This window comes from Pezoporus occidentalis, unplaced genomic scaffold (genome assembly GCF_034315485.1).
Source record: "Pezoporus occidentalis ecotype Australia unplaced genomic scaffold, CSIRO_AGI_Poc_V1 ctg6, whole genome shotgun sequence".
Lineage (NCBI taxonomy): Eukaryota > Metazoa > Chordata > Aves > Psittaciformes > Psittacidae > Pezoporus > Pezoporus occidentalis.
The window spans coordinates 8,865,010-8,996,096 of record NW_026915943.1 but is presented as its reverse complement, the minus strand read 5'-3'; the positions used below and the strand labels follow the sequence as shown (position 1 = coordinate 8,996,096).

At 40.2% G+C, this 131,087-nt stretch overlaps 1 protein-coding gene across 3 annotated transcripts; it reads left to right on the top strand.

Moving 5' to 3' along the window:
• The first annotated feature begins 32,453 nt into the window (after positions 1 to 32,453).
• On the top strand, positions 32,454 to 110,438 carry SLC36A4 (solute carrier family 36 member 4). Of its 3 annotated transcripts, none has more exons than XM_062639291.1 (11): positions 32,454 to 32,567; positions 40,564 to 40,687; positions 41,439 to 41,529; positions 42,627 to 42,715; positions 43,946 to 44,041; positions 44,792 to 44,876; positions 50,561 to 50,788; positions 51,921 to 52,019; positions 61,614 to 61,783; positions 65,682 to 65,851; positions 109,638 to 110,438. In XM_062639291.1, exons 1-11 carry the CDS (start codon positions 32,540 to 32,542, stop codon positions 109,847 to 109,849), a joined length of 1,392 nt encoding a protein of 463 aa, XP_062495275.1. In that variant the 5' UTR covers positions 32,454 to 32,539; the 3' UTR covers positions 109,850 to 110,438. The 3 variants fall into 3 exon arrangements, with proteins under 3 accessions (XP_062495275.1, XP_062495274.1, XP_062495276.1); XM_062639290.1 differs by lacking the exon at positions 109,638 to 110,438 and adding an exon at positions 94,060 to 98,216; XM_062639292.1 differs by lacking the exons at positions 40,564 to 40,687; positions 109,638 to 110,438 and adding an exon at positions 94,060 to 98,216 and having other exon boundaries at positions 32,505 to 32,567.
• Positions 110,439 to 131,087: the final 20,649 nt, after the last annotated feature.

Here is a 131,087-nt window from a genome sequence, read left to right as displayed (position 1 = left end):
ATAAACCACTGACCAAGTATGGGACTAAGTCTGGATCCAGCTGCACCTAGACTCCTCTCTCAGAAGCAGTCCAGAAAGCAAGAGGGCCCTTGCTGAACCTCATGACCCAACAGAAGGGTCTCCTTGACAGTCTCTGACCCTGTCCTCTATGCAGTAATATCCAAGTGCACCTCTCCATTGAATCTTGTTAAACCACTGTCACATTCACCGACGAACTTTGTTAAATCGCTGGTTTACATCAGTAAACCTAGTGCTACTTCTCTCTTAAGAGGGAAGTGCACCACTCCATCTGCAACACCCCTTCTCTTGCACCTTCCCTCTAAACAGTGGCCACCTTTCTTCTTTCTTTACATCTACCTGCTTCTTACTATTCCTCTAATAGGAAGAATGATCGCACCATCCCTGGAGATATTTAGGGAGAGGCTGGATGTGGTTCTGTGCAATCTGGTCTAGTTGAAGGTGTCCCTGCTTATCGCAGGGGGTTTGGACTCGGTGACCTTTGAAGGCCCCTTCCAACCAAAACTATTCTATGATTCTATGGTTCTATAACAGTAGTGTCTTTCTGTGGCATAAATGTTTATGGCTTCATGTCGATCCCTGTTGTTTTTCTCCAGCCTGATTTTTCTTCCCTATTTTCCCTCCCTTTATACAGCATCATGCACTGAGTTGAAGAACTATGCCCAAGTACCTCAGCAGTGTGTTTTGTGTCTCACTGGGCACATTTCTGAGTAAGTGTTTTGTAGCTGTAATCAGGGCCACAAATTTAGCTGAGCTCAGTAGTTCTCATTGTGACACTTCAGGCCTTGATTAGTATTTAATTAAGCTGGTCCTTAAGCAGTGAGTCATTACATAATGTCTCTTTTGCAAACTTACCCTGCTTTTTGGTGTGATTGCTATAATCTATTGTGAACTCTGTCACACCCTTTACCACCAAGGACAATAAACTCCCAATTATAGCACTGCACCATTTCAGTAGCAAAATCAGCAGCTGTTGGCAGAGGAAACAGTATTTTGACAATATTGAACATTTGCAGTTTTTAATGCAGCTGGGAATCAGAAGGTACCAACTGTATTTTTGTTTCCTCTGCAAACTTCTAACAAATAATGTATGAACCAAGGCTTGAAAACCTCTTTCAATTTTACAATTACAGCATTATTGTCCTTTTTTTGGGGAAGACACTTAATGTGATTCTGAAAGTGGCAAAAAGCCAAAGGTATTCTGGGCTGCATCAAAGAAATGTGACCAGCAGGTCAAAGGAGGTGATACTACTCCTCTACTCTGCTTTCGTGAGACCCCACTTTGAATACTGTGTGCAGTTCTGGTGTCCTCAACATAAAAAGGACACGGAACTGTTGGAACAAGTCCAGTGGAGGCCACGAGGATGATCAGGGGCTGGAGCACCTCCTGTATGAAGACAGGCTGAGAAAGTTGGGGCTGTTCAGCCTGGAGAAGAGAAGGCTGCATGGAGACCTCATAGCAGCCTTCCAGTATCTGAAGGGGGCCTGTGGGATGCTGGGGAGGGACTCTTCATTAGAGACTGTAGTGACAGTACAAGGGCTAATGAGTTAAAACTGAAACAAGGGAAGTTCAGGCTAGCAATAAGGAAGAAGTTCTTTACTGTAAGGGCGGTGAGGCACTGGAATGGGTTGCCCAGGGAAGCTGTGAATGCTCCACCCCTGGCGGTGTTCAAGGCCAGGTTGGACAGAGCCTTGGGTGACATGGTGTAGTGTGAGGTGTCCCCGCCCCTGGCAGGGGGTTGGAACTGGATGATCTTAAGGTCCTTTCCAACCCTAACTATTCTGTGATTCTCAAAATTATTGTTATTATGGGTAACAATTAATAAAAAAGCTGTTACAAGTGTTACAAAACCAGACATTTCCCCTCCTTAGCTTGATTCTTCTTGCAGTGCTCCATGCGGTGGCTGTTCGACTCCACTGACAGCGAGTTCCACATGGTGCTTATGTATCACAGAACAGATTTTCAAGTAGTTTTTCAAGGGTACATGTTCAAGTGAGACCAGCAGCTGCCACATTACCATGATGCTTAAGAACCCAACTAAAAGACTGAGGCTTCAAAAAGAAAGTTTAATCAGTTTAATTTTCTCCCTGTTCATTTTAGAAGAGAAAGCAGAATAATGCTGCCAGCCCTTTCTGTAAAGGATGCAATGAAATCAGCATTGAGAGGGGAGAGCTGGGTTTGAGGAATAGCTTCACCCCCCCATGCTGTGCTAAATGTTTATGCAGAATGAAGGGAAATATAAAGCATTGCTTTTTGATGAGCTCGAAGCTATGGAGTTAACATCTAAGTGAAGTTATATTGGTTTTTCCCCTTTCCACTTCTTTTCTTTTGCTTTAAGATCTTAGCAGGTTGCCTTCTGCTTATTTATTGACCCTGCTGTTTTCAACAAATCTGAATCCCTATGTAAGACAAGAAGAAATAAAGTAGACTGGTATGGCACAGTAAACAGTTTGATAGAACAAGATATCATCATCTTACCAATAGGGAAATAAAACAGATAATGTCTGTGTTGTTTAAGCGTCTCAGAAGGGCAGCTGCTCAATTTCCAAAAGGAGCTCAGAAGAGCATTGAAGACATCAAATGTGACATTTTTAATAGGGTTTGTACCACTGAAACACAGCTGTGCTCAACAGGCAGAGTGGCCAAGCTTGGGTCTCATTAATTCAGTTTCTTTGCATTATTTGCACTGACGCGCTTCAGAACAGACGAGTGGGTCAGACCAAGGGTCTCTCTCGCTCAGTATCCTTCCAGCACTATATCTGCGGGGAGCAGAGAAAGCAGACAAGAATCGCTCACCAGAATATTCTTCTGACCTTCCACAGTGTGCAGCTCGGGGACTTCCTGAGCCAGAGATGATGTCTGTGTTTTCAGTCATCCTCTAACATTTCTTTTCCATAAATTCATCCCTCCAGCCCATGTAAGTTTTAGTTTCCATCATGTTCTGTACTAAGGAATTCTAGTTAAACTATCCTTTTCCCTTTCTTCAAACTTCTATCTGCCACCTACATTTGATACTTCTTAGCTCTTGTACTGGGAGAAGCAGGTAACAACCTAGTCCTGGTCACATCTCCATTTACTGCTCATTTTGCTGATACTACTATCAACCAACTTTTTTCCCAGGATGCAGGACAAGAGGAGACACATCCAGTAGGTAGATGGGGACCATTTTGTTTTCTCAGGGTTAGTAACTTTGTCCAAACTGGACACTTCAGTTAAGCAAACTGTGAGGTCATGCTGGATATGACAAATAGCTGAGACTGCAAAAGAGGAGGATAAATTGTAAACATGTTAAAACATTTAATTCTGACATTTTCAGGATGAGGTATTCTGTATTGCTGAAATGTTTGTTTTGACTGAAACCTACCAAGTTCTGAATTCTTAAATGCCTCCTAAACAAGACCTCTTTCCTAAACAAGAAAGTGGAGGGCAAGGCCTCCAAAAAGACCAAATATTCAACAAGACAACCAAATTCAATACTTCATTTAAAACTGAGTAAAAGTTTTCCACTTGAACCAAAATTATCCATCCTGAATTACTTCGTAGAAACATTTGAATAGAAATGTTGTTCTGTTTTGATTCAGACCAAATTACTGCTGTGATTTTTCAGTGCGGCTGTGGAACAAAGCCATCTGTCATGTTCCCAGCCCTACTTACAGGGCTCCGAGTGGCTTCCTTTTCCCCGGTATTTTTGGTCTTTATTTTCAATTGCCATTCTTTTACTTAGTTGCACACATTTGTGCAATGGAAGGCAAGTACATGCTGATTCTATGCTATTAATGCAGAAAGATGTGGCAAGACTTTAGCTTGTTTAACCTTCCAAGCCAAAGATTAGCAAGAAATATAGCTACTTCCTATAAATACATCGGGACAGACATGCCAAGGGAAGGAGAAAATATTCACTGAGTGAAGATGATCTAAACTGAAAGACAAAATTGAGAAAATATCCCAAACCACCTCACGTGAAACCATTCAGTTATGAAATCAGGAAACTTCTAACTATCTATGAAGCAAATTCATAGAGACTAAAGGAAATAGAAAAGAGTATGTTTAGGGTGGAACCTGATCTGGTTAGGAAAGACTTGTATGATGTAGTGGCCTGAGATAAAAAAGCAGAACTTCCTGGCTATTTTGTGCCTTACACACACACCTTATGGAAGTATAAGGGTCCAGTTCTCTCACTGCTACAAATCCACATTAAATGTGTCAAAGGATCACTGCCACGCATCATTTCAATACCACCATGGATGAATATTTGGCTGAAATGTATCTGTGTGCTGCACTGAATCCTTGATGGATGAATCCGGGGTGAACATGAACCGTAAAGGCTGTACTTACATTCCTAAAATGTTGAGCTTTGCAATATGAATTGCCAACACTAAGCTGAAAACAAACTACCTCTTAGTGGGCAACATGAATCCTGAACTTCTGGAATTGTACTTTGGGGTTTCCTAAGCTGGTTTAAGAAAAAGCCCTAGAAGCTGCCTTTGCCTCTCAGAAGAAGCCTGCTGTCAGAGAGACAGGCTGCTCCCTAGAGCTGTTGTTGTAAGAGACGATACCTGAACACTGATTTAACATCTATGGGTGCTTGGGTGGTCACTGTTGTTAGTGGTGTGATTTGTGCTGGAGTGTTGGCCACCCTTGTGCCTGGTGTCAAATGGGAGACAGGGCTGCTCCTGTGTGAGAAGCAGCTAATGCCTGTTTGCTGCTTTCCTTGCGTTCATCGGATGATGTGTAGAAAAGACTTTTGCACCATTTTCAGTCTTTGAAAACATCCCATCCTTAGAAATGGCTACATGCAATACATACTAGTGCCGTCTACAAGGAAGAAATTATTATACTCATTTGTTTTTTTTAGCATATTTTCTTACATTTGTGGGGTGAATCTAACTCTAAATGTAGAACACAGAAGCCAGCCAGGTAAGTTTCTATGTACTGTGAATGGAAGAAACAGAGAAGACGCTCTATGCCCCCAAAAGATGGAGTACCAGAAATGTGTGTGAGGTACCAGAAGGAGAGGAAGCAGAAGGGGAGCACTGGTAGTCGGCGTGCACACTTTGCTGCAAAGCAGCTCAGCTCCAACAGCAGTGATGGGAAGGCATCACTTGGATCAGCCTATACTCGTACTGTTTACCCAGGCTGGTGCCACATGTGAGCTCAGTTCCCACCAGAGTGAGACCTACCCATTGCCGTGGGTTGGTCTGGCTATACCTGTGCTGTGGCTGACCCCAGTTCCTGTCCCTTCCCCTGCTGTGCTCCTCTGGCAGGGCAGTGTGGGACACCACCATGTTGGGAAGGGAGCTGCCATTGCCCTCACCATCACTCTTGACCCCCATGTCTCCTGCCCTTGCCCCACCACTGCCTGACACTCTATATATCTAGAAGATATATAGATAGCTATATGATAGATATATGTATATGTATAAGAAAGAAATTACTTTGCTGACTCAAAAACTGCAATGAGGATGCTCATTTCCCCAAAATAATGGCCTTGCTTGACTATTCACCACTTGCCCTGCGGCACAGACCGCAGTGCAACACTTCGGAAGAGCTGGCTTTGCCATCAGCGATTAAGGGCAAGCTGCAGGCTATGCTCTGCTGTGAGTTGTCCATCCCCATGGCCTCCGGGCAATAACTGAGGCATTAATACACCAGCACCCCCGTGTTTAAGAGATGGGGTCTAGTGTTTGTGCTGGTTTCCACTTGATGGCAGCAGAGCCCACAGCAACGAGGCTCAGGCAGGTCTGTGAGCAGTTTTCTGTTCATTGTTGATGGGCAGCGACAGGCAATGAGCGCTCACAGCAAAAAACTGGCTCTTAAGAATAATATTGAGTATACTTTGGATTGTGAATGTAATGATGATGGAGTCCTCCTTCCTGTTTCCCAATCTGAGAGGCACAAAGACAGTGTCTTTTATGGGAGATGAAATCCACCAATGAAACTATGTTTGAGACCAGATCCACTACAGCTGAAGTCCGTGCTCCTAAAAAAAACCTCAGTAGCTTGGAAAAGTATTTCAGATTTCAGGTTTTGTCTGCTTTCAGTACAAATGGTTTGTTCTGAATTCCTGTGTGCCCTGCAAATAGGGAGCAGCCAGAAATCCATAGCTTCTGAGGCTGAGCAAGTTTTTGCCATCGACCATACAATTGTTTTCAGGGAAGTGTATGCAGAAGAAACTAGATTAGAAGAATTTCAGAGAACAAAGAGAGAGCACAGAAAGGACATACAGGTACTGAAAGAATATTTTCTGCAAGACAACCAGCTGCTCTGCAGGCAAGTCAGCGTTTTAATTAGGTCTGTATTTGCAGATGTTTAGGTGATTCCTAACACCTAATGCGCAGATGATCTGCACCTAATCTACACCTAATGCTCAGATGATGAGGTGTTTCCTAAGAGCTTAATCGCCTTTTGGGGAAAGCATTCTTTACTGTAAAGCAGAGGTGCTGTAATTTAGCTCAGCTCTATCTCCAGCTCAGGACCTACACGTCACCTGACAGCTGCTTCATTCACCTTGGTGCTGGTCGAAGTGTATCAGTACATTGCACGGTGAGGAACACAGGCTGCTCTTCTCATTCTTGTCTTTGTTCAAAGCTTACATTAACAGGAATAGTATATGTATTTTTCAAATCACATCAGAAACCAGTATAAAAACGAGACTCAAACTCATTCTCATCTTCTTGGACATGTTTGCCATTGCTATTATTATTATTCCTGCCAGGATAAATAGTTTTTAAAAGACTGACTTATTCCTTGTTGTAAAGTTATGTACTCTGTAAAATGAAGGAAGAAGCCAAAATGTCAGCTGCATTGGACATCTCTTTCATAGGTTCTGGTGGCATGTTCAGCCTGGTGCTTGGCAAGCAGGGCAGAAAAGTTGTAATGGAGAAAACCAGAAGTTCTCAGAAAGTCCATCTACCATGTTCCCTGACAAGTCAGTTTGCTATTTGTGAAGTTAGATACGTGTCACTCCACCATCTTGTGTCCCTTTGAAAGCACATAACAACCAAATCCATGATAAAAAATTGAAGAAGTAAACAGATGGGCATCTAATCACTTGTCCAACCTTAGCTCTTTATTGCAGGAAATCTGGCGTTTCACATACTGCAGGGGCCACAGGGGTTAGCAGGAATAGCAGTGATATTCAAGACTGTGAATTACTGATTTTCAGGTTCTTCATGTTTTTCAGGAGAAAGGCTCTGGGAAATTAAGACCCTGTAAGTGAACGTCTCACTCCACCTTCTCCTTTTGTTTGGGTTTCTTCTTGCTTCAAGCCCTCCATTGGACTAAGTCTATGGAGACTTTGAGAGCTTAAGGGACATGAAGTGGGAAAGCAAAGAAGCTGCCAGAGGCACTGGCCTGAGGCCCAGAGAAGGATGCTCACTTTCTTTCATAGAATCATAGAATAGTTAGGGTTGGAAAGGACCTTAAGATCATCTAGTTCAGGATACGGTTGGCTTTCTGGGCTGCAAGCGCACACTGCCTGCTCATGTTCATTTTCTCATCAACCAACATCTCCAAGTCCTTCTCCGCAGGGCTGCTCTGAATCTCTTCTCTGCCCACCCTGTAGCTGTGCCTGGGATTGCTCTGACCCAGCTGCAGGACCTTGCACTCGGCATGGTTAAACCTCATGAGGCTGGCATCAGCCCACCTCACAAGCGTGTCAAGGTCCCTCTGGATGGCATTCCTTCCCTCCAGCGTATCAACCGAACCACACAGCTTGGTGTCATCGGCAAACTTGCTGAGGGCACACTCAATCCCACTGTCCATGTCAGCGATGAAGATGTTGAACAAGACCGGTCCCAACACCGATCCCTGAGGGACACCACTCGTTACTGGTCTCCAGCTGGACATTGAGCCATTGACCACAACTCTTTGTGTGCTGCCATCCAGCCAGTTCTTTATCCACCGAGTGGTCCATCCATCAAATTGATGTCTCTCCACTTTAGAGACAAGGATGTCATGTGGGACAGCGTCGAATGCTTTGCACAAGTCCAGGTAGATGACATCAGCTGCTCTACCCCTGTCCAGCAGTTCTGTAGCCCCATCATAGAAGGCCACCAAATTGGTTAGGCAGGATTTCCCCTTAGTGAAGCCATGCTGGCTGTCACCAAGCACCTTCTTGTTTTTCATGGGCCTCAGCATGCCTTCCAGGAGAACCTGCTGCAAGATTTTGCCAGGCACAGAGGTGAAACTGAACCCTTTTAAAGTTCCTGCTTCCAATGATGTTTTTCTACTTCTTTAATTTACTGGAGCATTTATTTGTGGTTTGGTGACTTTTGCCCTCTACAGGTATCTCTTGCACTAGTCAGCGTTAACTCTGATTGCTTACTCACTTCTTTGAGACAGGGTTATGAATAGCGGTGTCTGTGTGAGAAAATCTGTCCATCACCTACATTGACACACACTGGTTTTTGGCCTAAAAAGATTCTATGACTGCCGTGCATAACAAAATTTCCTAATTCCACAAATCCCAATTTGGTTTCACCTTTGGTCAATGTGGGAAATGTGTAACAAGGCCCTGATGCAATGGTCACAGCCAGGAATGTCAACGTTTTAAACCTGCCTAGGTCTTTAGATTCTGCTCATGGAGAGTTTATTAAAGGGTTAATACATTATTAATCATTACAAATCCATTACAGTTGTAAATCAAGCACAGGCACATCAAAAGTGTTTATAACCTGTGGCCATGGACAAGCTGCTCCCCTACCGGAGCCACACACAAAAATCTATATTGGCCAAAAGAACCATTTATTAGGACATTTATTACACATGCAGTAACGTTTACAGCCCTCCTTTGCAGGCAACTTTGATTAAGATTTAGTTTTTAAAGTCTGAACTTTCTTGGTAATGATTTCTGTGAAGCTTCTCATGAGGTTCACACAGTTGGTGTGAGCACTAGATCCCAGAATGGGGTGTTCATCAGGCACCTGTTGTTGGTTGTACAGCAACTGAGTTTCCCAGCAAACACACAACACCACTGCAGTGAGATGAGCAGATCTAAAGGAAACTTGGTGGCACGTTCCAAAGAGTAACAACTGGAAAAAGCATTATTTTGTTCCTTTGCTCTATTGCCAAATAGTTTGTTCTGTATAAATAATTTAATGCAGCTGGCAATAGTAAACTGTTGGTCTCACCTAAATATTTATTGCTTCTTAGTGAATATCAATCTATTGTTGTACGTTTAATTACACATTAAGGCATTTAGTGTTTTCCTCTGTGTCATTCGATTGTTAGTCAAGTCAAAATAATTACATAATAAAACTTCCCTTTGTCACATACTATAGTCTGCTTTAAACGTGTATTTCCTTATATAACATTATCATCTTTAATTTAATTAGAGCCTTTCATATCTTCATTTGGGCATCTATTTTATCTTTGATATTAATTATATGGTAACAGCCAGTGGCATGGAGAGATTTCAATTACTCTTACTCACAAAGGTCTGAAATTGTGGCATGGACTGGAAAGTGATCTGCAAAGGCATTTAGGTTAGATGCTACTTCTCTAATAGATAAAGAAAGCTAATATTAAAACCAAAACAACCATACAGCTTTTTTTCCACATTAAATCCTCAGGTCTTTTGACACCCCCACCCCCTTCCCAGTGGTTCTTCATGTGCTTGACATTGGTGAAAATATATAAAGAGATTTGGAGATTTATTTTTTTGTTGTAATTCATCAGGGAAATAAAGAAGCTCAGGAACTGTGAAAGGATTTCCTGGATCAGTGGGTCCAGGTTCTCATGGCACAGAAAGCCACCATACATCATTCTTTTTGTTACTGGCAAAACTTAAAACTAGTTTTCCTTCCCTTATAAATCCTTCTTGAAGATTTGCCCAACCTCAGTCAGAGTTGAAAAACATTCTTCCAATCTGAAGACTAAAACTTATTTCTAACCAGTTATAACTACATGTTCTTTCTTTACCTTAAATATTTCTTCTCCTTGCTGTTTACCTTCTAGGGCAGCTATGTCTCAGCTCTTGTTTTGCTAGGCTAAGCTCCAGCTCTGAGCTTTTCTCCCAGAAGAGGTTTTCTCTTCCTCTGACAGAAATAACCATCTTTCAAAGTACTTTTTTCAGCTCAATTTATCCTTCTAGGCCTGGGGTATATGGAGCTCTACATAGCCCAGGCCTAGGGTATGTGGAGCTGAGGGTTTCAGATCAGAGCTCACTGTGGTTTCTGCAGTGTCTTTACCACCTTTCTTTTCTCTCTGCCTTTTCCATCTAACACTAAAGCAGAAAGACACTGGGAGAGCAAAACCTGCCAAGTGGAGTTTGCCTGTGACAAGGCAAAGGCAAGGACTCTCGACGCAGCCTTCATCATGAATCCACGTGAGATGGATGGGGGCTCCTCCACTGAGAGAAGAGTAAGTGTGCTCACAGAGACCCCTTCTAATGACAAGTCATCTTTCGGAGATAGATTTTCCCACCTTGTTTTCTGAAGAATGTAATGCAGAGTGCCACAATTGGTGTATTTTACCTGGAAAATGAGTTTCAGATATTGTCAGCTTCTTCTGAGACCTGCAGTAGGGGCTGTGCCACTTGCATTTTGCTTTCTCTCTGACTCTGTTTTGGCAGGAAGTGTCCCAGGTATTCCTCAGGGAATGACACAGCCTTGCTCACAGGGAAGCGTAAAGCCTAATGAGAATGGAGAATGACAATGCTTTGCACAACTCAGCATTTTCTCTCATGTCTGTGCCACAGGCAGAAGTAAAGACGCTCCAGGTATTAGCTGGTAAGATAAGATGCTCTTACAATCACTGCAACCACTCCCAGAAATCACGATACACCCTGCTGCTTACCTAACATCTGTATAATATAGTGTAACAACTCTTACTCTACCTCTAGTGTTTTGTACAGCTTAGTGACTTCATGAGAAAGGGTTTTAAGGAACTGCTCTTGCGGGATTAAAAGAACTAAGTAGTGTGTGAAAAGAACCCGTCTTAAACCATCAGTCAGTTGCAGGCCTTGCTGCTTGAACAGCTCTAGGATAAAACGCCGATAGACTTTCTGCCTCTTCAGTTGGCCAGTGTGACCTGTAAATGGGTGGTAAAGTCAGCAACAGAAACACCACTGCCTGATGCATAGGAAAACCCAGACTTTGTATCTCCAATATCTCAGGGAGCGACCACTGCAACAGAAGAAGGCAAACTGAGGGTTACTCTGAATAATGGCAACTGATAGTTCTTCTCCCTGAGAAAGTTAGGCTTTTTGTCTCAGAGACGAGCAGGATGGGGGCCCTGCTGTCTTACTAAATTACATAGTTCAAACCTTTCAAAACATTACACATGACAATCAGTCAGACCCACCCAGCAAGGCAAGCCCTGTATTTTTAAGTTTTCTTTGCCAAGTATGTAATTTTCTTGTCAGACTGAGTGTTCTTCATGCACACACACAGAAATCTCCTACTGTAGCCTTTTTTTTCTGGAAAGGATTACTTTTATTTTCTTTTTAGGAATAGTCTACGTAGCCCAAACACTTGTTTTATCACTTATTGCTATGTGGGAGGATCTACGTCCTGCAGGTGTTCTCTAAGTTTTGGTACTAACTACAGAACACACCTCAAATGTGTCCTCAGGCTGTGAAGAGGGCTGAAGTCCTGAGACCTACATCTCATTACCATCCAGACTGGTGAGGTCACATTTACACAATTAAATGAGCAGGATCCTTCACTCCCAGATCAAATTCCAAAAGCTGAAGTTGTCCATCTGCATCCACACTGCTTGCACTTGGGCATTGGTCTTCCTTGGATGCCATTTGCTGCCCCTATAGCCCTTCAATGAAGTTACTCTTCTCTATATTCACATTTTGGGGTGTCTGTAATGTTGTAAGAGCTGATTCTGTCTTAGCATTAAATGGCAGGTACATGTTGCCAGGCCTAACACATGGCACAAGGGCACTTGGGGTGTGTTTGGTCTTTCTGCAATAGCTCTGGAGAAACCAGGCAAAAAGTGGTGTAGTCTCACTCACACTGTGTTTTGGGAGCTGTGCTGGGAGTGAGCTCAACCCTGGATCACACTTGGGTATTGCCTTGCAGATTGCTAGCTGGGATATTTCCAGATGTTTATTTGGATTTAGCTCCATAATCAGAACCACATTGTTGAAATCTTCAAGCTCCAGGAAAATAATGAAAATGAGGTTGAAAAAAACCACCTCAGCACTTGAAATGCACTCAAAAATATCTGACCACGTATTTATAGAAGGTATTTTGAGAGTCTGGTCTTGTGTAAGAAGACATGCAAGTACAAAGCTTTTTAAACACACATTAGGTATAGGTACCCAGCGTGACCACCCTTACATCCAAATATATATTTTAGGAGAATTCCAAACCTCCAGTCCTCAAATCACATCAGCATCTATTTACTTCTTGTTATTCCAGACACTGGTTACTGACAACTAGAAAATGGCTATTGATCCTGTCAGAGTCAGGTCCCACCATATTCTAATGGAAACTGATTTTCAAACCACCATTAATTTTGCTAATTAACTGGGTGACTTCAGCTGAGATTGAAGTTGATATTTCTAATTGTATTAGTTCCAGCCTTAAAATGAAGTTTCTTCAACAGTTTTATTAGGACAACGAATGAGGGAAAGAGAACTGTGATAATTAAAGAGACACAGTCACTGTGCATCAGATGAGTCTTCTTAGTACTAATTCGACAACACATATTCATCTGGAAATATTGCAGCTATCTTTGTTGCATTTATATTCTACTAATTGTCCTGCAAGAATTTGCACAGAAAAATATAACTTTATCTATTTCCTTTCACATTGCAAATTCCTGAAACCACTTCTCAGCCTTCACTGAACTTCTGAAAAACTCCTGAGATGAAGATTTGGCCACCAGGATTCTTTGTTTCCTCAGAAAGGAGCATTACAACCTACCACACACTTTTCTACCTTGCCCCCAAGAAAAGGGTTATCGGTTCACACATCTCTGGCTGGCAATCCAGCCATTGGCTTGGGTGGGTTACTTGGACTGTAGTCAGGGGTTGGATAACAGAGCAGTAGGAAGGACGAGGATGGATGTTCTCATGTGCATTTGCATGTATGATGTACAATGAAGCAGGATGAAGCCTTTCTCTTGCTCTCTGTTGAAGACAGAAGACTGACTCTCAAATATTCCTTGCCTGGTTCTTTTCACTTTGATCCTAACAAGATGCTTTACTCCACAAGGCTGCGGGATGTGGTATGTTCTGGCATGGAGCATGTGCTAACCCTGCAGATTAGATTAACTCCAGGAGGTCTCCAGCAGCCCTTCTCTGACATATGTAGAATTCATCAGTAGCACTTGGGCTCTTGTCTCGGCTTTGGCTCTACCAGCTCCCACCATATGAAAGGAGCTGAGCCTTCTGGGCATGAGACTTCTCAGCTGTGTTAATTAAACCCTACCAGCTAACCTATGTCAATATAATTTCTTTATGTCCCATTCGAAATACAGTCAATAAATAGTTGGCAGGAAAAAGATTTTTCTTTTTTTCCTGAAGGGGGTCAACTAGAGATATAATTTGAGCATTGCCCCCAAGAAAAGCTGGGAAGAAAATGACATTGCCACTGTTGGCAGATTTCCACCCTTCAGCTGTATTCACCATGTGTGGGCTTCTGTCAATAAGGCTTTATTTTTGTCCAGTTTTTCCTTATAGATATTGGAATTCTTTACAGTCTGTTAGGCTACTATTGAGATATATTTAGAAATGCAGTTAATGATCCTACTGCTCCATTCCTCTGTCCCCAGGGGAACCGCATTGAAATTCTTTCAGGTTTAGGCCTGTGCAGCAAAATAATATGGCTTAGCACATGAGGGAAAACAGGGCAAATAAACAGAAAGGAAAATATAGTCAGTAAGAACTGCGCTTTTCCTGGGCACAGACAGACAGAAGATTACATTGTAATAAATGCATCACTATCCAAAAATGCAGCAAGAACCAAACAGGACTAAAATGCAAAAGCACTGCATGACAACTTGCTTTCCATTCCATGTGAATCTGGAAGATTGTGTTTTTGAAATAATTTCTGTCCAGTTATCTTCTCAGCTAACTTTTAAGGAATATTTGGACTATTTCTGACTTACAGGGAATTTTCAAACATAATACTGAGGACTGAACAGCACAGCACAGCACAGCTTGACTCTTCCGCCATCAGCACTCTGACTTGTCCCCTGTGCCTCCTTCAAGTCCAGGCTGCATCCCAGTACAGAGGTGAGAGCCTAAGTTATCAAGACCTATATACTGCAGACCTTCCATTGGTGGAAGACCAGTTCACTGAGCACTAAATAACACAATCAGTCATACACCCAGGATTTATTTGGCTCATTTAATTTTGAATGATGGCTCCCACTGTTGAGAGTAGAACTGGACATTTTCTATCTCCAGGAAGTGTGTGATAGACCTGCCAGAGAAGTATTGTGAATGAAAACTAGATTCTTTAACATTCTTTTGCTGTTTAACCTCCCCCTCATTTTCCTTAATGAAAAAAGAGGCATTTTTTTTCAGCACACATAAGTATGAAATTGAAGAGGTGCTATATTACTGTGGATAATGTTGCTATATCTATTTCTGTTGATTTCATAGATTTAAGGGATCAGTTCCTTTCATTGATTTATTTGATGTGATTGATCCTCAGAAAGGCTGAGGATCTTGTTAGATTCCTTTAACTGAAGATCCTTAAATTGTTGTACAATGCTTCCCTGCCCTCCCATATGGAGGAATATTTTCTTCATAACTGAAGTTTTCTAAAGCTTTATTTTGGTAAGAAGAGAATGTATTACCCTTAAAAGTGGTGTCTGATAGTCACAATTCACTTCTTTTCTTTCTCTTTTCCCAACAGTTTAATGAAAACTCTAGGAGCTGGAGCAAGCCACATGACTTGCCAAGATCTGACATTCTTTATCTATAAAAAAAACCCTATCAAACGACCTCTGGAGGGTGATGTGGGACTCAGCCCTTCAAGCAGGTGTGAGATGCCTGAGGCTGTTGCCAAGCATCACGTACCCACCTGCTGTTCCATGAGTTCTGTGTTCTGATTTACCCGTACCCTGCATTCAGTACAATGATCATCAAAGAAATACAGTCTCAGATGTAGATTTTCCACTTCTTTGACTCTCCCCACTTAGCAGAGTGGGGCATTCCTCCAGGAGGAATCAGCAGAAGAAATCTTACCAGTTTACAACTGATTTCAATGAGCTTGCAGACGGCACTGAATCAGTCTGTCCCATGTTTGCAGGCAGCCCAAATGTCCCGCTGAGTCTCCTTGTCCTCTAGTCTGTAAAAAAAGAGAATTGTGGAAAAAACAGGAACATCTTTTATTGACTAGGGAATGGTTTTCCTGGAGTTCACCACCTGCATCACATTAGCACTTTGGGATAAACTTCCCTTGACACCTGTGCTAGCATGGTGATTGGTGACAGAACAGAGCCATTGGCATTCCTGTCATTGCTGTCACCAAGCAGCACCACAGAGCAATCCTGTTAGCAGCTGTTTTCCTCCATGTGACATTTGCCATTTTGCTCTACTTAGTATGGTTTAATTCCTATAATGGTAGCCATTACAGTATTTGATTAGGACTGCTCCTTAACCACAAACTCCTCAAGGAGCAGAACATTACCAAGCAGCCACAGCAGCTAAGTCAAACCAAACAGTCCTTTTTATTGTTTGGTTATGTCTTCACCCTGTAGGGATTAGACCCATTAGTGTGTTGTTGTTCAGTCATAGCCATGACTGAATATTAATACAAGCAATTAGTAACCACAAAAAAAAACCCTTATCTTTAAATAGATGCAAACATGTTTATTTAAGCAAACATCACTCATGCAAATGCCATTGGAACCTCCAACTGATTTTCTTCCAGAAAAGTATCCAAACACACATGCTTTAGAAGCACTGTTGGCTTATATCAAAACCTGTGTTGTTACTATCCTGTCCTGCTGTATCTAAATAGTATTTAGTCATGTGCTGTATGTCTAAGAATACTTATGCTTTTATCTGCTTAGAAATGCCCCCATATTTTGTGGCCAGCAACGTACTGGAGGAGGTAAAGACACTTTTATTGATTGTTAAATGGTAAACTAAGTAAGTCTTACAAGCCCAAGAATGGCCATAACTATTGGCATATTTACCTACCCATAGTTACCTACCCATATCTACTGCCCTGACTGTCCTAACTTTGAGATGGAGCAGCTCAAGACGTAGAAATGTACAGTTGCTATACACAGGCATTCTTTGCAGAATGTGTGTATGTCTGACAGGCTTTTTAAAGCAGAAGAAAGGCACTGAGAAGGGCATGCACATAGTTCTTCACACACTGCATATCAACTCTATGTTTGCAACAACATCATTGCAAGGAGCACAGTTGAGAGCTGTGTTTTGATACAAAGCCCTACCTTTATGGATAAAGTCTGAATTTCTGTAATACACCAAAGGCTACTGATTCATCTCTACAGAGGATTCAATAATCATTCTGCAGCATAAATTAGAATGGTGTTATATGTCTTTTCCTTCTCAAGGGCTTGCTTACACAGGCTTGTGCTTTAACACATCTGGTGTCTATGTAGAAATCTTGAGTTCACTTAAACTTGCTTTCCAGAGCTTGACTGGAGGCTTTGAAGATGTTGGGCCAGCGCTCAGGAACAGAGTTCTGATTCCCTGCATAATGCTACATGAATATGAAAAATAGCTGATGCTCCTTTCTGAGCAGAAATATCAGTTCATGATGCTGAGTTCACATAAAAAACACTTATGGAAACCATGCTTTTATAAAGAATATATTTCACTTTATCACCCAAACTCTGGATCACTTGAAATGCCACTAAGTCTCAGCTTCTTGAGTGCTCCAAGATTTCTGCTTTCTTCTCAGTCTGCTGATCTCTAGCTGTAACAACTAATGGTCACTTGGTTTTTTCTTTTCCTGTATTTATTCAGAGTGGAACTTAAAAACATGAAAGGGTATCTGCTTCCCAAACTCCCCACAGTGGTCCTATAAGTATCTCACTATTCATGCCCAAGAAATAGTCTCCTGTGTCAAAACCCCCAGTGATTCCCAAGAGTGTAATGTGAATTAATTGAATATGCAACCAAGACAAAGATAATGGACAGAAAACCTTTACTGAATTAAAAGGAGTTGAAATGTCTTTGTAGCTAATTGCTTAGAGGTAGTTAGAGAGGTTAATAGGGTGTAACATACCGATATATTTCCTCTTTCTCAGTGGAAATACCATTGCTTATCTGTATTTACACTACAGTTCACATCAGCACAAAACCATTATCATCACTGGAGAATCACATACAATTTAGACAGGATTCAACATGTAACAAGTTGTATGGTTTGGATATAGAATCACAGAATCACAGATGGGTTTGGGTTGGTAAGGACCTTAAGATCATCTAGTCCCAACCCCCCTGCCATGGGCAGGGACACCTCACACTAAACCATGTCATCCAAGGCTCTGTCCAACCTGGCCTTGAACACCGCCAGGGATGGAGCATTCACAGTTTCCCTGGGCAACCCATTCCAGTGCCTCACCACCCTCACAGTAAAGAACTTCTTCCTTATATCCAATCTAAACTTCCCTTGTTTAAGTATAAACTCATTGCCCCTTGTCCTATTGCTACAGTCCCTAATGAAGAGTCCATCCCCAGAATCCCTATAGCCCATATAAATGCAGTGGGCTTGACATGTGCTGAATAGCTGTATGCTATCTTTGTGTAGATATCACACTAAAGACCATCATTTGCTGAAATCTGCAAGGACCTTTTTCATTTTCCAGTCCATCCCAAAACAAAACTACTACCAGAGATAGCGACAGCTGGGGCTTTGCTGCCAGTAATGCTTCAAACTATCTCAATCACAGCACCAGTCACACCATGCCCACCACTATAGCACAGTGTCTAGAGGAACTCAGTTTCTAGTAGAACAGCTGATTTCAGTGGAAAAGGAAAGTATACCATGGTGATCTTTAACATGCTTTGAATTTTTTTCCCCAACAACCTAGATCTGGCTTTGGATTACTACAGAGGTTAGGGGTTTGCGCACACATCGTTCATTAGTAGAAGCTGGCTTCAAGGATCTGTGGGCTCTATGGATGTTTTGTTTGAGGACTCTGCCTGAAGTATCATTTATTAAACAAATCTGGTTGGCATTTATGATGATAGGATGTTATTTTTCCAAACTTGCTCAACTGCACTTCTGCCTTGGATCAGCTATGATAATATTTATTCCAATGGGATCTCATTAGTTGCAAAGCAGGAAATTACTGCTAAATTAACTGGCTCAAAGTATTAGTTCTTCACATATGTACCCACAGAACTATTAATAAAAATTGTTGGGGTTAAGTAAGTATAAGATCCTTCATTAATGAAGTGTTACATTCATATTAGTACTTTAGTCTTTTGCAAATGTCACCATTTAAGGCCTGACACTAAACTTACTGAAGCTGTAGGAAAGTTCCCATTATCTTTGGCAGACTTTGGATCAGACTGCTTATTGTGAAGCTCCTTTAGATTACATTAGATGTAAAAGAGAGTAGGGCTGCTAAAGACAGTAAGGTTCCGTTTTATCCATTGGTAAAGCTGCCTTTTAACTTTCAAAGACAGATCAATAAGATTTGCAAAGTGAAAAAAAAAAAAGGCTGATTTTGGAATAAAATTGAATTTGGTAACTTCTTAGGGAGTTTTAGACATTTCAGCATTATCATTTCAGTGCTTTCTTTCAGTATGTCTACTTCTTTTCAGGCCAATTGTACTTCACGTCGTACTTGTAAGATCAGAATACCTGGTGAATTTAAGGGCAAGCAGTTAGAGGACTGTACAGTTTTCCAACTTTCTGTGCATTCACTTATTATCACTCAATATTAATTCTTTACACATCTGTGCTACACTGGTCACGCCTGTAATTCTCTAGGTAAAACCCATGCTTTTTTTTATACATGGTCTTTATTAGGTATTCAACTGAACCAGGACTGGTTAAAAATGATGGTCACTTTCTCAAAGTTATCACTTAGATCTCTTTGGAACTAATTGAAGTTAATGAAACTGTTGGCTTCATAAAGGTAATGCTTCCCTATATCACTATTCCATAAAGATCCAGAACCAGAATACTATTCCTTACTGAAGAATACACACTGCCGGGGGATTTCTTGTCTTTTATTTAAAGAATAGCAAGACAAATAAATTCAATCTTCATTTAAATTGTACTATTTCCTTGTATTTTCAGGAGGGGGGGCGGATTACACACAGCTGCTACAAACACTGGGAGCACTTTTGGGTTCTGCAAGCTGTGTATTTCAGCAGAAAAGTATATTCTGATCTCTGCAAACCATGGTGAAGGGAAGCTGCCTACAGAAGCCCACCAAGCTCCAGAGCTTATGGATGTAGGGGGACCTTATCTAAACTTTCAGTCGACCTCTTTCATTTCCCAGTCAATATGTAGCCGAAGTCAGTGTCTGTAGAACCATGCTAAATGCCTTCTCTGGCATGGGGACTGACTTTCAAACTCTTTTTCCCTCCAAAACAGAGCAACCATTTAACATGTGCATGGCCTGTGCCAAGTCCTAAATTATACCTGGGAGCTGTTCAGGAACCTTTGAACACTAAAATGCCTCAGGCTCTATCCTAACAATTAAGCAGTATAAACAATTGCTTATGTCTAAGACTGTGCCCTGCCATTGTTTAATTTACTGTTACTGCTAATAGGAGTTATCTGCTGGTAATACAAAGTATCTCAGAGTCTATCAGTTCTGAGCCATTCTTAGATGCTGAATATAATTCAGAAATAGATAGGCCCTATATTGGAACAAACCCCAAAGGAAGTATTTCCTATTTAAGAACTAATTGTATTTAAATTTTAGCTGTACATGTCAGCATGTTCTGACACGGGATAACTCCCTGCTTTGTATTCTGATTGCTATACTCCTCAACAGGGTGAATGATTAATATTTATAGATGTCTAATAAAAGGTATATTCATTTGGGCAGTTACCCAGCTGAACCGAGGCAGCCAGAACAATGCTCGTAGCTACCCAGACCCACTCCAGACTCTGTTATTCCCTAACAGCATCTCTGCTTTGCCCTCCCTTTCCCACCTACAGCACTTTCTCCTAAAGGCTGGATGCTGTTTCTAGCTGCAGGCCTCCCTGTGAACATGCAGTTGCTTTTGGGAGCAGTGAGGAGCTGGGCTTGGCCCTTTGGCATCCTTCCTGCTACCTCCCTCCCCCAGCTCTGGCTGTGTGATCCACACTCATGACCGACTTCACCTCGTTCAGTTCTCAGATCAGATGCTGCAGCTACACTCTGCCTGCCTGGGAGATGACTTGTGCGAAACAGAGGGAGGTCAGCTTGTAGTTGAAGAGAAGGAATTCCTTGTTCACTGGAGGTTTTCAAGATGCAACTGGACACAGCACTAGATAATCTCATGTAGGCTCCCCTTCCCATGGAAGGTTGATGATCCTTTGTCTCTTCCAGCCTGGACAGTTCTATGGTTCTGTGGTTGTTGTATGAGGTGAAGTCAAGAGCCTATGTATGTCTTTGGGATTTTATTGTTGTTCTTTCAGTCTCTTAGTTTTTTCCTTAGAGGCTGCTGTTCTGGAGGGAGTTTTCCCCACCAGATTTTAACCTTTCACTTTGAGATGAAAAGTAAGCTTTCTGTTTTAACAGTGAGAGATTTGTGAGCATGGATTCCTTACAGGACTCAAAAAGATGGAATAGAAGAGCTCTACATTCAGATTTCTGTTTTTAATCTCCTAACACTAAAGCTCCTGTAGAGACTTTGAAGGAACCAACAGTATTTGAATGACTGGAGTTACTGATACATGGCAAAGTTATTTAGAAAACTCTGAGGCTGTGGGCTATTGACTTCCATTATTCTAACGCAGACAAGGTTCTTGTTCTGCCCATTCATGTCAAAAAAACCTGAATAAAATACTTGGTGTATGGAGGTAGCCACTAGATGGGAGGCAAGAGCTGGTTAAGAACTGGGAGCATCGGAGTGCACTTAGGGAGCTTCCATCAGCTGCACTGCCAGCTGTGACATGTCACATTGGAGGTGCACACTGGTGCATCTGGGACCACTCTTATAAGTGTACATAAGCAGGTTATTCACTGAACTGGAAACTTTTTATATGAATTGGTTGTGGTGGTGCTGCATTGTTAAAGGAATGGGATGTTTTAAGAATAACTGTTAATTCTCTGCCCTTAAACAGCTTTGCCATAGGAAAATCTCCACTATCATCTCCGGCGCTGATGGAAAGGAACATCTTACATTATCTCATCTACATGAGGTCTATTAAAAATACAGCTGCCAAAGGCTTTTATGGGGCAGGAATGGTATTAGCCCATGTGTTAAGAGGGTGGACTTCTTATCATACCACAGACTTTCTGTATAGCTTTAGCCCAGATGCTCTTTTTTCTCCATGTTCTTCCTTGTCTTCTCCTTTTCTTGTTTTTTAAGTGGCATATAATGGAACTTCCTTTCTTCCCCAGTAGAGATTAATCCTACAGACTGTTATCATAACAGTACAGTATAGAAATGTCTCTGAATAATTTGTGAATACGTGTTTTTTTTTAAAAAGAAAAGTCTGAATATTGTCACAGTTTTGTATGGCTCTTTATATTTAACTTCAGCCAGGATAAGAGAAACCTGGTCCAGCCTGTTGCCTAAAGCTATTTGCAAAGACTGACCAAAGTAAAAAGATTAAGAAATATAATAATTTGAAACAAAAAGAATATTAATCTCAGCCAAAAGGGGTGTGAGTTGAGTAACCAGTGGACTAAGCTGCTCATGTAAGACATTCAAAGTAACAGATTAATAAAGTAAGAAAAAGGGTGGGTTAGCATTCCTGGCCTGACCACTGTGATCCCAGTGCTCATTGCTCTTTGTTATCTGCTGCTGCCTGAATTCAGACAGGTGTGTCTGCATCTCCAAAAGGAATACTTGTCTCATCTGACCCTCAAGCTCCAACCTCTAATAATGCCATAGAGGTTAGAACTTGATTAATGGTATACAGAGATGCCCAAGGAAGCTGCTATCTCTGCAGTACCTGTGATGCCCAGGAAGGGTGAAGCAGCCACTGTGCTGCTAACACAGGAGCATTAATCTACATTGAAAAGCCTTCAGTGTCCTCAGTACAGAGTCTTAAAATCCTCATGGAGGACTAAATAGCATTTAAAGCCCATGTACTCTTTGTCTACACATGAAGCTAGCCTTTCTGCTCTCCCTCTAGGTTCCTAAGCCAGCTTCACTATACAGTGAAGAGAGGATCTGGCCAGGATCATTTCTTATCCTTGCAATATTTGGTCTCCTCCTCTGATTCTGCCTCTCCTTTTCTACATTAATAGCCTTTCATCAGCACAATCTTACTTCTGGCTAAATGTGACAAACTCCTGCATAACTAGAAAACACATATATAAATGGACCTGCCTCATTTGCTTCTCTCCCCTCCATTCCCTAAGAAACTACAGCCTTTTTTCATGGATCCTCAGGAGGCTTCCCAGGCCTGGATTATCTCTTAAGAACAAAAGTGTTGTGCAGAGCAGGGGAACAGTTTACTCACTGTCATTTGTGAAATGCTGTTGAACTGCTACTAATTACACTTCTGTAGTGTACATAGGGGCAGTTGACCCACACTGGATGAACTGAGCAGAAATCACATCCATACTACCTATAAAAGCTCCCACTGATGGGCTACCAGAACCAGCAGTTGGTGTATGTCAACCAATATTTTTATTTTCATTCCATCTCAGTTTGTCTGAACAGGACAAAGTAAAAGTAACTATGTCCTATTTTCACTAGTGGTTATCACTGTGCAGCAGTGACTGAAAAAAGCTATGACTGAAAAAAGACATTACAAACACTTTGACTAGGAGTGTCAGGGAGAACAGATCTCAGGAGATTCTGACCTCCACTGTGTCCACTGGCTACAGAAGAGATGGTTAATCTGTAACTCCTGGTATGATTCCCAACATTTCTTTACCAGGGATGAATGAAGCATGCTGCACAGCAAGCACCTTCTTCCTCTCTCCACCTTGCCCATACTTTGCTCTTGTTCCAGCTACAGACAGAGGAGATTCTGCAACTTCTTGGCTCCTTCAGGAATCATCTGCTTACTGACCTGCTCTTCAATGAATCTGTACCAGTGAACAAAATCTAGGCTAGTAATCAAAACAGGGCAATGTCTTTCCTGAGCATGAGGTACGTAAAACTAATGGACCTAATAGAACACAGCCCATACAGCTAAAGCCCATCACCCCCCAGAATGGGTTAGCTACATCCAATTTCCTTGTTGGGAATGATCTGCGTGCAAGCTCTGTCTGGAAAAGTGAAAGATCAGCTCACAACCAAGCTGGGTTTTTCATTAGAATTTAATATAGATAATCATGGAACAGTGGTTGTACCCACCACCTAGTAAGCTTACTGATACAGGCAGTCCAAACGGCTCCATAATGGGGCATGCAGCCCACCCACAAACCAGGACTCGCACACATGCACCAGGCTGTCACCTCTAAAATAATGAAGTCGTGATTGCCGCTTTGTAATGAATAGCAGTCCTCACCAAAACATTCCCATTTAGAACACAAAATGGTGATGTAAATCGGTGGTTTTCCAAAAATACATATTTTTTTTTTCTAGATTGTATGCAATCCTTTAATGCAAATCAACAAATACAGAGACCTCACTGGAAGCACCAATGGCTTCCACCAAGAAGCAGACCTTTTGACTCACTCCCTCTTTGTAGTGTCACCTTCGCATAACTGTTACATGCTTTGTTGCTGCTGACATCAAGCTTATCTCAGAACCTAAGTTGAGAAAGTAAGAGGAAGAAATAAGGAAAGGGTTACTAAAAATGGGATTAAGATAACAGTGTAGTTTATTTTAATGTTAAATACAGCACTGTAGCTGTAAATGGGTACCAGTACTGCACCAATCAGCTTTCCATTCTATTGTCAGAAGTCCAGAGCTGAAGTATAATATTCAGCATTAAATGCACACAAATTATTATTATTTACTTCTGTCTAAATATACAGCACTTGCAAAAGATGGATATAGTCATTATTTTGAAAATTCCTTTGTGAAGTAAAGAAGAGAATGAACTTCTCCATAGAAAAGGAGGTGTTCACAGTATTGATAAACATGATCCCAGGAAAGTACTTCAGGAAAAGACAACGGTTGTCAGTGCATCCTTTTGTTCCACTAAACTCTCTGTTTCTGGGGTTTGGGATACAGAGTTTTATGCAACTGACAATTCAAAAGCAAACACTGCAGTCCACAAAGAATGAGATTTTTAAGGAGAAAAATGTTTTTTTTTTTGTCAGATGTAGTATGATTTGTTTGTAATTACAGTGCAGCAGTACTGCTCTGTGAATGGAAGACACCACTTCATTGTGCTTACACAGAAAACGAAATGATGATTGCTCATTTGTGGCACTGACATTTCACAAATCAAATGGGCTGGCTATGAAATTACATGGGGGAAGCTTCTGGCCTCTTCTTATAGAAACCACCCCTGCAGTCTCTCCCGCTACCAAAAACTTGCCATATAAAGCCAACACATCCACTTCCATTCATCCTATTCTGATACCATTTCTTACATACCTGGGATGCCGTACTGGTTGTGGCTGGGATAGAGTTGATTTCTCACCCATGCTGGGGCAGTCCGCCCTGCAGGCTGCACCCTGTGCGAAGGGCCCATACTGGAGCAGTTAATAGAGGAGGTAGAAGGTGTCAGGAGTGAAGTTGAGCCCAGGAAGAAGGGAGGGGTGGGAGGAAGGTGTTTTTAAGATTTGTTCTTATTTCTCATTAGCCTGCTTTGTTTAATTGTCAATAAATTAAATTTGTTTCCCCAAGCTGAGTCTGTTTTGCCTGTGATGGTAACTGGTGAGTGATCTCCCTCTGCCCATGAGCTTTTCAACAGCTTCTAAATGCTTCCTGAGTATCAGTGGCTGACCAGAGATTCTAAGATGAACGTGCCACACTCCTTAGTTTTCACAAAGCATTAAATAAATCTAAGAGCACATGAAAGAGAGCTGCATTCCCATGTTCACTGAGGAAATCAGTACCAGTGCAGGTACTTGTAATACAGAGCAATAGGAAATTTCAGAGTAATAAACGGATCCTGAGGAAAACCTCCAGGTGTACTTACTCCGATGTTCAGCTGTCTGATGATCACAGATTTCCTAATATCCAGTACCTTCTGGCTCTTTCCAGGAGGTGCTATTTTTCTGTTGTTTGATTTGATCTGTTTTTTCCTCAGAATCAATGATCTATGCAACTATTGCTTAATTCCCATAATTAACATTTCCTGCAGCTTAAAAAGAAATATTCTCAGTATCATCTTTTAATCCCTAACTAGCCATGGTTTTACAGTGCCCTACAACTGCTTTTCCTTCAGGAAGCTCAATAAGGCAGATAATCCTCCCTCCCTTTGCACTCCTCTTTGAACGCTACTTCACAGGAATACCAGGGCTCTGAAAGCCTTGCAGCTGGTGGAGGGAGAATCCCCCAGGACGCATGAAAGGAGTCCCTGCAGCACATGCTGCGATATGGATCAGCACTTGCTCTGAGCTGTAGTTCTCTGGAGGTTTTTCACAAATTAGAGCAGACTCTGGCACTAATGCTTTGTGCCGTAAGCTGTGCTAGTTCCCAAGCTGATGTGAATCACAGGGGTGGGAGGGTGGCTCACAGCATCAGGGCTCTGCTGGTGGCCATGTCTTTTTGTGATGTTACGGCCATGAGCATCAAAAGAGACCTGGACTGATGTATTATATTTAGCTGTGGAAACGATGAATGGTGGAATTCCCTTTTAAAATGGGAGAGATTTTTCTCACACTCCTGCCAATTCTTTTCCCTTCTTCTGTCACCTATTTTCAGTCTTTGTGTGTACACTAAATGCCCTGGAAGCATTGTACAAGGACATGCAGGCTGTTTGAAGGTGCAGAGCCCGCTGGAATAGTACTGGGGGACTGCAGAACCAGGGTTTGTGCGTTCTTGTCCACAGTGCTTTTTGGGAGCTGACTTGAAGAGGACTGTCCCCTGACAGTGCCAGGACATAGTCTTGGAGAAAGCCAGTCAGAGGTCTAGAACACGGCCACAAAGTAAGAACTCCCTGATCTTAAGGTCCTTTCCAACCCTAACCATTCTACGATTCTATTACTGAATACCCTAGTACAAGACAAAACTGACCATAGGCTGGAGACAGTTATCAAGACCTGTAATGTATCTGGTCATATGCAGACCTTTAGACACCTAGCTAATTTCACAAGCATAAAGGTAGGTCATGCAGATGCTTAGAGTAAATGGAGTGTTGTATTTCTAGGACAGCCTCAGAATTCCAGCACTGTTTTTCAGACTGTAGTACTGTGAAGTTAGCAGGATTATATGGAAAAGCGTTGCAAATCTGAAACCCTGCCCAAAATTATCATAATGATCTTTAGTACAACTTGTTAAGTCTGTCATGCACTGCATCTGTTTCTATTTAAATATTTCAGATAAATGGTATAAGACCTTTGTGATATATTCCCAAGTTATTTACTGAAGTGATGCTGTACTTCAACTTTGAACTGTACTGAAAGGAAGTTGACACTGGCAGCCCACCAAATTAAACAACAAAACTGAACCTTGCTATTGGCAACACTTGACTGGTTTGTCCCAGTATATATGGATCAATATGCAAATGTAGATCCTTTATTTTCATTAAGTGACAGAAAAAATATTGTACTTTAGCCACGGGATAATGATTCATGCTGGCAAAAATCCTGGCAGCTTTCTCCATGTTTCTGATATTTGAATATTTCTATTTGAAGTATGAAACACCAGCAGCACTTTTGACAGCTGCAGCATCTTCTGCAATCATATTTATTCTTCATCAAAGTCAGCACACACCAGGCTTTTAACATTTTGTTACTCAACAGCTGTGTTTTACAGATTCCAGTGGGGACCAGCTAATATTTCTGGGTTCATTACCTCTGTAGCAATCAAAGTTATGAACAGCAGGTTTGGAGTTTGAAACATAGCTGTTGAACTCAGTGGTTGTTTTATGATCTGTGTTCTTAATCGCTGACAGTGACAACACGACTGTCAACTCCACACACCTCACAAACACCCCCAGGCACAAGCATATGCTGGAAAGCAGCTTGACAAAAAGGGACATGGGGGTCATGGTGGGCACCAAGTAGAACATGAGCCAGCAGTGGGCCCTTGCCACCAAGGAGTCCAATGGAATCCTGGGCTGCATTAAGCAAAGTATTGGCACCACGTCAAAGGAGGTGATCAGCACTTGTGTGGCCATGCCTGGAGTACTGTGTTAAGTTCCAGGCTCCCCAGTACAAAAGAGGCATGGACATACTGAAGAGAGTCCAATGAAGAGCCACAAAGATGATGAAGGGGCTAGAGCATCTTCCCTTTCAGAAAAGGCTGAAAGAACTGTGACTGTTCAGCCTGGGGAAGAGAAGGCTCAGGGGGATCTCATCAATGTCTATAAATACCAGAAAGGAGGATGCATAGAAGACAGAATATTTGTACCAAGAAAAAGCAAGAATGGGAATCCTTGGAAACGGCCCATTATAGACCAGAACACTGAACATAAGGACTTTGCGTGAAACAACTTGGAAAGAGGTAAGGAGAGACATATGTGTTTTCATGTCAGTGATGAAATGACAGGAGCTATTGCTTTTCGATACTCAGATGAGCAAAATGCTGTCCAGGATCTAATGAAATGTGGATGCCATATTCATACTCAAGGTGATTTCTAAATGTGCTCTTAAATATAAACCAGTGATATAAACCTTGGAGGAATGCCAATCATCTGCCAATCAGACAGGATTACAGTCTACAGACAGACAGATGGCAACATAATTGAGTTCTACCAATGGCTTATTAAAACATCACACAAAGTAATCAATCACCTGGCAAGTGAGTACCTGAGTAAAAGTTAAATACAAACTGTTATAAAAAGCAGAAGTAAAAAGCAGTCAGATGTAGGGAGAAGGGTTTTTAGTGTCCTGTATTTCTGCAGTTCTGGTGTCCTCATATGAACATAGGAGATCTAGAAAACACAGAGGAAGGGACGGGAATAATAAAAAGTATGGAATGGCTTCTCTGTGAGGGGAGATTAAATAGACTAGGACTCTTCAAGCTGGAAAAGAGATAGAAGAGAATGAGTGATCTGTAAAACCAGGAATGACTTGGAGAACTTAAGTGCAACAATTATTGTTAGATTACAAAACTAGGGGTTAAATATCAAGTAGTAGGCTCAAAGGCACACTTTTTTGCACAATGCATAACTGAAGTTCAGGACTCACTGCCATGGGATGGTCTGAAAGCCAAACAGAAAGGATTGCAAAGAAAAAGATTCCATAGAGAAATGAAAGAAAAGTCCCTCAAGACTTGAGCTAAAGAACTAAAGATAGCTAAAGATGTCAGAACGAAAGCTAGCTGACATCTGTGTAGCAAAACACTATTTCTGCATATTTTCCTGTATTTTTTTTCCCTAAACAAGTGTGGAAAATTAGCCATGGATTAAACTGAAGTTTAGCCAGACCAAGCAGAGCAGCTGTTCTATTAAGAAGCTAATAATCAATCCTCTACTTGATTTAAGTAGAGAAAAAGAAAAAAATCCTGAAAACGGCCCCTACAGATTTCAGGCTTAGCTGTTAATAAAAAAAACAACAATAAAAATGGATGAAGTGGGTATTGTGTTGCATCTGGCCTTGTTCTGAACCAACACAAGTTGAATCCATGATTTCTAAGAGGGAATTTGTATATGTTGTTCAGAAGATGAAGCCTTGGGTAAACAAGCATTTGGTGACTACAAAATTCACATCATGAAGTAGTTTTGCATTGACGGATGGATGACTAGGATTTAACCAGATGTTTCCATTAAAGTAAATTCTTCTGTTCTTACCAAAGAGGAACAAAATGCATATTACAAAATCACAAATATCCATCACAGCTCCTATGTTTTTTGGATATTCATTGGTCACCACTGGTTATTAGATACTTGATATAATATTTTGGAGCCTATCAGAAAAACCTCTCTAAACACATAATAAACGTCCTCCTCAATGAAGAAGCTTTGATGCCAACAACAGCACATGGTAGAAACAAATCATTTTCCAGTGGGCAGGATGTGAAATACAGACGTATTATATCCTTAATGTCTTTTCAGCACCTTTACGGGATTTACTGTGAGCCAAGTCCTGAGATGCAATGACAAGGGAGAAGAAATGAATACTCTTAACTGAGTAAACATTCTGAACATACATTAATGATCTGATACTTCTTTCTCAGCAAACTTTGGCATTGTTAGAAACAATGGAGAATAAAGTATATCCAATATTATCAAGAAAAGACATATACACCTGTGTAAAGGCTTGATACAAGCATTGTAACTAGTGACTCAGTTCCTTAAATCAGTAACCTGCAGTCACAGATTGATGACTGAGAACGCTTTTCCAAGACAAATTTGAGGAAGCGAAGCAGTAGCTCAATCACGTGGCTCATTCTTTTTAATTAAAGTTTGGAGGACTGTGGTATCTGGAAATATATATTGCCAATTGAAAATGAGTATTTTCCCCATTGGAACTTATTAATTGTAGATAAATGAAGGAATGATGCATGTCTGAAGTTGACTGAAGCTTCTGAGAGGCTCAGAAGATTTCCACATTTCTCCTGTGTAGAGAAAAGACAAGTAATTTTATCATACATTTCCATTGCAAAAAACCAAAAGATGTTCTGTTTAAGGAAACCAACAGCTGGAAACTTTATAGCCATAGATGTAGGCAGAACCTTGACAAGTTTTGATAAAAATCCCTAATATATGATTCTCATGAAAGGTAAGTTAAAGGGTGGGTATCAGGTTAGTGGAAGATGAGTCTCCAAGTGTTCAAAATTCACAAGAGACTATGCTTGCTGGAAGAAGGTTCTACCAGAGAGTGATCCATTCGGGTTAGACAGTGTAACTTCAGTTGAAAATCCTTCGGCATTATGTCTTTCTTCAATATAGGACAACTAGGACAACACTCCATCCCTTCTCCTCATGCCCCTGCAACCAGCTCTATATTATGGTCTTCAAATAATTAAAATTAAAGTTCATGGAGTTATAAAAGCTTTTACTGCACAAGTCTAAATCTTAATTTCAGAGGAAAGGTTTAGAGAGTAAGGATTCTGAATATCACTTCAGAGTAACCTTGAGCTCTGATTACAGCTTTGATTACAGAGTATGGCTGAAATCTGTTTTAGCACCTTGTACAATTGACTTCTAAAGATATAAAACAAAAAAAAAATCAAAGGAATTACAGGAAATACTGCTTTATTTTAATATGAATAGAAGCATTTACTTATAAAGAGAGGATTTCTAAACTGCCGTTTTGCACTGTTTCACACTGTCTGCATTTCCCCAACATTTATTTTGCTTACTGGTGAAGCTGTTAATAAATATCCTTATCTGCAAGAGTGCACAGAGAAGATGCAGTGGTCCTGTAGAATCTACAAGAAGTGGAACATCAGTTTCAGGAAGTGAGTAATTTGCTATCAAATGATTAGTTACAGGTAACATTTGATAACTCTTAAGAACTCTTCTTGTTCTGAAGGTTGATCCATCATTAACTATGATTCTCACAAATGTCCTTTTGAATCAGCTCTTGTTTCACACAGGTATAATAATTTGAGCTTGTCTTGCAGGAGGCCAAACTGCAAATCTCTTGAGAAGCTGAGCTGTCAAGCACTGCTGAACTCTTAACTCCCACCTTGTTTTCAGCCTTCAGTTATTAATCATGGCTGTATGCTTGCAGTGCCCTCTCCAAAGCCAGGCTCCCCAGCCTTAGAGAGGGCAACAGATGTTGGCAAAGCTTTATGGGGCCATCCGACCTGGAACCACAGCAGACACAAGCAGCAACACTAATTCCCATAATGCAGCCTGTGCTGATCCAAAAGCAGCTGCTCCTGAATGGCTCTGAAGGTTAAAAAAATACAGATACAAGTTAATTTTCTAGTGCTGGAAGGCAAACACAAATTACCCATAATTTGTGCTTCATAACCAAATGAGCTGTTGCACATGGCAAGGCACCAGCTGCATGTGTTACCTCAGGCCTGCTTCTCTCTCCCAGGGGTGATCATGACCCACGGATGGGAAGCTATCCACAGGGACTTGGACAGGCTCAAGAGGTGGGCCCATGTGAACCCGATGAGGTTCAATGGGGCCAAGTGCAGGGTCCTGCAGCTAGGTCGGGGCAAAACCTGTTATCAGTACAGGCTGTGGGATGAGGGGATTGAGAGTAGCCCTGAGGAGAAGGGTTTGAGGGTACTGGTGGATGAAAGATTGGACATGAGCCGGCTGCAGTGCGTGCTCACAGCCCAGAAAGCCAACTGCATCCTGGGCTGCATCAAAAAGAGCGTGACCAGCAGGTCGAAGGAGGTGATCCTGCCCCTCTACTCTGCTCTCCTGAGACCTCACTTGGAGTATTGTGTGCAGTTCTGGTATCCTCAACATAAAAAGGACATGGAACTGTTGGAACGAGTCCAGAGGAGGGCCACGAGGATGATCAGAGGGATGGAGCATCTCTCCCGTGAGGAAAGGTGAGAACGTTGGGGTTGTTCAGCCTAGAGAAGACTGCAGGGAGACCTTCTTGTGGCCTTTCAGTTCTTAAAAGGGGCCTATAAGAAAGATAGGGAGAGACTTTTTAGCAAAGCCTGCTGTGATAGGACAAGAGGTGATGGTTTTAAACTAAAAGAGGGGAGATGCATGCTGGATATGAGGGAAAAAAGTAAAATGAGAGTGGTAAAACAGTGACTTGATTGTGGTTTGGAGTGGTTGCCCCCAGAGGTGGTGGATGCCCCATCCCTGGAGACATTCAAGGCCAGGCTGGCTGTGGTTCTGGGAAAACTGACTTAGCTGAAGATGTCCTTCCTCATTGCACTAGATGAGCTTGGAAGGTCCCTTCCAACCCAAACTGTTCTTTGATTCTCTGAGGGTGGCTGGAGCTCTGCAGGAACCATGGACTGCCATAGCAGCACAGCCGGGCCAGGAGGCACAGGGAGGCTCTGTGAGAGTGAGGCCTGGAGGTGTGAGGGGGACAACCTCCAGCAGTGGAAGCCATTGGAAGGTGGATGCGGAGCCCCGCACCAGCAGGGATAGCCTGTGCCGTGCACAGGATCAACCCTGGGACTGCCGAGGGCGAGACACACACAGACACACAGACAGACACACAGACACAGACACAGACACACACAGACACACAGACACACACACAGACACACACACACACACACAGACACACACACAGACACACACACACACACACACACACACACACACACACACACACACACACACACACACACACACACACACACACACACACACACACACACACACACACAGAGAGAGTCCGGGAGGACCAACACCAGCCACACTGGGCTTGTCTTTCCCGCTGCTATCTATGGTTCGCTACCGCGGGTCCCAGCCCATCGCGCAGGACGCATGCGCAGCGCCGCGCCGGCCGGCTCCACCTTGGCGGAAGGGCGAACGGAGAGGCGGCGGGGCGATGGACCGCGCCGGCCGGGAGGAGCTGGGTGAGGCGTGCGGGGCGGCGGGAGCGGCCGAGGGGCTGCGGGATGGCGGTGCGCCGCGGGGCGGAGAGCAGGGCGTGTGAGCGTGAGGAGCGGCCGGCTAACTTTATCCCCCTCCCCTCGAGGCGGAATGGTTCTGCCTACGGGGGATGCGCTGCAGTGGTTCAGCGCATCGAGGCGGGCGGGATGAACCATCCCACCTAGGGGAGGGGTGGGCGCTGTCCGGCCGCTTGCCCGCGTCAGGCATCGGCGGCTGCCGGGGCTTCCCCAGCGCGAAGCAGCGCCGCGGGAGCGGGGAGGCGGGAGGCGAGGACTGGGCGCCTGGAGCCGGGCCAGCGGCATCTGCGGCCGGCGGGGCTGAAGGGAGCGGAGCACGGCACACAGCCGGCGGGGCCTCGTCTCTCTCCGCGGGCCCTTCAGAAGGGGATCCCAGCTAGGGCTCGCCACAGCAGGGCTCAGGGCGGGCCGCGGTCCCGCTTAGCCGGAGCCCGTCACTCGGGGCGGCTGCTGAAGGCGTTAGTGGCGCCTGGCTGGACCCTCATTTCGTTGGAAAGTCCTGCATAGAAATTAGCGGAAACGCTTTCTGTGTGCATTGTGAGGTGATGCGGTTACCGTCGGTGAAGGGTTGTGGTTTATTTGGGCTCTTTTGGGGCTATGTGTGTTGATATTTTAGCTCTATTTATTGCAGGTTAGTCTTCGGAGCTTTAAATCTTGAGTGCAGAAGGCACATATTATGTTCGCCCCCTAATTTGTGTAGCCGTAGATGACAAGAGAGAATTGGTAACGTACTCGTAAAGCATAGGTAATGGTAGGCTGGACAGACTAAAACTCTCAGATGTTCCACTGTAATCCAAAGAATTCATGCTGTCCAGTGGTAACGCTGGGAAGCAGATGTGCTTCAGACTGTATTGTCCCAGGGGCTGATTCATCTTACAGTGAGATGTTGCCACCTTCTGACATAGGTGGCAGATAGAAATCTTAGACTTTGTAGGCTAAGTTTCACGTATCTGTCAGTTTCTCTGTCAGAAGCCTTAGAATCAGTATTTCATGACATCAGTGGTTTCTGAGTGAAGGTCAACACCTGGTAAAAAGCTTCTGAAATCTTACATGTTTTGGTCCTGTTGAATACTCAATAAAACTTGAGTCTTACCAGTGTGTCATTTGGAAGTGTATTAATCATGTAGAAATGTGTAGCTTTTTCCAGACAGGACAGTGGGTTATTTAAGACTGACATCTTCCCAAATAAATGATCCACTGTGGGTTGGTGTAAAAGAGCTCCACTGAGAGTGTGTAATAAACTATGGAGAGCTGTGTATGCTTTGGTTAATAACTCAAGTGTCTTGTTTCATTAGGCTTCTGGATTTGACAGGTAGGATGTAAAAGCAAACAGTTCTTCCTGCTTATGGAGTGACATTATTGACTTTCAATATTTGTTTGGAAACAGCTGTTCTCAGGATTAATAAATTTTACCATAAAGCATGATGAATCTACTCTATTAGGTTACAGCTTGTAATGGAGAGAAATAAATGACACACAATATATGTTTTCCAAAGAAAAAATGAAGAGTGATTCAGATAACTGCATGAAGCATAAGTAAAGTTCTTGGAAAAATAAACAATAAAAGCTAATGCTAGCTTCTGCTAGCCTGAAAATGTAATTATTATATTTTATAGGAATTTTTAAACCAGAGGAGGTTTTCTTCTTAATTCTGGACAGTACATTTTAGTTTGAGAGGGTTTCTCTGTTTATTCTCGTCTCTCTTGTATTCTGTAGGAATTGTGGAAAATAAAAAGGGAGCTGGATTGTGTGTGGTTGAGTGGGATTCTCTGTTAGCTCCCTCTTGAACTAGAGAAGTTGACAGAAGTGTATTGATCTGGACCAGCATGGCCCTAGCGTGGCCCTAGCACTGCCATTCCCAGTCACTTCTTGTGGATCTCTTAAGTTCTTCCATGGTTGTGGAAGCACGTGAGTAACGTGGCAGATGCTGCCAGATCCACGTGTGCTTCATGTCCAACACTGTACTTTGCAGTTTGATGCCTTCTGGAGAAATGTTGGAGGCTATTTATAGGGTGAAGAGTGCAGGAACAGAGATTTCTTTGTGGTTGAGGGAGTAACTGAGCATTACGGGGCAAGCTGTTTACTAACCAGTTGCAGATTCAGAAAATAATTAGTGACAAGGTTTTCTTTGTAACTGTGTTTTTCTTGAGAGCCCTGGTTCAGAATGCTGGATTGAAAAGCCTCTCCACAGTGTTAAGATGATAAATTGAATGCGGTTGATGGGGACACAAGGCTTCTCCTGTTACTACAGTTGTGGTTGCCATCTCGTATCAGTGTGTTTTCTGTGTTACACTGTAGTGGTATGTCCTTGACTGTGTCTCCTATTCAGAGTCTTGGTCATTAAACTTGTCCTGTAAGAGCAGTTACAGGCTTGGTTAGGTGGCGGATTCACTGGATATGCCCTCTGGATCGTGGGTGTGGATTGCAGTTTGTAGCCTGTGAGAAAATACCAGCATAAGCCCACATTTTAGGCTACTGTAAAGATTCTGTGGTTCTGATTTTTAACCAGCAGTCAAAACAGCTGCTTATTGAATTGAATCTTCATCCCTATTACAGAGGCACTGGGTCACCCTCTAGTTAATAAACACATTTCACAGGACTGTGAGTTGTGCGCTGTGTTTCTGGCCCTGTTAGCATGGTTTTGTGTAGAAGCTGACTAACCAGTTTGCATAATGCTTTTTGCCACGCATTTAATGTATATGTGAAGTGGTACTTCAAGACCTGTGTGATTCTTCTATCCATAAATGAGGAAAACAGTTGATGTAAACAACGATAAGCTACATCCTGTACCCCAAATCTTCTTATGCTTATATGTCAAATCCAGTTCTTTCTGTTTGACAACACTGACTTCAAAACCCTCAAGGAAAAAAAAAAGAAGCCCAACAGATCATATTGCCAAGGTGGATTAGAAAAGGGGTTTTAGATAGAATTTGTCTGGGAGGGTGACCTTCTCCAAAGGAGCAATGGAAGATTGCATTTTGGCTTTGTTTTTAATATTTCCTTAGCCTTTAATTTGCTATGTGGCCCTGGCAAACTGTGTCATCCTCTTGTCACTGTTTCTGCCATAAAATGAAAATGATGGAGATAAGTTTTGTTTCATGTAGACCTAAAAGGTTCAGTTAATTTTGAAAGTGTTAATTGCTTGAACAGTATAGAAAACTTAAGTTCTGAGTTAAACTTAGTTTCTTGCAGAGCTTTTGAACCAAAGGATTGCTTGAGTGTGTTATAAAAGGTTTAGGACTAAGTACATTTAGTAACGGTTCGAAGGCTTCTTTGGCAGTGTGTGCATGAATGTTGGCAAGATGCTGGCAAATTCTAGGAGATAGAGAAATACACTTGAAGATACTAAACTGGAAATACTGGTCATAAGAATTTAAGCACTACAGTAATCATCATCTCAGTATGTAAGTAGTAGTTGAGTAGTGATTGAAATTCGTCAGAGGTCTTGGGGGATATGGTGTTGACATTTATGCCTGGTTACAGTGTGGTGTGTAGCTGTAGTGAAGCAGTGATTTGCCTCTCCAGTGGGTTAAGGGATCAGGTTAATGTTGCAGAGGTAATTTTGGAAGAAGTTGAAATGCACTTTGTGTTGCCTTCCTTGTAGTACTTGCAGAGCTCTTTGGCCTCCTTCTTACATGGGCATTCACAGAAGAAAGCAGAAACAATGAGGGCTATTTAAATAACTGTTAAAATAGCTGGAAGCCAGCATTTGATCTGAAAAGATTTTTGTGGTGGCACAAGGAGAAAGAAATTCATATTAGTGGAAGGAAAGGCAGGGCTGAAGATTGGCTGGTACTTTGGTTATGTGCAAACAAAAGGGTGTGCAGAAGTGAATTCCTCCATTCTTCGTTGTGCTGAATAAAGTTGATGCAAAATTTTTAGTGAGTCATGTGACTGAGGACTGGATCGGGTCATAAAATAGTCTGTGGTGTCTGGATGCAGTGTGGACCGCTTGGTGGACATGGGCCTAAGGTAGGCTGAGGTGTACTCTGCGCCATGTGTTCCGTGAAGCAGCAGGCAGCCTTTGACTCAGGCATCGTATGTGTATCCTGTTTTTGTAGCTGCACATTTGAACTGCACATACCGGACCTCTCTAGGAAGGAATCAAAGTGAATGTATGTATCCTGTGCCCATTTTCAGGCAGTGACCATGGACTTCCCAGAAAAGTTAATTTCAGGTTAGGTCCCAGCATGCAGGCCACTTGCTCATCTGCATGAGTATGCATCTGCCTTATGGGGCAGAAAAAGCTCAAGCCGCCTTACTTAATGCACTCTAGGTTCCGACCTTGGATCTGTGAAATGTGGATGTTTCACAAATCTGGATGTCACTGTGAATATGGACTGTGCCATAAGGACGTATGTAGCCTTGGTATTCCAACAGTGATCTATTCTCAAATGCTTAGAAAGTTGCATGATCCAAACCTTATATTATGTCCCAATACCGTTACTGTTAAGGGATTCACATGTTTTAGGCCAAAGCTATGCACCACTCATGCGATAAAAGGATAATAATGGGGAAAAGAGGCAACTCAAAAGCATTTTTGTGGCTAGAATAGAGACCAAATAGCAGTATTTGAGGGGAACCTGTAGTAAGTGCTTTGAATCCTGTTTTTAAGAAAAGAGTTTCTTTGTTTCCAGACATATGCTCAGACAAATGTTTCCATAATAACTGTGTGGAAATAAATGCCTCTTGTCTGATAAAAAGGCCACTTGTAGAAGATCATTAAGTAAGCCTTTGACTGTGCTCCAGTTGTTGGTGCTGTTGCGACCAGCTACCACCTCAGAGAAAAGCTGGTGTCAGTGGTCTTGGAGCTTTGGAAGGTCTGGCTGTATTTCTGAGAAGTGTCAGATGAACTTAACTCCTTTTTTTCTTTTAAGGATACCAATTTGATAAGCATTTTAGAAGTTTTAGAAGTACAGCAGTATGGTAAACTAATAGCAATAAAATCAGTTACATACTGCAAATACTGTGCAATGAAGGTTGGCAGAGATTGTATCTATAAAAAGAAATGTATGCAAATGTTTGTTTCAATTGAATGCATCTTTAAAACGTTCTGTAGTGGAACATGTGAGGTAAATTACCTTCTTTCTGTGTGGTCAAACAGACCCATTTTCATTGTTTAAGTAAGGTGAATTTTCCCCTTCTCTCAGGAACAGCTGGTGCTATGTTCTTCACATAAGGAAATTCCCTGTAAAATCAGTGTTTTGACACTTAGCAGCTTGACACTTCAGTGTTGTCTGGCTGCTTTTGCTTAGCTGCATTTGAAAGAAGCACTTTTAAAGAAATGCCCAAGGTCCTGCCACTCTGTTAACTCTTATTGACATTCAGGTCTTTATTCAAATCTACCAGTAGACCAATGATACTAGAAAGGTTACTGTGATATGTACTGAAAGCAGAATGTAGGTAACTGATAAACAGCAGAAAGTGGTTCAGTTCTTGCATGTAGTGACTACAGAATAGCAGGTACTCCTTTCAAATAGGAGGATCCATGCTACCAGGAGTCAAGTTTTGTATAAAATGTGTTGCCTTGTACTTTGAGCCACTTTGTAAATAAACTTTAACATGATTTTCAAAATAAATCTTTTTTATGATGCATTGCTTTTCTGCCATAATCAGAGATAGCTTTCATCCGGGTGTATGAAATTTGGCTGTTGCATAAGTGACACTAGTAAAATAGCAGAATGGTGTGGGAAAACAGATACTAAAAGATACGTAACTTACACCTCCCCAGGACCAGAAATAAACATTCAAGCCGCCATAGTATAGGTATTTAGACACCATTTTTTCCCTTGAAAGGATTGTCAGGTGCTTTATCCCAGTGACTCAAGTTAAAAAGCAGGGGTGGTTAAATTCACTGTCTTCTTTCTTTTGGGTTGAGGTGGTTCCATAGTAAGGAACACTTTGCAGTGAAAAAGGACAACTGTGCTTGAAGCATTGTAAAAGTGGAATAAGAAAATATACCAAGAGCACCTGCTTGCAGTTGTTCTCAGTTGTGAGGCTGTGTGCTGTAGTTCAGAGAACTCCATTCCAATTTTTGGCAGTTTTATGGGTCTTCTTGAATCTTGTCAACAAATCTTGAGGTGGCAGGCTGCCTGGAGAAAGGTTCAAGTACAGCACAGCATATACCAAAAGGCATAAGGAGAAGTTACAAAGAAGATTTTATAGGCGCATTAAAAAATGAGTAGTTATGGGGTGGAGAGGAAATGTCATGTCATGGAGGCAAACGCACAAAAGTGAAACAATCAAGCCCAAAGTATTTATGTGTTCTTTGATATGGAGATAATTTAGTGGATCCAGCAGAGGAGGAAAAGATGAAAAAGCAGAACACGTAAAAGTCTTGCATGCTTGGTGGTCAGTTGCATGGGAAGTCATTTAATTGAAAGCTCAAGAAACGGCACGAGGACAAAATGTGCCATTGCAAAATTGCAAGGCGAGTGAAGGTTAGTGTATGCGACTTATGCATAGCAATAGCTTTTGCTCATGGAGGGGAGCTTTTCCTTCCTGTGTTCTGGCAGTGTGTGATTGGAAATGCAGTCTCCTTGTGGAAATTTTAAAAAAGGACTATTATGATACTGCTGTTAGCATAGGAAATGGTGTAGCATTGCACCATAGTGATCTTCCTCTGCTCAGCTTTCATGAGAACTCACCTGGAGTACTGCATCCAGCTCTGAAAGCACAAGAAAGATGTGGACCCATTGGAGCAAGTCCAGAGGAGGCCACAGAAATGCTCTGAGGGCTGGAGCAGCTCTGCTATGGAGACAGGCTGAGAGACTTGGGCTTGTTCAGCCTGGAGAAGAGAAGGCTCCAGGGAGATATTATTGCAGCCTTCCACTGCCTAAAAGAGGGCTTGTAAGAAAGCTGGAGAGAGACTTTTTACCAGGGCCTGTGGTGCCTGTGGAAGGGGAAGGGGTTTTAAACTGAAATAGAGTAGATTTAGACTGGACATGAGGAAATCTTTCAATCTGAGGGTGCTGAGGCACTGCCACAGGTTGCCCAGAGAAGCTGTGGCTGCCCCATCCCTGGCAGTGTTGTGCAAGGCCAGGTTGGACACAGGGGCTTGGAGCAACCTGGTACAGAGGAAGGTATCCCTGCCTGTGGCAGGGGGTTGGAACTTTGTGAGCTTTAAGCTCCCTTCCACCCCAAACCAGTCTGTGATTCTATGTTTGATGAATGATACTGTGGTAGGCAAGTGTAAGAAGTAATCTTTTTGCTCTTGGCAGGATTCATTTTGCTTAACTGTAGTAATTTAAAAATAAGTGATTATAATTTAATCAACATTAAACTGGTGTAAGCTGTTAGTTTTGCCTCAAAGGCAGTTTTGTTCACTGCTGGCTGCTTGCTGTTGCTTGGCGCTGTTTTTGGCTGGATGGTGGAATTGCATTTGTTGACTGTGGTGGCAGTTTTTGCTACTTGAAAAGGTTAATGTAATTTCAGGTTTCAAAGCATGCATCATAATTGCTTCATCTTGGTTCTCTTGCCAGTAACTGGAGAGCTCCTCCACGGTACCTGTTTTACCTACCCATTTTAGGATGGGGTGACTGTTGAGAGTACCCTTGCTCACCACTGATAAGAGTAAACTAAATGCTTAGTTTTGCAGGAGCTAATGGAGGGTAAGATCTCATCCTTTGGTAGCAATGGATGACTTTTCTGGTTTGGTTTTCTTATACTAGCTTGCAAAGTGATCAAAAGCATTGATATTATGATAAAGTTGTTTTTCATAATAAAAAAACAGTGTTTGGCCATAATAATAATGTGATGGTGTGCTGCTTTAAAGAGACAGGATTCCCTGTGCGAACTTGGGCTGTGCATATGTATCTGCCTAAATCAGCTTTACAGTTAGGAGCACATGCAAACCTCATGGCATGGGAACTTTGAGTCCTCTTTTGCTTCTAAACTGTAAGCTTGTTTCTAGTGCTAATGTACCGTTAACTCTGTTGTACAGACATGGAAGTAATGAAGCCTTTAATTGATGAACAAAACTCAGATGGCCTCTCGGATGAAGAGCATGAAAGTGCTATCCTGCCAGTTGAGAAGCATTACCAGCTTGGTGATGGAGGAGGCATTACGTATGTATCAGCTTGTTAAAATCTGTTCCTTCAATTTGTTTCTCATGAGTAGTTTACTAAACTCTTAAGGGGCTTTCTTGCACCTGTGGTACAATTTTGTAGTAATACATTGGGACTTTGCACAGTTCTGCCAAAAAGCAGCCTCTTTTGAGTAGGTTCTGTGCTTTTCGTAAGCTAACAATGGACTGGCCATAAAATATTCCAGGGTGCTGATTTGTGAAGTGATTGTGTCACTCAGAACCCAAGCACTGTTTAAAAAGGGTTTTGACTGATTTTATGTTTTTGTAAAGAAACTTAAGATGACTTTGGAAATAATCAGTTTCTTAAAGCTTCATTAGAAGAATGTGTGAAGCTTTTATTTTCTTTTGGTAGAGCTTTGGCTGTCAGACTTGTGATTTGCAGGTCAGAATGTTGCTGATACTAAACCAGTAGTGATGAAACGTGTTAATTTTTACTCTGAGGCTAAAGGACAGTAAAGTTGCACAGAAAAATAACATTTCACAAGCTGGAGGGAAGAACTGAAGATCAGACTTGTATGTTCTATTTGGGGGAGCTCACATGTTAAGAGGAATAAGAACATTTAGTATTCCGTGCATCATTTAAAGTAGTTGGACTACCTTAAAGCAGTTGAAGCTCAGAATTTATCCATTTATTAATAAGTGACAGAGGGTGTGGTTTTGTTTTTTCTGTTTCCCCCTCTCTCTCCCAGTCTCAGTGTACTTCTAACATGGCTTCATATTTTTACCCTCAGGTTTACACAAACACTGACACACCTCCTCAAGGGAAATATTGGAACTGGGCTTCTTGGTCTTCCACTTGCTATAAAAAATGCTGGCATTGTGGTAAGGATTCAATTATTAGAAAAGTTATCTGGGAAGATATGAAGATGTGTGTCTAAGCCTGAAAAACTGAAATCTCAATACTTTTTGTATTGAGATTTTATCACTGTCAGCTTCAAGAGGATTGTGTTCTATTTTTATCTCTTTAGACTGAATTTTGTACTGAAGATTGAGGATTTGATTCTTAAACTTACAACTTCACCCTGAAGACTGTGTTGTATTTTTGCTTAGCTGAAGTGTTTTTCTGGTGAAAGCAAAACTTTGTTAGGAGGAAGACTCTGATGCACTCAAACTCACAGGGATTTTTATTCTGGCATTGTCTTATCTTTGTACAGGCTTCTCTACATCTGATCTCTTTGTACAGATTGCATTTAACAAGATTGTTAACTCAATCTTGTGTTTCTGCAGAAGCAGGGTATACCACAGCTTGTTTATACTGGGTAGCAAACTGGGGCATGTCCTAAGCCAGGCTAAATTTAATCAAGTGACATTTTCACCTTACGACTGCATAATCCTGTAATTCTTTTTTACTGGGTGTTCAGTTTAAGAATGAAAGTTACATGTGAGAAGCAAGTATCTTCTGTGAAAGCCTTTGGTCAAACTGCTACTCAAACAAATTGTTCAATTTTCAAATTATCTCTAACTTAGATCTGTAATAATAGAAATTATCAAGGGTTTGTTTGGTTTTTATGCTATACATCAAGTCTACTAATGCAAGGGGAAGTGTTATGCCACTTTGAAGTAGTTCAAACCACTGTTTTGGATTGTGCAGTATATGCAGTCTTTTCTCTTAACAGATTTTTTTGGCGCATATCTCAGTAAAGCTTTTAGAGGATGAAGCTATTCACACCCATTCTGTGTTTGTGCTTTATTGCCCCTTAGCAGCCTTCTCTCAAGTAACGAGCTAGAAGTAAGGAATGCCGTAAAAGATCAGCAGTGAATCCTCATCTGAGGGGGGGGGAATCTAGTTGCATAAAATTTTTAATTCTTAATTTATTTGCTACCATGTAAATGTTTTTGCATGTAAAGATTTTCTCCCAGCATATTTTAATGAAAAATCCTCTTTATTTCCTGTGTTCTCCCTTTTTTTTCCATACCAGATTGGACCAATCAGCCTTGTGTTCATAGGAGTTATATCTGTTCATTGTATGCACATCTTGGTACGTTGCAGCCACTGTCTATGTCAGAGGTAAATGTGGAACTGCTCATTCTGTTGCTGAATTTGGGTATTATGTTTTTTCTTTCTTCTTTTCTGTTTCCGATTGTTGGCCTACAGAATGTCCTGATGCTGTAGCAGTTTCTTCCCTTCAGTTCAGAATCTTGAACTTGCAAGAAGTAACACTCAGTTTTGGATTGTGCAGCTATAAATGATAGCTATAGTTTAATATATTGAAAAAATATTTGTTCTCTGCTCATACACAAAATGAAGTTGTTTTCCCGTCTTTGCTGGCACATAATCGGGTCTTTCTCATTACAGTTTTAATTGCTTGGTTTCAGTCTATTAGTCCTTCTTTATCCACATAGCTTTCTTCATAGCTTCTGGATCTTCATAGCTTTGAAAAGTGTCCAGTTTATAAATAGCCAGTTTATAAGTACTTCATAGGGATAAAAGATAGACTAAGAACTATTGTTAACAGTTAATCTTTCAAGAGTATTTGTGAGCTCTGTGTCTTTGGATTGTGATAACTTGATTGTTTGAAATTCTAGTGCTGAAGGAATGTGTTAAAATGATGCAGATAAACACTAGATGCGCTTCCAAGTGACATTTACAATACTGGGGGGGGGGGAGAAAGCAGCTTATAAAGTTTGACTGATTCTTTTGATTAATAGTAACTTATTAAATGTTTTTATCTGTCGGATGTTAGACAGAAGCAGAGTCTTGTTTTTAAAAAGTGCAGTGAAGGTTTTGAACTGAGCAGAATCACAAAACTGTCCCTGTCCCTGTAGTGAAAAAACTCCCATATCAGTTTAAGATGATATTGTGCTGTGGATCCTGTCATTCCTGAGTTCTTTACTTTTTCCTCTGTAGTTTTAAATGGCCTTTGAAGATGTATGTAAAACAGATCGCTGAAACAACTGCAATGCCTCCTTGTCCAGGAAAATCTGTTGAATCCTTCTGAAGCTCTTTGTGACTTTTAGATTTGAGATGAATTTCTTAAACTGATATAAGAATCTGATTTTGGATTAATGTATCAAGAAACTGTTGCATTAGGGGGAAGCAACGTTGTGGTTCACATGCTTGTGGAGTGCTGATTAGTCCTTCCTGGAGGAAATAAGCCCAAACCATATCTCTAAAGTTCAGCAGCCACAGAATGGTGCCACAGGTGATTCTGTGAGGCCACCAGCATTTTCAAGGTAGGGATCGAAGTCCTTGTAGTTTCTCGTAACTCAGTTTTTTCTTCAATCTCTTTGATTTCAGGATGAAAAAGTCCTCACTGGGATATAGTGACACAGTTAGTTACGCCATGGAAGTGGGGCCTTTGACTCCTCTTCAGAAACGAGCTTCCTGGGGGCGGTAAGTTTGCATTAGAATTTAATTTAATAAATTCTTTATTAAACATTTAGTGGCTATACTTGGAATAGTCAGGAGATCTCCTTTTTACTAAGATGTTGCCTGCTTTGACAGTGTGTTCTGTATGCTTGAAATACTTTGACACAGAGTTGTTACTTCCTGCAGCCAGCTAGTAGAGGAAAGGTGAGAGTATTGGGGAGTGTCTCTCTCTGTTAAGCATTTCAATTCTCAGGTCCTTGAGAGCTTCGAAGAAAAGAATTTGGTAATATAGGAAGAGATGTGGTATAACCAGAAGTGCATTCTGTATTGTGTAATGTAATAAGGTAATTTAAGTTGTCATTCTCTTTTATCGTAAACACCTTTCTCTGCATCAGAGTTCACTCTGCTTCAAGCAGGTTGACACTGCAAATGTTAATTACTTCAGTATATTTATTCTGGAAGGAAGCAAAGCAATTATTTGATTTATGTTGTTTAAATGTAACATACAAATAATGGAGAAATATGCACTATATTTTGCAGTAATGACATGCAGCTACTTTAAAGTGGCAATGACAATAAAAGTTTCTTTCCCTTGCATTAGTAGTCTTGATGTGCAATGTAAAAGGAACCTGCATTGCAGTGCTCATGAGATTAATGTGGCATTTGAATCTAGTGTATTGACTAGTGTAAAAGGAGCAGTAATTGCCTATTAGGTAGAAATGGGCTTATTGTTTGGATCCTAAGTATAATGCATGTTTGTTTTTTCTTCCTCAGGTATATTGTCGACTTTTTCCTAGTGATAACACAGCTGGGATTTTGTAGCGTTTATGTTGTGTTCTTGGCAGAAAATGTGAAACAAGTGAGTAACGTTAACCTGCCTCTGATTTTTTTCTTTTTTTTTTTGTTTTTTTTTTGTTTGTTTGTTTGTTTCGGCCAGGCCTTCTGCTGACTTAGTTTTTTTTCCCCGTGACCTTATGTCACTGGAATCTTTCTTTGGTTCTTGTTTAGACCATTCCATTTTCTAGAATGGTCTCATCTGGCACAGAGTCCATTGGATGTAAACCAGTCCTGATTTTTGTTCTTAAAAATGCCTGACACTGAAATTTCTGCATCCTCCTCAGCAGTCAGTCCCAGTGCTTTCCTATCTGTTAGACATCTGATTCTTTGTAGAAGCTTAAAATTTCTTACTGGCATTGTAAATCCTTTATTTTATATTCTAGCTATAAGTAATTTATTCTTCTCTGTTTGTGGGGCAGTTACTACATAGGGGATAGTATGTTTTTTCCCTCTCCTTGTAGGTGAGTATTTATATTGTGTATAAAAAGTATTCCAGTTTCTACAGATGAAGATGAGGTTAATTTGTGTATTTGGATACTCTGTAATTTGTATCTTGGTAGAGGGGAAAAATCAACCAGAACTGTAAAACCTGAAGTCCTACTGTCACAGTCTGTCTCAATACCTAAAAATCCTGTTTTATGTCTGACGTCCTTTTGTTGGCCTCCTGAAGTGGAGATTTATGTTTCATCCTTTCTAATGTAAGTTTGAGCCTTTCCTATCAAATAAGTATCTGATCAGCCAGTTTTTATGTATGTGTTTTGACCTTAAGCAACAGATGAGACTGAATGCTTACTGACTCTGGCTTTTGTAGATTTTGGGAAAAAAACAACCCATGAAACCTTTTCAGGAACTTGTTGCTGCTTTCTTGAAGAAGAATTAAAAGATCTTACAGGGAAGCAACCGCTACAAGAGCAGTTGCTGCAGAGACCCATGGCATATAACTTGTGAATGAGCTAAAGCCATCAGCAATTCAGAAGTTCCCCTTCCAATATTCCAAGTGTATTTGATTTAGGTTGCCCTGTGCTCTCTCCTCTGGGAGGGACAAGTCTGTGGAGTCTTCCTGGCATCTCTCTGTTGCAGAAGTCTGTCCCGTAGAGGGCACCAGAGAAAACAAGTTGGTATTGCTTAAAATCTCTGTTTGGGGTAGTGGAGGAGGAGAACGAAGGTGGACAGAGGGAACTGGGAGGGAAGGGTGGCACGTGTAGAGAGCTGAGATAAAGGAACAACATAATAGAAAGTTACTGATACAGCATCTGGACCAATAGCTCTGTGTTGTGGTTTAAGCCCAACTGGCAACCCAGAGCCATGCAGTTGCTTGCTCACTCCCCCCCTCCTTCCTCCCCCAGCTCCTGGAGGGATAGGGTGGAGAACCAAAAGAATGCAACTCCCACGGTTTGAGATAAGAACAGTCCGGTAGCTAAGGTGTAACACAAATCACTGCTGCTACCATCAGTAATAATAATGATAAGGGAAATAACAAGGGAAGAGAATACAGCCGCTCACCACCTGCCGACCGATACCCAGTCCAACCGAGCAGTGATCTAGCCCTTCCGAGTAACTGCCCCCAGTTTATATACCAGGCATGACGTGCTGTGGTATGGAATGCCTCTTTGGCTAGTTTGGGTCAGGTGTCCTGTTTCTGCTTCCTCCCGGCTTCCCCTCCTCTCTGGCAGAGCATGAGGCTCAGAAAGTCCTTGGTCAGACTAAACATTACTTAGCACTTAGCAACAACTAAAAACATTGGTGTTACCAGTGCGTTCCCAGGCTGAAAGTCAAAACCACAGCGCTGCACCAGCTGCTAAGGAGACAAATGACTGCTACTGCTGAACCCAGGACACTCTGCATTATGCTCTGTACTTTTCCGATCATGCTTGCATGTTAGTGTGTGCAAATTAAGTCCACTGGAACTCATGGGAATTTCCACCGAGATCTTTTCTTTGATAGTCTTAGTTAAACCTAGTGCCAGCCCAAATTTGGTAATCTCTGCCTTCACTTCATTTGCTGTTTCGGAGAATGAAAACGTGACAAAGCATTTTAAAATGGTTCTGGCACATGAATGGGAATATTCATCAGCCCAGATTACTTTGAGGTGAATATTTAGTTAGACACAGTGGGGTACGTGAGTCTAAATACTTATTTCATCATTTGAATTCTATGAAATGTTTGATGTATCCTTCTCACTTAAGGATATACAGTATAGCTTCTGGTGCTGAATCTTTTCTCATTAGTGTCTTGGGGATTATAACAACGTTGACTGCATTACACCAGTGTTTTCCAGATGCTTTGTGCTACAAGACCCTATTTCCAGTTATATCAAGTTTCAAATGAAGCTTTTCCTAAGGAATATTTTCCAAAGAAACTTAGGTTGGTAGAGTTCTGGTTAACTCTGCAATAAGAGGCTTATAGGTGAAGGTGTCTGCAACTGGAGAGGAAGGGTGAAACTGGAAAAAAGAGCTTGGCTGCATCAGGACTGAAGCAGGAACACACTGGGGTAGGAGGGATAGGAAAAAGAATCTGTGCTCCAAAGAGCATGGTCCCCTTTCATGTCACAGTTTGCTTTTCTTACTTGAGCAACAGACGACTTTAAGTTGACTCTTGGTATTTCTCGACTTGCTCGTGAATATTTGCTGAGTTCTTTGGAAAAGTGTCCTTTTTTTCCTTGTTTGCTGTTGGAGCTAAAAAATGAAAACATGTTCCTGCTGTGTGGGAACACTTTATTAGATGTTTAGCACTTCAAAGATGACCCATCGGTGTGATGCTAAAGAATGGAATATTGATTTTTTCCTAGGTTTTGTAAAAAGGAAAAAAACCCTCCTCAAACTTAGGAAATAAAACTATGTGTGTTAAAAGTGTTGTAACGTTCAGCACTATGCAATAATGAAATAACACAGTCTTTATCTGTCTAATAACATACTTTTGTGCCAGCTCTGGCACTGAGTATACTGGGTGTTGCTCTGAGTTGAATAAATAAAGGCATTAGGAGGAACCAATGAGTTCAATGATTACTGTTTTGATCCCACTAGATATTAAAAAGTCCATGGACTGTATGACAGAAAGAGAAGGTTTAGGGATACAGGCAAGGAAACAGTGGTCTTAGTTGAAGAGACTAAGGAAAGGAATTATTTGTGGCTTCTGAGGTAGTTCAGTTGAACTGAATTTTCTGCAGTCACTAGTTGTGCATTAGACATGTTTTGAGTACCTGACATAAGGAGTCTGATAACCAGATTTGCACGAGTGTTTGATCTTCCTGGATACAGCTGAAGTTGATGAATGCGTGAATGAGACATTTGATGAAGCACTCCTGTTTCAGACATGACACTATCATGTAAGTTAATGCCTTTGCAGTCACTATGCGTAGTGACTTCAGCAGCTGTGTGCTGCCTTTCTAAAATCATGATGATACTTCCTCATGTGGGTTAGGGAAATGTTTGTGGAGCTCACAGATAGCATCCATGATAAGCACAGAAAAAAATGCAGATAATGTGTGTTCAGGTTGGAAGCTGAGCAATGTTCACTGTGCTCTGTGACATATACAGAATATTATGTATGTCTTTTTAAGAGCAGATCCAATGGATGGGTAAGTAAAAGATTTGACTAAGTTGGCTGATACTCTGGTGATACTTCAGGTTATGTTGCTTTGTTTAGGAAAAAGACAGGTACAATGTCTTCTGATCTTGGCCCAGCATGACTGCCATATGCAGTGATGCATGAGTGGAGGACAGCAGGAGAGTGAAAGTGATTGTTGTCCAGAATAGGAATCTGAGATAATATTAATTCTAATGTTTTGGAGAAGAAGTTGGACAGACAGTGAGTCATAGTCCATTGTAACGCAATCAGCAGTAAACATGCACTGAGCTAAACAGCATATGAGAAAGAGTGCAAAAAAGTCCTCCTACTGCTTTGTATTTTGTTACTTGTTAGAACAGTTTTAAGTGATACCTGATTAATTAAAAAATCTAATAAAATACTTTCAAAGTGATGGTAATGTTGGCTTGCACCTTGACAGACCAATATAGAGTTTACTGTCAAGATCCTTTTTATAATGTTAGCATTTTACTTTGGCTTTCTTCCACCTGTCAATCACTCTTGTCTGTTTGCTCTTCTACAATGTTAACCTTTCATGGATTCATAGACTGGTTTGGGTTGGAAGGGACCTTAAAGCTCATCCAGTTCCAACCCCCTGCCACACGCAGGGACACCTTCCACTAAGAGCAGGTTGCTTCAAGCCCCTGTGTGCAGCCTGGCCTTGAACACTGCCAGGGATGGGGCAGGTTCAGGATTTCATCTTTTTTCTTTCTTTCTTTGCACTTCGAGCAGCAGGATCTGATGGAGGCTCCTCAAAGTCATGACATTTCTGAGAATCCAGTTGGTATTTTAAAAATGTATTTTAGAACCTGAACTGTATCCTGCTGCTGTTATTCCTTTTCCTTAAAGGAAGAATGTAATTTGTTTTCTAATAGCTCGTCATCCAGCTACAGTTATTTGTATAAATTGAATGCATGGTAGGTTGAATATTTATTGTAGCTGAGGTTTTCAATGGGACTTACGTGCTGAAATCACATTGTGTTTCTTAGAATCCCCCTTACATGTCTGTGTGTGCAGAGTGGCTCTGACTGCCTGTCAGTGCCGGCAAGCAAGTAAACACATGAGACTGTTGTTAAGGTGAAAGGCTGTTAAAGTTGTATTTCTGTGTATTTTGTTGTTTCTGTATTTCCATTTTAAGTATGGTGGGAAAGCAGGAAACTTCTAGAGAGAGTTTTACTTCATGTGGCATTAGGGAAGTAATTTGGTTGAGTGTTTGACATGTTGCTTGGGAAAGTAGAGTTATTGTAGCTGTGTGAATTCACTGGAATTCAGATCAAAATGTATTTAGCTCTTTGTAGCTTTCTTATTGAAAACTAACAGAAGGTAAGTGTCTTGTAAGTGACACTTAAGGTTCTTGCAAGGTGGAAACAGTCAGTGTTTCCATGATGACTGGTGTCCTCTGTTTTCATTTTAGAGTGAGATTTCTGGAAAATGTGGTTGCAGAATCACATCTTTTACCTTTCCCTTTTTCATAATGAAAAAAATATCTATCTAGTGCTTTTTGTTCCAGATGACAGAATTTTAAGTTAATTCTGTCTTCCTGAGTTTGTGGATTGTTTGAAACAATGAAAGTAAAATCAGTAGTGTATTTTTATGTATTTTTATGTATTTTTTTTCTCCTAGACTTGTAAAATCTGAGTTTTGGCAAATGTGCCAACTTGAATGACTTGATTTACATACAGTTGGTTTTCCATTATCAACTAAGGCCCTTTGCGTCATGCAAGTCTCAAGTGCCAATGATACCTTGATTACCAACTGTATCTCCAGCCTGTCCTTCTTTCTCTACTTTGGCTGCTGTTCTTGGCCCAGTGTGACTGCCATGTTCAGTGATGCGTTAGCAGAGTGACCGTATACTCACTGATAGCACTGTTTGATAACATAGAATCATGGAAATCAGGTTGGAAGGTTCCTCAAGGATCATATGGTCTGCTTGCTTTCTTGGCAAAGCATGACCTAGACGAGATGTCTCGGCACCCTGTCTAGCCAGATCTTGAAAGTGTTCAACACCAGGGAGTCTACCGCTTCCCTGGGGAGATAATTCCAATGGATAATTGTTCTCTTTGGGAAAAATTTTCCTCTTGTTTCCATTTGGAATCATCATCTTTTGTTTAATTTGTACAGGTCCATGAAGGATTCTTGGAAAACAAGACAGCTCCCATAAATGTCAGTGCCACCAGCAGTCCTTCTGAGAAAAGGAGTACTGATTTACGAATATACATGCTGTGTTTCCTGCCATTCTTGATCCTCCTGGTCTTTATTCGTGACCTGAAGAGCCTGTCCATGCTTTCACTGCTTGCCAATCTATCCATGGCTGTCAGCCTGGTGATCATTTACCAGTATATTGTTAGAGTGAGTATAAAAACATTTATTGTCTTTTGTTTTCAGTGTGGCAGATTGTATTTGTTGCATGTGGCAGTTGGTCTCTGATAGATACGATACTGACTAACAATTTCTGAAAGGTGGAATTATCTTGTATTTAATTTGAACAGGTGCCCTATTACTTGACATGCTTTAAGCACAGAGTTCTACAGTACTTTTGAAAGACAGGATAATATTGATGCACTTCAGAAAAAATATGTATCGTAACAAATTGGAGTCCTTGGGGAAAAGAATATGTGGGTTTTTATGGGCTGCATACAGAACTGTCAAGGTTTTAATCTGTGGTCAATCTTTCTGTTGCAACAGAAGAACAATTTCAGCAGCAGTGTTTATTTCTAGTATTTCTCCAGTACAGTTAGAAAAAAATTAAGACTTACCCTTTAGGAATGCATTTTGCAGACTTCCATCTCCTGGGAAGTTGAATAGTTCCTGCATAGTCTGGATTGCTGCTGGTTTTTCGTATTTGGAGGCATTTCATAATGGAACAAATTAAACCAATGGTTGGAAAAAAAATCACATGTAAAAACCTTTACCTTTTTATTTCTTAGGATTTTTGAAAAGTGATAAGATGCTGTTGCATGCACAGTGTAGATAAGTGCTGAGTGACAGTATTGCTTGAGAAAGCTATCATGTGAGTGTTATGAGATGAGTGGGAAGCAGAGAATTAATTACTCTGGAATTAATTGGTCTGCAGAAGCTCAGCTTGTATTTAAAAGATTTTCTTTTGCTGTTGCTTACGGTTGTGAGAATAACTGCAGTATGAAAGCAATACTATGAGAAGTTTTCAGAAGATTAAGCTTGAGGTGTGAGCTTTCCTTTTTGTTTTAATTGATATTCACTCATACATGCTAGTGTGATACTTTAAATGCGTGATTTCTAGTGTCACTAGTATGAATGTAGATTAAATATATGTGCAAGTGTCTGTGTGGGTGGGGAGGCAGCTATAAATGTGTATAAAGGACTGAGTTTGGGATTGTAAAATGCCATGTATGCACCACTCAGCATGTGCTGAGTTTTCTTTGCTATAGGGTAATGTTTCAATCAAAATTGTAGGATCAGATAATGCACTTTACATAGCACTGTTTTGCATTGTTTTCTTCAGGATATAATAGATCCACAAAAACTGCCTCCTGTGGTTGGCTGGAAGAAATACCCACTGTTTTTTGGGACTGCAATATTTGCTTTTGAAGGAATCGGTGTGGTAAGTGCTTTTTACTGACTCTTCAGAATATCTCAATCTATGTTAGATGATGGGATACAGACAGTTTACTCCTGCTGTTTTTTTTGTTGTTTTTGTTGAAGCACTGATATGAAAAGGGTTAATTTATCTTATCAAATCAGGCAAAAGTTGAGGACATAACATCCCCGTCACAGGGAGTTTGGTGAATACTGATTGCTACTTGGACTTTTGGCGCCTTCCCAAATTACAAGAATGCCTTTAGTTCCAAGCAGATTGAGACAATAGTGTAATCATAACTAGTATCATCATATGCTAGATAATAATACAATACCCAGCTAATAATATGATGATACTATAATTACAGTGATTCAGCAGCTCAGTTTTAGGTGATGAGAGTGTAAAAACAGAAACTTATTTAGCATCCTTCTTTTCCTGTGGGATCACAGAAGACAAAGTGATTTATTAGAAATGCATTATTCTTCCTGCTTCAGACTTGTCTGTAAATATGACTTGACAGAGATGGAGATGATGAGAAAAAGAATAGAATTTTTTTCCAATTCATGTCCTTCTGACAATGAACCTCAGTTCCTCATCGTTTCCTGAAAGATGTGGATTAAATAGATTCATCACTTTGAAAGCTTGTTTTTTGAAAGTAGATAATTTTCAGCCTCTGCTGTTTCTAAGGGCTTCGTGCTTACATCTCACACTAGCAAAGTTTGCAAGTTAGTTGGCATTTGTTTCACGTCATGTTTTAAAAAATAGCTGAAGAGGCTACTGGGAATGGTAGGTCATAATGTCTTTGAACTGTTAGGAAATTACTCTATACACTTTATTTGTTACTAATACAATTACACGCTTCAGCAAGTGTTACTGTATGATTAAAGCCCAAATAAACAGCCCTTTCCTGCCCCTCCAAAACAAAACAAAAAACCAAACCCAGACCAACCCCAAGCCAGCATGTGGTTAATCTGAAATGATGGTCTATCACTGACATAACACAGAAGAGTTTTCAAATCTCTTTTCTTTTTGGAATTATCAGCTCTGACTTAAACCAGAATATTTTATCTTGGTGTTGCAATATCACTGCCAGAAGAGCTAAATAGGAAAACCCTTTAACTCTTACTATGTTGCAACAGTGTGTTTTCACACACAGGATATTTGGATCTAATGACTGTTGAGTCTGTTTCTCAAACTGTTCTTGACTTGTTTTCAAACTGTGAACTGACTGATGCAGCAGTTTAGCTACCATATATCTGAGTGTATCCAGACATCTTTCCTTTTGTCATCTGGAAGTTCCATCATAGGAAATCATTAATTTTCCTCATTTTGATTGATGCCTACTGGGCAAAAATCCCATGCGCAGTGAATCAGGCAGATTGGACTATACTAAGGTTATTTCTCTAAAATTGTACAGTCCATCTGGGACAGACTACACTTACTATATGTGGTCAAATGCAAGTCATGTACCATAGGTCTTGATACGTATTCCAGTTGTATCAGATACGCTTATAGCACAGAGGTGTGGGTTGTAGCCAGGAAATCCTAAATGAGGCTCCTGTGGGTCTCAGGAAAGCATGGAAGGCTTACCACTTGGTAGTGGTAGTTTATTACATTATAGGTGGAGAATTGATTTATAGTAATTATTTTCTGGCACATTAGAACCCACCCTGGGGGGGGAACTAATCCTAGTACAGCAGTAGTAACATTGACTTCCAATGTAAACCTTTGAAGAACTACTTAATATTTCTTCCTTATATGCAGGATGATATTCATATTTCTCTGCATGTCCAAAATATCCCTGAGAAGCAGAGTGTTTGCTGTGCATTCTTATGCTGTAGTTGTGTGCACCAGAGGGAAGATTTGACAAAAAAAAGATTTTATGGATCTGAATAATCAGAACTGAGCAAAGTTGTTGAAGCATGAAGTAAAAAAAGATGAGTGAAGCAAAGAGAGGCGGACGCTGCTGCCACTTCACATAGTTAATATTTCATACAGTTCTCTGTGATTGATATAATAACCAGTTATTACAGCTCAGTAAGTTGCCATCATAGACTGAGCTGTGATCTCTCTGTATACATGTTTGTGACCTCTTGCAAATGTGAAGTGAAACAAGATTAGTTTAAAATTCTTCCAGAGATGTAAGCAAATGTGTTTTAACCCACATTACAATGGATTGAGAATACTCGTGTAGTCAGTTGCTGTTGTGTATCGGATGTGTTACAGTTTGTTACCCTGTGTCTTGTTTATTGTCATTCTTATGTCCGTGTGGTTGAATTATCTGGTAATGAAAAAACCCTTACCGTTTAGTTATATTGGCTTCTTAGTCTGCTCTCTGCCTGCAAGGACTCAAGATGGATTTACCTGATCTTAGTATTTTTGTTAGAGACTTGATTCTAGATTTTATTCTGGAATGTCTTGGAAACAGCACTATTAATGTGAAGCTACCTGGACATCACATTATAAACAGAAGCCTTGTGGTTTCAATTTGATCAGAAAAGTTGATTGTGGTTGTTACATTTTATGCAGTAAGTTGGCCTTAAACAGTTATGAAGCCTCATTTTTCCTTGTCCTTGATTCCAAACATACATTATGCTAATTCTCATCTGAGAGCTGCCAGATTACTGAATGTATGAATGGGGACAGCAAATGAAATTCTGAGGTTTTTGGGCTGGTTAAATCATCTTAAACAGAATCTGACAAGAGAAGAAAAATGCCCTCGATGTGGTTTTTCTTCCACCATTGTTCTGTGTAAAATGGTCTTTCCTGCTAGGAGTGTTTAATGGTCTGTTCAAGAAGAGCACTAAATTATCTACAAGGCACAGTATAAAACAGTGCACCTTAACCACAGCAGTTGGGAGGATTTATTTTCAAAGACACGTAGTTGCTTTTGTTTTTTATTAACAGGGGAGTGGCTAATCTAGACAGAAAATAATTGTCAGTTCATAATCCCATGGTGAGTATGGAAATGTGTTTGTCTGGTTTCTTTGAACCAAATAAGAGACTGCAGGGGAAATACTCTAGCACTGGTTCTTTTTCATCCCATTGTTCCCAAAAGCTTTTTATATATTGTTTTTTTTTTTGTTTCTTTTAGTTTAGCACTTGTCCTTATTTAAAGTATGACTGTAGTTCTTCAGTAACTATTAAAATGAGTGAGACTAATTAAATGGAGGAGTCAAAAGTCCTGTTCACTATGGGGAAAGTGATTCAGGAAGGTGCAGTGATTCAGCAGGTTCCTAGTAGGATTTTCTTCTTGATCTTGATTGTATTTCTCTTTTAGACAGTGAGTGTACAAACATGGGTTTTGGTTAAAATCTGTCATTAGTTTAGAACTGATTAGCTGTCCCTGTGTAATAAGAAAATCAGCAGTATGGGAGTAATTTGAAGTATCGTTGCTTTGGCATAATTACAGTGATGAATTGATGATATTAATATGATGAATTAAGATGTTCTTACCTGCCTGGGAGATCAACCTAAACTCTTATTTGATGGCAGATTTGGACAATTTGTTATTTTGCTAAAGCCCAGACAGGTTGCTCATTTGTTGCTACAACTGCTACAGCAGAAATAAGGTTAATGCATGCTCAACTGTGTACTTGTAACAGGATTAAAAAGTGCTGCAGTCTGTTGCTTGTGCTGTTCATCTCTTTGCTCCCTATTTGAGTTGTCTGTAAAAATGGGGTCACTGCTTATTGAGGTAAGGTACCTGCTGCAAATTTTGAATGCCTCGGCAAGCAGGTGGTGATCATCATTATGTGCTAACAGGAGGAGTTGGCAGCACGGGTACCCCATGATCCCTTAATATTGAGTGAGCAAATCTGAGAGCTCTGTACTGTCAATCTGGTGGTTATCAGTGTTGAGAGCTGGTTTGGGATTTCAACACTTGTAAGTTAAGATTTCAACACTTGTAAGTTAAGATTTTAAGACCATCATGGTTTCCTTGTGAAACTAGTGGCATCAATAAAGTCTGTGGAACAGTAGTAGCAACAGAAAATGCAGGTAATAGCTTCGCATAATGTTAAACTTGTATAATAACAGTTACACCTAATGAATGTTTGGTGAAAGCCTGGTTGGCTTTCTCGTTAGAGGTATGAAAACCAAATCCAAATGTGGAAGTGATATTCTAATGTGAGCATCAGAAGGATGGAGGATGAAACAGGTTCATAACATTTTAAAACAGAAAGATACTTTTTCTTCTCTGTTACATACAAATGTAAGTGAAGTGCGGTTTGTACAGTTGAGTATGTTTGTGGGCTTTTTTCCTGTTGAGTGCTGCAGACTGATTAGGGAAGAGAAATTGTTTCTTTTTAATATTAATTTCAGGTTTGGAAAATAAGGCTTCTGGTATTTTAGCCTATGACTAAAAGATGTCTATTCAAATTGCTTTTGAACTTGGATATCACAGCTTTGCAGTAGAAGGTGGGGTGGTATTTGTATATGGAAAGACAGGCTCTGGAATCACATTAGGCAGCAGCTAACCAATTCCAGGAGATTTAGAGAAGAGAACGTTAAGTGGATTATAATTTTAAAACATCATTATTTGGATTTTGAAAGTGATGCAGATGAGGCTGTGAGGCCTGTGCCTCTGAGATAAAAGCCTCTCATTATCAAAAGTTCTTCTGCCCAGATTAGTATTATCCTTTAAAAAAAATAATGAAACCCAGTGGTGTTCTTCTGTTGCTTTAAGACCAGACTAGATTTGTCAGGAACAGACATTTAATGGGTAAGATGACATCATCTAAATGTACTTGGGCCATCTCTAAACTGGGATGTATCGGTTTCATTGATGCTCCTTTGAGATGGTGCAAAGGCTTGTACCCTCAAAATATGAATGATAGGAGTTCTCAGAGGATGTTTTTGCATTTGGACAGGCAAGGGTAGGTGACTGGATTTAATGACCGTGGAAACGACCTACTCTTAAATATACATGGTAAATGTGAACCTTAAATGTTGTGTCAGTAAGAGGCAGGTAGGAAGAATCTGAGAAGATTGCTTTTTGGAGTGATTGGAATTGCTCAGCAGATTTCAGAAGGTGGTGTTCTGTAAGGAGAACTTGGCTTCTGGATTTATTTTTTTGGTAGAAACCTTTTGTTGCAAAAATAGATCTACAGTTACCATTCGGCTTGCATCTTTCTGTGAGTAATAGTAGCCACCCATTTATTTGCAGTCATGGGGGATCTGTTAAGGAAAATTAGATTTTTTTTATTGCACTTGTGCAAAATAGTGATGTTCTATATCTTCCTCAAGCGAGTGAGCTTTAAAAATGCATCTAAAAGTGATGGAATGAAAGCTTGTTGCTCAAAACAATGTGTGAGACTTTCTTCTGTACAGTGACAGAGTAGCTGTCAAGGACAGGCAAGCAAAATATAGCAATGTAATAATAATATATGTTATGATCATTTTACTTGGAGAAACCACACTTTGTCTTTAGGCAGCTCTCTAGTACACTGTAGGGCTGTAGATCCACCTTTCAGTGAACAGATGAATTCATTAGTGACTTCTGCAGCAAGAAGGAATGGGCCAGGCTGGGGCTACATTGTTTCGCTGAGGGTTCAGTCTTCTGCCTTTGGGCGTTATGTAGTAGAATTTATGTTTACATACCTTGAATTCCATCCTTTGATACCAGTTTCCTCAGTTTTTTTTGCTTTGAATGAACAAACTTTGTTTTGTTGCAGTAGGACATGATTCTAGTTGGATACATTTTTTTTTTCTGAGTAAATATTGATAAATATATTGGTTTTAATTTTCCAAAGTTCTTGTGTTGTCTGTACCATGCACTAAACAAACATCTGTATAGCTCTCTCCTACATGAAGTACTTACTTTAAAAGTGTAAGAGATGGAGGATTGCTTCTTTTTTGCCATTTTAGTGATATTTCCTAAAAAAGGGAAAGATGACCATCTATGTGTAAACATTAAGCATGTCTGCTTTTAAATTATCCATTACAAGATTAGGTTTTAGTGGCCATGACAATTAAATCAGTTTATCTGATTATCTGTAGGCTTAATTCTCCTGTGGGGTTTTTTTGATCCAGTAGTATAAAATGTACAGTAGAGATTTCTGATGAGAAGCAGACAGCCACCTTTAGCCTAGTTGTAGGAAGGGAGTGTAGCAGGATATTCAAGGGAAGGAATGAGGAGACAGTGGTATTACTGGGGCATGTTTATACCTACTGCATGCAGCTTGGAATTAAAGGGAGGATACTTTGCCTAATGGGTGATGGTAGATTAGCCAGGCTATTTCAAAGATGCAGTTATACTTCTTTGTCAGTAAATGATGGGTATGTTTGAGTTTATCTGATGAATGAAAAAAAAGATGTATTATGCCTGTTTTGGAAATTAAGAACTCAAATGTACATAATTACTGAAGGGATCAAGTATGAAGTTTCAAGGAAGGTGATAGTAGTGACATGTGCCAGTGTCTCAGAAACAACAGGAAGATCTCTCTGAAGCAGGTGACAGAGAAAAAAAAAGATGTAGAATTTATTCAGTTGAGGAGAGAGAAAAATGAGGGGAAAAAAGGAATTATGAAAAGGATTGGTATTGTCTAAAATATCTGATTTTATAGGTGGTTAGGGCTGTGATGTGACTAGTGTGAACTGTGGGAGAAAGAGCATGAAGGAAGTGAAAGCATGGAAGTTGGAAGCAGGGAAAAGACCCATTAAAAAAAATCTTTGAAACTGAAACTTATGTCATGGTTCTCTCCTCTCCAGCATTCTGCCCTTGGTGACCTTGCTGGGGAGAGAAGACTATTCCCCAAAGTTTTCCCTGACCATAGTATTTCTCATCATTAGGTTCTGCAGTGGTTGCATACGTGGTAACAGGTTATAGGTCTGAAGAGTGTGGGAGTTACTGGACTAGCTTAATGTTACTGCCTGTTACAGCAGAAATTGTCATTTGAACAAGTGTAGAACAACGTTGAAGCCTTAGTGTGCGATACTCAATTGATGCAACATCCTTTTGGAGAGAAGATGTTATAATGTACTGGACAGAGAGAATCAGATGTGTGGGGTTATTTTCTTTCAAAGCTATGCAGTCATCTAGGTAGGGTGTTAACTTTTTCAGAAAACCTTTTAAAAGAATTGAAGAGTGAAATTAATTTCTGGCTTCAGAAGAAAAAACAAGAAAGCCTGTTCAACTTCAGGGTTCCAAAAAAGAAGCAATAAGACCCAAACTCAAAAGCATTCATGAAAAGAACCTCATGTTTTTGGCATTCAGTTAAAATGTTAGGTTTTCTGAAGTTGTTGCAAAAGGGACAAGAGAGAAATGTAGAGTGAAAAATCTAACCAGCAGCTGCCCAACAGTGGCAGTGTCAGAAAAAGCACTGGCTCATGTTGCGCCTCCTGTCAGCCTCTGTCTCCTTACGAACACTTCAAGGATCTTTTGCATCCTGATGGTAATTAACAGCTTAAGGGACAGGGAGTTTGTGCAATATATGTGTAATTAGTTGTTATTTGGCTTCATGTTAATCCTGTGAGGTACACAACTTTTCAGCTTGTCTGAAATACATTATACTGGATACCGTATAAAACCCGACTCAAGGTCTTTGCATAATTTCTTTGGGGATTAGTGCTGCCAAGGGAAGCATCTCCTGCCGTGACAGCAACTGACTCAAAAGCCTACTGCTACTCAGAGAGAGTCCTTGAACCTGGGAAGGCTTGCTGCTGGGTCTGGGAAGGGATGCTGTTGCCTTGTCTATGTGGGAAAGGCTGCATGAACATCCTCATCTGTTCTGGAGGCTACTGACAGTACTATTTCTTTTTGCATATCTTTTTCTTAAATTTACTATAAATGAAGGTTGTAATGTTCAGGTGAGGGTGTTGGTGCAGGAACATGTGTTTAGATGTGGTAAGTTTTGTTTTGACCTACTCATTAGTGTGCATGAAGTGACATAGAATCATAGAGTAGTTTGAGTTGAAAGGGACCTTCAAAGGTCATCTAGTCCAACTTCCCCTGCAATGAGCAGGGACATCTTCAACTAGATCAGGTTGCTTAGAATGACATCCAGCATCACTGATTTTAATGACTGAGCTTGATTTAATGGATAGTTAAAAAGCGAGGGTTAGTGTGCATAGGAGGATTGTCCTGAAAAGTTTTTTAATGGCTTTTTAATTTTTTTTAATTAAGTCTTTGTTTTCATGGTGAAACATGGGCCTCCAGACTGACTGGTTTTAAATGCAAAAGATAAAAAATAGTAGTACTGGCAAAAATAATAATAATTAAAAAATATATTCAAATGCTTCCTCTGGACACAAACGCATTGAACATAATATGCATCACTTGGCCTCTGTTTTCCTTTATGAACTAAGTTTCGGATAGATAATTGTATGATAATGTTGTCTGCTTGCAAGAAAGTTTGTTAGAATGTAAAAGGATTAAGAATGAAAAAATAAAATATAAACAGCTGTTACGGACAGAATAGAACAGTAGTTGTATGCTGCCTATGAGGAGCTATTGAGTATCTGAGCTGAGTGATTTCTCCTGGATGAGATCACAGAATCCCAGACTGGTTTGGGTTGGAAGGGACCTTAAAGCTCATCCAGTTCCAACCCCCTGCCATGGGCAGGGACACCTTCCACTAGACCAGGTTGCTCCAAGCCCATCCAACCTGGCCTTGAAACAATTCCAGGGATGGGGCATCCACAGCTTCTCTGGGCAGCCTGATAGAGAGGTATTAGTAGTATTTTCCCTAGATAAAGTATTCTTGTCTAGGAGCATTCTTGTCTAGGAGCATCCACGTACTTTCAGTTTGTGTTTTAATGAAGATGTAAGAGGATCTGTTATCCTGATAAAATTCAAGCTGGGAAGAGCAGTTTATTTCTTGGTTTTCCTGTGTTGCCTGGAAATTTTTTATTGGGAGCTAAAAACTTTAAGTTTTTAAGTGTTTTCAAGAACTTAGTAGGGGTATTTTTGTGTATGCCATATAGTGCATGTAAAAGCCAGTCCCTCTAGCAAACTGCATGGAGAAATGGTTATAATGCTTGTGTATTCATATTGAAACGATGGCAAGCCCAGCAAGGTCACTTGGCTATAATTCAGGAGCAGAGCACCCAACACTACATTTATTAAAAAGCAGTGCTTAGTGTGCCTTGCCCTGTTTCTGTCAGAAGAATGGAAGAGTGTGTGGGTCTGTATTCTGGTAGTCACAGAGTCAAGCTTTGCTGCTGGGAGAGCTGAGGCTGACTGCTCAGCATGAGGTTGTGTGTCAGCCATGTGCATGGTAGGTTTGTTTGTGATGGAGACTGGCAGTGCAGACATACCTAATGAAAATAGAATTACCCTTGGATTCTGTTCTGTTACTAAATACTGATGTTATTCATTGCCTGTATATTTTAATCTGGACACCCTAAGTTTCTCGTGTTAGTTTTTTCTAACCTATAAATACTGCTTTATGTTCTCACACCATTGCTATTTTCCAGCCAAGATGGGTGTTTTTCAATAACTGAACATTTCTATAGGCTACATAAACCATTGTGATCTTCCAGGCTGTAAAACATTATTGTAGAGTAATCTTACTTGTTAATAAAATCATCTACATTTTGGAAATCTGCTTTGAAAGGGGGGAGAAAAGTAGTTTTACTGTAGGTAATTGATGTAATTGATTCTCCTTTTATTTCCAGGTACTTCCATTAGAAAATAGAATGAAGGACACCACACGTTTCCCACAGGCATTAAACATTGGCATGGGAATAGTCATGACCTTGTATATCTCACTGGCCACTCTGGGGTATCTGCGCTTTGGGGATGAAATCAAAGGCAGCATAACTTTAAACCTGCCACAAGACATATGGTAAGTGCATACATTACTTAAAACCAGTAATCCACAAGGCAAAAACCTTGTAAAGGTTGTTGCATGCTTCAGTGCTGTCGTGTTTATAACTGATATGTGCTCCAACTCTTAAAATTGTACTATATATACTGTCTTTGTGCCTTCCACAGTTGAGCTATGATCCTAGCCAGCAATTGCTTGCATATTAAAAGGAATTGCATACAGAAACAGGTGAATGATCTTTATAGTAATGTATTCCATCTCTAGAAGGAGCTAGTTCCAGGTGTGTTGAAAGAGGGAATATATATATGTAATCAGCCATATTGCAGTTCTGAAACCAGCTATTTTTATCTTAGATATCCTTGTAATATAGTGGCCTTCTTTAGTGGAATCACTGAGTTTAGCAGGTAAACTACTGGAATAGAAGACATCAAAAACTGAATAGATTCATAGTTCACATGCAAGTACATGAAGAGTGTATAATAATGACTTCCTATCAGGAAAATGAAGCTTATGCTTTTCCCAGGGAAGTGGTGGAATCACTGTCCCTGGAACTCTTAAAAAAACAGTCTACCCTTAGTGTCATGGTTTAGTGATGGACTTGGCAGTCCTGGGGTAAAGGTTGGACTTGATGATCTTAAAGGTCTTTTCCAACTTAGTTGATTCTATGGTTCTATGCCATGTTTCAGAGATATTATAATTTTTATTTAGCTTTTTTTAATGATATGAGAATCCCACATGCTGAAGAATCACTGAAGACTATTTCAACTGGTTCATTGTTAGTTCTGTATCTATCTATGGATGGGTATATACTGTAACTATTAACTTAAATATAACTTAATGTTTTTAGTCCTTTTATGTCTGGCCTAAAATTAGGTATATCAGCAGTGCACAAGTGTGAAAGCTGAAAAGTATTTCAATGTTTTCATCCTGATCAAGTAATGTCTTCCAGGTTACATGCTTGCATCTTGCTGTTTGATGCTTCTTGTAGCATTGTGAAGTATTCACTCAAATAATGTGAATCAAAACCTGCTTTGCTGAACTGAATGCTGACTAGTGCTCGTGGTTGATATGAGTAGTGAAAAGTTTGTTTTAAGTGGTAGCTCTATGTTTATTTGTGCCTTAAGAGAAGTGCTTTTAGAAAAGGATTTAGAGGAATGTGGAGTAAGGTGAGGTTAGTACTCACTGTTGCTTTTTATTGTGCTCATGCAAGCAACAGAATGAACTTTATTCTGCTATAATAATCTGCTTTATTCTGCAGTCTAACTGGGCTGTTCAGATATAAGTTTCCAAATAGCTCTTGGCTACAGGGCAGATGTGATGATGAGATATTTATCCTCATGGCTTTACAGGCCTAATGCAAAGAAAGAGATTATAGAGATGGAAACTGATGCTCTGTAGGTGGGGAATTGGCATTTTAAGTTTAATAACCTCAGAGCCACTCAGGGCACATATGTAGAGATAACAAAATCATCTGTTTTTTGTCTTACCCTGGATAGTTGCCCAGAGCACCAAACAAAATTAGGAGGAAAAGCACCTAAGTGGTATGCCAATGGGTTGTGATGTATGATGCTATTGCTGTGCAGTACTGTGGGTCTCCCTGGTAGAGTACTGATGAGCAAATGTGTGCAATTAGCTGTGCTAGCAAAACAGGTTTCCAGTGAACCATATGACAATATTTTGTTACCTCATCCTCACATAAAAAGCCAGGAGTGTCTGAATTTAACCAGAGAAATGCAAGTAATAGGCAAGTTTTAAGAAGAAAGTGGTCATGGCAAAAAGCCTGCAATGTAGCTAAGCAGTGAGATTGGCTTATGTGTTTAATTCCAGCTGGACAGTCCCTGTCTTAAAAATAAGCCTTTCCCACTGAAGAAAATTTAAATCCTGTGACTTTCAGTTGTATTTGATGTTCTTGCATATGAATTGACCAGAAGGCATGCACAGACCCTAGACCAGTGAAGTCCTTGAGTTTAATTTAAATAGAGGACTTCTCATATTCTTAAAAACATTCTGCTAGCTTAGAGCTTTCTGAGAAGATACTTGTTGCAGTTCTAGTTTAGATTGTCTTTTGGAATGCAAATTGTCACTCAACAGAATATATTAATTAGAATATGTTGAAAAGGGACTTCATGAAAAGATTAGTTTTCAGCTTGTTTTTGCTGATCACAAGGGCATGTAGTGATAGGACAAGGGGGAATAGCTTTAAACTGTAGGAAGGCAGACTTAGATTAGATGTTCAGAAGTTCTTCACTGCGGGGATGATGAGGGGCACAGGTTGCCCAGAAAAGCTGGGCACCATCCCTGGAAATTTTCAAAGCTGGGTTGGATGGGGCTTGGAGCAACCTGCTCTACTGGAAGGTGTCCCTGCCCATGGCAGGGGGTTGGAACTGAATGATCTTTAAGGTCCCTTCCAACCTAAACCATTCTGTGATTCTATATATGGGTTATTTTCCAACATACATAGAGAGGCAAGATGCACAATTTAGGCTGCCAACTGTTGCAGGCGTTTTTTTAAAATGCTTTCCTTATTCTGTGTCTGAGCCTCACAGATGCTTTTATTGTATGTCTTACTGGGGTACATTTTACATCAGGGTAGATGTGAACCTTTTTCCTTGATTTCTTTTGTCTTCATCTTTGATATGACACGTTTTTTCTGATAAATAATCATAATCTTTTCCTTTACTCCAAGGATGGGGTTTTCTGATTCTGCACAGATCTGAAAAAACCCTGTAAAGATTAAAGCCTGATGATCTGAAGTCACTTAATATTTTTGGAACCATCAAAAGTATTTTAAACCAATTTAGGCAGAAAGAAGTTAAATGTAATGGAGCTTTATACTGTTATAAAGAAACTGTCCACTATGTTTTCTGAGCAGTATGCTTCTTCTGAACATTTTTATGTATAATCGGATGATATACAGGGTGCAGTACCCCTAGAATGGAAAGAGATGAATGAGAATAGAAACACTTACGTCTTCTTAAACTGCAGCTTGTGCCTTTTACCAGTGTCTGTAGAGATGATTTTGCTTTTTATGTAACTGAGTTCTTAAAGTGGTGCAAGAGAGCAGCTTGTCTGTATGGCACAGAATTTAAAGCCATCCTAAGGCAGCTTTGCAAGAAAATAGGCAGTATCTTAAAAAATAAATCTCCATCCCCAAAACATTTGTCTTGTTACAGCAGCTCTAGTTCTGTATGGTAGGAAAGACATTGCTGCATCAGAAGGAGCTCCCTTCTATATTCTTTTTCCAATTTCTTTATATCCTGCCAGTCCACCAATTTGGCACAATTTGCACCTTGGTACTCCTTTCTATTGCTATAAACCCTATGAAATATTATGACATGACACAGTAATTTAATGGTGTCCTGTACCTAGTGGTTTTGAAGAGGAGAGTGTAGACAGCAAAAGCAAATATGGCTGTGGGTGATTTCTAGCTGTACCAGGTACTCCTTCCAATTTTAACAAATAGAGTTTCCTGAGGTGCACTCTTCCCAGTGTGAAAAATCTTTTTAGGAACACTTTGTGGACATGTGGAATTCTGCAGGCTATCAATATCAGTCTTTAAAATGTCCAGTAGTTACCACCACTACGAAATGTGTACAGATTTTATTTGATACGAATTTGGAAATTTCCCAAATAACTGCTGGCTGTTTAACATGTTCTTCTTTAAGTTTATTCATTTATGATTGCATTAATATTTGTTCTGGTCCATGTTTTGTTGGTCAGCCTATCTTCTGCAATTTCATATATTCAAGTGAATATATTCATATTAGAACTTGCAAGCAGGTAATGTTATCTTCGTGTTTGCTGCAAGGAAAAATATGTATTTATATATATATTTATAGCCTAAGTACCATTAGGAAGCTCATTTTTTAGTGAAGTGTTCAAAGCTTACATGAACATATGTAAATGTTTTCAACAGGTTGTATCAGTCTGTAAAAATTCTGTACTCCTTTGGGATTTTTGTGACCTATTCGATTCAGTACTACGTCCCTGCGGAGATTCTCATTCCAGCTGTCACCTCCAAAGTGGAGCAGAAGTGGCAGTTACTCACTGAACTTGCGGTGAGAGCGCTATTGGTCTGCTCAACCTGTAAGTATGTGCAGAACATACATAAAATGTTTGCTGCTACACGTTGTTGGGGCCTGCTTATTTAAATAAGTACATGTTTGGTTATTTATTTTTCTGGAGGCTAGTAAACCCAAAGCTTTGCTTCAATGATTTGGTGTTTTGACTTTCACAAATGAATGAATCTAACCTTGTATTTATATTTTGATCTCACTTTCTTTAGTAGGTGAGACCAATTATTTGACAACCATCTCTTTTGCCAATAATACTCTAAAGCTGACACTTGAACATAATTTTCTTAAAATGAAAGGTTTTAAGTAGTAGTCACAATTGCTGTTTCATGTCAGCATTTCTCTACCCAGTACATGCTGCTCATGGAGAAATAACTTTTTCTGCTTTTTTTGTCTCAGGATTAAGCCTAAGGTGTCCTGCTCTGTACCCATAAAGTAGTACTCACAAACATGGATGCCTAGTTGCAGTGCTCAAGGAAGGCCGCTTATTTTAGGTGCTAATGCTCCAAAGTAGCTTTGTATTTCTGCTGTCACTGCCTGTTACTCATATTGTTTTTCTTGTTCACTACTCTTCCCATCCCTCCTACCGTGTCCCAGCCTTTTTCACAGCTAGTCTAGATGTCATGAATACTAGTAGGAATCTGTAGTGCGCATTGAACAGTGAGCATGGTTTCAACTAGTAATCGGTATTCCTGAACTGAGGAGGAAGTTTAGGTTTGCCTTACAGCTTTCATCTAAAGTGCTGAACAATATAGGAATCCTAGTTGTCAATTCAGTCTTTTTTTATGTTTTTTTTTGGTGGTTTCTACCAACTGCACGCATGCACTATCTGTAATACTTTTTCACCAACAATTGTGTAAGCTCCCATGCTTACGCTCATTTTCTGTTTGTCATTTTTCAGCGAAGCACTTGTTTTGAACCGAATTGATTTAAATAGTGCTTCGCTTTAACTGAGTGTAGAACATGGTTCCTAACAGGATTCAGAAAGTGTTTCTCTAATAGAAAGAAAAAAACCCAAATCTTTTAAGTTTTAAAAATGAAATGGTTTTGGTATCAGTGACAAAATCTGCTGTAATGTCTGGACCATTCAGGGGTCATACACTGATTAAAGGGACTCAGCTTGCTTGAAACTAATTGTCTGAAAAGGGAAACTTCAGCTGTGTTGCTAATGATGCGTTAGCTTTCTGAGGGAAGAGCTGAAAAGTCAGATATTACTATTTTGGGGGGCTTTTGTCTTACTCAAAAACTAGGTCATTGTTGTATCATTGTAGTGTATTGGAAACTTTGCTGAGGAAAAGCATATCTGGAATGTTTTGTTGTTTGTTTTTCTGGGGGCATGTTTGGTCTGTTAGGCTTATTTTACGTAAGGACTTGACAAGTGAGGACTTGCAGGAGGATGATCACAAGGTCAGTCTTGGCTCACTGAGCCATTCCCAAGGAAGCAATTTCCAGGAGAATCCAGTTCAGTTTCAGGAGGATCCAAAATTAGAATCAGTTTATTCCAGGATAAATCCAGTTCTCTTGTATCACGGTTTGATGCCATGATCACGAAACTGCCACGAGTCATCATGAGACTGCAAGCTCTTGCTTCCTCTTCCCTAGCTCCCAGTGCTGCTGCTCTTCCTCTAGGTTAGCAGAATTCACAGTATCACAGTATGCTAGAGATTGGAAGGGACCTCAAAAGATCATCTAGTCCAATCCCCCTGCCGGAGCAGGAACACCTAGATAATGTTACACAGGAATGTGTCCAGGCGGGTTTTGAATGTCTCCAGGGAGGGAGACTCCTGGGCAGCCTGTTCCAGTGTTCTGTCACCCTCACTGAGAAGAAGTTTCTTCTCAAGTTTAAGTGGAACCTCTTGTGTTCCAGTTTGTACCCATTACCCCTTGTCCTATCATTGTTTGCCACTGAGTAGAGCCTGGCTCCATCCTCGTGACACTCCCCCTTTATATATTTATATACACTTATAAGGTCACCCCTCAGTCTCCTCCAAACTATAGAGACCCAGCTCCCTCAGTCTTTCCTCATAAGGGAGATACTCCACTCCCTTAATCATCTTAGCCCATGCCCTGCGCTGGACTCTCTCCAGCAGGTCCCTGTCCTTCTTGAACTGAGGGGCCCAGAACTGGACACAATATTCCAGATGCGGTCTCACCAGGGCAGAGTAGAGGGGAAGGAGGACCTCTCTCGACCTACTAACCACCGCCCTTCTAATACACCCCAGGATGCCATTGGCCTTCTTGGCCACAAGGGCACAGTGTTGGCTCATGGTCATCCTGTCGTCCACTAGGACCCCCAGGTCCCTCTCCCCTACACTGCTCTCTACCAGGTCGTTTCCCAACTTATACTGGAACCTGGGGTTGTTCCTGCCCAGATGCAGGACTCTACACTTTCCCTTGTTATATTCCATCCAGTTATTCCCTGCCCAACTCTCCAGCCTGTCCAGGTCTCGCTGGATGGCAGCACAGCCTTCTGCCGTGTCAGCCACTCCTCCCAGCTTAGTGTCATCAGCAAACTTGCTGATAGTACACTCAATTCCCTCGTCTAAATCGTTGATGAATATATTAAATAATAGTGGTCCCAGTACTGACCCTTGAGGCACTCCACTAGATACAGGCCTCCAACTAGACTCTGCCCCATTGACTACAGCTCTCTGGCTTCTCTCCTTTAGCCGGGTCACAGTCCACCTCACTACCTGATCATCCAGACCACACTTCCTCAATTTAGCTGTGAGGATGCTGTGGGAGACTGTGTCAAATGCTTTGCTGAAGTCAAGGTAGACCACATCCACCGCTCTGCCATCATCCATCCACCGTGTTATTTCCTCATAAAAGGCTATGAGATTGGTCAAGCATGACTTCCCCTTGGTGAAGCCGTGCTGACTGCCCCTCATAACCCTCTTATCCTTGATATGCCTTAAGATGGCACCAAGGATAAGGTGATCCATCACTTTCCCAGGGATGGAGGTGAGGCTGACTGATCTGTAGTTACCCGGGTCCTCCTTGCCTTTTGAAGACTGGAGTGACATTTGCTTTCCTCCAGTCCTCGGGCACCTCTCCCGTTTCCCAAGACTCGGTAAAGATGATGGAGAGCATCAGCTGGGGCAGGGGCTGTCTCGGGCCATCCCCCTCTGCCTGAGAGGGCAGGGTGTCCATCCCCTTTTGGGGGGTATCTCCCTGGAACCGTTCCGACTGGCACGCCAGGGAGTTACTCCACCAGTCGATCTCCCTTTCACACTCCCTGATGGTCCTCAGCGTCTCAACCTCCTCCTTAAGTCTTGCCACCAGGCTAAGCAGATCTTCTACCTGCTCACACCTCACACAGGTGGAATGCTGTCCTCCCTCCCCCGGCAGCAGCAGGCTCTGGCACTCCCTGCATCCAGAGACCTGAAGAGGCACGGTTTGGGACGGGGTGTCTGTCTGAGTTGCTTCAGTCTTCTTACTGCAAGCTCTCTTTCTGGAGGCGACCATATTGGTCAGCAGTGTGGGACAGCAGCAACAGGGTCAGCAACACGACCTGCTTGTTCCTCCCTGCGCCCGGTGGGCAGCGTGCCTGCCCTCTCCGAGGCTCTTTCAAGGCAAGGGGCAGGGGGGTGGTCACCGTCACCGTGGGAACGCACCCTGCCACGTGGGCTGCTGGGGCTTCGGGGGTGGGGAGATGTCGGGAATCGCGATATGTCGGGAATCGCGATGCCTCTGCGCTATCCCCTCTGATTTTCCGAAGCTCTGTTGACCCTCGCGGTCGCTGAAGCGTGCCGGCTGCGGCTCTGGCTGGGCTAGCTCCGATCAGCTGACTTCTTGTCACATTCATTCGTTCTTCATTCTGCCGCCTTGTCACATTTCTTCCTTTGTAACCTTTGCTAGACCTTTATCTTTGCTGGATTCTGATCAGATGGCACATTTTTGTTCTGCACAGTTAAGCTCTATTTCTGTTCACCTCTGTTTCTGTGAAGTACCATTTTTCGCTCTACCGGTTCCTGCCCATGATCTTGCTAATTGCATCCTCTTTGCCCTTTCAGCTCTCTACCTCCAGTTGGGCTGCTTGTTGGAAAAGCCATTCAAATCTTGTTCTGTGTTTATTCACTCTTTATCCAGTATCCAGAAACCTTTTGGGTTTTATAATTTCTACATTTAGTTTATTTTTTAATCTTTATTTGTATGCCTTCCCCTTTATTTTGTGCTTTATTTTTATTGTTGACATAATCATTGTACTATCAGAGAAGGTGCCAGAAGATTTTTAGTATAAATGCATGGAGTGATCCTTTATTATTATGTGACAAATTATGAATTTGACACAACATATTCCAGATCTGAAATCTAAGTGGTATGGCTAAGAGAGCTGTGATTATGTGGTTTATGTTTCTTTTAATTACCCCTATTTGCTAGCTATGGACTGTATTTCTTATCGGAATGTGGAGGCAAAATGATTCCAAATACTTGGTGCAAAGTGCAACTCTGAGAATATGGTAAGAGCTTAATTTTAAGACCTGGTGCTTAGACATATAGACTAGGCTAAAATAATTTACTATTCAGTGTAAAAGGATACATTCTAAAAGTGTGTAGAGCTCGATTGATCTTGTTTTGAAGTTGACATCAGGAAATTATGTGTTTTGTGGAAATACCCAGTAGCGTTAATATGCAGCTCAGAGACCTGCATGACTTTTGATTGCAAAAGCACATATTCTAGATTGGTCACTGTTGGGAAAAGAGGGTAATAATTTTGGATATCATTGTTTAATTGAAAGCCCTGTCTGTACAGTGAAGTAATTTTTAATATATGTTTTCTTTTTAATACATTCAATCCAAAATAACATTTAATAAGCTAGAAGGGAATTGTGAGGCAGCTAGCTGAGGCTAAGGAAAGGTTAAAGTATCATAAATGAAAACTAATATAAATCATGTTTATGGCTCTATTGAGCTTGATATCTTAGATCTTAATTCTCACACAACTTTGTAGCAAATAAACTGTGGAGTAGTGATAAATTAACCTGCCTCCTGAGGGTACTTATGTGGTATTATAAAGAACTGTGAATTGCTTGGCAATGTTAACATTTGTTCAGTGAAAGAAAAGGGACCAGAACACTTTGTGTTTTGGGTCGTGCTGGGCATCTTTCCATGAGTCAGTGTTTTAGAAATGGCTTCCTCCTTGCAGCTCTTTTCTAATTGCTAGAAGGAGTTGCCATCCCTTGTAGCTCCAGTTTTGTCACTTCAAAGTGGAGAAAAGGCTTGAAGTGTCAGGCACATCCATGTTGATTATGAAGATGAGTCTAGTGTCATATTACCCTTGCTGTTTTGTTTGTGTATTTCAAAATCTTCCTTTTTCTGTGTTGCATTTACAAAGTTTCAACTTTTAGCTACTATGATTGCTTTAGCTTTTGTCTGCTAGGCTTAAGGATTCTTTCTTACCACATTTTTTGTTCCACATGTTAATGCAAGCAGGCTGTAATTAATTTACAGTTGGTGTTCTTTCTGTTAAACTATAGACTGAGTGTAGGAGGCATTTTCTGATACTTGTTTAAGATAATCTTTTTTTATGCAGAGTATAAAAGAATACTAACACACATACAGTCCTTTCCACATCTTCCAAAACTGAAACAGTTTTCAGTACAAAACAATACCTTCCCTTTCTTTACTTGCATTCTTTCATATTTATGACCATGTTACTGCTTTTGGTTGTACTATCAGCCTCTTGTTCACCTGGTAGCTGCCATGGTTCTCAAGATGGTAAATCAAAGTCTTTTGCTCTAGATGAGGAGGAGCACTGAGTTAATGCACGTCTCCCGTAAACGTGGGTGAGAACTGTGCATCCCACCAGGTTCTCAGCAGGGAATGAGCCACTGCCTTATGCATGTAATTTTCCAGTTATAGTCTCACATAACACCAGTTGTAAACACTTCTTAATTACTCATTGGTGCAAACAGCTTTTGTTGAACATCTGTTGGTGACAGTTGCTGAAAAGTATCATGTACGATTACTTATTTGTACGACGAAAACTAATTACTCCCAAGTTCAAATGTGTTATTACTTGCTGAAAATATTATCCTATCAGTCAGACTTACTGGTAACTTTTAATTTGGCCTGATTGTAGCTCTGCTGTATTGTTGTTTAACATCTACATCAAGTCTGTTTTGTCCTGTCAGATGTTCCAGACTTGTTTGATGCTGCCCTGGAACCGTGTAGATTAAATATGGCATCTCTGCTTTAATACATTCCAAAAAGAAAATTCTTTGGTGAAGGCCTATCATACAGCTCAATTATATGAGATATTAGAGAAGAATAATAATGCTCTGTTTTAAAAAATAGTATTTGTTCTGATTTTGTTCCTTTTGTTTATGAGTCAGTTAATAGTCTGTACTGTGGAATATGAAGAAGATTATACACAGCTTGTTTGCGTGTCTTCAACTCTAGCTGTCTCCCTTAGCTTTTAAGAAGTGAGTTAATAAAGGCCGTGCACTGTGACAGACTCCCAGGGTCTTCCTGGCAAGTGGATCTGTGTTAAGTTTTTATTTCTTTTGCATATGTAGTCTCACTCATCTCTGATTCTTTATAGACACTCTATTTACCATAACTACTTCTCATGTCCTTTAAGACTCAACCATATTTATTATGCTTGGGATTTTGAGACTGTATAGATTTTCTACAGAATATGTCCTTCATTTAGGGCATAATACAGATAGGGCTTATTTAACAAACTGCAAATCACCCTTCAAATCTTGTCTGGAAATGGAATAATTTCCAAGGTTATTTTTCTTTACACTAGCTTTTAAATGCACTGTAAACACAAATGTGTTTTCAGAATTTCTACAAGTAAACTAACAGGTAAGAGTTAAGATGGAAAAACTGAAGTTGGCTGTGTTCTTTCATTATAAAGTGCTCAATTTTAAACATTTAGTATACGATTTTTCAGAGTAATTGGCATTATGTAGTGTAAACCAGGTCTTCATGTGGGTTCAAGGCAAATTCTGTTGCCATTAGGTGCATCTGCAAGTATGCTTCTGCAATCCTCTCACTTCTGCAGTCTCCTCACTTTTCTTTTAAAGTTCTTTTGTTGTGTTTGGTATGTAAGGATCCCATAGAGTTTCTCATCTGTTGCATACATGCAAGACTTGTTCTTGTATGAATTAAGAATGAGCTTAAACTCACAGGGGGAGGATGGTGTGTAATCGTCTAGTTAGGTCCTCATGAGCCTCATTACATTTACAGGTACTCTCATGCTGTCAGTTACAGAGATCCTAGAGTGTTTTAAGTATCAGTATCTTTAATTCAGTCATAAAGCGTAAAGTTGTCATAAATAAATTCAGCCACAAAACACAAAAGTCTCTCAACCAGTTTTAACTATTGGAAGATTATGTATCTTGGAATGCAATTTGTCTTGCATCTCTCTATATATGTTTGCATCTAAATTAGTTGTGCCAGCTCCCACTACCATGAGATGAATTTTAATCAATATGGTTAGTGGAGTGTAAGGGCTGCCTTGCTTTCTGAGTAAGAATTTTGTATTTGCTTAGGTGAATTGTACCCAAAATTTAATTTACAATGTTGAATAGATCTTTACCTAATATAATGGAATCTACACAATGAGCTTGTCTCTAGGCACCCAGATTAAGGTGAGAAGAGTTCAATTCTCTTTTTTTGATATTTGTGTAGATTTCCTCCATGGCAAGAGCTGAAGTAGCTTATTTCTGTATTCCTGCTTTTCTTTATTAACTTTATTCACCTGAGAGTCCTGAAGGAAGTTGGCACTCAAATGCAAAGCTGTGTGTGAACTGTTATTACAAACAGCCCCTGTGCCATGGGACGGGCATGCTGTTGATATAATTTTGGTGTATTTAAAAAAGCAAGAAAAGGTCTAGTGGGAATGGAGCTGGGAATCAGACCTTGTGGATAGCAGAGCGCCATGGCAATGGTGAGGAGCTGTTGGAGGAGTTTGCAAAGAGGAGAAGCTTGCAAATAGCGGATGAAATTCATTTTAGATAAATTGTTAGGTTAAGAAAAAAAGAGGAAAAAAGTAATTTCATTTGTTCTTACAATAGTGCTGGGCTTGGAAGTACCCAGTAAAACTTGGGAAGGGATCTTAGAGTCAAGAGGCTTCTGAAATCATCAGCTCAGTATCCACTGGCAGCCAAAAGGCCAATGCAGTTGTCAGAGAACAAGACGCCGAGCATCATTTTGCTGCCATAGAAAACTGCTTCCCACAGCTTTAAGTATTGGTGCAATTCTGATCTCTGTATTTTGACAAGAATGTACTGAGGTGAGAGAGAGTACAGGTGAAAAAGCAAGTGTTCTCTGACTTTAGCTCAGGTTCAGCTCTGTGGGATTCAGTTTCTTATTCGTACATGTTGGTAAATAGATCTCTCTTTAAAAGGCATTTCTTGGCAACAAAAAAATATCTGATGGTACAATGCAAAAAAACCTCAGTACAGTACCTATTTTTTCATGTTACTATTACAATGTTTATTGGCAATTATTGGAGGGATAAGAAGATATCTTTTGTTTACTTTGCATTCTTTGCATCAGTGGGGTTTTTGTTTTATCTTTAGTAGGTGGTTGAACCCCAAGAAAAAGATCAGCATAGATAATAAATGGTCTGTTATGCATAACTTTGAGCGCTCTGTTTTTGCAATGAGAGAGCTGGAATGACAGTAATGACAATAAAAATAAACACAGATTATTGTGAGCAATTGTTTTAGCTCAGACACTGTCATTCTGTATAACAAAATTACAGGGAGTAAGCACAATAGAAATAATTGCTATGATTAAATAGGAACAAAGGGCTTGATAGAAAAGCAAGAATTCATTATTACTGATTTGGTTACCAAAGTGCAGGGTAGCATTTTAAATTCACTAAAGATGATCAGTCTTCAAGTTCTTTGTAACAAAGGACTGTATATAATAAAAAAACAGTGTGATAGGTTTTCTCAAAAGGATCTTGGGTCCTGTGGTTCTCAGTGCTGCAACTTGAATATAAAAGCCATGAACCTGACAGTATTCATGGAGCAAGTTCAGATCAGTTCACAATGGTGAGTATTGTCCATCTTACTTGCCAGGATATAGAATCACAAAATGGTTTGGGTTGGAAGGGACCTTACAGATCACATAGTACCAGCCCCCTTCCACTGGCAGGGACACCTGCTGTTGTTTTGGTCATTTGTAGTTTACAGTGTAAAGACTAAGATTATAAATCACAAAAATAACAGGTGGTATCGAAAGCATGCATAATAACTAAAATTATAGTTAAACTTTTTCCCTAACTGCTGTATGTTTGCAGAGCAGCATTTCATGCACTAAGTTATCAAGGCAATTTCAGTAAATGTCTTCTACCTTCAGACCACTTTTCTTGGAGCTGCTTAAAACATCTATAGTATTTACAATAAATTTAAACAAAGCTGCATGCTGAGATGCCAATGGCAATATTTTTATCTGATGCTGGAGAATTTAGAGGGCACATGTATTCATATATATACATGTATAAAAGAAAAAAAATAAAGTTAGGCTATAGGGAGAAAGAACGTGACCTATTTTGAGTCATGAAAAAAACCTTATTATTTCCCTCATAATTTGGAACTGAGTTTCTCACACAACAGCTTTTTAAAATTACTCAGCTGGGTTACTGGGTATGTAATTCTAGTTCCTTAATTTTATGACAGCCTTTTTCATCAATATAGAACTGTAAGGGAGCAAAGTATCATACAAAGGAGCAGTGTTCTGAAAAGATGCTAGTAATTTTACTTGCTTTCCAGTTGTGGGTGCTGGTATTGACTTGCAGCGCCACTGCAGATTGCAGCAGGGTAGGTGATGTATTTGCCTGACCTTGAACTCTGAAGAGGAGATACGATGGCAAAGCTGAAAACAGTCTGTTGGGGATTTGGGAATTTCTGGAATTCAGGCAGGGAAGGAATGATTTACAAGGAAAAGTTATACAGAGAAATGGGGCCAAACAGTTGAATGGTATTTCCTGGAGAGCTGTTGCCTCCGGGCGTGGGGGAGTGTTGATGGTGCTGGGAATATTTCTTTCTGATCCCAGTGAACTCTGTCTTCCCTTGAAATCAACTGACATTTACACAGATAAGAGACTTAAAGCAGTTTAATATAAATGTTAGTATGTTATGTGCTAGGCTGGTCAATGCGTAACTGGTTACCTCAGGTGGATTTAGCTTCTTTTTTTACAAGTTCAAATCTTTCGTTATTCTGAACAAAAATGAAAATGATTTTTTTTTCCTTTTGTGCTTCTACATTCCAGAATATAATTACATTATCTGCTGTGTTCATTTGGAGACTAAGAGACAAATTGCACAATCTGTTTTAATGTTGTGCTTTTGGTTTTGGGGACAAACAAATTTGGACCTTACGTTTTGCTATTAGGTATCTCATTTAAAAGTGTAGGCTTCAGGGTCTGAGCTTTCTATAAGTGGGAAGCAAACATTCTACAATAATGTAAAATGATAGCTAAATGTCTGTGTTCACTTGCTGTTTTCAAATAGCTTGTTTTACAGAAACAGGCAATAGCTTCTTATCCCTCTAAGAGGCAGCAGAGGAATCAAACTTAAGCAATGCTTCCTTTTAATAGGCTTTAGAATTGATTTTTCAGCTTCTTGTGTTGGGAATGTGATTAGATTTCACGTACTAGAATTCCTTTCCAAAATGTGAAGTGCAGAGATTAGTCTGAGGAACCTTTTTTCTCTTTATCTTTTTTCTTCCAACTGGTTTTGCACATTTCTTTCAGGCCTTATGTTATCAGAACTAGTAAGTCCCATCCATCCATTCCAGGTTGTTCATATGGTATTCATGCTGGTTTTCCACTTTCATTCTGAAACGTCAAGTGCTGTAGTAGTGTTGAATTAAAAACATTCCATATATTTCTAGTGAGTAACTCCCAACTTGTTAAAAAATACATGAGGAGCACCTGGACCAGGGCACGTCTTGTTTGACTCCCAGCTTCATTGTCCTCAACATACTGTCTGCATCTCCTGTCTCTTTAGTGCAGGGCTTTGCTCCTTCCTGAAGTTTGTCTGCAGGTGGTTGGGTACTCCTACAGTCCAGGACACATGAGAATATCTTTCAAAAACGATGAGAAGATCAGTTATTTGGGAACAGTGTATTTCAGTATTAAATACAGAGTTCTTTTAAAGATGGTGCCTTTACAGTACGGAAGTGAAGGCAGAAAACCCAGTCATAACGGGGTTACACAGCACAGTGCTGGCAGTGGCAGAGGTGCTGCAATATCTGAAATAAGTCTTGTTTAATTACCCTGTATTTATACTGAAATGCTGTATAATCAGATAGTAATTGTCTTACAGATTGAATCCCGTTTATCTTTCCATCTCATTCCAGTGTTCTTTGTGCATGAGAAAGCTGAAAACTAATGTAATTGTAAGGTTATTCTGTTCCATAAATGCTGATGCTTATCAATAGATAGTAAAAAAACCTTAAAATAGATAAATGAAAATTTAAATTACTTGTTTAGTAAAAACAGTTTTCCTAGCTATTGGCCTCATTCCAAGCCAAGGAACTGAATTAAGGGTTTCAGACTGAGCGTTCGCTTGAGTTTTTCATAGATCCTGAGGCATGAGTGAATAAATCTGGGAGCTGTAGCAGTTTCCTAGGGAGAAATGGGAAAAGATGAATCCTTATTTTAGAGAAGAGGAAGATTTTCATTGTTATGAAGTGCATGTAAGGTGGTATATCAGAAAAATATTTAACAGCTACTGTAAGTGCAGGTGTGGAAGTGGATGAGTGCAAAAGGCAAAATGCTGTTGATCTGAATTAATTTATCTGAAGCTTCTCCTGAAACTATCAGTGGTTTAGCTTTGTAAACCAACATGCTCTGTTAGGACTGAAGTTCTGTGATGAGTAATATTTATTGTGATACAATAGCAGAGCACACAATGATACATACAGTTGGCTCAAGTCTCAATTAGGATTTTTTTTTACACTCAAAATTTTGCTGTGGGCTAAGACAGAAAACATACACAGGTGCAAGGATTTATTAATCGCATCTAGTTAATATTTTATGAGTATAATTAAAAGACAGTGCAATTGTTATTAGTCTTGTTCAAATGATGCTAATACCATAGTCCAAATGAATCATTACAGAAAAGCTGTACACAACATAAAATTGCTCTAAACAGTGTAGGGTTACTTAGTAGGTAACTTGAGTGTTTGATAGATTATTAACATATATCGTAGTCACAGAAATAAGCTAGAACAAGTTAGGCAGAAGTCAACTTGATGGCTAGAGAATTGCTGTCACAGTCAAAACAAGGTAAAAGTAAGTTAGGCTGACATAAGTCAAGAGACTCTGCACTGTTGTGTATGTGCAAAACCTGTGGACTTTATCTGGTCATAGTAAAATCATATTTAATGGCTTACATGTTTAATTATATTTAAAAATATTTAATTGCATGCAAAACTGTTGAAAATATTTAAATGTGTCAGAGATTTTAAAGACTAAATACTTCTGTTTATTCACGACACAATTCTTTACCATCTTTTTGTAGCAACACAATCTTCTCTTTGCTTGGATGAGAAACCTCCCCTTTGTCATTTCCTGAGTTGTAATATGAGAATGTGGGAGAACATTTTACGATATTCAGTTAGGATATTATATATTCATAGAAGAACTGAGCATTACATTCCACTGTTGGAAACCAGTTAGTTTTGATGCTTCATTGGTGTTAAATCTCTGTTTTGTTTTAGTTTTTGGTTTGTTTCTTTTTATCATGTGGACAAGCACTTATTTCTGGTTTTCCTACTGTAAATCCATAGCTTCTTTCTTCTTTGAAGTAGCAATGCTAGTGTGTATGTTTTTATCTAGTGGAGATGTAAAACATGGTACTTATACTGTCTTCATTGTACCTTATCTGCTCTGTAGGGGATAGCCACTGAGCTGGTGATGCATATACATACTGGGAAAATTAGATGTTCCTTTGTTGCCAATGTGCCAATGTTCTTGCCACCTACTTACTTGTCCAAATGCTGTCAAGAGTTATACTAATTGTTAGGTACTTTGGAGTTCTAGAGAACTGGTGCCATTTAGCACACACGTGACTCATTACAAATACTCTAGTTTTGCCTGGTGTTCTTACAGTGCAGTTAATCCACCCTCCCCCTTTTGCTAGATGGCTTAGAGACAAAGGGAGACTCTTAGGTCATTTACAGAGGATCTCTATATTGAAATATTTAGACATGGGATAAAGGCTATGGTTCCAACATGTTCAATTCACTCAGTTTATTTTATAAGTATACAAAAATCAGGTTAGAGTAAACATACTGTCCATTAAACCTTCATTAATTAATGTCACACTGAAAAAGGCAGATGCTTATAGTACTGAGTTAAGGCCAAGTACTTCTTGTGCTCTTCAGTTTAGACTTCATGAAGTAGATCTTTATTCTGTCTTTCTGTTCAGTATTGCCATTAAATTACTCCTGCTTTTCTACCTTGTCCATGCAGTGCCCCTTTCCAGACATTCTTTCCAATATGGGAAAAAAAAAACCCTGAGGTGGATAGCATCTGTATGTGAGCACTTCCATTATACAGGTAAATGACAAGATAATCTTCCAGAACATGAAAGCAATTCTAGAATCACAGAACAACAGTGGTAGGAAGGCACTGTCAGCCCTGGTCCTCTGCTGAGAGCAGGTCCAGTGAAAGTAGGCTGCTCTGGGTCGTGTCCAGGTAGCTTGTATAAATACCGTCAAGAAGGGAGATGGCACAGCCCCATGGGTGACCTGTGCTGGTGTTTGACCTCCCTAACAGGGGAGATGTTTTTTATCTTGTTCAAAAGAAGTTTTTGTATTTCAGCTTCTGCCTGGTGTCTTTTGTCCAGGCATTAGGCGTAACTGTGAAGGCTCTGATTCAGTATTCTTTACTTTTACATTTATAAGAGCAAGTAGTGACAGGACAAGGGAGAATGGCTTTAAACTCGAATACAGTGGATTTAGATTAGATATAAGGAAGAAATTCTTCACATGAAGTTGGTGAAGTTATTTAAAGCTAGTGTGAGTAGAAAATATCTGAGTGTGATGACGGGATCTATTGGTATAGATACTTACTGCAGTTGAAAATGGGAGTATGTGATTTTAGTTTTGTGCTGAAACAAAGAGGAGGGAAAATGAAAAATGTGGTAAAATGTATGTGGGGTTATATTTTAAACAAGTCCAGCTACAAGAAAATGAACATTTACCAAAATACTCTCAAATAAAAGGAATAATGTTTTTTTTTTCTTGCTAGCAGCGTTGTCCAGCCTTTTCTTCTGTTGCTTAAATACATTTATATGGATGATACCAAACATTCATAGCCAATAAGTTTTTTTTGTATGATGCTGGTAGTGTGCTGAAAAATTGAAACAATTTCTATCTGGAAAAGTTGTCATTATTTAAAAAAAGCAAGCATATTCAGTATGCAGCATGCAGGTTTGTGTTCAAGGCTGGTCTCGAGTTGGGTTACCCTGTACAATTCCTTAGTTTTTCTGTGAAGCTTTGAAATCAAGAAATCGTGAAATCAAGGTCGCCTGTACCGTCTTAATTCTTCATTTTGTCTAAAGAGCATATTACATTCCATATATATAGAAATGTATACGTTTGTATAATGTCATGCCCATTCTTTATGCCGACATACTCATCTGGTTGCCAGAAATTTGTGAAAAGCATTTATATTAAACATTAAATAAAGGTCTCCCACTCTCACAAAGAGACCATTTGGGCAGTGGAATCAACAGTGCTAATTCTTCCATATTACGCTTTTCAAGACTGGGGCCTTAAAAAGTGCATCTGTACAATAAGGATGCAGAACACAGTTGTTCCTTTGTGTTGAACTCCCGCAATTTTGATGGCTTGGCTTCGCGAGCAAAGTCTCTTCATCTGTCCCTGGTGCAGCTAACACAAGTAGCTGTGTCTTCTACTACAGTATTTCACGTTTATCAAAATACCTTTTGCTGAATGGGATAGATACCTTAACCCAAATCAAAATCACAAAAGTCTATTCGAGTAAGATGCAATCTTCCATTTTAAGCAAAGGCTTATGAACCAAAATAAATAGGTTTGTCAAGCTTTGTTTTTCCATGTTGTCCAGTTTTGTCTGGCTTTTAGTCATTGAATTTTTGAAACCCTGTCCTCCACAAAATCTAGCTGCATTTCTACATTTCTTTTCTTGTAGTAATCACATCAGTTTTCAAATTGTTCCTATCACCTGTTTTTCCTTCTGATCTGCATGTTAATAAACTCTGTTGTTCCAGCTTTCACCATCTCTGCTTTAGCATTCAAGTTTCAACTTCATTAACGCTGAATGAGATGTTAAAGTTGCTTTATGTACCTGTTCACTTCTTGGCAGCGAAAGAGTCAACTCTGTAGAATTGGGAAAATATAAAATAAAATTTGATCTCCATAAGCAGTCCAGATCTAAAAATTTCAAATATTAAAAGCACTTACATTCGTGGAAGTTTAAGTGCTTTTGTGTTTTTCCTAATGTTTTTCTATTGCTGTCTTAGAGTATTCCAAAACCCTGAGGATTTATTTTTGTTCTTCAAGTCTCAGTCTGTGTCTGACACTTAGGTTTAATGCTGTCATTCAGACACTTGTCTTGAATTATGCTTGTGTTAATACATTTAAGTCACTTTAAATTTCAGTTCATCTATAGGAAGCAATTTATGATTTGATGAGGTGCTTAAGTGATATTTAGCTTTGACTGTATGAAAACACTCGGATGTTCAGATTTGCACAGCTGATACATTTATGCCAATAAGTTTTATTTCATTAGCTTGTCTTATGCAGCTGTAGGTGATCAGGCTGTGAGGAAAGCAGTCTGCTTATTTAGATGCTAATGTAGAGATACAATACTGGGGAGATTTCATATTGACTACTTTTGAGGTCCTGAGTTTGAAAATCTGGCCACAGCAAATCTGTAGGATGAAATCACGTTGCACTGATATCGGTCTCTGCAGTTCAGTACATGTCTGGGCCAACTGTGAAGCAGTGATTTTAGTCCAGTTTCTTCAAAAGTCCTGTGCTTTGCTTTTTTTGTTAGCAGAACTGAGTGAAATCAGCCATAAGTAGTCCAGACTGAACAAGAATGTGGTGAGGTAACATGAAACTAGTTAAAATTTAGAGTATTTAATATCCAGTACCATAAAGTATTTAGTTAATTCTAGAACATCCATAGAATGTAACATGCATATGTGGTTATGAAGGGCTGTGGCCCTTAAATTTATTTGCGTTACTTTTATTGCCAGGGATGGAGCATTCACAGCTCCCTTGTGCACCCTGTTCCAGTGTCTCACCACCCTCACAGTAAAGAACTTCTTCCTTATATCTAACCTGAACTTCCCCTATTTAGGTTTGAACCCATTCCCCCTTGTCCTACCACTGCAGTCCCTAATGAAGAGTCCCTCCCCAGCATCCCTATAGGCCCCCTTCAGATACTGGAAGGCTGCTATGAGGTCTCCACGCAGCCTTCTCTTCTCCAGGCTGAACAGCCCCAACTTTCTCAGCCTGTCTTCATATGGGAGGTGCTCCAGTCCCCTGATCATCCTCATGGCCGTCTCTGGACTTGCTACAACACTTCTGTGTTCTGCTTATGTTGAGGACACCAGGGCTGCACTCAGTGTTCCAAGAGGGGTCTCAGCAGAGTAGAGGAACAGAGGAGCTAGAGGATCTTAAGGTCTTCTCTAACTAACCACTCTATAGTTAAAGAACCATATGTATTCTGTGACATAGGTGAGCATGAGTATTTAATAAAAAGTCATAATGCTTTCAGAATTTCTGAATATGTACCTGTCAAGAAAGCAGGTTGTATCTTGTTCCTTATGTGCCGAAAGCAGGTCTCTATTGCACAGTTATGGTAGTGTTGTGTGTATTAGCAGTTGTGCCTAAACAAACTTCTTTTAGGGTAATTACTAAACTAAATAATTGCTAGAGTAGAAATTCAGTTTAGTCAACAAAGGAGCAGAAAAGTCAGGATAAGTCTCAATTTAGGGAGTTTAGTGATCTCAAAATGATTACTAAATATTTCATTAAATTTTAGAAGAAAATCAAACAACTTCCTTGGGCTTTGCATTGATAACAGTTACTCTTTTCTGTCTTTAACACGGTAGAAGCTTGAATAATGGCCAGAACATCCAAGTTCTACCATACTGGTTTTACATAGAGCTACTGTGCCACCACTTCTGACGTAAAAAGTGTGCTTATTTGGATAGTGTGTGATTGTCACAGTTCTATGGCTGCTGCATCACACATTGCATAGTTAAGACATAACTAAGCAGTGCTGTGATGTTGATTTTAGTTTGTCAGGCATTTCAGGCAGCTCTGTCCTTGACTAAAGTAGGTATTTTTTAAAAGTATGGGTCTCCAACACCACCACTAAATTTCAGAATTTTCTGTTTTATACCATTTTAAACTCTAATATTGCACAGGAAAATATTTTCATGAAATTGATTTTTGTTTTCTTGAATGGAGAAATGAAATTGCTTTGGATCCTTTTCAACATCATTTCAGAAAGGTTTCATCTTTAGTGTACAATTTCATGGGCAGTTGAACAATAATGTAGAGTAGGGCATGTTTTTATTTCTGACACTATCATACAAGTCTAGCAAAATATAAAACCACTTAGCATTGAAGTAGGCAGCTATTTTTGTCCTTACGTGTAACTACTGCATCTTATATTTAGCTTTTTGTTTGATTATAAATTGTGAGGGCAGGGACTTTAACATCATAAGTATAAAACAACTTGTAAAAAATTGTGGGATTCTGTATCAATTTTATTTTATGATAAGATTAAAAATAAAATAACATTACCTCTTCCTTGCAGTCTTGCCGTCTTTCTCTGTTGATGTCTATTTACAAGAAGTCTGTGCTGAATTCAGAAGTGAGATTCTCATTCACCTGAAGGCATGAGAGATTTTCTGGAAGGAAAGAAAGCTGTATGAAATAAAATTGATAGTGCTTTTATCTGGTATTCAGCACAGTGAACTCCTGCCATAGTGATATAGATGTCCAAACGTTAATCATCACAGTGTCTTAACTGTATTGCATTCATTATCACTGATATTTTCTTTCTTTGAGAATCATTACTTTCCCTTCTCTTTCACCTCCTTCTATCTCCCTTTTTTCACTGCAGCTAATTAAGAGCTAATTAAGAGAAAAGCATTACTGTGGCAATCAGCTGGTGCACTGTTGCTTTCAGCTACTCACGCTGGTGCAGCTCTGTAACTGATGCTCAGTATTTTGAACTGAGAGTGACAAGTCTGCCAGTCATTAAAGTGTTGTGTAGATCAAAAAGTGAAATATGATTTTCATTATCAACACTGAGAAAATATCAGCAGAAAACCATTTAAGATGCATGTAAGCCAGTTTACAGCAAAAGAACAAATGAGTCCATTGCCCATGTGGATGACCCCTCTGTTTTAGAGCACTAAGTAAGTCTACTTTTTCAAGCTGCCTTGTTAAAGCAAACATATTGCTGGTGTTTCTGTTCATTTATATTTCTTTGCATGGGTGAAAATGAAGCCTGAAAAATTTACTTGTAAAGTCGGAGGAATTTTAGATATAAGAATTCTGCCTAGGGCATCTTTATGCTATCTCAGTGTTGTGCTGCTGGATTTATCTGTTTCTTGCAGTATTCCCTTACAAGCTTGGGTTAAGGAAAAGGAAGCCCAGCTTTCATACTTCTCCTGCCTTGGGATTTATCACAAATTGTTGTCCCTTTCTTGCAAAGTTGTGTCTGTATCTTTAGTGTCATCCAGTCAGCCTGGTGACGTGTTTAATCAAGTGGTCTTACCTGTGGCTCTGTCTTAAAGCAAGGATGGGATAGCCAGTGAATTCCTTAATTTTTCTCTTTGCAGACAGGACATTTAATTAGCCAGTAGAGACATGCAGGCTAATTAGTAAGTTGGAAGATGCTGAACATTGTCCTCTCCTGCTGAGAAGCTAGCTCAGTAAAGGTGAAGTTTTTAGTTAAGGAGTAGTTCAACTTGGGGAAAAAGTGAGTACAAAAAAATTCATGAACACCAGCTGAGCAGTATTTGCTCAGATAAAGTCCCCTGAATAATTGACAATGAAGTCTATCAAGTTCTTAGTGGGGAAACTTGTATGATGTTACTTAATATAGTTTTGAAAGTCATGTAGATACAATTCTCAGTTGTTTTCAGGTACATGTTATTAAATAAGACCTATGAAACGTGCTACTAAGTGTTCCCTCAAATGAATATAACTGGGGAGCAAAGAAATTTTATGAGGAAAGGAAAGTGAAAGTTATTGTCAAAACATTGCAAGTATTTGTTTTCCTTCAGGAAAGAATGTAAAATATGAAGCAAAATGCTAAGAGATGCTGTTACCAGTCTTTTGCAACTTACGTACAGAAGCCATTTCTCCTTCAGAGTATTGCTTTCTAACTCAAACCACAAAACCAGACAAAAAGAAAATCATAACCCAACACAAGTGTATGGAATTTAATTTCTCTTGGATATGCTGTCCTCACAATAAGTTTGTAGAAGAAAATGGTCTAACTAGTAAAACTAACTGATTGGGATAATGTTTCACACAGTGATATGCACATGTTTTAATGTCTTAGTCACAAGTGCGGCATGTGGAAAGATTTGACCTCTGAGCAAGAAGGCAGTGACTCGGCTAAAGATACCTGGGTGCATCTTATGTTTACAAATTCTTGCATTTTGTTTTAGTTTTCTAGTGGTAATTATTTTTCCTGCCTATAAGTAAACCAATACGATACTCAACTGTGGCTCTAGTAGAGGCAGACTGTGATTGAGTGAATTCCCTGCTATGGATTCTGTCCATGCAGATCCTTCACTGGAGAATTGACACACACTTCCTTAAGTTATGTGTGTGTGGCACTCTGGTTATCAGTCAACTGACAAGGGGCATGTAGGTAAGATTTTACTCAAATTTAAGAGTGGCAGGGATTAGAAGTGATTGCATTCCTTTAGTAGCACTACTTGGGAGAGAGCAAACTCTGCTTTCCAGGGAAGGTATGGGATGTGCAGTCAGCATCTCCAATTGACTGCAGTCTTGTGGGAGCTCATATGAATATGAGTGAAAACTGTTCTTACCCACCTGTATCACTAGGTTAGTGTGAGAGAACATTTACAATTTGAAAAGCAAAATAACCATATTTAATATATACTGAGTGGAAAAAAAAAAAGGAAATAGATTGGAAGTCTCTTAAAATGAGCCCCAGCAAGACATCTGCTGCCTAGGCTGTATGGCAACTGGCAGGAGGTCCTGAATGCAGACTTCTAATTAGAAAAGCCCTTTATTTTCAAAATAGTTTCCTAATTTATAGATGGGGAAAAACATTTTCCCTCATGCATAGATACATTGTTCTACAGAGAGCCAAATGTGCAAAGTTTTTCTTTCAAGATGCTAGAAATGATAGGCAGATTGCAAGTAAGCCTTTTGAAGATTGCAACGGATAAAGGTAGTGAAAGCAGCATTTCTTGAAAATATTTGAGAGCTTTTTCTCTGTATATTGAAAACAATTAGCAATAAAGAAAATACTTAGGGCCATCAAAGGATAACTTTTCTGCCAGTGTGTATGCTGGCATCCTACTGCTTTTTTTCTTTTAGATTAAAGTGATACAGTGCTTTGCTTGAAGTTGTTTCTTAAAAAATTACTTCATAGCTGGAATTAGTCACTCCAGGCATTTTCTTTGCTAGTGCTTCACGTAGCATAAAAGCTAAAATACAAATGATGGCTTAGTGTTATTCATGATTAGTGGTTTGATAACCTGATCCTCACAATTACAGAATTATAGAATCCCAGGTTAGAAAGGACTTTAAGGATTATCTGGTCCAACCTTTCTAGGCAAAACATGACCTAGACTAGATGGCCCAGCATATTGTGCAGCCAAATCTTAACAGTGTCCAGTGTTGGGGAATGCCCCACTTCCTGGCGAAATTATTCCAATGGCTGATTGTCTCATTGTGAAAAATATTCCTCTTCTGTCCAACCATAATCTCCCTGCGAGTAACTTGTGCCCATGACCCCTCTTGCATTCCATGTGTCTCCTTGTGTAAAAAGACAGTCTCTGTCTTCCTTGTAGCCACCCTTTAAATACCGGAACATGGTGATAAGGTCTCCCCTGAGCCTTCTTTTCTCTAGGCTGAAAAGGCCCACATCTCTCAGCCTTTCCTCACATGCAGCTTCCCAACCCTTGAATCATCTTTGTGGCTCTTCTCTGGACCCTCTGCAGCCTCTCCACATCCTTTCTGTATATCAGGGTCCAAAAGCTAAACACATTACTCCGGGTGACAAATGCTGAGCAGAGTGGGATAGGCTTTTCAACAGCAGGCTTTCAAATGTCTGTCTTGTTTGATAAAAGAATAGAAAGGAATTGCTGGGTAATAACAGCTTGTGGTGTCTTCTGAACTGCCATTAGTCAAAATTAGCAATTTTTAAACTTTTATCCTGTTTTGTTTCCTCTACCTTTACCATGTGTAATGAGAAGCAAAGATACACAGATGGACCCATATGAGAATGAAGTCTTTTATGACTTCCTTGTAATGACTTCACCAGCCTACTGCAGTTAGGACTTTAAAGATCACTTGTCATAAAAAAGGTACACAGCCTTAAAATACCAGAGCAAAATTAAGAAAACGTATATAGCATATTAAATAAATCACATGCTTGCAGTGTTACATTTTCACGTTTCTATTTGATTTTCTTTTTATGTGATTTTCCTTCCCCTGCGTTGTTGAAATATTGCCACTCACTCTGAAGAGGAAGATGCTTATAAATGGCTGAATGATCTGCTCACCTGGATATACTAACTAAATTCATGTCATAAGTGGAAGGGTTGGATAAGACCTTGTCATTTACTCTTCTTCCTTAGTATAGGACTTTCTTTCTTTACGCTATATTCTCAAGTGCTTTGTCTCATTGAAAAAGAATCACCATGAGAGTGTATAAGATATCTTGTGATAACAAAAGGGAGGGATAAAATCTGAGCAATCCTTAGTACAGAAAGATTTCTTAGTTTCATTTGTAATAGATCCTTCAAGGTCTTTGTGATAGGATATCATAGATATCCTGTCTCATTGAGATCAAGTCTGAAGGAGCAGTCATCTTCAATGTGTGCCTAATCTGTCCGTATTCAGTGCAGTTCAGTACATGTTCTTGTGCCATACTTCTTTGCTTTTTCATCCAGTAACTGAAATTAAGTACTGTTTTTATGATTAACTATAATCAATATTATATATTTTATGCAAATGACATAAAATATATTCTACTTATTTACATTACTTATTTTAGTAAATATTTTAATAATGAAGTATAATTAACCAATAAACATGCTGGGTGATTCAGTCTATGGGGTACACACCAAACTTTCATTCACACAGATACGGAGTATTACCACCGAGGTATTGATATTTGTTGGTGAGGCAGAGCAGAATTTTGACCTCCTGTGTTTTCTGACCGTGTTAACAGTCCTCCATGGTGCTCTGTAGTGTTCGGCCATGCCTAACCTATAAAATATGATTTTCTCTGACATGCTGTTTACATTCAAGATTGATCTAACCATCAGTATTTGTTTATCCCCAAAAGCAAGTCAATACTGATCTACCTTACTATAAGCCCCTTAAATCCACTTCAATTTTTCATCCTTTTTCTTTACTTGTGTTGGAAAATCCTCTTAGTCCATCCTGATACAGATTTATATTACCCTTCTCCTGTGAGTATTGTCTTAATTCCTTTTTCTTGTTTCTTTCATGACTTTTTCTCTAAAGGAAAACTACTGAGAGAAAATTCTCCCCTGTCTGATCTAGAAAGAGCAGTATCATCTCTTCTACTTGACAAAACTTGTGGCAATTTTGTGCTCTTAAAAATTCACTTATTTTCTAAATTGATTCTTATACTGACAGTGGGTAGATCAATGTTCTAACTCCATGGTTATAATCGCATCCTTAAATCGATATTCACAAAGATCTTGGCAAGGAATTAACTACTCTTTCAATTTAGGTTGAGAGTAAAGCAGTGCTCCAACATCCAAATCAATGCTAAGGGAACAAACCCAGTGCAAGATCTTTCCTATACTTAAACCATGAAGTTAATTTTGTTTAACAAAAGTACTCCAAATTTGAATATTATACCATAAATATAGTCTGATCCAGAGCTAACGATGAAATCACTGCAGCAGGTTTTGTGACAGTGAAAAGGTAGGGGGGTTGATGAATTTCAAATGTACCATAATTCACTTTTTTGTGTTATTTTACACTGTTTTTAGTAATATGAAGACCATAGACAGCAAATGTACGTAATTTCACCGGACAAGGCTGCCCAAGGAAGTTGTGAATGCTTCATCCCTGGCAGTGTTCAAGGCCAGGTTGGACAGGATTTTGAGCAGCCTGGTCTAGTGGAAGGTGTCCATGCCCATGGTGGGGGGTTGAACTGGATGATCATAGGATCCTTTCCAACCTAAACCATTCTATGCTTTCCACAAGAATATTCCAGTAAACTTTAACTAGTGAAAGCATTTTTATCAAAGTATGGAGATGGTATTACATACTGCGAAGATGTTTTTGTTGGCTTTATTAGTTGTTCTAATGATGATGGCTAATTTTAGGCTTACCAGAAGTAAAATAAATACGAGCAATGATGTGACAATGAAATTTACTTACTGCTATTAGAAAGTGGTAAGTGTTCACTGTCATGTGAAAAGGACATATTATTTGAGCGGTCTGTTTATTAGAAAAAAAAGATGAATATATGATTGCTGGCAATCAAAACAGTTTGATGTGAAATCAATAAATCTGATTATTTATTTTCTGTGGGATTACTGAATTAAAAGTGATTATCAAGACACATGTAAATTTAGTATTTTTTCCTAAGGATTGACCAGTGCAGTAAGCCCCAGCCTGCAGCGAGCACACCTCTCCCTGAGCTGACTCTGAGGGAGATCGGTGCTTCTGACACATGGTGTTCCTGAATTTCCCTGTTCTGAGCTGCAGGCAGCTATGCACTTGGTAGTTGAGTTTCCGTGCATGATGAAGCAAGCTGCTCCCCCTGAACTTTACTTTGCAAGATGAAATGCCAACAAATTAAGATTAAAAACATCTGCAGATGACTGCAATTTTTGATGGATTTGGACTGCAGGCCATAATTCAGTGCTTAATCTCCCTAAGGTTGGCAGCAGAGGAAGCTGAACCTCAACTAGCTTCTGCACGTGGCTCTCCCAGGGAAGCCAAGGCACTTGGCAGCTTGTTTTTCCTATATCATCAATCAACACAGCAGGCTTTAACTAACTTGTGCCTGAGACACCAGCTGTTGCAAAGCATTACTTTGGAAATGGATTGGTCATCCACTGCAGTGGGATTCTTATCTCTTTATGGGCAATATTTTTTAATTTACTTTTGATAGTTGCAGTAAATTCACAAGTTATTTATTAGCATGTCAGTAGTAATAATAGAACATGCCATATGCAATAAGTGCTGATCATAACAAAGCCCTCTGCCTTTTCACAGCCCCAAATAAGCAGGCCAATTCAGATACTTCAGTACTACATCCAAGTATTTGCTTTTTATGAAAAGCTTTTAAGGTTGTGTGACATCAGGAGTGTGGCTTCCCATCTAGAAGGGGCTAAAATTTCACTGGGGACTAAAGTATTTGGTTTGTAGGGTGCTTAGCACTACTATTATTTGCATAATATGATACCTCATCTGAAATAAGCCAGAATTAATATATTTTTAAGCCATTTTACTTCAGAAATAAGCCCCCCTGTGAATTATCACTTTTAAAATACTAATTTTAATCCAGTTTTGAATTATGATTAATGATCAATGATTTAAATTGATTTGGACTTAAATAGGATGTTGGCTCATCTTCAACACTGTCACTTTGTGCTGTAGGGACATTTTTGTGAGACATTAGTGTTGCACTGAGCACATTATCACTTTCTAGGCTTAAAGGGTGTCATTCATGTCATCTTAAGTGATCATTTCATGTTTTTATCGGTTGCAGGGAGCTTTTACTTTTCCCTACTAGCTGTAGGATTTTTACCAGCCTTCAGGCTGACTCATTAACCACTTGACTCATTAACCACTATTCTTTTGTCTAGTGAGATTTTTACCCATCTGGTTTCCCTCCATCCAGATACAAGAATATTGTGGCAGGCAATATCAAAGACCTTTCTAAAATTAAGGTAAATGACATCTGTTGCTCTTCCCTCATCCATAAATCAAGTCATTGTACCAGTATCCATAAATCAGTCATTGGTCAAGCATGATTTATCGTACAGAAATCCATTTTCTGTTTCCAGACACTCTTTTCTCAAAAATGTGCTCCAAGATTATTTGCTCCTTGATTTTTTTCCAAGGACAAAAGTGAATCTGTCTTGGCTGTATTTCCCTGGATTATACTTCTGGCCTTTCTTGACACTTACTTTCCCCCAGCCACCAGGGATCTCCCCCAGTCTCCATGACCTTTCAAAGATAATGCAGAGTTGTGTTAAAAGGACATTGGCCAGTTCTCTTAGAATCATAGAATAGTTAGAGTTGGAAAGGACCCTAAGATCATCTAGTTCCAACCCCCTGCTGCAGGTAGGGACACCTCACACTAGACCATGTCTCCCAAGGCTCTGTCCAGCCTGGCCTTGAACACTGCTGAGGATGGAGCATTTACCACTTCTTTGGGCAGCCCATTCCAGTGCCTCACCACCCTCACAGTAAAGAGCTTCTTCCTTATATCTAACCTGAACTTCCCCTGTTTAAGTTTAAACCCATTCCCCCTTGTCTTGAACTCTTTTGGATACAACCCATTATGTCCTGTATACCCTTATGGTTTGAGTTCTCTCAAGTAATCCCTGATTCAGTCCTCATCCAGTGGTGATAGTTCTTGTTGAACATTTTCACTGATCACAGGGGCTGGTAGAATGACTGAGGCAAAGGCAACTCTGTTGTTTCCTTACTTCATGTAGTAATCAAAAGGTATATAATGAATTTTTTATTTTCAAGGGTGAGGACAAGACAAAATTCTTTATATAAAATTATTTTGACTTATTGTTGCCTGGGTCTTGCTTTTGCTGTGAGGCAACACATTAATCATGGATCACTGCTGACTTTCCTGTGACATAGCTTGATATATGTAACACATCCAAGAGAAAGACTGGGGAGTCTGGTGTGGTGATGGTGAGTGGAGGGAAACAGGACTTTGTAGCAGCATTAGAAGCAGCATGGCCAGCTCTTCAAGACATAGCCACTGCTCTCAACTCTTTTCTTCACCTCTGCGCCCTCCAGCAAAACCAGTAAACATTAAGTTTTGCTTGCACTGTTGGGAGCCCTTTAGCTGTCTCAGAACTGTAATTCATTTTAAGAGACTGAGAACAAGAGGACAGAAGTTCAATTGCAGACTGATTTCTGGTGGGTCCGTAAAAATAGGTGGCTGAAGGAAAGTGATTGACAGTGGGGACGGTGTCAGTACTGTAAAGGTATAGGATCATCCATTTAGAACTCAATCTTAGTGAATTTGGCTGCGTGCTTTACATTTGTTGAATCTAGCTGCATCTAGCAATTATTTACATTATTTCACTGAAGTATGTCTAAAGAGGTTTGTATGATAAAGTATCAGTAGCAAAGCTCAAACAAATTTACTGTAGAGACAAATAAATACAACATTTCAGGTGTAACAGCCCAACCAGATGTCATTTCTGAGCCCATGGATTGTAGTTAATTAAATGGTGAAATACATTTGGGCATAATCAAGCATGTGCTATGCCAGACACCTTGTGCTTGCTGGTTTTATGAAGATCACTTTGTGTTGCAGCTCATGCCTGCAGCATGAGAACGTTCCTTAGTGTCTCGCTGCCTGGTTTGCTTCGTATGTTGCCATCCAAAAGGGATGTTACCTCTGTTAAATCGCTGTTTATTCTGATGTCATTCTTTATGTATCTCTCTGCATAAGGAATAGAAAGAATGTAACTATAAAATCTTTTGTAAACTGCTTTGAAGTCTGATGCAAAGTGCTGTAAAAAGTGAATTTACTTACATACATTTGAGAAATGGATATGGACAGTTCTGGGGAAGGGATGGATCTGCCTTTTCCTTGTACAGGTCATTATGGGTCTGCTGTGTGTTGGGACAGTGACCTGGATTACCTCTCATTGTAAAGAGTAAAGATGTTTCAGGTAAAGAAGCCATCTTCTCCTGTGTGAGTGTAGTCTTCCCTAGTAACATTGGACAAAGCAATCGTTGCAGTGTGAGGACAAATGATGTGAAGTACTTTCTGTCTCTGCATAGTGTGTGCTGCAGGAAGATAATGATAAAAGAGTTTTTCATTCCAAAGGGAATAAAGCCAAGCCATATGGTGTTTGTGGTTGTCTTGTGGGCAAGCTGTATCTCTTAATCTTTCACCTGTGAAAGTAGAATTTGTCACCTCATAGTATAAATGCAGTTTATCTTCTGTTTTGTTCCTTTTTCTCCTTAGTTTTTGGTTAGAGATTGAGCTGCATTAAAAAGCATGCTTTTTCAGAAATTCAGTTAAGAAAAGGTTTTTTTTTAACAGTTTTAAATCTGCCGCCATCTCTTATACTTCAGAAGAACACATTCAACATGTTCATTAGCTGAGAGTTTTACCAGACATTGCAAATACGCTTCTGCTGCCCTTTTAAGTTACTTACGGACTGTGCATTGCTGTGCAAGTATCAAGCATGCTTGCCAGTCAGTCTGGTCTGAGCGCTCATCCTGTATTGTTCAGGCATTCGCAGGGCTTGAATTTATAGCTTGAATGGAATTGTGGCTGCAAAACTTAGAGAGGTGGGTACTTTGTGACTTCTATTAACTTTGGCATAATTCCTTTCTCATTTTATTCAGCTTTGTCCTAGTTAATGTATAAACGTTTGGCATTTCCAGTCTTTAAATGTCATATTCATGCAGTGGAAGAAACTCTTTGTTTGATATTGAGTAGGTTCCATCGTAACAGTGGGATAGAAGACTTATCTTAGCTATTTTTGAGTGTTAGGTGTTCCTGAGGTTACCTGAAGGACACCTCTTTCTCTACCCAAGCTTCCTTTGGTCACAAGGTGCCTATCATGTATCTGTAGAATCACAAAGCGTTAATAAGCTATAGTCAAGACAAGTATATAGGGCATACCACTTGTAGCTGGAAAAACAGTGAATGATAAAACCTCTTAAACAGCCTGAACCACTACATGATGTGTTTGTCATGGTTTTGTTTTTCATGCGGATGTTGAATCTGAAGCCACCATTGTTATTCTTGTGTTTCAGGTGCCGTAGCGGTTTTGATCCCTCGCCTAGACCTGGTGATTTCTTTTGTTGGAGCCGTCAGCAGCAGCACTCTGGCACTGATTCTGCCACCTCTGGTTGAAATCCTCACATTCTACAAGGAAAACTTAAATTTATGGACAGTATTCAAAGACATCTTTATAGCTGTCATTGGAGTTGTTGGATTTTTAACAGGGACATACGTGACAGTTGAAGAAATCATTTATCCTGCATCCACAGTTCTGGCGAATGCAACAGAGAGCATCGCTGCAGATGTCAATGTTACAAACGTGGCGGCTGGTTTACAGTAATAACCAGGCACTGTGAACTTTATTCCTTAACAAGAAATCCTAGATGGATGGCAGACCTATGTATGGGACAAATTCCAATGGATTTTAAATGAATTTTGAAAAATAGCATGCAACCTTTTCTTACTCTCTTGCTTGTTGTTTCCTTCATTCCTTCCCATCTGCTACCTGAATTAACTCCTTTGTTCCCAGCCTCTGCTCATGTAGTGAAAAACTGAATTGATGTCAGGATTTAAAGCACATACATGAAAATAGGAAGGAAACATGATTTTAGGTTATTTGCAAGAAAAGAAAGATTCTTTTAATAAGGAAGTCAGGATTCCTTCTTTGTCAGAAAAGATGGAAGTCAGCCCATTCATCATATCGAGGCAGCAAGTCTAGGCATAACTATTTTCACTCCAGCTCTGTTGTAAGGGTTGGAGTGAGAGCTCGATAATGCATGGACCTTCTCTTGCTGCCTCTGATGGGGTGAAGTGCACCCCAGTGAACCAGGGCACTGCATTTGTAAAAAAGAGCAGCTGTGTTTTTCATTGCCTTTCCGGGGACTTGAATGTGTGCTGTGCAGAAGTTCTTGGGTAGCTGCAGTTGCCTGGCTCTGGTTCCTGGGAGTCACTATGTCTGGAATCAGTGTACTGTGCAGAATGACTGTGACTCTTGTTCAGTCTTTTCACGTTGGCTCCAACGGGGGGGTTTCAAGCAATTGGAGGAACCAAGCCATCTGTGGCTAGTGTAGCAGGCTACTGCTACTGGTGGGTTACATGACAGTAAGCATAAAGGCGTTTCTTTCATGCTGACCATCTTAATGTCCAAGCTGAAGAATGGACAAGACTGTAGGGTAAGGTTTAGAGGTAAAGGATGGACCTTTTATTAGGCTAAAAGTTAGCTAGTTAGGAGTGTTCTTGCCACCTTTTGTGATCTGTTACTGTATGTTCCTGTACCATGAGATGTTCAGCATGCCAGACCCCTGCTCCAGGGAAATGGCAACTGTGATGCTCAGTAGAGCCACAGAGGTCTGACTGTCAGAGCAGCTTAAAAGATTCACAATGTTAATTTCTGTATGAGAAAGGAAAATATGAGACAAAACTTTCTAGAATGGAGCTTTTGCCATACTTTCTTACATAAAAGGTATGAGTTATTTGTGAAAGAGCTTATGATTCCACAGCACTGTGAGCTGGGGGGTCACCAGGATGTCTGTTTTGAAGCCCTTACTACAAGCACACCACCTGCCTGCAGGTTTTCTGAAGAAGTGACTCAGGACTTGCTTTCAACTACTGGTGCTCTGTGGAGAGGTACAGTTTATGAGACCTAGGGTGTACATGTGAAAATACAGTATTTTTTAGAAAGCGGTTATATATCCCCTTGAATTTTGAATGAAAAAATGCAGGATGTTGTTTCTCAGAGCAATATTACTTTCACAATGCAAAAACATTGCATGATAAGCAGTTTAATTTTGTACATTAGGTAACTGCTGTCCTGACCATTTTTTACACCGTTTCTTGAGCCTTGATTTCAGCTATACAAATGCATGAAATACTGTTTGGATTATTTTATCTGTTACTAGAAGTCTGTAGACTGCCTTTCTATAGACTGCCTATCTATATTTCTATTGGAACACATAGTCATTATTTTAGCATTCTTACATTCTGCCTTAAATAGGATCTAACATGCCCTTTACTGATTTGTGCTTCTTTTGTCTATTTTGGAAGGAAAAAAAGAACAAGTTGATGAGCCAGTAATTGAGTCAAAATGAGATTTGTTCACCAAGTCTGCAACGCCAAGTTCCCAACTGGAATCCTGACTTTTCAGGGTCCATGTTTGGCTTTTGGGCTTATACTTCATAGATGACTTCAACTCCAAATGATAAAGCTATATTTTCGGGTCTTGTTTTCTAAAAGCACTATATTTTGTACGATAACAGAACTGTATTTATCATGCTCATTCTTGTTATGAAGAAATTTCTTTTTCTAAGGAATATTTTTAATGGTAACATTCCCCCCAAGAAATATGGTATGCCAAAATCTCTCTACTGTATTTGTACAAATTAAGGTAGAAATGTGTTACATTTTGCTTGCCTTCAGTATATTTCTCAGAACTACTGAAACACATTACAGTGCTAGAGTAATATAATGCTTTATACATCTATATATTTTCCCTTCAGAATGTTTCCCCAGTTATCTACTGTGTGGTGACTGTATTTCAGCACTTTCATCTCCATCTTGATGAGGGCATTTCTGACAAAGATTTATTTTAACATGTAGTTCAAACTGCCTTTGTTTGTTCAAGCTAATAGATACAGTAATGTTCATTTTCATTGTAGCATGGGTAAACTTAAATACTTGGCAGGCACTTTAAAGGGATGAGTCTCTGCAGGTACGATACTTCAGAATAAACCTTTCATATGAAAGTGCCACAGAGGAACAAACACAGGTAGTTAGAGAAGCAAAAGGTCACTTCAGCTTTTCATCTTAAAGATTTTTAGTCTTTAAACTGTTTTAAAAGACATTGAATCTAAGCATTTTCATCTGTTTCATAATGCATCTGTTGTTTACCTGATTGCATGCTGATCATAGAATGTATTTCTGTGCAGCATATTTTACTTGACATTTAAATACTTCTACATGGAACATTTTTAGTAGGTCTGGTAAGATTAAAATGCAGGTCATTTTTTCTTGTTACTTATGCATCTTTCCACCTGTGTGTGTTTGGAGAATAAAGGACTGTCATGTCCATTCATACCATCTGTTCTGCATCAATTGTGTCATACTGAGCAGCTCTGAGAAGGTGCTTCTGACAGGGTGCAGAAAGACTTGACCACTCAGAGTTAGTAACAGTGCAAGTGACACGGTACTGTTAATGAAGCTTTGCTGAACTGAGTATCTACAACCTGAATAGGCAGCCTTGGTACCCAGGTGAATGCAGCAGATCATTCTGTAAGTCAGGCAAGTTGTTGAGAAGCTTGCTAGGTTTGAGGAATCTAATCTTTGCCATCAAACTATGGATAACCTGGCTCAAATACAAACCCTTACACATCTTACTGCTGTGTCTGACCAGGGTGCAGCCTGTCAAGGAGCAGATCTTCAAACCGGTGCATTGCCGTTGACTGACCAGGTATGAAGTAGTGTGTCTGTGCAGTGGGTCAGTGTTGTCATGTCTAGCAATGTTGTATCTTTTGAATCTTTAGAATGTTTATTAGTATATTTTGCACAATGTCAATTTTCTCCTACAGTGTAGGACTTCTGTTACTTTAACACTCATACAGTGCATTTGCATGGCCTGCTCTTTCAGATAGAAAGAGTCAGGAATCAGTGTATCTTGCTTTGGATGAGATTAAAATGTCATGTAGTAAAAAACTACTAAGTCTGAATAATAAGAGAGTTCCTGTGAAACATTGCCAAAGATTTAAAAGAGGAAATTCTGACAGAAACCTCTTCTGAATAATAAGAGTGTTCATTCAGCTTTTAAAGTACTGTAATATAAATTGCAAGTTAAGACGCAGGGAGTGAAACTGAGAGATTTAATAGGTATGGTTTACATGAATATGTATATAAGATGGAAACATACTTTAGCACAAGGTAAATTAAACTGAAAAATGTATGTGATTGGCTTATGTTCCTGACAAGGAACAGAAGGCTATTATATTTATATACTGTACATGCACTCATATTTTACAATATAATATTGTTAACAGTTTTAATGTAATTTAATAATTAGCTGCACTATAAGTAACTGGATCATTTTCTTGTCTGTAACTGTTCATACTCAAATATTGGGCAAGTAAGAGGGGGGTTTGCCTAATGTTCTGTAACTTAAATCTTCTGTATCAATAAAGATTACAGTAATATTACCCTGCTAGCTCACTGTTATCCTGCCTGTCACTGCTACTACATCACTAGACAAAATAGCTGTCTTAATGCAGAATTTACCTTTGAAGTTATCCAAGGAATGGCAAGTGAGTGCCTTGAGGCGGTCAGGCAAGATCAAGAGCTGTCTTTTCATTGATAATGAATCTCATTTCAGTGTCGCATAGGCAATCCTGAAAAATCCCACCTCCACCCCAAGGTTTTTGATGAGGGCACAGGTAAAGTGAGGCTTCTGCATCTTTTTAGAGGTGCTTTAGTGAGTTTGTTAATGTCTAAATGTACGAAGGGAGCCACAGGCTGAGGGCCTCTCTGGCACCAGTGGGAAGTGTATTTTGGGGTTGCACTTAGGCATTTAGGGCAGGAGCCTAAGGTGGGAAGGGAAAGGATCAAAGTGTTTTGGGAAAAATGGAGTTCTATGATTGTATTAATGTAGACATAAAGGGGGCCAGTTAATCACATGTGAGCTGGGGATGGTCAGTAGAGGTGTCTCTCTGTCCATGTCCCGTGCCTGACCAGTTCAGTCTTTCCTGTCTTCTGACTGAACTCCATTTATAACTGGTTTCTTCAGCGTCAGCAGCTGGAGACTGAATGTCTAAAACCAGAAGCTGGAGAGCTTGATAATGTGTCTCTATATATGTACATGTGTGTATATGTGCATATATGTGTATATGTTTTTTCCATTAACAGCCTTTCATCCTGATCAGCCAGAGAGGGGAAATGGATCAGGCCATTGGTGCTGTTTGTGAGAGCACTGTGATTCCAGTGTGTGTTGATCTTTGTTGCTGGCCGTGTGCATTTGGTCCTGTGTAGTGTATGTGTGTGTACACATACATACATGTGCTTACTGGCAATTTGTACTGTGGGTTGGATTGCTCAGGTTTGGCCTTTCTCTGATTTTGCAGTCACGGGTGCCCAGCACACCTTTTCTTTAGACAGCAGCTTCTTTAGTGTTTTTTAAACAGCTCAATAGCTCTTTACATTTGTGGATGTGGAATTTTGTGAAGTGCTTGTCATGGCTTCTGTGGATAATTTATGCTGGACAATCTTTGACTCCTAGCCTGATGGATTGGTTTGACTTTGAGAGTGAACTGAAAACTACTGAAGCACGTGAAGTCTTTCTGGTTCTGTTCTAACTTAGGCACTCAGAAACAAAGTTTTATTTTGGAAGGACTCCCATCTGTATCTGCCCAGGCACACATAGGGAGAATTGATTCTGTATCTCAGTTTTCAGCAGCTTTCCTAAACGGTGTATTGTAAACACCCCAGAACTCAACTGTATCTTTGATGTATCTATTCCTCTAAATGTTGAGATAAAAATGCCAGTGGAAAGTTCAGAGTTTTTTCATTTTTTGGACCATTTTCATACCCAATACAATTGCTTTGCAGAACAGAACGTCTTTTTTGGTTGTTTTCAACTGCCAGCCTTGAGAAACCAAAGCCCAGTGCTCTGTTTTTCATACTTCATCATGCTTAATAAAATCCCTGGCAGTGTCCAAGGCCAGGTTGGACAGAGCTTTAAGCAACCTGGTCTAATGGATGTCCCTGCTCAACACATTTGCCTCATGACTGATGGCTTGGTCTCAGGTTTCTTTATTCATTGGAGGATTCAGGATTTGCCACTTCTGTTTAGCCCAGCTGTTGTCAGAATTTATACCCAGCCCATACCAGTTGCAGCAGGCAAGTAGCAGCCTTCTAACTGAAAGAGTTCAAAAGCTCAGTTTTGGACATTCATCCCCCAACACGCAGTAACACCTACTTATCTGCCTCCTCTCTACATTCACAGTTTAAGCTATTTTTTGCCTACAGCACAGGCAAGTCTACAAGTCCTGCCAAGTCTTACAAAGTTGCTCAAGGCACTGGGCAGAAAATCTCATCTCCTGGCATGCCCTGAAATAACCTGAGACGCTAATGGAAAGTTTGGCTTAGACAGCCTGGAGCTCTTCATTACAGGACTTCATGAAAGAAGGTGCCCTGGGGTCTGATTCTCAAGTCACCAAAGTCAAAGACTCGGCCAGAGTGGGACATGGCTCTCTTGTGGAAAACCCACCATTTGGGCTGTGGAGGTTGGAGGAGAACAGGAAGAGCGTGGGGCCATGTCTCAGGTGAAGTGCAGCTGCAGAAGCTGAGATGAAGATCGGGGCTGGAAGCTGGAAAGCCTTTCTGGATGCAGTCCAAGTGCATCAGGACATCCTCCCATGGAGACCGTACTGATCTGCTGTTGAGAAAATCCCACAGCAGCAAGCAGTGGCCCCAGCTCTTCCCTAAGACCTTTACAGGCTCTTTCTGGACTCCCCACCTTCCCCCCCCCCCCCATTTTTTGCAGCCTCAGACTACTGCTGGATCTGTCTTCATTCACTAAATCTGCATCAGACAGTCAAGCTCCTGTTCTTCCTGAGACTACCCCCCCCCCCCCCCCCCCGTTCAGCTCACAGCTGCTGTTCCCATCAGTTTCCACCAGCTCAGCTGATGATCTTTCCTCTTTAAAAATGCATTCATTGTACTTGTGTAACAGGCCTTGCCTTGCACTATCACATGCAGTGCCAGTTCCTATTTACAGCTTCTATGATTTTGTCCTGTAAATGTTGGCATTTTCTTGTTTTGGAGGTAATGCTGCAGTTTGTAAGGAGCTTGTCAGGCATTTTAATACTGGTCCTGGGCCTTTCCATTGGAGGTGTTTTATTCATAGTATGGAGCTTTTTTCCTTTATTATATTCAAAGTGCAAAGTTAAAGTACAGCAGGATGACCCTTTTTCTATGTCCTGAATTATAATACTCCTAATTTTTGATACAGAACAGGGCAGCGAATCCTGGTACTGCTGGAGGCCAGGCTGGCATCGTGATTTTCCAACCACAGTTGTTGTTCAGCCTAAAGAGACATGATCCTTTACAGGCACTACAATGCCAATAAAATTTGTTAATTCAAGTGCAATGTATTTCTTCTGGGGCTGAGACAGGTGAAATGTGCAGTTTGTCCTGCAGTGAGGTGAGCTGCCCAGTGGCAGGAAACAAGACTGGCTTGCCTGGACTCTTTTCCTTCAGACAGTGTAACTTCTGGTTTTGCAGTGGTTGTTCACTGCTGTATTTCACACTTCACTGTCACATCTCTGTCTTTGAGAAATAGCTTCTTTATTTTGGTTGAGACTGTACAGTTTACCTCTCCTCCTCTGTGCTATGTTAGAGTTTGGTACCTTTCTTTCTGGTTTCTTTTTTCCCTCTTTCCCTTCTTTTTTGCTACCAAAGTAAGGCACTTCAAGATCAGGAATGCAATGTATTCCTACCAAAAGAACAAAAGTAGAGGGGCAATTACCCAGAACTGTCTGAATTACAGGCTCTGTTTTGCAATATCTCAAGTCAGGCATGCAAGTGATATTCCCCAGTTCTGGTAGTTACTTTTCAGAACCTTGGTTTATATTCACACATTTGTACTTGGGAAGGGAGCATCCATCAGATAATTCTGGCAGATGTTCAATGCTCTGTGTACATAAATGTGGGTATGGGTGGCTCCCTTCAGGCAATGTTTGCTGCAAGATACAGATATTTATTGCTTTTTGCCTTCCCCATACTATACATCCTCCTGTGTAAAACAGTATTTTCATCTCATGTTCAATTGCCTCCCTCAAACTCTGGCAGGCAATGTAATTTACTGTTTGCTCCATCGATGTAATGAAGAAATGTTACTGCTGTGTTTTACAAAATAGCTACCTCCTGTTTATTTGTATCTTCCTTTTTAACAGAAAGTTAGAACATCATAGAAACTTTTGGTAAGGCTCCTCTCCATTTTTCTTGAACTCCATTGGGGATATAGAGTCATGCTGCCATTAGCTCTCTGGCAGATATATAACTAGCAAAGGATAATGCACATCTAAAGCCTCTATGCTGCTTTAATGATTTCATCTGAAAGTGTAGCTTCACTCTTTAATACTTAGTTCATGAATGAGCACTGCTTTCTGCAGCCATGTGAGGAGCTCCTGGCTTAACTACAGTTTGAAATATTTAGGGATGTTTCAACTTGTGCTGCAAAAGTGGTGCAGTGCAGTGCAAGGGGCTCCATGCACAGCCCTTGGCATATATTGGACAAGGACCTGCAGATCTTGGCCTGTCCTTTTCTCTTTCTTTCTCACTGATGTACAAAACATTCTCCCTGTTCCTGCAGCAGTAGCTGGTGGGATTGCTCAGGTTTAGGATGGAAACTCTATGCTCAGGGCTAGTTTGATGATCCTGTTGTGTATCTGAATGTAGTTTGAAAGCAGAAACAGAAGATACATAAGACATCTAGCTCAGCAGTTAACTGTTGCTTGGAAATATATGTACCCCTGCTTTGTCTAGTTTAGTCATAAATATCCAGAAGGTGGAAATTTGGAAGCTCTTATCCATCCCAATGCCTCTCTGTCAGCAGATCCTGATTAAGGCTGCTTGAACTGTGCATTGGGCACACATTTCTCTTTTGAGCTGACCCTTCTTTACCCCTCTTGTTAATCTCCTGCCGCCTCACCGAATGCTGCTGTTAGCATCTGCGTTTTAAATGATGTCTTTAATTGGAGACTGATAAAGTTAAACGCACTCAAACTTTTCTGTAATAACTGCACTACCTACAGCTCACAAACCTGAGCATTCTTTTTCTAACTTTTCTATTAAATCAGTTTTCACTGGACCTGTAATACCTATAGACACAAAATAAATATCTACAAGGCATAACGCACTTCAGGGTAATGACAGGCTGCTGAACAGCCTCTCAGGCAGTGTAAGGAAAAACCTGCAGAATGTATTTTCCAACATGCTGTGTTAATGCACAGAAAGCATACTTCTGTTTTGCTGATTTCACTTCACACTTTGCAGAGTTTAACTGCGTTTGCAAAAACCCATGAAAAGTTATATAGCTTAGGAGTACGAGTAAGGGACTAAGATCTCTTCTTTTGCTCATTACTGGATAATTCAGCTGTTGGAGCAGAAATGTATGTGTATTAATAAAACATGTAACAGTTTTGTAAGCCTAGGCAGGAAGTGTTGGTTTCCTTCTCAGTCTGGCTAGAGCCTGAAATAAGAAAAGGAGCAGCTGTGAAAGTGTAAAGGCAACAATATTCACATATTCATATAGCTTAAAGATGAAAAAGGTATCCAGAGATCACCAAACCCAAGCCTGGTACACTGCAGACTGTTGCTTGACATCCAGAAACCTCAGCTCTTACACAGAAAGGCCTCAGGTCATTACGCAAGAATTACAAGAATCTCATTCAAAGGGAATACATCAAGCAGCTTAAAATCCAGCATATCCTTTGGCATTTTGCTTAAGAGTTTAGTCGCCCTCTCTGCTAGAATTTTGTTTGTAGTTTCTCTTTTATATTTGTTTCCTTTTTGCTTCCAGACATCTTTTAGAATGATTTCTTTTATTCCTCACCAGATTAAAACCCCATTCAGGACTTAGAACACTGTATTTTCTCCCATAAAGGCACTCCAAAATCTGAATGAGATGATTTATTGACTGTCTTTGAAAACAGATTGTGTTATTGACAGTAACCTTTTGTGATCTTTTATTTCTGTAGTCTTTCACAACAGGCCTGCAGTGTGTGCTCACGTTAAGCTGTCTGTCCACGATAACACTTGCAGATTTTACTGTTTCCACCCAGTGCATAACTCATTAATTTCTCTTTCACGGGAATATGAATTTGCACTTGTTTCGGTGAAATCACTTCCTCAATGCTAGCTTGCTCTGAATGATGCCTTCTCTCTTACTAATATCCACTCTGCTGTTTTTTCCATCATCAACTACATCTGCTGTTTTTTCCGTCATGCACTACAAACCGTATCTGCAGTGATTTTATCTTTACGCCTAGTTCATTGATTAAACCTGCATTTTGTTTCCAGACTCAAGTCCTAGCTTCAGACTACAATCTTTGTGCCTTGCTATGGCATTTATATATTGCAGAGAAAATCCTCTGCATCCATTCCTCATGGAGGTGTGTAACAGTCACACCTGAATTACCAACATGATTTTCTCTTTGACGGATAAATACGTCAAGTTTCTGTTCTCTCTCCACAAAGTAGATTGTGTATGGACTGCACTATTTCCTTCCTGGTGACAGTTCTTCAGGAAAATTGAGATTTTTAGCCTGACATGCCAAGACAATGAATTATTGAGTTGTATAAATGGATCTTTACCTATTACATCACCCTTCACTGACCTCGACCCATTCACTAGTGTGGCAAAAAGGCATAGCCATCACCTTTGAAATTTTGCCAAATGTAGCCATTAAAGTTTTGTCACAACTGTGACTCAGGGGAAGGCATTCAATGAACCCAATGTGACTGCCGTCTGCTCTGATTATCATGCTTGCCCATGGAGTGTGCTGGCCCAGCAGCCGCCCTCCCAAACCTTTGCAAGCAACCAGAGCTTGCACCAGCTTTTGCCCCTTCAGTTTCTAGGAGATGGATGGGCAGTTCTGCTAAAGGAGGGAAGGAAGCAAGAGGCTGTGAGCATCATTAAACACAGATGTGTGTGATATCAGGCTTCGTTAGGTTTATTCTTCATGCAGGAACCTGTTTACATAGTCAACACCAACTGTGATAACTGGTGGCGTGAGATGGGTTAAGTTAGTTTACTCGGTGTTTGTTATTGTTCTCAGGCCTCACTCCAGAATCTGTTTGCATTTATAGCCTTTCATTTGGAAAAAAAGGGAACAGCTAGGCTATAAAATAGAAAAAATGTATTTGCAGAGAACAAAACAAAAGACTAAAAGAACCTTGGGCAGATGTATGTGGCGCTGCATTGTTTTTAACTTGGTTCTGAAAATAAAAGGACTAGCTCTGTTGATAATACCCCTCCAGCAGGATCTTTGATCTTATTGCCACAAACCCAGAAGACAAATGTGGAGAAACTTAAGAGAGAATTCTCTGGGCTATAGATGTGAAGTAAAAATAATTGGTTTATGGCATTAGTTTCACACAGGCAGAGCAGAGCTTTGATGGGCTTTCTTCTACTGATTGATGTAAAGTCCAGAAATCATTTCTACAAGAGTGGTGATGTTTGCAGCACAAAGTCCTGGAGGACCTTTGAAATATTCCCCTTGATGGGAATGCCAAAGGCCAGCAGGTCTCAAAGGCTTATTGTTACCTCGTTATGGAGCAGTCTTCATGTTAATTGACTCGTTTAATGAGGCTTAGGCTTGTTTTTCAGGTGATACATGGAAATAGGGCATATTCCACAGAACAACTTGATGTCAGGAAGTATCAACTCAGAGACCCTGAGACATAATTAAGTCAGGTTTCTATTGCATAAAACTGATCTTCCTCCTGTTCCTCATTTCAGTGATTTCCTCTGGGACAACAACCCATCCTGAGTCCGTGAAGGACAAAGTATAGAAGAATGGAAAAAGGTATTTTATGTGTTAGCACAAGTAATATAACCACAGCTGAAGTGTAATGATTTTCAATAGTGTAAGGGAAAGGAGGAAGAAATAGATTATATCTATGGAGCTGTCTACCTGTATGTGCTTCACTAACACAGTATCTGAGACCTTAACTTACAGTAACATATTTTTCCTCATAATATGCCTGTGTTTGTGTTTCATGGAGAGTGGGAAAGGAAGGAAAGTTCGTATTTTTAATGATTTGCTAGTACTTGGATGTATCTAACAAAGGTGTCAATAAATACACTTGCAAATGAGATCCAAAATGTCTCAAAATGAATGGTCAAAACCCAAACCAAGAAAAAGTCAGTATGTTCCTATGGAAAAGACTTTTTAAGGTCAATATCCAGAACTTCTTGGCTATGAAGAAGAGGCAGAAAGTTTGATAAAATACCTAGTGGAAAGCTGGCATAAAGTTAGTTACATTTATGGAGGCATTCCAGCCTAATAGAGAAAAAGATTTGATCCTCAGCAGCATGAGGGAAAAATTAGTATGTTCATAAAGGATAAAGCTTGCCAGATTTTTTTTTCCCACAGAATTAGTAAGAGAGTCATTGAAAGCAAAGCAATTGATTTAGTTTATTGTGCTATTGGATTATAGGACGTTAGAGCTATATTTAAAACTCGCACTCAAAAGAATTCAGATAAGCCTGAATATGAGCTCTCCTGGGACTGAAAATGGCATGAAATACATATAAGTCTAGGGCTAAGGGCAATACTTTTGGCAGAGTGAGATAGTAAACCGAAGATCTTTGTAATTTCTGTTTTCAAGTCATTTCTTCAGTAATGATGCAGAAGGAAGAGAATAATGTGTGTTAATACACTTACATATCCTACACTGAGAGGAGCTGGCTGAAGACAGAGATGTTAAAGATGGGAATGAGAAGTAAAAGTAGGGACGTATTGTGGAAGAGGAGGAAGGGAAGAAAATGCAACAATGAAAACAAAGTCCTGAATGTTAAAGATTGCTAAATTCTACAGGGGCTGTTGAATTTGGGTCATTCTGAGTGCCAGACCATGCCCAAGCACAGTTTTTACCTATGAGGAAGGCAAGATTTAGAGCAAAACCAACCTATATTACCCTAAAATGAGAGTATTTTGGTCCATGCTCTTCTGTGTTGAATTGCAGCCTACCCTGGTAGAAAAGTAGCTTTCAAACCTGCCCTCCAAGGAATTGCTGCCTGGGTTGGTGACTTCTCTTGCATGTAGGCTATTAAAGAGCTTAGGCTGTTAAAGAGTTTAGGCATTAGATTCATAGCACAGAAGTCTGCATCCTTAATTCTTGTGGGTATAGCGCTTCAAACATCCTTAGCGTGGCTCTGGTAAAGAGAGGAAGACAAGGAGATGTAAGAGCTGCATTTCAAATTGTTGTGGGTCTGAAAGTGACTCCTACTTCTTAGTGTTGTAACAAGTCTGGTTTGGTACTTCTGAAGTGCTTCTTGTAGATGAGGAGTCTGCCTTCTGTGCAGGCTTTCTCTATGACCTTGAGTCCAGGCCAGATGTGCAGAGACTGATCTGGCGTGTTCCTGCAGCCCTGACTATCCCTGGCCCTGGAATGAGTTCACAGAGCTGAGGGAGATGCAAAGCAGAGGAGAAAAATGTGCTTGTAACCCCACTTATAACTTGAATATACTGCTGTATCTCAGGGAGTCTGAACGTATCCTGTAATGTCTCTGGGTCTAGGCAGCTATCAGCCTTTTAAATGTGGGTAACAGATCATTTGCTTCCTTTCAGGAAAGTAAGGCCAATATTTGGATTCCCAGCTTTTAATGTGATAGCTTTGTGAGTAAAACACTTATTCAGACAGGAGGGATTTTTCATTAATAACAACTGGTCCTGGCAAAACCGCATTTTATAATGGATAAACTATTCCCTGGAGGGAGGAAGAAGGGGGAAAAAAAAAGAACTACAAATCACATTGGCTAAGCTGTAGTATCTGAAACAAATTACTTTTTTTGTATTAGTCTGCCCAATTTCCTCATCAGTCTCACAGATTTGTAGGCAGCACTGGTTTTGTCCCAGATCTTCTCACATTTATTTGCAGGTATCACGTTAATGCATTAAGGGAATGATTTCATTTTGTACTCAGACAGTGAAAAAAAAGAAAAAAATTAACAGAACTGTAATTTCCTCTGCAGTGTTTTATAATGAGAAATTCTTCAGGAATAAGCAGATTTAAAGAGCATAAACTGTTTCTCCCTCTAGCAAAATGTCTGCGTCTCTGATGAAAGGGCCCTTCTCTTCTGCACTGCTAATGAACTGGCAGCAGGACAAGCTTCTCTAGTCATCCTGTGTAGGGGCCATTGATTCATGCCTAATACTCTGGTCCTCGTACATACCTGTCAGGAGAGGAGCAGCCTCCAGGAACAGTCACTGTTTCCTTTCCTGAAGTTTGAATTGTTCCCAGTCTGCTTTCTCACATTAGGTTAAGTTCCTTCTTCTTCAGGAGGTGGCATTTGCAGTCTGTCAGCCAGATGCTGGGGCTAATTCCAAACTTCATTTCCCCTGCAGGTGATACATGGGGATGGGAAACCATCCACTGGAGACATCCTCCTGTTGGAGGGGAGCAAGAATGATCAGCTCTGCAACAGGCAGGTGGTACCCTTGGCTTTGTTACTAGGTCGTACTCCTTTATGCTGCTCCCTGAGGGGATAAGGGGAGGAGAAGCTTAGAGCAAGTTATCACAGAATATTTTATTTGCTCATTTCAGCTAGAGCTGAGTCATATTGGGTATGACACCAGATTTGAATAATCACCCCCTGAAAAGAGATGTCAAAAAAAGTGTGGCAAAATCCTTCCCCCCACTTCCACATACAGCTCTGATTTAGATCCATGGTGTCAATAGTCTTGAATAAGGGGCTTTTTTTTTAGTTAGGTTGAGTTAGGTTGAAGAAGGTTACATGAATCTGTTTATTTGACTAAATCCAGGTGCTTCATCCTTCCTTTTATTAGCAGTCTTTTCGAGCTACCAAGAACTTATTGCATTAAGTTTTCAGACTCTCCTTCAGCTCCTTCAATTTTGTTGTCCAGTGGAATAGTTTGTCTCACCATTATAAATTATCTTGCACTGAACTCCAATCTTGCTGTGAAATTTGCATCCCTCCAGCAGTGCTCAGTTGCCAGACTTACCTCCTTTCTCTGGCCCAATTCATTTAGAGGCAATCAATTTGATCCTTGAATAGTTTGCACAGGTGATTTCATCCTTCCAACTCATGGGCATCTTTCTCTAAAGCTTCCTAAAGCTGCTGCTGCTGTGTCAGCCCACGTTGCAGGTTCAGGGGTACCAGTCTTCCATAGAGTTCATGGCTGCGTCTTAGACAGCAAGTGTTGTCTTCATTCATGCAAGCTCAAGCCAGGCTTAAATTCAGACTGTCCACAGGATTGACACAGGACTTGCGCAAAACCAAAGCAACAGCTTTCATTTTGTTTACAGAATGGCTTTCCATACATATAGCTCCATATTTCTGTGGGTGAATCACTGGGGATAGAGCAGAAAAACAGCCAAAATGCTTTTGTCCCATGAGTCATTTTGAAAACTGTGGGGTATTTCATCAAGGAGCATTAGTGAGTTTCTGTGCTCTGCAGCAGTGCTTTTGAACATATGAGCCCACTGTCAGGAGTTAAATGAATAGTGTTCTCATGCTGAACCTTTCAAAAGGAGATTTAAAGAAAGAATTGGTCTAGAGCCAGAAGCAGACCAGAACAAATGAAAAGAGCCATGGGGTAAAAACTCAGCACAAGGCCTAGGAGTGGGTAGCATTGTAGGTAGCACTTAACATGGTGGCATTTATACTGCAGTAGCATTTGAAGTCTGTAGTCAAATGAAAGGCCCCTTTGGACAAGCCCTTGAGTGTGTGAACACCTAAGTGTCTGACAAATGCTGAGAGGTTGATAGAAGAAAACAAAGCCACCCCTTCCACCAGCATTCACTAACATCACCTAATTATTGCCTGATGTTGGACAGGTTGCACTGTCTGTGCTTTCAATCTTGCCTGCTATTTCTGTTGCAGGGTGGGTTGCTGGTTGTTGCAGGTTCATTGGAGAGGCCTGGGAGTGCTTGGCAAGCAATGTACACAGTGACACAGAAGCTATCTCTGCCACGGGTCATGCCTGCTTAAGCATTGCTATCAAGACTGTCAGTGATGATGAGGTGGGCAGCTTTGGTGATCCCATCCTCCAACATCCCTTAATGAATGGACAAGAAATGTACCAATTGTCCTGACTGGGAAAGGCTTATAGGTAAAATATGTCGAGTGAGGCATGACTGCAACCTAGAGATGGGATACTCAGAGGAAAACACCATTTTCATAGCCAGTGTGCTGAGCACAGGCAGAATAAAACAGCTTCATGATCATTTATTAGTAATATTTTTAAATGTCTTTTTCTGGTAGGGAGAATATTCTTACCAACCACCCAGTGCTTTTAGTCAGACTTTGCTGGTGTTGCACAGCCTACCATTACCTGAAAAAGCATGTTGCACATCCTTCCATCCTAGATTAATTATTGTGCAAGCTCCAGAACAATCTCTCTGCATCTGGGTAGATTCTTATCCTTCATTCTTTTTCATTCTTCTTCAAGTTCAATTGTTGTCAAAGATCATTTTGTTTTCATCTAAAGGCATCAGATAAACCCGAAGTGGGACTCTCAAATGATGTGGATTGGTGTGATTTAGTGATGTTAGTGTGCAAATTTAAACTCACTGTCCCTAAAATTTTAGTTCTCGTTGTGCAGAATTTTCTTCCTTGTAAAGACACTCTGCAATAACCAGCACAGCCTTCATTGCCATTCAAGGCGGTAATAAGACCTTAAACATCATTATTTTATTGGCCTCTGGTGTCTTATGTTTTATTCCTGAGGGTTTTTTAATGTCTTCAAGTTGCAGTCGTGTCTCCTAGACAATTCAGGCTTCCAAACCATATGGCACTACACTCATGGCAAAGTGATTACCAGAATATTTTTACTGGTCTTTGGATATGAAATCTTACTGCTATCACCATCTTACACTGCATTCTAACAAATCTGCTGATAAACTATTCTTATATTTCAAATGAATCCACAATAAAAATTAATTTAGCTGTGCCTAACATTGAAAGCAAGGAGATAAATTAAACAAAAAACCAATTACCCATCTAACTGTGCTGGTTTTATAGTTCATCAGTCCTGACATGAGCTTCACTCTCTTGAAACATCTCAGATCTGTCTTAGGCATTCTCAGAGATCTTTCTGTTTTCAGCTAAATATCTGGAGTCAACAGGAAAAATCACTGCCACAGTGGAGCTTGTAGTACTGGCTGTATGGAAGTCTGTACAAATGAGGTGTCCCTGTGTCCTTCCACTGGGATTAGCTGAAATGGTGTCCCAGAGAATCTTCACCATCCTCAGCATCTTCAGGCTGTCTTCAGGACAGGGACTGAGCTCACTTGTAGAGGGCAAACACAAGTAGAAATGAGCTGTAATTGTGTACTATGAACTAGGACTCATAAGAAGTGATTGGGTGTGTTCCTGCTCACCCTTTGAGCCCCAAAGACCTTTTTGTAGGATATATGACATAGGAAGTTCTACCCATGGAAGAACTGAGGCTGTAGCTGCCAACCCAGTTTGCAGTGGCATCCTGAGATGCTGAAACCCACTGGTTTAGTTCTCGTTTTTAAATCAGGATTCCTCTTTACTGTTTTAAAGGTCTCTTCATCAGCTGTAAAGGTGATCTGCTTAAATACAGGCATCTGCAGCTTCAGGTGATCCTCCATTCTACTCCAACCTTCTCAAGTCAGATGTGTCATTGATGAAAAAAACCCTCTCTGGAAAGGTAGTACTGGATGGAAAGATGGCATTTGACTCTCTTGCCTATCCGAATTTTTTATTATTAGACAATAACTTTTTAAAATACTTTTTTTCCCCCATCACAAATACAAGGCTTTGAGGCTATTTCCATTCCCCTCCTGCCTGTCAGAAGACTCCTCTTGTCTGTGTCTCATGAGTGGGACACATGAACTGCTAACGATGACTTAGCCCATGGACAGATCCATGGACAAAGATCAGAAGAGTGGCTTTCTGCTGGTGTATATGAGTGCCTCCCCAGAGCCAAGTGACATTTGAATGGAAATCCTCCTTATATCATCACTGAGGTTTAAATAAGGGTCATTGTCTTGCTGGCCTACAGGAGACTAAAAGTGCTGATTATTTCCTTTAGCCACACTAAGTATGTGTATGACTTTCTATAACACATACACAAAACATATGTGCCATTAGGGAAGAGGCAATATGAATGTTTAATTCACTGATAATTTCTTTCTAGAAATCTGGGTTCAGGTACGTTATAAAATACTCCTGTTGCACAGCATGGTGACAGTACAGCTGGGATATATATTTAAAGAGGAGATCAGGAAGATGATTCAGTGATTAGAAAAATTAATTTTAATGGGACTTAATAGTTCTGAGGATCTCCAGGAATGCTGAGGCAAAAGCTGAGTGTCAACGCTATACTGCGGTGAAGAGGACATCATTGAAAACTGGGCATTAATTCCCTCATCCCATTACAGTTACTGGGCAACTGCAAGTGCTGTCATAAAAGTAAAAAAATGGGTAAACAACTAAAGTAAATTTGTAATTGTATTCTCTTTAGTCAGACACTTTCATTTACTTCACTTTTTTTCAATAGCACTGTTAAAAATGGTCCTGCAATGCCTTTCATTTAAGGATGATGAACCCAGTATGTCCTTTTCCTCGCTAAATTCTCTCCTGCATTGGAATCAACATAATTTTATTTACATTCCTTTGCCTTTTTTGTCTTAAAATTTTGCTCACTGACTTAGTCCATTGGTGGATGTTATTGTACACCAAAACCAAGGAGATATTCTGTTTTAAAAAGCAACACACAAAATCATTACCGTACTTACCTTCTTGTTGGAGCTTAAACATTCACATATCTTCATTGCACATTCAGACAAAAATAAGTTTCACAAAGAGAAGCTTAACAATGGCATGTCGCCAAACTTCTTGTTAGGCAAAAAACAGGAGCAAGATGGACAAGCCAAATAATCATCCTGGAACACACTGGTCCCAAAGGGAGCTCTGTGTTTACAGGGACCTGCATCTTCCAAAAGTAATTTGGAAATGTTTCCTATTGTGTATTTCAATAGAAAAAAACAGAAAATAATTTTTAATTTACTTTCCACAAATAAAAGTCTTAAAATATTGAAAAGGGCTCTAAATGCCATGTGCTTGGGATGTGCCCTGTTTAGAGTGATAACACAGGAAACTTCTTGCAGGAGGTTCTAAAATCTTACACATTAACCTCAAATCAATGGAGGTCCCTTTCCAGAAATGGTTTGTTTTCATGTTGATTTTTTGTTTGTGTTGGGCTGGGTTTTGTCTCCCCAAAATGTATATTGTGTCAGAAAAATTCCAATTAAATAATAATGGAGAGAACACAGAAGTAACAAGAAAATTGGCACACACCCCAGTGTGAGCAGGAGAGCAGGGATTTGGTTTGCTAACCAACCAGCCCATCACTGTGTTCTGCAAGGACCTAGGAGGTAACTCATTGTTTCCATAAAAGTCCAGATTTTTTTGCTGCAAATCTCAGCTGTGGAAAATCTGCATTAAAGTTCCATAATGTTCTATTGCTATGCTCCTGGAAAACAGATAACTCTTCTACACTGATTTCTCTTGATAGGTAAGGCTGGCTCACAGCTTGGTACACATGGTGATGGGCCAAACTTTGTCTCTGCAGCTTTCTGAAGTATTCCTGACTCTGCCTGTTTGTCTAAAACTGCATCATTGATTAATGATTGCATTCATCTTTCCTCCCTTCCAAAAGCTCTAAAACTCTGATGCACTCATCAATTGCAGTGATTTTCCTGTGTCTCTTTTGTCATTCGGAGCTTATTCCACATATGGCATTCTGATCACAGTTTCATGTAGTTTCCACTCTGCAGAATACAGATTTATATGTATAAATGTACCCCTTGCTTTCTTCCCATGCTCATTACTTACTTGTAGTCAGGGCAAAAGGAATCTGTAGTTATTCTAATGGAGAAATAGCTCTTTAGTGTGAAATTTCAGCGGTTAACAGCCACAGCATGGGTTGATAGGAGCCCTGAGGAGAAAAACTTTGAGGTGTTGGTTGACAGAAAGCTAAACATACGCACTTGCAGTTATTCATATACCTGCAGGGGATATGCACTTGCAGCCCAGAAAGCCAACTGTGTGCTGGGGTGCACCAGAAGAATCATGGCCAGAGGGTCAAGGGGAGTGATTCTGCCCTCCTGCTCTGCTCTCATGTGACCCCACCTGTAGAACTATGTCCAGGTCTGGGGCTCCCAACATGAGAAGGATGTGGACCCGCTGGAGTAAGTCCAGAGGAGGCCATGAAGATGCTCCGAGGGCTGGAGCACCTCTGCTATGGAGACAGGCTGAGAGCTGGGCTTTTTCAGCCTGGAGAAGAGAAGGCTCTGGGGAGACCTTAAAACCTGAAGGGGCTACAGGAAATCTGGAGAGGGACTTTGGACAAGGACATGTAGCAATGGGACAAAGGGGGAATGGCTTTAAACTGACAGAGGGGAGATTGAGATTAGAAGTTTTTCCCTGTGAGGGTGCTGAGGCTCTGGCACAGGGTGCCCAGAGAAGCTGTGGCTGCCCCATCCCTAGCAGTGTTCAAGGCCAGGTTGGATGGGGCTTGGAGCAACCTGCTCTAGTGGAAGGTGTCCCTGCCCATGGCAGGGGGTTGGAACCGGATGAGCTTTAAGGTTCCTTCTAACACAAACCATTCTGTTATTCTGTATGATAACCCTAAGCATTACCAAACACACTTGGGTACAACTATGCAGAGTGTTATACCCACATGGATAATAGTACTAATTCTGTAGTTCTTGCCAGGTAAATAAAATATAAGAAGGACAAAAACATAATAAAATGAAGCAAAGAGATGGAATGACAGGTCATACAGTGGCAATGTTACCAGCATGGGAAACAGTTCCAGAAGCTGTGGCTCTGCTGTCTGCAACTGACCCCTGCTGCTTCGATTCCTTGAACGTCAAGGACATCCATCTATTATGTGTAGTTTTGTCCCTTTTCTACATAGAAAATGTGTCACAAGTGCAGGAGAGCATGTTTACTTGATACTTAGCTAAGCTTAGTGTTGTGTTTAGATGAATACAGCTTAACTTTTGTTACTGAGATGTATTTTTCATTTATTTGGTTGGCTTTTTTTAGTGTTTTTGTAGGTTTGAAATAGGCCTGCTTTTTAATAGTAATCCCAAGGATATTTTGGTCATCATGTGGTGTGATCAGGTATGACAGCAAAACATGGTCTGTCTTCAGTGGCTTTAGGGAAGGAAAGAATTTGGTGCCTATTGCTCAGATCGGCACTTATAAGATTAAGAAATGTTGCCAGTAACACACATTTGGCCTGAGGACACAACAGCTCCTCAGAACACGGTGAATTAGTCTCACATTTCCCTTCTGTGCAATTAGAGCAAGCTTTTATTATGCTTATTTTACAAAATACAGTGAAACACACAGAGTTAACTTACTGCTGCAAGACCGTGCAAATCCGTGGCGGAAGTGGAAATTGAATTGCCCTTGCCTAACATCAGGCACCAATGGGCCTCACTGGTTCTGACTGCGCTGGGTGTTGATCTCCACCTCTGCTGTTCTGGATGGACCATTTTGACTCATGCTGCAGACTTGTCTCCAGCCCCAACTCCTGGATGGACACCTGTCTTGTAGCCTTGTGTCCAGCTCTGTCTCTGGCCCCATTTCATTTCACTCCTGACTTGGCTCCCTGGATGACTTCAGCCTTCATTTATTGCTTGACATGTTTGGGGCTATCAAAGGACCCTGTTACCAGTCCCAGCTGTCTGCCATGTTCAGGTACCTCAGGACTGTACCTGGTCAGTGAGGCCATGGCCCATGCTGAGTTTACCCTCAGCTCTTGGCTTCCCTTCAGCAGCAGCTGGTCCTCCCTGCACTCAGATGCCTAAATCCCATTTTTTTCTCATCTCTTTCCATTGTACCATGCTGCTAGAATGGAACTATTTTCAAAGAATTTTGTATATGGGGTGGGAAATAATTATATGTGAAAATAATGGATTTGCTAAAGCAGTACAGGTTTGCATTATATTCTTGTTTTTCTTTAACTGCAGATTTCTTCTGTGGCAGAAAACTTGTTATTTTATTGAAGACATCCATTCATTGTTTTTAAGATTTTACATCCAGATAGCCTATAAAAGTAACCAAGGAAGCCAGTATCACCACAGTTATTGAAGATGGGGATGTTGACTGTAGAACCAGTATCTTCCAGATGAGTTATCTCTCCTGCAGTCTTATGCTGGAGGACACTTCAGGTAGCTTGCCTGATACAGATGTTTTCTATCAGGAAGACGAAACTGAGTTTGACCTATCACTCAAGGAAAGGTACTTCCCTTAGTATATTCTGTTGCAGTGTCCTGGCCCAGAGGGTTCAGTTGGTGGTGCTGGATGAAGAGTTGTATGTGGACCTAGGAAGACCAGGCATAACATCCATGCAGCACTTTAGCCTCAAAGAGATTTAGCACAGGGCAAACAGTTATTTTAACAAAGAAATGGCTCTTAAGTGTGAAAATTCATCATTGAACAGGCACAACAATGCTTTATGTGCGGCAAAGGTGTTTCCCTAGTGCTGTGAATGTTTATTCTAGTGTGAAAAGAGAGCAGTTTCTATCATGTTTGAGAAAACAACCCATGGGCAAAAAGAGGTCACTGCTTAGTCTATGGAAAGGAGAACAACAGAAGCTGGACAACAAATGAATTTGCTGGGAAATGTTTAATTTTTTTCCAGGAAAGCTTTAGCTTCAAATGCATCAGAAAATCGATCTTTAATTTCGGTTTTCTTTGACAGGTTTTAGCTTTTCATCAAAGAGAAGGAGTATTTCGTCAGAATAGTGGTTCCATTTCTGAAGGCATTTTCTGCTGGGGAGACTGACTGGGATCTTTTGACTGGCTTCATACAGTTTCTGTGTTTGTTCTTTAACAAAACAAAGCTTCTGGTTAACACAAAGGAAATTTTTGCTGCAATAAGAAATAGATTTACTTGTAAATAAGAATGTTCAACTCATGGTATTTTTCTGAATCTCTCCTATTTCCACAGATGTGGAGGATTAGCTGTAAAAAGCAAAACGTTCCTGGATGCATGAACAGGATGCAAGTATTTTTGCTTACAGGTGAATTACAAGAATCCTCTCAGTCAGCAAACACACACCTTGCCCATTGCAGGATGGAAAACCTGAGATCTGGAGTGATTTTAGAGCATGAGTGTGAAAGGAATCCTGTTGAAAACAAAGGGAATACCAAGAACGGGACCATCTAGAGGTGTCTTGTCTAAAATAGGAAAGAACAGACCCAATGGCTTCTGATTTTGCTGCCTTGAGATCCCATGTTCTCCTTCCTGTGATGTGCTCCTGTGAAGCTTGGGCAATGGGCAATCCAGTGCAGGACAGCACTGGATTATTTGTTAATGTACTCACATATAAAAGGATGAAGCCAAAGCAGCAAGAACATTCTCTATTGAGAAGGCCTGAAATTTCTCTTTTCCAGGAAAAAAAGCCCTCAAGATATTTTAAAAGAACATAAAACAAGAGCAGTAAGGCTCTTTAGGGGAAGTTTTATAGGTCCATAACTACACACACTTCAAGGCCTTAAAGGGAACAAGGCCTTGTTATGTGCATGGAACAGCTATAGAAAATATGCTCACTTGTGCCTTATTACATAATTATATGCTGTATAAATTATTGATGAACCTTGATGGCTCACAGGAGAATATAAAAAAGGAGAGTATTATGGGAAACCATTGCTTCAAAACAGCTGTCTCCTTCTACAGAGGAGCTGATGTTTTCACCTCCTAAAAAGAAGATAAATTATGTACGAATGAGAGAAGGAGCAGATAGCCAAAAGCAATGCAATTAGGATTTTTCTGCTGTGTTTTTTAAAGCATAAAATTGCCATGGATAGTGCTGCTTGGGGCAGAAAAGTGCACTTTTGAAACTTAGTCTCAATGAGAGGATATTTTGCAGTAGAAGGTGGTGTTTTTCAGTTGAGGTTCTACAAGCCGTAATAAAGACCAATGTGACCCAATTATTTACATCTTAAATCAGTCTCATCAACCCAGTTTAAATGAGTATAGAAGCATTATGTTAATTTAAGATTTTGAGGAGATATATGTGTTCATAGTGGATTAATGAGCATGGAGTGGTTACAATGACAAATCCAAGATGAATCATAAAGTCAGACTGATCTGCCCAAGAGAAATAGAGACACTCCTTTTAAGTCATTAAAAAAAAACAGTAATAATTCTGCTATAGAGATCTATGACTTTTATCCACAGAAGATGAAAATTGTGGTAGAAGAACCACCAGTTTCCACAACTCCTTTGTTATAATTGAAAGGACCTTGAGTTATTATGGTGATGTTGAATTCAAATTCTGGTCTTTCCAGCAGTGAGAGCTGTACCCATCTGAAATAGTGTGTGCTGAGAGGTAACTCAGCACAGCAGCCCCTACTACACCAGCTCAGATGCTTGACTTCAAGTTGCCTGTTAAACACTGCTGGATCCAAAACCTCTTCCTTAGAAATCTTCAGCCTGAGAAAAGTCTCAGGGGTCGCAGTTTTTCACCTGAACTTGTTTTTTTTCCTGTCCTTTTGCAGAAAGTTGTTTGACTTCTGACAATCACAGAACACCAGGTTGAAAGGACCTCAAGGAGCACGTGGCATAACCTTTCTTGGCAAAGCATGACCTAGACTGGATGTCCCAGGCCTCTGTCCAGCCGAATATTAAGTGTTCAATGTTGGGGAATGCACCACTTCCCTGGGGAGATTATTCCAATGGCTGATTGTTCTCATTGTGAAAAAAATTCCTCTTGTGTCCAGCTGGAATCTCCCCAGGAATAACTTGTGCCCATCACCCCTTGTCTTTTCTGCGTGACTCCTTGTATCAGGCACTCTCCGTCTTCTTTGTAGCCAGCATTTAAATACTGGAACATGGTGATAAGGTCTCCCCCGAGCCTTCTCTCCTCCAGGCTGAACAAGCCCAACTCTCTCAGCCTTTCCTCTTACAGCAGCTTCCCAGTCCTTGGATAGTCCGTGTGCCTCTTCTCTGGATCCTCTCAAGCCTGTCCACATCCTTTTTGTATAGCAGGGACTGACACAGAACACAGTATTCCAGGTGTGTCCTGAAGCACTGAGTATGTGTTGGATAATATGGTTGGATAATTTTACAGTGATGGTTGTTTTGATAATTAACAGTGAGTTGGATAATGACATCTTTATCTTTATCTTATCTTTATCTTTTAACTTTTATCTTTATCATCTTTATCATCATCATCTTCATCTCTTAATCTTTATTTCTATCTTTATGATTATCTTCATCTTTATCATCTTTATCTTATTATTGTCTTTGTCAAGGATGGGCAAGAAAGAGTAATTAGTTATGGTCACTTGCACTCAGATAACTGTCATCAGAAAGGATTTGCTAACACATATCTTGCTGCCCTCTATAGGAAACAATCAAAATTGTCCATTTGTTATCAATGGACCCTGACATTAATAGTCAAGAGATTGAGATCACGATACGGATTTTTTGCTTTAAATTTTTCATAGGAAAAATTAAATTTTGATCTATCTTTTTCATAAGGAAACAAAATGAAACATTTAGTTTCATATTTCAGCCAAAATGACCTTCTAATGGCTGAATACATCAATAAAGTAAAATGTTTCAGAAGCATTGACTTTTGAATCAGTTACTGACATTGGAGTACATTTCTCTTGGTATCTCTTACCAGGGGTTTGGTTTAGTTACCTCTGGGTATAGGACTCCAGGGACTCGTAGATAATGTGTTGATTTATTCTAACTATGAAATTTATCAAGGGCAGTGGGGATATTCTGGTAGTAGCCCAAGGAATATGGTCAGGGGAGGTAGTTAAGATGGATGAGCAGCCTATACATGGCAATAGCTGAAGCAAAACTGTTATTAAGATTGAAAAGACTAACCCTAACAATGATTTATGTGTGTCCTATGAAACCAACAGTCAATACTGTGAGTTTCAAAACACATTATTTTAATGATGTGCCTCAAAATAAGATGTCAGCATTTCAAATTCATTTAGTAGAAAAAAAAAAAAAAACCAAAGCAAACCAGCAAAACAGAAATCAGCTTTGTCTTGATTTTTATGAAATGAAAAGTGGAAATGGCAGCATTTCCCTAAACTGCTTGGATCTTTTGTTTACCGCTGTCCGTAACAGATGCTGACCATATGCATTGCAGAGGACAGACTTTCAGCACTAGAAGCATGGGGATCTACCCCTCAGCTAACAAACACCTTTGATTACTTACTGTGATACCCCAAATATTCTTTTCTTTAAGGCATTTTGTTTTAATCCCATCCTTTTCTGAAAAGGATCCATCTTCTGCTTTTGTTCTCTCCCTGTATCCCAAAATGGACAGAGTGTATGATACAATAAAAAGCAGAGGGTCCTTCTAAATGACAGATTCTTGTATGACTGCCCATCTACAAATAGTTGTTGGCTTCTATTAAAATTGTCAAGTTGCTGACAGTGTGTTAGCTTTGGAACCAAACCGGTCAATTCAGTGGGTTTTACCTTGTTTCCTGTCGCTGCTTATTGAGACAGACTTTTTTGTTTTTTTGAGGGGTAACAGACAGTTTCTTCCCTTTTTTGTCATCTTTTTGCTTTTCTCTTTTTTCTTCAAAACACTTAAAAAGGTTCCAGTCCCCCAGCTCAGATTTTGAAATGAACTTACTTGGAATCAAATATGGTTGGGATCACTGCCTCTGCTGAGGAGACTAAGGAAGACGGGATTTGGTAATACCATGTAGGGATTCTTCCTTTGGAACTCATATCGTGGGACACTTCAGCAAGCTGGTAACCACTGTTTTTCAGGGATCCTAGCGCTGTGCTTGTCTATAAAGGCAGTAAAATCAAGTTCCTTGCAATAACAGTTAGAAAAGCATTATGACAGAAGTAGTTGTGTTTGTAAGATTGTCAGATTCTAAAGCGGGTGGCATTTCTGCTCACTCTCCTTTATTCTTATCTCAAAATCATACTTGAATCAATTGTTATCAAAGACAAAATTAAGAGCTTAAGTTCAGGGGCAGAAAGGAAAAATTAAAAAGTTAAATGAAAGTATCAGCATTTATCTATTGATGTTCTAACTCGCGCCATCCCTTTTTTGCAGTCTGTGATCTGGGAGAAAGAAGGGATGATTCATGTTCTTCGGGGTGGTTGGCAATATGAGCACCTCGGAGTGCTAGAGGTTCAAAGCCCAAGGACAAGACAAGAAAGAGTGAGTGATTCAGTGGTGTTTCATCTTGTTCTCAATGCTCACATCCCCGAGGACGGCAGCAGTGCTGAGTAGCCAGAGGGTTTCATGGCTCATTCAGTTAGAGAACAAAGATTAGCAGAGATGAAAGCGAGATAATAGTGGCTTTTTCCACATGTATGTCATAGGGAAGATGAATTATCCTGTGGAGATTTTCAGGGAAGGTAGGGGTGCAAAGGCTCCAAGGTCTCAGTTGTGAAAGGGCAGACAGTGGAGGCAACACTCCGACTGGAGTCTGATCTCAAGAGTGCAGGACTGAATGAGGGCAGAGCCTTGGAGGCTGGATTTGGGAGGCTACAGGCAACAAGCCTGGCTTTCTGACAGCATGACTATGATGAACTCTCAGCAACATCATGAAGGCTTTCAGTCACCAGAGGGTAAAATAATGACCTGTTCTTGATTAAGAAGAGCTGAGGAATTACACAGTATCAGTTCATGAATGACCTCCTGGATGAAATGGGTGGCCTTTTCCGTAGGTGATTTCATACCAAATACTTCGGTAGCATTTCAAATATTTCTTGCTCTTGTAGGAGTAATGCTATTGCATTATTTCATGCCATGAATAATAAAAGCATCCCTTGAGGATGATAAAATCAATTTGAAGGCTGTTTCTTTCCGCTCTGTGTGCACAGTTTTCCCTGACCTTATTGTTTGCAAAAGAGCATTGCTGTTAATTAATTCTCTGATAGTTTGATAATGTCATGGTGTTGTTTCTGTACTTGACAATGCAGCATCAATTCACACAGCCATATTCTTGGGAAAAACTGACAAAGAACTGCCTCCCTGGCCTGTAGCTTCTGCCTCCCCACGTACCAGGTGGTGGTGAGATTTTCTCTGCATTCAGGGTAGGATGCTAATTTAGCTTTTCTGCTATTCACATTTTAATTAGTATTTTGGTAAAAATAACATCAGCTTTGCATCATCAATGACTTTTTGCAGTGTCTTTGTGCTGTCAGTGTTTATAATGTAACCGGTAATGGTTGGATTTGATGATCTTATAGGTCTGTTCCAACCTAGTTGATTCTGTGTGGCAAAAGCTTTCAAATGTAGTGAAAGTCTTACAAGAAGAAATGAGCCTGATATTTCTCAGCTTCCAACCTAGTGAAGGAAGGAAGAATGAACTTTTTCCAATCTGTATTATGAAGATTTCTTTTTGGTGCTTTTACCTTCAAATTAGTTACTTTCCAAAGGGCTTTCAAAGGAGAAGGCAGAGGATTTCATTCTTTGTCACTTTTAAGAATGTATTCAGATTGGAAACTTTTGGAAGGAGGCAGATAATTTTTCCTATGTTATTTACACAATGTAGTCCAACTGATTATTGCCTATCTTGTTCTAGTTTAGCTCTGTGAATGACTACTGAGTAAGCCCACATTGTGTATAGCAATTTCAGATTGTGTATAGCTCTTCGGTAATGATTCATTTGGACTATGAGTGTTAGTATCATTAGAACTGCACTAATAAAAACTGCATTGTATTATAGTTATAAAATAACTCCAAGTGTACTGAGGGAACTGGTGGAAGTGCTCACTAAGCCTATCAGAGACCCTGAGTCTGGCTGATGAGGTGCCCCACAGCTTCACTGCTCAATGCACCAGGCACATCACCAAGAGGTCATGTGTGATTGCCAGCATCAGTATAACCGCTACCAAGGAGGGGCAGCAGTCTTCACTTCTGTTTTATTGTCCATTTCTTTCCTCCCTTCTATTTTTCATTTTAGGATGCTGTCCTTTTCTCAATCCATGGTCAACACAGCACCACAAATCAATGTGGGTCAACAACTGTAAAGCAGTGTAGGAGTCGCTGTAGTTTTAATAACTTTCAGCTGAAAGTCAGTCACAAAGTACAGACTAACAAGTTCTGGAGTGTCAGCTGTGCAAAAGATTTTACTAGAGGTCTGAGTAGATGAGAATACACATTTAGGTGAAGGCTTTTGAGTAGAAAGTCTGAAGATGAATAAAACTCAGCACACAACAATTGATTTACTGTAGCAAGAGTTTATTTTGACTGCTTGTTTGCTGACTTTTGCTTTAGCTGCCTAATAGGATTTTCTTGGTAAGAGATAAAAATGAAGTGAAATAACTCACTCTTAATGAGCTACATGTAATTGCAGAAATAAGTGGATTGCGATGAGATCACTTCTTATTAGAGAAGTACAGAATTCACTTTTCGTTCTTCTTGACAGATTAGGAGACTGAAGTCAATCCAAAATAGCTTTTAGGTGCCTAAACTTTCACTGACTTCACTGAATGTGTGGGAGAGCAGAAATTAGATGACAAACACTTATTCAGTTCCTGATCTAACAGTTTAAAGGAATGATTTCACTTGTTTGAGAAAGTACGTTCATACCAACTCTCCCATTATGGCCCTCACCACACTGCCAGAAGCAGCTCCTAAGTAAGAATATGCTTATTCTTAAAACAAAGGGACAAATCCAGATTAAGGCTTGGAACTTTGTTGCAAAGCAGTGCTGTGACAAACCATGCTTTCTTGTGGCAGAGAAAGCCTTGTGCTCTGCACTCTTCAGGTGATCCAGATGTGCTGCACTGCCCTGATGTTTCTGGGGTGCGTTGGGTTCCCCAGCCAGCCCTTCCTTACTACCAGGGGACTTTAACCCCTTGCTTGCCCTGTGGCTGTGTCCTTACTTGCTGCTAGGCTGGATGCTCAGGGAAAGCCTGCTGGTGTCAGAATAACTTGCCTTTGGGAGACCCACTGGCAGGCACGGTGGTAGGGCTGGATAAGTTGCCTTGGTAGGTTCAGATGGTTCCCAGGGTGTAGGAGGGCTCCCCTTTTTAAAGCATAGATACAGGGGAGCAAAGTTCAGGGTGCAAAAGTGAGTAATTGCATAATGGCTTGTTTTTTTTTCTCCAGGGTGTTGGATAACTCACTATTGAGGTTGAATTAGAGTCAGATCAACACCCTGCACTACCCCTGACCTCCAGCTTTCTTGAGCAACACATGGGGTGCTCAGAACCATCCAAGTGTTGGTGAGCTATAGGAAATCTAGCAACCAAAATGGATAGCTAGACACAAAATTTATTTGTAAGAACACATGAATTTGACAAGTAATGAGTTTTTGCCCTGAAAAGGCAACATGTATCCCATGGGATGCTTTAGATGCCCAATCCCTATGCTTCGCCAGTAAAGGAGTTATTAAGGTGGAAATGACGGAAAAAACATTTAGGGTTTATTTTCAGAAAATGTAACTCCAGACTGAGGAAAAACCTTTGAAAAGTCACCAAAGGAAGAAATGATGGCAAGCATTAAACTGCTGGAAACTTGGACATAAGTACCTTGACCAGCGTGTGACACTCATCTGTGATGGGATCCAAGTGGCTGTAGCCTCAGGTGGAACTGCGGCACTACAGAGCTGCAAAGCTTCAACATGATGTAGGTTTCAGGATAATCCCTGGCATCATGTGCAAGGCTGCAGTTTTCTTCAGTCCAGAATAAACCAACAGCTCAGGTAAGTTTGAACTAAAAGAGAAAGAAGTGTATAATACTTGCTTTTCTTGTGGTTATAAGAAGACTTTAATCAGTTAGGATGTCTATATAAGTTGAATAAGCAAAGAACAAAAGAATTCTCTCTGCCCTAATGAGTGAACAGCTTTAGCCTGCAGCCTGCACACCTGAAATTCTTTCCTTATTGTGAGGTGGATGTTGTAAAAAATTACCCTGCGCAGGTATTTCAGGCATGATGTCTCTTCATTTTTCTGATTAAATGAATAACCTATTGCAAATCACCTCATATGGTGTCCTGTTAGATTTCCTGCATCTTTCAGCTTCCCATCAAGAAAGGTCGTGTTGTATATGTGTAAACTGGGCTAGAATTAGCTTGTATGATACTCTGTAGAAATATATTTTAGATAAGAAAAAAGTATTAAAGGATAAATTATAGGTTTCTTTATATATGGCATTTACTTCCCATGCTGCCATAATCACTGAAATATGAAAACACAGAGAATAGTAATTTTTAAGAGAGTTTACATTGAAAATACAACTTTTATTTTAATCACTGACCCACTTCAGATATAAACAGCATTGAAACTCTTGTTTCTTAAAATGCAGCTAGTTTTATGCTTAAAATAAAAAAGAACATTGGAACAAATGCGTATGTATAATAAAGAGGAATAAATAAGAGTAGAAAAAAATGCTGCTGCTGTACTGTCAGGACATAGCTATAGAAATCTCACAGGTACTTATTACTGCATTTTACATTCTGTTGGAATGAGATAGTTTTGAAATGCTAATAATGCTCGGATAATAAAACTGAGTAGGGTTCCAGCGTTAATGAAGTTGGTGATAATCTTCCCTTCACTCTGATGCATTGCAAAGTTTATCTGCCTTCCCAGAACAAATCACTGGATATAACACTGCATTTGACATTGGTTCATTTTCAGCATGGCCACCACTCTGGAGTGTGCAGTTAGGGGAGCAAAGCATAGGGAAGGGATAGGAAGTGTGTAAGGCAATGGGAATTTCGGAAGAAACATCTGTAAAGCAAGAATTTGTTGTTAGTATGTTTGAAATCTGATTTCTCTCTGAAGTCTGTCTAATCTGAAGCCTAATCCAAGAATGAATGATAGTCCAGATCTTATTATTACAGAAAAAAGAATATTTTAATGCAGAAAAAGCTTCAATAATAATAATGATAGGAATGCAGTTAAAATTATTATCCTCACTCTGTTTAGTTTCTAGACCTTTCCTGCCTCACCTTTCCCCTTGTTTCATTTTGGTTGTGGTGGCAAAGGGAGCGTTTTGGCCAGTTGTCAGCATTCACAGTAACTTGCTGGAGGATTAGGATGTGCATGGTGGCAGTTTCCCACATTTCAGAACCCACATGGGGCCATGTTTATGTGTTTGCTAATACACTTTTACACCTCACCCTTTCTTCATTGCTCTGCAACTCCACATTATGTCTGAATTTACTATATATGGTGCATTTTACATGTGTTTGTTAGAAATACTTATTCTTTGTTACCCCCAAAGCCAGTTTTGTCTAGCTCCAGATTGTCAAGTTTATGCAGCTTGTACAGATCAAGGAAAGCTCAGATGGACCAGGCCAGACCAGCCTTCTCCCGAGGCCTTAAAAGCTAAGTACAAAGCCTGCAATTTCTTAGGGACAATAGCAATATTATACTACACTATAGGTTTACATAGTAATAAACTGCCTGTTTTCTGCAGTCCTTTCCTCTTGTGCGACATCCAGTCCATTGAATTATGAATGTTTGAAGGCATAACCCACCCACTTATGGGCCTGTTATGAATTTTCTGTTAAAAACTCCTTAATATTAGAAATAATTCCAGAGAAGAAGAAATTAAATTTTGACAGAGCTAATTTGACTTAAACCTGCCTTTCTCTTTGTTCTTCAGATCTCCCAAATTAACTGTGCTCCATACGTTCAGTGGTGGCTTAAAGGACCAACTGGGTAAAAAGAAAGTGAATTGACCAGATTTTTCTTACACTGCAAACTCCATGAGAAAGAACCATTTCTTCTTAAATATCTGTAAGAGGCCAAGCATGTGAATGTGTTCATGTGACTGGAATCTCATCCAAATTACCTGGCAGGGGACCACTAATAAATCAGATTAGACAGGTAAACACACTGTTCCTGCCATTTTTAATTAAATTAGCTTTCAGCAATCTCATTTCTATCTGCTGAAGGTATCCCAAGGTGTTCAGTGTGAGTCACTCCATCTCAAACAACCACTCAAAGAAGAGGGAAGGCAATATGCAGATGAAGGGGAGCACGGCTCGCAACAGGCCTGAGAATATTTAGTGGGTTTTATGTGATTATTCCTGGTGAGTATAACTTTCATTAAGAGACAAGATGTACCTAGCAGTTAAGGAGTCATGAAAGAGGAACTGTGTGCAACAACCTATATCCTGAGACCAAGAATCTCCCAACGCTTGTGCATCCAAAAAAGTCCCAGAAAGGGAAGATTCCAGGATGCATGGTTATAATGGTTGGATAATTCAAAATCAGGAGGGTTGGATAATTCAAAACCAGAGGAGGGTACACGAATAAAGAAGGAGGATAAAATCACTCAGGGGCAGACACACAAGAACAGATACTTTATTGGTATTCAAGTTATGAAAGAAACTAAACAGCAATCTTGGTTTTGTCTACAACAAAGAAAAATATCAGGCCTGATTTTGCTGTTTTTACTAGCTTGATAGTCTGTGAAGCAACAAGATGAACTGTTAGACATCGTATATAACAAGATTGTATGACTAGTCATTTTTGCTACATGCTAAACATGAAGCTTCCTGTGTTCTTCCCACTAGCCAGTGGCTAGGCTGGGATTTTGACAGCAATATGCTCTTCTTGTCCATCTGAATGCTTTCAAGTCATGGTGATGATCCAGCATGCTAATAATCAGGTGTAAAGCACTGTGGGACACTTCAGCTGCCTATCTCCTTGCAACCAGCCAATTAATCAGCAGGATTCCACAATGTGCCCTACAGAAATCATCAGGAAGCATTAAAAGTAACTGGGGGTTTAGCTTGTTATTTCAATTAGCAGGCTTAATTCTGAATGGCATTTGCAAAGATGTGCTTTAGACTGGCTGACATGAACTACATGCTGGATTGAATGGAGTTGCCTACTATGTGGATAATTATAGTAGCACTCATTACAGCATTCAGTGTAACGTGACTGTATTTGGGTCACACTTCAGCTCAGGCAGGGTCTCTCTAGGGAACACAGAGGTAACAGCTATTGCAGTGAGATGTGTTTCTCCACTCTACTTGCTATTAAAATCTCCACAAGTGATTCTATTAGAGCTACTGGAACAACTTCTACTGGTGTAACTGGTGAAGGACTAATCCATGGAAGGACATGAGGCTTTGGTCTTGCCTCTTTTCCAGATTTTTTGGGAAGCTAGCACTCAAAACCCATACCTTGTTTTAAGGCACAGAAAAATACTTCCCAGTTTTGGGGTTAGCTCCTGATAATTGCCAAATGTTAGTTGTTCCTTGATGCTAGGCTATTTAGGAATTTTTTATAACCAACCAGTGGCCTGGCTCATTTTCTCAGCGTCTGTGGGGTCCTTGCATTTGATCATGATGGACTTTTATAGTATAATCTGAAAATTAAGTGTGAAAAATGTTAGCAGTTTAAACTTAGAAAAACTGGTAAAACATGTTTTTCCCCACTAATGGGATTTGGCTGTTAGGCATGAAAGTAATCAAGATTTTATGTCTTTCCTTTATAGTATTATAGTACACACAACAGCCTTTTAGCTGAAAAATAGAAATGCAAACGTTAGGTATTAGCATTTCCCTAAAGAGTTATTTTCTCTCCTTGCAGTTTTCTTCCATTGCCTTGTTTCTTTTCTCCTAATGGATAGACAAAGAAATGCAAAATCATTCATTAAAATGTTTTGGTTTTTTTTTTCCTTCAGAAAATATTATTTTTTCCTTTGGTACTGAGTATGTACTGAGCAGTCCCCTTCTGCTTGTGGTAGGCAGCACAGAGTTTTTGCCTTTAAAAGCTAGTGACTGATGTAAACTCTCAGCAGGTATTTCAGTACCAAGCCAGTAGCAGGTTTTTCAGGCAGGCTGGGAATCTGGGGTGCTGAATTCCCTTGAAAATGTTACTTTAATGTTTCTATAAAAACATTTATAGCATTGATGGAAGCTGAGGGGTTTTTTGTGCCCTTGCCAGTTGCTAGAGTTGAACCCTTGAAAAATCAGTTTTTAAATTGCCTCTTTTAAAGCCTGCCCAAAACCAATAGGAATTTTATCTGTTATTGATTTATTTAAAGTTAACTTAATGAGTATAACCCTGGTGTTCAAAGCTAGTCATTGGTTAACTAATGGTTTAACAGAAGAGGATAGAAATACATTTAACTATAATGGTCACTGGGGTTAGGGTATGGTACACCACGGGAGGCTTCCAGTCTACCTTCTGTTTGAAAGCCTGCCCTTGGTTTAGGGGAAAGAGGAACAGATGATTACCTCAAAGTCCCTTCCCTCCAAGGGGAAGACACAGTCTACTGGGAATCAGCAGTGCATCAGTTCTGTTATTTTTATCTGGGTAACATTCCTGATCACTGACCAAGCCATTGCGCCACCTACTCTTCAGACTTCCTCAGAAGGGGGAAATTCCAAGCTGACTGCAATGCTATGATTTTGATACTACAGGCTCAAGTCTCATGGGTACACGTCAGGTTGTTTCTCAGGATGAGTATGCCAAGCCTTGTTGTGCTGCTGTTCTGGTAAGAGCATAACAAGTTCAATTCGCATGAACTGCTTGTGATGAGTTAACCATGGGTGGCTGCCAGGTGCCCTCCAAGCTGCTCTATCACTGCCCTCTTCAGCAAGATACGTAGAGAAAATACGATGAAAAAGCTCATCTGTCAAGATAAGGATAGGAAGGTAACTTACCAATTACTGTTATGGGGAAATTAATTTATTGCAAGTTAACAACAGAGTAAGATAATGAGAAATAAGAAAAATACCTTAAAATACCTTCCCCTCACCCCTCCCTTCTTCCTGGGCTCAACTTCATTCCTGATTTCTCTACCTCCACCCCTTGAGGAATGGGGAACAGGACTGAGGGCAGTTCATCATATGTAATCTCTGCTATCCCTTCCTTTTCACGCTCTTCCCCTGCTCCAGCGTGGGGTCCTTCCCACAGGACACAGTCCTCTATGAACTTCTCCAGTGTGAGTCCTTCCCACAGGCTGCAGTTCTTCAGGAACTGCTCCAGCATGGGTCTCTTCCATAGGGTGCAGTGCTTCAGGAACAGACTTCATGCATGAGCCATTTGGCTGCAGGGCTGCTTTGAATCACTTCTCTGCCCAACCTGTAGCCATGCCTGTGACTGTCCCAACTAAGGTGTAGGACCTTGTGATTTGCTTTGTTGAACTTCATGAGGTTCACACACATATGAGAAATATATATATATGTAGGTATTCGAAGGTAGGGTGTCAAACGAATGTGTCCAGACTCTTCTCAGTGGTATAAGGCAACAGGATGAGAGGCAATGGACTCTGTTGTAAACCATAAGAAGTGCACCTGAACGTGAGAAAGAGCATCTTTATTGTGAGGGTGACTGAGCTTTGAAATAGGTTGTCCAGAGATGTTGTGGAGTCTCCTTCCCTGGAGATATTCAAGAAGTGTCTGGACACAAACCTGAGTGATGTGCTCTAGGTGACCCTGGTTGAGCAGGGAGTTTGAATTAGATGATCACTAGTGGTCCATTCCAGCCTCAACCATTCTGTGATTCTGTGATTTAATGCTCAAATATTTATTTCAAAGCAGTGGTGCTGATTTTGCTCAGAGGAAGGAAGAATATGGGGCTGAAGTGATTGCATGAGGAAGGCTGCTTTAATGAAGATGACTAACATTAATTTTTTAGACTTTTGAGCTTACACTCTGAATTATGTTTTGACTCAGTTTCTTATTCTGAGGTTTGGAGACAGCCTGGGACTTGGTCAAATGGGTGCTCTGTTTGTCAATATCGAATGCTTGCAAACGTGCGTTTTAGAGCCTGTATTTAACTAATAAGCAATATTTGTGTCAGTCAGTTGTACAACCCCACAAAGACACGTGTTAGTTTGGTCTTTATTTCTCTCCTGCTAATCTCTATCTCCTGTTAATATACCTGTTTCAATAATTGATGTTAGTACTACACGTGATGCCTTTCACATAATGATCTCCAAGCTTGCTAAGGACATTAACTGATAAACCACATTCAGTGGTAATTATATAAAGGAATAAAATGTGTTTGCATTATTCATGTGGATAAGTAAGACACAGAGAGGTTAAGCCATTTCATCCATCAAAACAGCAGTGATACTAGGAATAAAACCTGGCAATCCTGATTTCCTACATCCCAACTGTGTATGATGTTCACTTTCAGTCACTAAACCACCCATGATATCCCAGTGTAACAATCCCACCCTTCATTAATGTGATGAGATGACCTGATTTTGACACTGTCAGGCTGGTTGAAAGATTATATAAGGGAAACAAACTATTATTCCTTTTCAGACAGAATAATGAAATCACAGAATAGTTGAGGTTGGAAAGGACTGAGATCCAATTGCCTAGCACCTTGTATAGACATTTTTTAGTATCTCC

Bases quoted from the DNA above. Each gene is read 5' to 3' on its own strand.
- SLC36A4 (XM_062639290.1), top strand. From the start codon at position 32,540: ATGGACCGCGCCGGCCGGGAGGAGCTGG. The intron at 40,688-41,438 runs GTATGTATCAGC...TTTTACCCTCAG, and splicing joins GGTGATGGAGGAGGCATTAC to GTTTACACAAACACTGACAC. The intron at 41,530-42,626 runs GTAAGGATTCAA...TTTCCATACCAG, and splicing joins TAAAAAATGCTGGCATTGTG to ATTGGACCAATCAGCCTTGT.